This window comes from Lutra lutra, chromosome 4 (assembly GCF_902655055.1).
Source record: "Lutra lutra chromosome 4, mLutLut1.2, whole genome shotgun sequence".
NCBI lineage: Eukaryota > Metazoa > Chordata > Mammalia > Carnivora > Mustelidae > Lutra > Lutra lutra.
In genome coordinates this window covers 101,492,041-101,636,219 of record NC_062281.1, presented here as the reverse complement: position 1 = coordinate 101,636,219, position 144,179 = coordinate 101,492,041, and the positions used below count along the sequence as shown (strand labels likewise).

Below are 144,179 nucleotides of genomic sequence, written 5' to 3'. Positions count from 1 at the left end.
GTAAATGATTTTGGACAAGAGTTTGAAGACCATTCAATGAGGAAAGGACAGTCTTTTCAATAAAAAGTGTTGGGAAAACTGGATATTCACACATAAAGTTACACTTACCTTGTACTATATACAAAAATTGACTCAAAATGGATCTAAGATCTAAACATAAAGGCTAAAACTAGAAAACTCTTAGAAGAAAACACAAGGGGGAAGCTTCATAACATTGGATGTGGCAGTGATTTCTTGGGTATGACATCAAAAGCACAAGCAACAAAAGAAAAAATAGGTAACTTGGACTTTATCAAAATTTAAAACTTTAAAAAACAATTTAAAACTTTTGTGCATCAAAGGACACTATTTTTTTTTAAAGATTTTATTTATTTATCTGACAGAGAGAGTGAGAGAGCACTAGCAGGGGGGACAATGGGGAGAGAGAGGGAGAAGCAGACTCCCCACCTGAGCAGGGAGTCAGATGCGGCGCTTGATCCCAGGACCCTGGGATCATGACCTGAGCTGAAGGCAGACGCTTAACCAACCGAGCCACCCAGGTGCCCCATCAAAGGACGCTATTAACAGAGTAAAAAGGCAAGCACGGAACTGGAGAAAATAATTGTGAATCATATATCTGATAAGAGGTTAATAAATTATAGATAAAGAGATAGATAGATAGATACATACATACATACATACATACATATACATAGTATACATAATCTCCTAATTCCCAACAATGGAAAAACAACCAATTTAAAAAATGGGCAAACTGAGCTGAATGGTCATTTCTCCAAAGAAGATATACAAATGGCCATTAAGCCCATAAAAAGATGCTCAATATCACTACTCCGTAGGGAATTGCAAATCAAAACCACAATGAAGTACCAGTTTGCATCCATTAGGATGGTATTCCTGAAACAAACAGATGAATGAACGAGGGTTGTGAGGATGTGGAGAAGTGAGAAATCCCACGGGGCGGGGGGGGGGGGGGGGGGGGGGGCGGAATACGGAGAATAGTATGGCAGTTCCTCAGCAAATTAAAGATAGAATTACTGTATGATCCAAATATGCCACTTTTGGGTATACTGAAAAGAACTGAAAGCAGAAACTCAGAGCTATTTGTGCAGTCATGTTCATGGCAGCATTACCCACAACAGCCAGAAGATGGAAACAATGCAGATGTTCATTGACAGAAAAATGGAGAAGCAAAATGTGGTGTAGGCATACAACAGAATGTTACTCAGCCTTTAAAAATGTCATTTATTTATTTATTTATTTATTTATTTATTTATTGATTTATTTATTTATATTAGAGAGAGAGCCAGCCAGCGGGAGGTGGGGTGGGGCAGAAGGGGAGGGGCAGAGAGAAAGAATCTCAGGCAGACTCCCAGTTGAGCAGGGAGCTGGGTGGTGTGGGGGTGGGAGTGGGAGCTCTGTCTTAGGACCCTGAGATCATGGCCTTCACTAACTGAGCCACCCAGGCGCCCCCAGAATATTATTCAGCTTTTATTATTATAATTTTTTAGGATTTCATTTATTTGACAGAAAGAGACACAGCAAGAGGGAAAACCAGCAGGGGGAGTGGGAGAGGGAGGAGCAGGCTTCCCACCCAGCAAGTGAGCCTGCTGCAGGCTCGGGGCTGGATCCCAGGACTCTGGGATCATGACCCGAACTGAAGGCAGACGATTAACGACCGAGCCACCCAGGCACCCCATTATTCAGCTTTTAAAAGCTTTTAAAAGCAGCTTTTAAAAGACGGAAATTCTGACAAAGACTATGTTATGCCCCAATAATGGGTCCGTGATTAAAGGAGCGAGACTGATACAAAGCGAAGGCCAAGCATCAAGAATCTAACCGAACGTTCGGGGCCGCACCTCTTACAAGAGAGGGAGACCCTTCTCTGTTTCACAGTCTAGCTTTTAAGGGCAAAGGCCATGCGGTCGGGCCTGGCCACGCACAGGTGGCCAATGAGATTGTAACACACAGGAAACTCCACAGTGATGCTAGGTGACCAATTGAGTTACAATTTACCCTAGTAGACCAGCCTATTACACTTTGATTGGGATTGGCGCCCAAAGGGTGGGGCCCATACTCCTCGGTAACCAGGGAGACAGTATGCATCCCCCCACTGATCGGATGTCTCCACCTGGCCTGACCCACCTTTGTATATGTGCTGCCGAAGCGAGCACGCCTGACCCACCTTTGTATCTGGGCTTTGTTACCTGAAGCTGGTTTCCGGGACTTGTCTCCAAGTAAATCCCCTGGGGGAAGGGGAGCAGGGACAGTTTCTAAATAGGTCCTTACACACTACACCAAGGATAAGCTCTGAGGATATTATGCTGGGTGAAGTAAGGCAGTCACAAAAACAAAACAAAACAGCAAAAACAAACAAACAAAAAAACCCCACAAATACTGCGTGATTCCACTTCTATGAAGTACGTAGAGTAGTCAATAATCAAATTCATAGACAGAAAGTAGAATGATGTTTGCCAAGAGCTGGGGAGTCTCTAATGGGTACAGAGTTTCAGCATGGGAAGATGAAAACAATTCTGGGGTTGGATGGTGGGAACAGTTTCACAACAATGTAAGTATACTTCATGCTCCTGAATGACTGTACACTGGAAAATGGTTAAAATAACAAGTTTTATGTTATTTAAATGTTATCACCCTCCCCCCAATAACATCACCTGAGAACACAGAAAAGCAAGAAAGTTACTCGTAGCTATGCACAAGATCCCCCTATTCCTACCAAGTAGAATACTCTGGTGTAGTAAATGGGAGAATAGAGGATGTAATTCAATTTGTGCTTGAGACAGGATAGAAAGAAGGATGAATTTCACCAGGACAAAATTAAAGGCAGGGAGATAGCAAAAAGCCGAAAGATGAGGAAAGCCTGGATTAGGGAAGTGCTAGGTCACTGCCGAAGAAGAACACACACATTAGAAATATATTTAGGACCTAAAATGAGCCATTTTTGGTGAGTGACTAATGGTGAGGATGGAAGAAATGAACCCAGGTACCCGGCTTTAGAAGTGTAGGGAAGAGAGTGTCATTACTTGAGACTAGATACATTAGAGATACACAGAAAGACAGAAAATATAAATTGGAAATTTTAAGTAATTTAATCAAAATGTGGAATAATCCGATTAAAAAGTTGGGAATACTTGGGAATGTGATTGTGGTGGTTTGCAATTTGTTAATTTGGTTAACATGACTGTTTCTCAGAACTCTCTGTATGTTTCTGGTTGGAAAGCAGAAGGGAAGCTGCTGCCATGTTTTCACACGTGTAAGGTTGGTGCAGAAGCAGGAGGCATGGATGGAACTCATGCTCATTGTCAATTATCTACTGGATCATCTCCTTGGCGTGGGGCCACAGCCAGTCCTGCAGCTGCTCTACCTCCTCCTGGATCTTCTTCACCTTCTCCAACTCCTGGGATAGGTCAGTATCTAGCTCCATAGCAAAGTAGGCCAGCCCCTCCTGCAGAGGCTGGAGGTGATGAGAAACTGACACAGGTTCTAGTCCATCTTCATGGGCCTCCAGCTCAAGGCCCTGGCTTCCAGCCCATTACTGTTCTTCCTCCCCCACTTTACCTCCTCCTTCTCTTCCTAATTCCCTGCCTTGCAAATTTCATGCTCTGCACTGGGCACAGAGAACACGACCTCACAGAGACCATGTAAACACACCTCACTATGGTATGAGGTCAAATCTTGAGTGGTTTTGTTCTCTGATTGAACTCTGATGGAGAATTTAGTGCTGGACACGGTTTCAGGGTCTGAGGCCTGAAGGATGAGTTCTCTGAATAGGTTCTGGGTTATCTGGAATGCGTTCTCCGATTTTATTAGATTTAAAGATACTACTAATGGTCCCTGTTCCAGTGGTAAAGAGGACACTAGAGTTCTATGTGGCAAAAGCAGTTACACAGATTGTCAGACCTTGTCACCTTTAATCAAATGCCTATAGAATAGGGGTTGGCAAACCTTTTCTGAAAAGAAAGAGACAGTAAATATAATAGGCTTTGTGAGCCACAGCCCTCAACTTTGTGGTTGTAGCTCAAAAGCAGCCATTAGACAGTAAGAATATGAATGGGCGTGACTGTGTTCTGATCAAACTATTTACAAAGACAGAGCACAAGCCAGGTTTGGTCTGGGAGGTTTAGTTTGCCAACTTCTGCCATAAAAGGTAAAGCTTGGGTGAACAAGAGTCTGCTGCCGTAGGATATTTTAGTGACAATATGAGCTATAATAGGATTGATTGGTTGCTTCTAAGTGTGCTGAAGAACTTAGAGAAGGAAATGATGAGCTCAGAGCTTTCCATTCTTATTCTTAGCTCAAGGTCCATATAGGGGATCTGAAATTGTCTATGAGCACCCTAACAGAATCCTGACTGGTACAGTGAGGAGATAACTGAAATCGGATAAGTTGCAGGCAAACTGAAAAAGGAGTGATAAATTTGTAGGCGAGGCAATCTGAGATGTGCCACATTTGAGGTGCCTACGGGATCTCCAAGTAGAGATGTTTAGCAGGCATCCACACATACATGATGGCCATAACCTCATAAATAAATGAAATAACCAGGAGGGGGAAATCAAGAGAAAAGCAATGAGCTAAGGCAGAACTCTGAGGGACTCAACCTCCAGGGGATGGGCAGGGGAAGAGGGACCCATAAAAAAGAGTCTTAAAATCTAAGACCCCTAGAGGAAAAGAGCCTCACAGAAGCCACGCACGGAAATGGAGAGTCTCAAGGAGCTGTGAGGGAGGGCAATAAAACTGGGTCTGGTTGAGGCTGAAAAATTCAGTGAGTCAAGATTGAAAGAGACAGGAAAATGGCTACTGCCTTCAAAAGAAACAACTGTAGAGGAGAAGCAAGATGTGAATTTTAACGTAAGAGGTTTATGTTCCTGCCAGTGTTCCCTTCTTCACATAGCAGTTGAACATGGGGATGATACGCAGAGGCCAGATAAAGGAGAAGTGGTTGCGTGGCTCCCTTCCACGTGGGCAGAAGGACTGCGTGAATGGGAGGCGGGAGCAGGAGGAAGTTGCCTGGCGGTTTCTATTCATTTAATGAAATAGCAGGCTCCGTTGAAGAGAGGAAGTGGAGGGCTGTGTAGAGAGTTTGAAGAGAGAAGTGAAGTTTTGGAATAGTCACCTAAGGGTGGGGAAATCTGATTTACAGCACTGCAGACATCATACCACACAGCCATGTGGATGCCCTTGATCTGTGATACAGGCAGTGAAGGGAGAATTTCTCTTACTCACAGACTTACAATACCAGACGTGTTTGTCCTCAACAAGACCAGTTCTTAGACTTGATATTTATAATGTATATTTCTTTTGGTAACCATAGAAGATAAAAGAAAAACCAAAAATTTTTCTGGTTTTTAGCAGCTCTGAGAGCATCCTTGTAAATTCCTAATTCTCTAGGGAAATTCTCTAACCACTCATAAAGATGAGCTAACCAGACATGATTCCCACAATATCTTACCAAAATATTACTTGCAGATTTTTGTTTATTTCACCATGAAACTTCTTGGGATTTGTTCTTGGAGAGAAGTGCAACCAGCCTTCTGAAATGACAGGTGAGTAACTGTGTAGCTGTTTATTTCTATCCCTTCACAAACTCAGTTTTCTCCTGATAAAAGAAAACATAAAACCAGGATTTGGAATGCAATGGAAAACTGAAATCAAAAATCTATTGGTAGGTTCCCCCAAGACGTTATAATATCTAGAAAGTTTCTAAAGAAATTTTGCTAACCATACCTACAGCAGAAGTATAAGTTCTTTGGTAACCCAACTGTTAAATGTAGTTTTAGTGGGTATTTTTTATGATGAACAAGAAAGAAAGAGAGAGAGAGAGGAGAAAAGGAAAGAAAGAAAAAGAGAGGAAGAAAGGAATTAAAGTTCTATGTGAACTTAGGTGTAATACATTATTTGGGGAAGGGGGAGGAGCTGAGGGAGAGGGAGAGAGAGAGAATCTTAAGCAGGCTCCATGTTCAGCATGGAGCCTGACTTGGGGCCCCTCACCAACACTTGTTACTTTGTGTCATTTTCCTGGGTTTTGGCTTTCTTTTGGGTGCTAGCTGTACTAGTGGGTTTGAAGTGAAATGATGCCATCTTAACAGTAATCTATCCCTAAGTATTTCATTCTTTCTGATGGTATTGTAAATGGAGTTTTTTTAAAATTTCAGTTTGGGATTGCTCATTGCTAGTGTACTGAAATACAACTGATTTATCTTGATCCTGTATCTTTCAACTTTGCTGAACAGTTCTACATGTGTGTCTGTGTGTATCCCATCTGTAACATGGAGTTATAAAAGTACCTATTGTTATGAAGATTAAATGTGTTAACACTTGTCAAGTGGTAAGTGCTGGGCCTGGAACATAACAAACGCTAAAAAATTATTAGACACTAAATATTTACCAGACAGTAAATATTTATTAAAGGCCTGTTACACACTTATCTGTAGGACTTGTGCAGTGAACAAGTCTGACCACAGGTGTCTTAGTCAATGTGGCTGCTTTAACAAATTACCACAGACTAAGTGGCTAAAATAATAAACATTTATCTCTCACAGTTCTGGAGGCTGGGAAGCCCAAGGTCAAGGTGCCAGCAGATACAATGTCTGTTGAGAGCTATCTTCTTGCTTTGTACTTAGCCTCCTTCTGTATCCTCACATGGCAGAGAGATCATCATCTTCTTGAAAGTTCATGAATTCCATTCAGGAGGGCTCTACCTTCACAACGTAATTACCTCCCCAAAGCTCTACCTCCAAATACCAACCCACCGGGGATGAGAGCTTCAACAGATGATTTTGGGGAAGGGGGCACCATCATTCAGCTAATAGCAACAGGTAAGATCTCTGATCTTGTAGAACTTACATGAACTATACCAAACACCTCATACTTGGATTGCTATTTTTCAGATTACTTCTGCTGGGAAACAATTTTTCCCAGGTTTCTCATGTTGCTTCCCCTCTTCCAAGCAGAGGCACAGATGGCTCTATTTTCAGACTGTCTCCCTCTAGAGCAGAGAACAGGTTTGTGTACTGTCTAGTTTAATAAAGAGAATATCTCCTTCCAGGCAAAAGTCAGGCAGAGGCTCTTGTAGACTACTACAGAAGATTTGAGTTTCTTAGGCTTGGGGTTCCTTGGCTGTGATAGCATGCCATGGAGAATAGAGCATTCACTCTGCATCACCTCCGTGGGACCCTAGGAGCAAGGAGAATGGATGTGAAACTGAAACTCGTGCTGCCTTTTGTGCCACAAATAATAAAGTCCTTTGTCTCTGACTCCAGAGTCTTGTATCTTCTGCCAGCATCCTCGCAAAGGGCTAACTTTGTTGATTGCAGGTAGGGTAAAATGTCAGATCCTTCAGATTCTTCCTGGAACCTAATTTCTACTTAGATATCTAAATTTCTTTATCTGGCTTTTAGCCTCCTCCATACCTCCCCAACTGAATTGTCCATCTCTTCCTGAGGAAGACCTTCTTCATGGGCCAGGATTTTTAAAACATACAGTATCATGCTATTTCTACTTCTGACATCGGGTTCCTATCTCCCCCACTTTGGAATTCCTCCCTCATTCCCTTTTCTCGTACTTAGTTCGAATCCATTTCTCAAGACCTGTTTAAAGTCCCACACTGGCAGAAAAAGTCCCCATTGATCACTGTTTCTGTGAACATCTATAGTAGTTAAGAACGTGCACACATAACATAGAATTTGAGTACATGTTATTGTCTAATATTGTTTTTTAGGGGTTCCATATGGGTATGCATTGCCTCTTCATTCTCATTGTAAGCAGGAAGCTGGGGACAAGGCAGAAACTGAATGTGATTGGTTAAAGGGGGTAAGTGCATGTGCACTGAAGCCAGAGATCCCAGATCTAAATGCCTACTACTTAATGGCTTTGTGACCTTGGGAATATTATTTAACTTTTTTATGCCTCCATTTCTTCACTTTTAAAGTGGGAATAATGATTGAGGCACTTGGGTGGCTCAGTTGTTGGGCGTCCACTCTTGATTTTAGCTCAGGTCCTAGTCTCAGAGTCGTGGGATTGAGACCCGCATCCGGCTCCAAGTTGGGTGTAGAGCCTGTTCGAGATTCTCTCTCTCCCTTTTCCTCTGCCCCTCCTTCCAGACACTCTCTCTCAGAAAAAGGGGGGGGGGGTAATGATCATGATAATACCTATCTTACAGACTCATTGTAAGAATTAACATAATACGCATAAAACATAAATCAAAGATCAAGTTACAAACATCACAGAGTTTAGCACTGCGGAGACTCAGGGTAGTGTATAATGTTACAGAGGATTTCTTACCTGAGAAACCGTTCTGCTATAAACCACCAGGTAAAATTTAAAAAGCGTTCTGTTTCACAAGAAAGTGAAGAAGATATTCAGGGGTCAAAGATGAAACCACAGCACAAACTCAAAAAGCAGGGTGAATGTTAAAGTGAGGGGCTATTCTAGAGGGTCTGCTGATACAGGGTAAACTACAGCATTTGTTTTAGTGGCCACTTGGAGGCAGCACAATAAGTCTGGAGTCCAAGTGAGTTCAAGAGTAAGATTTGAGACCCAAACATTTCTCCAGGATTGCAAAGGATTACGCATTCAGTGAATAGTTAAAAAATGACACCCACATACCTCCCAAAAGAATATAGTAAGAAATAGTAATATCCGTTGAGGTATTTGGTACAGGATCCAAAATCTCCTTTGTGAATTTTTAACCACATGTGAGACCCCAGATAAGTTTGGGGCCTGAATTCAGATTTCCTCCATGTTCCAAAAACAAACAAACCAGTCAAATATTTACTCCAAGTGGTCCAAGATTGGTAGTACCCAAGCATCTGGCAAAGAAACCACAAATTCTCTCCACTCAGTCCTCTAAGAACTCCCACAAAGTTCCAAAGAATGTTAGCTCACAATCAAAAATCACAAAATACATGAGGACACAAAATTCCCTGAAAGACACAGAAACAACATGTAGGGGGAAAATTACCTTCAAAGACTTTAAGTATAGGTAGCAATAGTTACAGAATACTAAATACGTTTATATAGTATGTTTATAATTAGGAGAATTAACTAGAAGTATAAGAATAAGAGACTAAAAATGGTCAGACATATGTAGAAAAGAACTAAATAGACCTTCCAAAAATGAAACAAATGTAATAATTGAATTTAAAACTCAGCAGACAGATTAAATAATAGACTGACCCAGAAGAAGAATTTTTAAATTAAAAAACAAAGCTGAAGAAAGTATACAGAATTAATATCACAAAGATAAAGAGAAAGAAAGATTAAGAAACATGAAGGACAGGGCGCGTCTGGTTGGCTCAGTCGTTGAGCGTCTGCGTTCGGCTCGAGTCATGATCCCAGGGTCCTGGGATCAAGCCCCGTATCAGGCCTCCTGCTCCATGGGAAGCCTGCTTCTCCCTCTCCCTCTCCCCCTGCTTGTGTTCCCTCTCTTGCTGTGTCTCTGTCAAATAAATAAATAAATAAAATCTTTAAAAAAAAAAAAAAAAAGAAAGAAACATGAAGGACAAAACAAACCAAAAACCCCATAAAGACCAAAGTAACAAAGCTAAATCTGTGTCTATTCAGCTTTCCAAGAGAGAGACTAGAAAAAAAGGAGAAGAGGTAATATTTCATGAAATAATGATCTTTTCAACAAATGGTGTTGGATTGCAGAAAAGTGAAGTTGGACTCTTACCTTATTCCGTATACAAAAATTAACTCCGAGTGGATCAAAACTCTAAATGGAAGAGCTAAAAGTATAAAACTCTTATAAGAAAACACGGGGGGGGAATCTTCATGCCATTGGATTAGGGAGTGATATCTTGGATATGACACCAAAAACAGGCAACAAATGAAAAAAAAAATCAGTTGGACTATATAAAAAACTTTAAACTTTCCTGAATCAAAAGATACCATCAACAGAGTAAAAAGGCAACCCATGGAATCGGTTATCCCATTCCTAATCCTATATCTATATCCTATATCTAATAAGGAATTAATATCTAGAATAGATAAGGAAGTCCTACAACTCAGTAACAAAAAAACAACCTGCTATTAAAAAATGGACAAAGAACTTGAATAGACATTTCTCTAAGGATATACAAGTGGCCAATAAGCATATGAAAAGATGGTTGATATCATTAATCATTTGGAAAAGGCAAACCCAAACTATAATGAGATACCACATCATACCCATTAGGAAGGCTATTATCAAAAAAGAAAACCAAACCAACCTATCACAAGTGTTGATGAGGATGTGGAAAAATTGGATTCTTTGTTCATTGCTGGTATGAATGTAATATGGTGCCGCCACTATGGAAAATAGTCCAGTGGTGCCTCAAAAAATCAAAAACAGGGGAGCCTGAGTGGCTTAGTCAATTAAGCACCTGCCTTCAGCTCAGGTCATGATCCCATGGTCCTGGGATGGAGCCCCACATGGGGCTCTCTGCTCAGCTTCCCCCTCTCCCTCTGTCCTTCTCTTCTTCTCTCTCAAATAAATAAATAAAAATCTTTTTAAAAAATCAAAAACAGAATTATATGATCCAGCAATTCCATTTCTGGGTCTATAGCCAAAAGAATTGAAAGCAGGGACTCAAATAGATGTTTGTACACTCGTGTTCATAGAGGAATTATTCACAATAGCCCAAAGACAGGAATACAATCCAAGTACCCATCAATGGATAGATAGATAAACAAAACGTGGTATGTACAGACAATGGAATATTGTATTACTCAGCTTTACAAGTGAGGGAAATTTTGACACCTGCTACAATATGAAGGAATCTTGAGGATATTATGCTAAGTGAAATAAAGCAGTCCTGAAAGGACAAATACTGTATGATTCCACTTTTATGAGGGACCTAGCATAGTCTCATTTGAAGGGACAGAAAATAGTATTGTGATTGTCAGGGTCTTGGGAGGAGGAAGAGTTAGGGTTTATTGAGTACAGAATTTTAGAAAATAAAAAATGTTCTGGACCTGGATGGTGGTTATGGTCATACAATGATGGGAATACACTAAGTGCTGCTGAATTATACACTTAAAAATGGTTAAAACGGTAAATTTTGTTAGGTATATTTTACCACAATTTTTTTAAACTTGAAAAAATGATAAGGGGAGATCATTTTCTAGAACTGATAAAGACACAAATGTTCAACTTAGGTGATCACAATGAATCCCTTGTAAAAGAAATACAGATCTAGACACATTGAGGTAAAACCGCGGGTGAACAGAGAGAAAATGGTAAAACTAGTCAAAGCAAAAAGGTATCAGCTACAGAGGAAGGATATTTACACTGACGACCGATTTCTCAATACCAAGATGAAAGGCAAAATAGAGAAGTGTAATGTCTTCCAAAGACTGAGAGGAAAACTAATTCTGCCTGACAATGTATGCCTTATTTTAAAAGTCTTACAAAGATAGGAAAAATATTCCCCATGTCACTCTGAACTAAAAATAACACATTCAGCATTTCAGTATAGGTGATTATGTGTCTGACTCCCGCACCAGAATATAAGGTCAAGAAGTATGTCTCAGGCTCCTGGGCTGCTCAGTTGGTTAAGTATCTGACTCTTCATTTTGGTTCAGGTCATGAGCTCAGGGTCATCAGACTGAGTCAGGTCAATCTCTGTGCTCAGCAAAGAGTCAGCTGAAGATTCTCCCCATCTCCCTCTGCACCTCTCTATCCCATCCCCCACACTTGTACACACTCTTTCTCTCTCTCTCAAAAAAGAAACTGTGTCTCATCTTTGATTTGTACAATATAGCAAAGAATTCGGTAGTTTAAGACCTGTTGCTTGTGTGCATAAATAAAGCAAATAACAAATAAATAAAATGCTAATCATTTTTGGTGATGTATAATAAGACATCTATCTTCATGTCCATTAAATTTTTTGAACAAAATCAAGGCACATAGTGTGAAAATGGGGCAGAGGCTTTGAAATTGGGAAATAGCCTCAAAACTATGCTGCCTCAGGGCACCTCGGTGGCTTAGCCAGTTAAATGGCTGGCTTAGGTCACCTGGTTTTGGCTCAGATCATGACCTTAAGGTCCGGTGAGCCCCACGACAGGCTCCACGTTAACCGGGAGTCTGCTTCAGGATTTGCTCTCTCCCTCTGCCCCTCCCTCTAAGTGTGCTCTATTTGTCTCGCAAGTAAATAAATCTTAAAAATATATTAAAAATAAAACTAAAAAAACTATGCTGCCTCACGTTCATGTCCCACAACCATCCCACCAACCAAACCTGTCAGGACTAATATCACCAATCCCCCCGTCCTCTACCCAAACCCACTGCCATATTTCAAGTGAAATTTATCACTTATCAACCCAAGAAAATAAATTGCCTTTATATTACCATGTAAGTTTCTGCCTGGGTCAGGAAACCATACCCTTTCGGTTCCTATTGATAAGCTGGGAATTTACAGCCAAAAATGGCCTTGAGTTACTAATTGCTTCCTTTGCTTTACTTCCTGTTCTCAATCAAGCATTTTGGCAAAATCCATTCCAATACCTAGTGTTGTGCTAGCAGCTATGTTTCAGAAGGTACCATTGATTGGGCTCTTACCATGTACTAGGTACTGGTTAGGAACTTCAGATGCATTATCTCTTAATTCTCACTACACTTTACAAATGACATCACAATGTCAATATCGGAGATGAGAAGATTAAAGACATTAAATCTCTCTTTTTTTTAAATATTTTATTTATTTATTTTGACACAGAGAGAGAGAGAGATCACAAGTAGGCAGAGCAGCAGGCAGAGAGAGAGGGGGAAGCAGGCTCCCTGCGGAGCAGAGAGCCCGATGCGGGGCTCGATCCCAGGACCCTGAGACCATGACCTGAGCTGAAGGCAGTGGCTTAATCCACTGAGCCACCCAGACGCCCCAAAGACATTAAATCTCTTAAAGGGATTGCATAATCTACCCAAAGCCGTACACTGCAAGGAAGTATCAAAGCCAAGATTTAAACCCAGGACTGAAAGACTCCGAAGTCTGTGCTCTGAACAAAAAGCAGCTTACAGTGTATCTGGGGAGCTAAGAAATTCACACATGAAATCATTGGAAAACAGTATTTGTTGAAAGGCCAAATACAGCTCCTTAAGTCACAGATTAGATCAGATTTATTTTTCTGGACCCTGAGGGACAGTCAAGAGGAAAGTTCTATAACAAAATAAAAGTTTACAAGACCCCTGAGTTGTACACAATCAGTAAACGCAATAATTGGCTGTGGAGGGTGGGCAGACGAAAGAACCCAGGGGAAAGTGCCCATGGTGCTAATCACTCGCATCTTTCAGAGATGTAACAGCTTACAGAGCACTTCTGCAGATCTTCACAACAACCCTGGGAGATACAAATTACCTCCATTCCACAAACGAGGACAAAGCACCGAGTGAATGGCCTGTCCCACATCACCGTGTCATGTTCCAGAGTGGTCCGTATACAGACCGAGACCTAGATCTTTGCCTCCAGCCCTTTAGCTTTCTGCTCGCTGTCACTCAGGACAGGGAAGCCCAACATCCAGTCTGACTGCTTTTCCCAGAAGCTTCCCTACCTGACGTTTTTCTATTCTGTGCATCCTGCTAGATCTCTTCCATCAGTCCAACTGGTGTCTCCTTTACCAACTGCCATGGAAGCTTCCAACAACCACATTCCAACCATCCAACCCCTCTGCTTTTGGAGGATCAGGCGTCCCTTGGTCCTGGGTTCAGAGAATCAGACATCCTCATGAAGCCTCAACTGCCTGAAACGGATAATTATCCTTTTCATCCTACTGCAACTTTTACACCATAAACCAAGGAAAAGCTGGTTGTTGGGTAACTTTCCAACGACGTTTTGAAACTTGAAGTGGGAGAACTATTGAAATTTCGGAAACTCTGCTTCTGAGTGCCTGGTTATCTTTTCTCCTCACCTGAGTTCCCCTGTGATGGACAGTCTAACCTTTCTGCGATCCGCAAGTATTTACTGAACTCCTATGGGGTGCCAGGGACTGTTCTAGGTTCTGGAAATACATCACCAGACAACACAGGAAAGGGCATCCTCTCGTGAAACCTGCACTCTAGTCAACAGCATGCCAGGTGGTGAAGGGCAGTGTCATGAGAAACGAAGTTCAGGGGTTAGGAAATGACTGGCAGAATGGGGTCTATTTCTGAAAGCGTGGCCGGAAAAAGCAGCTTCGATGAGGTGCTTGAATGCTCTGAGGTAGCAAGTGGAGTTCATTGGCTCTGCAGGGCAAAGGCCATCCGGGCTCGGGGAACATAGCGCTGAGGGTCTGAGGTTAGCACATCTGCAGGACCTCCCTTAACGGCCAAGAGCCGGGTGGCTGCAGCCGAGTGATCAAGCAGAGGGGAGGTGGGAGGCGAGGCCCAAGAGTAGGTCAGGGACCAGATTCTGCAGTGCCCTGAAGGCCCAGAGAAGATTGTGGCTATTGAGGCGTCCAGTCTCGTTCAAACAAACACCCTGAGCAGCTGTTGGAGCCCAGGACTGCTGGTGCCGAAAAGACAAAGATGAATAAGACAAAGTCCCCACTATCAAGAGGCATAGACTCTAAAGGAAAACAGAGACAAGCAAGCAGGCAACTCTATCACTGTGCAATAGGGACTATGATGGGGTTAAGCCCAAAATCCTGTAGCAACATGGTGGGGGGCGCCCAGTGCAAGCCGGGGATGCCAGGGAAACTGACGTCTGCATTGTAATTAACATGCTGGCCACTTGCCACATGAGACTACGAAGCACTTCAAGCGTGACCAGTGTGACTGAAGAAATGGACTTCTAACTTGACTAAATTTTCATTAATTTAAATGTAAAAACTGAAGCAGTGTGAAACATTGTCCCATTAAACAAAACTATTGTGTTGGCGGGACCACATTCCATCCTTGGATTTACATCACCAACGCTATTACGGGCTGGAGTGTTCGCCTACTTTCCACTTTAAAAAAAAAATGTGGCTTCTCGAAAATTTACAATGCAGTAAACATGTGGCTCCTGCAGTGTTTGTATTGGAGAGCATGAATCTAAACTGAAAGTGGGAGAGATGAGTCAGGGCAAAGCAGAAACAGAAGCCTCCAGGCAGAGGGCCCACGTGTGCCAAAGCCAGATGGTAGCGAGAGCTTGGTACCTTCGAGGAATTACGAGTAACTCATTGTGGTGGGCCCTGAGGTGCCAGCGAAGAGCTGGGGAGATGGGAAGGGAAGGTGAGCAGCAGCCACCTAAGCCCTGAGGGCTTGGGACAGCGTAACACAGAATCTGAGCTTCACGCTGAGGGTCGCAGGTAGCTACTGAGGGCTTTGGGCACGGAAGCTCCACGACCAGCTTGGAACTGTGGAAAAGGTCACTCCAGCTATTGTGTGAAGGCTGAATTGAAGGGGACAGGAATGGAATGTGGAAGAGCAGTTAGTGCCAGTCGCATAATCAGGCAGGAGACCGAGACAGGGACAGTGGAGGCAGAGAGAGAAGTGGGCTCATGTGGGACACTACTGAGAAGTCAGGTTGGCTCGACTCTCCATCGAGCAAGCATGAGGAGCAGAGGATTACTGCCCTCAAGGCTGAGCATCCAGGCAAATGACTGAACCCCTCAAGGAACGCCAGGTTTGAGGGCTGAACCTTCTGGCTGTGCTTCCCGTCTCAGCCACGGTGATGAGTAATAGTTGGTGGGAAGAAAACTCTTCTGGAGTCACACTCAGGGCATCTGACTTAGCCCTTAATGAATATGATTTTTGGAAGTTGGTGTATTCTGTGCTTCCAGGCACACAGCTCAAGCATTTTCATTTCCTTTGATCAAAAGATGGCTGAGTGACAAGATTATAGCTCTCAAAAATAGTCTTGGAAAGAGACCCGTATTGTGAGGTGCATCCCTCCCTTCCGGTGGCCAACAGGGAAGGGAAAAAATATTAAATATAGCAGAGAGCCACACCTCACCTTAGCAACACACCCAGGTTTTGTGGAGCCTAAAATTTATATAGAATTTTTTGAGGGTTGGGATCTCTTTAAAGAAAAGAATACTAAATCAAGACTTTGGAACTGCCAGGTAGGTCCTCCTGCAAATGAAGGGCCCTGATGCTTAAGCTTCATTAGCTCCATGGTATACTGGCTTCAGTATCAACAGCTTTCGGACGCCGTTTTGTTTACCCGTCAGAGGCTTATCAAATATCTAACGTGTTACTGGCATTGAGCGGGGCACTGGGGATATAAACGGAATGAACACAGGCTCTGCCCTCAAGAAATCCATCCTTTTTGTGGGAGAGGGTGTTAAAAAAGTCAACGTAGCCGTGCATCAGGAATGCAGGGATATAAAGTCTATCCATCGGGTATCGTGGGTACAGAGGAAAGAGGCCCCTGACTCACCTGAGGGAAGGGTGGTCTGGGTGTCTTCCTGGGGGATGTGGGTAATCATTTGTGTCCGGTGAAGCTGCAAAATTTGCCAACCCAAAGTAGAAGGTTCTCGAATGGCAAACTCAGTTCTCACTAAAAGACTCATCACTACCAAGATGAATGGTTTACTAAGAACTTGAGATCCTCCCCCCAAGATAAAATGACAGCCCTGTTATGAGCTGAACTGAGTCCTCCCTAACCCTCAATTGTGACTGCATTTGGAGATAGGCTGTTTAAGGAGGTAATTAAGGTTTCATGAGGTCAAAAGCATGGGGCTTTGATCCGATAGGACTGATTTCTTATAAGGAAGAGACACTATCAGAAGGAAAAAAGGAAAATAAATTGTTTAAAAAAGAAAAATAACAGCAAAAACCCCAAAAATTTTAAAAAAGATTAAAATTAATTAATTAAAAAATTTGATAAAGAGATACTGGGCCCATCTCTCCCCTCCCCCCGCCCCACCAACCTCCTTGCTTCTTTCTTTCTCTTCTTCTCTGGCACACCAGGAAGAGAGGCCTCACCAGAAACTGAATTGTGCTGTATCTTGTTCTTGGACATGTGACCTCCATAACTGGGAGAAGGTTTAAGAAGGTTAAGAAGGTCTAAGTTGCCCAGGCTGTGGTACTTTGTCATGGCAGCCTGAGCAGACAAGACAGACCTCTAGAGCCACGTGGTCAGTTTCCCATTATGCCAGGTCCCCGGACAAGAAAGTCAGGAGCTGCTGGGCTTTCACGTCTCTCTCCACATTCCCAGGGGAAATGCAAGAACTCTGACTGGGGTCCCCTTGCCTCACTGGGTTCTACTCCTTCTTCCTGACACCTTGGCCTCTCTAGGGTTTTAGGATCATCCCCCAAGGGTCATGCTCATAGCTAGCAAATGATTCTCTGCTCATGGATTAAAGGAGGTAGCCTCATAGTGCCTAATGATATTTAGCAATAGGCCAGGTTGGCCACTGTCTAAGGTCCAGGACCTCAGGCAAATCAAGTCCTGACTCTCAGCTGTGAAATGAGGAGTGGGCTAAGTCATCCCTAAGCTCCCAGATTTTAAGCTGTATTTTTCCAGGGTTCACTTTCAAGGGACTCTAAGGCCTGAAATGTCTCCAGGTCCCACAGAAAGGAATCATTCTCTAAGATGGGGAGGTACTTTTGGCTAAGAGACGGTATTCAAATCAGCCTTGGATTCACAGGTGACTGTACTACCACCGCGAAAGTCTCAGAGTCCCCTGCTTTGTGTCACTTTTGGAGCCACAAATGTGTTTTGGGAGTTGGGAATTCAGAGGTCTCTCTGGAAGGTTCTGATTAACAAGAAATATCAGAGGATTTTTCAGAGTTAGAGAAGGAGCCTCTGTGATGTTCCTTCCACTTGGAAAAAATATAAAAACCAAGCATAAAATGTCAGGGAGGAAACTGCTGAGTGCTGTGTCCTGAGCATGTGATAACGGGGAAGCTTCTTAATTTCCCAGAGGACATGCAAAAGTTCGCCAACCTAACCTTCATTTTGGCATGGAGACTCAAATGCTCTACGAGCAACGATGGCTAGACCCCTGACTCTCGCATTGTTGCTGTGTTGTGGCTGGTCAGTGTGGCTGGCTCTTGGGAGGCAGGCTGCAAAACCACGGGCCCTGTGGAGGGAGGAACCATCCCCTGCCCCATGCTCTTCTCTTCTAGACCTATAGTCACGCACCCTAGAATGTACATGAATTAAGCCCAGTGAAGTTGAAAGGGACTCCAAGGTCAAATGAAGACCCGGGAGTTATAGCAGTTCACTCACTGGGTACTTATCAAAATGGCTTTGAATTGTGCATTTTTTCATGTGCATTTGAACCCCCAACTGATTGTAAACTTGAACGACCACGTATTACTTCTGTGTGTCCTTTGTGCTTAGTATGTTCATTGCTCAGTAATGTTTCCTGACACCAACCAAGTATGTGGGAGTTTCCCCATAATGCTCCACTTCTTCAGCACCACCCAACTGGGTGTCCAACAATTCAGTTCTGACTTTCACTCCTGGAGTTAGCATCAGACCCCCTGGGTAACGGGTACAGCTGCTTCCACTTCAGAGTCCAGCTGAAAAATAGTGTGCTCAGGTATCCACACTTACGCTTAGTGAGCTATAAGTTCAGGTTCCCACACCACCACCATGCCCCTGCCCAGTTCCATAATCGGCTAGGACAACTCATAGAATTCAGGAAAGCACTCTGCTTAGATTTTTCAGTTTATTACAAAGGATGTAACTCAGGAACAGCCAAATGGAAGAGACACATGAGGCAAGGTATGAGGAGGTTGGGAGGAGGGGGACTTCCTGTGCTCTCTGGGCACACCACCCTCCCAACACATCTGCTTGTTCACCAACCTGGAAGACCCTGGGTCACCGTCTCCAGCCCTCTCCTCTCTCCAGTGGTCAGGAAGTAGGGCTGAAATTCCTGGGGTATTCCTGGGGACCAACCTTCATCATAAAGCTACCTAGAGGTCCCACCCCATGTAGACTCGTTAACGAAAACACAGGTAAGGTCCAAAGGGGCTCTTTAGGAAGACATTCCTATCCCTTAGGAAATTCCAAAGGTTTTAAGAATCTGAGACAAAGTTTAATATATTTTTTTATTATACCACAATTGCACACAGTAGGATCTTAGTTAAACCCATATCAATTAATGCCTTGACTAACATGGAACGCAAGAAGCATAATAAGGCACTAAACATGGCCAAGGGATCCCCTTTCCCTGAAGTCAGAAAAATAATAGGAGAACCTTGTTTTTGTGACCCTTGTTTTTTCCGCCTCTACCAGTTCCATTTATAACCCTGAATTTGGTGAGAGAATAGATAAAATAATATTCATTTTGGCGATTTTTGTTATGGTGGCTATTTGGGAGTTTCTATAATGTAACTAATTGTGAGGGTCCCTAAACTAGTCTTTACTTCCTGAACCCTTCGATGGAGCATGGAGCGCAAACAGAATAACAAAAAGCAATGGCTGGAGCACAGTGCGCTCAGCACCCCTGCAGCAGAGCACAGTATCCTCAGCACCTCTGCTGCGGAGTGGCTTACCACTGCCATATTGCAGGAGCTCACCTGAAGCTGCATCTAAGGGAGCCGCCAAGAGACCGTGAGCCAGAGATGCTCCAGTACCAGCGAAGGAGCAGAGCAGGTCAGCAGGGCTGTGCTGAGACAATCAATTATGCCATAGGATTTGGCTGCCTTTCAGAAGCTCCTGTCCCCACATTCTAAGGTCTCTAGCATTTAGACAGGGCAGCATTCCCTGTTCTCCCCCAAGAAGACCGACTCAAGAGAGGGTGTCCTGGGCACCCACAGCTCCCCACTGTTCGATTTTCACACATGCTGTTAACTGAAATGGAGAGTTTATCCAAGGAGTGGGTGGCAGGGTTTTTGGAACTTGGGAATTCCTAAGTCCTGAGCTGAGGAATCTCAAGAAATTATTTTGTTAATTCACAGAGCTCCTGCTTACATCAAGAATAGCCATGCTGAGATGTATCCTCTGGGTCAATTCCCATCAGAGGATCCAGTGGGTGGCCCCAGATTATTTCTACTTCAGCTACTAGGGAGCCACCCCGGGTGAAGCTGAAGCTTCATTGGCCCACCAGTCCTTCTCCATCTGGAAAGTGGGTTCCATCATGTGATGTCTCCTCCTTCCTCATCCTCTGTCCCAGCAGGGCACTAGTTGGGGAAGAGTAGGGTGACCAAAGATGGTGGTTTCTCTGAGACAGAAGAGGTTCCCTGGGGGGACACAGGACCCTCAGTGCTGAAACCAGGGAAGTTCCAGTCCTGGGCAAACCAAGATGAGTTGGTCACGGTAGGAAATGGCCAGGACTGATCTGAAATAATTATAGTCCCAGACAGGTGGTGATGAGGCTAGATTCAGGGCCCAGTTTTGTTTGGAAGGTTGCTGTATTATTCACCTGAATTTGGTGATAAATAATGGTGCGAAGTTACACAAAAATGGAGCTCTACAGCAGTAGAAGGGGGAAGCCCATAGACTCTAGAATAGAAGATAAGCCACAAAAACGTAAAGTTTATGAGACCAAAACCCATGATTTCTGTATCCCTATCACATATTAGCCTGCACAGCACATAGTAGATATCTAGTAAATATTTGAGAACAAACAAGTAAACAAACTCATGAGTAAACAAACAATTTCCCTTCTGGCTCTGTCATTACTAACTGTATGACATCAATCAGTTAATGAACTGTTTAAGCCTCTGTTTCCTCATCTGTAAAATGGGGATGATAATAATTATCTGCTTTACAGTCATTATGATCTGAACTGTGTCTTGCCAAAACTTATACAAGGTCCTAACCCCTAGTACCTCAGTCTATAACCGTATTTGGAAATAAGGACTTTAAAGAGGTAATTAAGTTAAAATGAAGGCATCAGGGAGGCCTGGGTGGCCCAGTCGGTGATGCCTCTGCCTTCGGCTCAGGTCATGATCTCAGGGTCCTGGGATCGAGCCCCACATCAGGCTCCTGCTTCTCTCCCTTTGCCTGGTGCTCCCCCTTCTTGCACTCTGTCTCTCTTACAAATAAATAAGTAAATAAAATCTTAAAAACAAAACAAAACAAAAACTGGAGCCATCAGGGTAGGCTGTAATCTGATCTGAATTCTAAGAAGAGGAAATCCCAACAGAGAGAGAGAGATAGGACACGGGCCTACACAGAGGAAAGACCACATGAAGACACAATGAGAAGTCCCTACAAGCCAAGGAGAGAGGTCTCAGAAGAAACCAAACCTGCTGACACTTGATCTTGGACTTCTAGCCTCCAGAATTGTGAGAAAATAAACTTCTATTTTACCAGCCACCCAGTCTGTGGGACTCCGTTATGGCAAACTGATCAAATTAATATAATCATAGTTAAACAAAATAACACATGTACATCACCTCGTACGTGAATGCTCAGTAAATATTTCTCATTTTTGTTACTGTTTGCTACTAATAAAAATACTGGTCAGGGCTCTGGAAAAGTATATAAAGAGTGCAAAAATGTACAAAAAGGATAAGTAGAGTTATTGTCCATGCAGGGCGATCTTGGGGGAACAGAGAAAATGGACCCCTTGGAGGGGGACAGAGAAAATGCACCCTAGAGTGTACGGACGGACCACCGTGCTGGGATCACAGGAGGGTCTGTGTCTGTAAATAACACGGTAGACCAGAGTTTTCTCAAAACTTAAGGCACACGTGAATCACCTGAGGATCTTGTCAAAATGCAGACTCCGATGGATGTGAGGGAGACTCACAAGTGGACACGTCTAACAAGCTCCAAGCTGATCTCGTGCTCCTGCTCAGAGAACCCCACTGAGCAACAGTGAAGAAATACACTGCTTGGTCCCAAGGGGAGGTATACACTATTTGGAAGCACAAGACACAAACAGTGGCTAGAAAACCCTTGCTCAACGGAGTCCTGTATCTGTATCTGATGCTGAGAGATCGCAGTATCATTTAAGGAGATGTCTAATTCAGAGCCATAGGGGTAAGGTGCTCAAGCAAGTGATGTTATTTGGAGAATTCCCGGAGGAAGACAAGAAGGCCCATGATTCAGCAAGGGAGATGAAAGCGTTCTCTGTAGGAAAACCTCTCCGGGCTAAAGCAACCTTTACTAGTCCAAGGGAGGTCCTCTTCAGGTCTTTATTTCCCCATCCAAGTAAGGACAGAAGTGTCATTTTGCTGCCCCTTTGAAGGGGTGAGGAGAGGAAGGTGTGGGTGTGTTTATGGCACTGTTTGCTACCAACCAGCTAATGTTTGGTTTCCTTATCTTTGGTGAGTATAATGGATGCTGGTGCCAGCTTGGAGGCCACCTGATCTCAATCAGACACTAAAGTTATTCACAAAGCGACCAGGAGGTAGACCTCCCTGGGGACCAGCAACCAGAGCTCTGGAAAGAGGACGCGTGGAGGAGGAAGAGCGGACTTGACCTTGGGTGGCGAGGTCACCTGGGACGAACATCTCAGTTAGACAGGCGCTCATCAGGACATGCCGTGCCCACGGTGCCCCCAGCACCCTCTTCCCAGTACCTACCACACCTAGGGCGGATTCTCCTCGTCCCTGGAGACCCACGGGTTTCCCTGGGGGCGGGCAGATGTGGAGCCAGCAACTCAGGGAAGCTTGGGCTTTTGGTGCTTCTCTAGAGTTGGCTGCACGAAGGTGAGTGGAGGAGTAGCAGAAATGTCAACCCCTGAAAATCTGGAGTGACCAGGCACTGGCAAGGCATGCTTCTGCAGGAATCCAGGTTTCCTGCAAGGTAAGCGGTCAAGATGGCCCCGATGGTAATTTCTCCTGGCAGAGTTCTTTGAGGACTTCATTCAAACACAGGATCCAATGTGTCACCATATTCAGACCAGGAGTTCGGATTTTGGAAGCTTACTAGCTGCTTGGTCAGGTGACTTCACCTCATTTAAGCCTCAGTTTCTCATATTTACAAAATAATGGTACATATTTCCAAGGAAATCGTGCATTAAATGAGAGAGAAAGCATATGCGGTGTTTAGCTGTTGTTATAATCTCTTCTTTCCTGACCTCACTTGATAACGTTCGTTTCCATGATACAGTTGTGAGCCCCAAGTGTCCCTCCCTCTTCTCACCCTAACTAAGGTTTCCTGCAGGCTTCTCAGATAATATTGAAATGAGCGTCTCCTCCCTGCCAAATAAAAGACCCAGCACTTGCCCTTAAGGAATACACAGTCCCTTTAAGGGGGACAGATGAATCAACAAAGAGGTATAATCCAATATTGTTTATTAGGTGCCCTAACAAACATCCAAATGGGCCAAGAGTGACAAAGCGGAGGGTGTTTACTTGTAGTCTGGAGGAGCTAAGGAGGAGTTCGGGAGCTTCTTCGGTTGATGAGCACAAAATTTGGGGAGAGTGCTGCCTAGCCATCTCTCCCAATGGGCTGCTAATAATCCAGTAATCTAGACTCCTGGCTCTGTCCTTTACCAGGACCCCACCAGCTCCCAAAGTCTTGGCCGTGCCTGAGGCTGGGTTCCAGTGGCAGCCACGCCCAGACCAACTGATCTGGGCCAATTTAATAATGTCTGTTCACTCCAGAAACCACCACAACTATCTCTGTGGATCCATTGCACTTTTTGTCATCAACCTGCACTGAAATCAAACTGGTTCTGCCACTTGGGGACAAGCCTGCGCACCAGTATTTATGTAGCCCAATGGACTGGAGGCTCTGAAGGCCAGTCCTCTCTTAAACAGTGATAACAGAAGGTATTGGAGGGTCCCACCGGCAGTGTCAGAACTCCCAGAGAGGTTGATGGAGTGGAACTCAGCAAGCGTTCGTTTGAACTACTATCACAGGCCAGAAGGCAGAGAGCCACCTTAAAAATTAAAAATGAGAAACAATCCCATTTAGCAGGCAAAATGATTCCAGTGCCCAGATAAAATAAAGTGGAGAAGGGCACATACTTTAAAAAAAAAAAACAAAGTTTCAGAGTGGATGTGTTTGAACCGCACTTTAAGAAGCAAGAATTGTCCAGGTGTCCCAGAGTGTGTGTCTGACCGTGGACTTGAACATGGACACAGGATGGGAAGGAAGGGGATCAGGGCATAAGTCAGTCACCCAGCAGAGGGGGAATCCTATGCAGAGACAAGCAACAGCCAAGCTGAGGTTTGGAGGGGCCTGCGTGTGTCGTGTTGGGCGAGGTGGTAGAGGGTGAGATAAGGTGCCATTGCTAGATCAAGGCCAAATCACAGAGACCCCTGTAAGCCATGCTGAGAGGTTTAGACCTGACCATGGGGCAACGAACAGCCATAGAGAAGAGTGGTATGACCAGGTTTGCCCGTAAGAATGTTTTAGCAAGGGGCACCTGGGTGGCTCAGTGGGTTAAGCCTCTGCCTTTGGCTCGGGTCATGATCTCAGGGTCCTGGGATCGAGCCCCATGTCGGGCTTTCTGCTTGGCGGGGAGCCTGCTTCCTCCTTTCTCTCTCTCTGCCTGTCTCTCTGCCTACTTGTGATCTCTCTCTGTCAAATAAATAAAATCTTTAAAAAAAAAAAAAAAGAATGTTTTAGCAAGACTTTTCTCCTGAGCTGCAAAAATAATTTCAACGGGAAAAAAAATGAGAGAACACAAGAGAAAAATCACTTATAATCTCACCATGCCAACCCAACTCTTGATGTTGAGGAGTGTGTCTTCTAGAAGAAAATATCAGGGAAAGGAAACTAAGAGGTACTGAGTACCTATGCTCTACCGAGGTTATGTCATTTAATGTAATACTAAGAGTGGTTAGTATTGTTAATTGGGCAACAAATTATGTTAATTGGGCAACAGCCAGAAGGTTCTGGACAGGGCCTTGGCGGGAGAGGAACTGACTCGGCCTTGCATGACGAGGTCGTCTAAGAGGAACATCTTCACAACAGGGCCCAGTATCTGCCTCACCAGGGCCTAAGGCGCCCACTGGGCTCCACTGAGTGGATGAGATGGGGCACGGGAAGATGGGAAGAGAAACAACTCTGGGACGAGGAGATAAAGATACTAAGTTCCCATAAAGAGATCTGTATGAGACACATAAGTGGGTATAAAGGTTTGGGACTCAGGAGAGTGAGCTGGCCTGAAACTAAACGTTTCAGAGTCGATGTTTATCCTAAAATGAAAGACTTTTTTTTTTCTTTAAGACTTCATTTATTTATTTGCAAGAGAGAGAGAGAGAGCACACGCAGGGAGGAGCAGCAGGCAGAGGGAGAGGGAGAAGAAGACTCCCCACTGAGCAGGAAAGCCAATTCGGGGCTTGATCCCAGGACCCTGGGATCATAACCTGAGTCGAAGGCAGAGGCTTAACCCACTGAGCCACCCAGGTGCCCTTAAAATGAAAGCCTTGAGAGAGAAGAGAGAAGACCAAGATCAGAGCCTGGGGGAATGACAGACCTTAAGAGGCAGAGCAAGGGACACTACACTAGAGTTTGTGACAGAGAGTCAGAAAAGAATCAGGAAAGAAAGACATGCTGGAATATATCGAGTGTCAGATGTCACAGAAGCCAAGGCAAGATGAGAGCGGTGGAAAGAGAACACGGGTTAAGCCTTCTCTCAGAAGGAGCATGGCCAGAGCAGTTCCTGAAGTGAGGTGAGGGGAACTTGGCTGCAGCAGGTGGAATGGATACAAAGGGACAATGAACACAGACTCTGCTTTTGGAGAGTTTCACCATGAAGGGAAAGGGTTTGGGGCTTGATTCATTTGTTTTGAGAAACTGGAGAAAATACATTTTTATGAGATAAATGTGCCAGGAGAGGCTGAACACAGAGCCAAGAGAGGGGGAATCACCAAGAAAGCAAAGTTCTAGAGTTGTTCTTCCCAACCAAGGGCAGTCAGTGTCTGGAGACATTTTGGGTCATCACATCCGGGTTGTGGGAGTTGTTAGGGGCCTGTGGAGACGATCAGGGACAACGATACTGCTCAACATTCCATAATGCACAGGGACACCCCCCTTGCCATAACAAAGAATGATGTGGCCCAATGTCGACAGTGTCAAAGAAACCCTATTCTAAAAGAAGAAAAAACATATCAAGAACACAAGTGAGGGGCACCTGGGTGCTCAGTCGGTTAGATGTCTGCACTTGGCTCAGGTCATGATCTCAGAGTTCTGGGATTGAGCCCCTTGTCGGGCTCCCTGCTCAGCGGGGAACCTGCTTCTCCCTCTGCCTACCACTCACCATGCTTATGCTCTCTCTGGCTCACTCGCTCTCTCACTCTCTCAAATAAACAAATAAAACCTTAAAAAAAAAAAAACAACCCACAAGTGAGAGGATTAGCTGCCATCTGATACCATTAAATAAATATTTGTTGAATAAGTAAATGAATTAAAATTCCATCTGGAAACCTTATAATTTAAGCATGTCACGAAGAATTTGAATACTAGGTAGAAACTACAGACTGAGAGATAAAACACAAACATACTCTTAGGTTTTGAGTAAAATGATGCTGCCTGGAGAATTAAGGAATGAGTGGAAAATGGGCATGGCAGAAGGAAATTGATATTTATTGAGTGTCTACTGTATGCCAAGCACCGTCTATAGTTGTGTGAATTCACTATAATCCAATGAGCAAGGTATTATTAGCTCTATTAACCACAGAGGAAACAGACTCACAAAGGTCAAGCCAATTTGTCCAAGGTCACCCATCTAGTGAAAACAATGGTACTAAGATTTAAACCCAGATTCATCTTACTCTGAAGTCCAAGTTCTTTCCACTATGCTATGCTGTCTATATGGTATGACCAAATACAGTGATGTCTCAGCCTTGAAAGATGAGCAAGAATTTGCCAAAGAGGATAGAGGTGAGGAATAGGGCCATTCTAGGTGTTGTAGAGCACATGTAAAGGTCACTGGTGTGAAACGGCCTAGTTGGTAAGGCTGTGTGTGAAACAAATGGGACATGGCCAGGGCAACAGGCAGAGGTGGAACCTGGCACAAGGGGTAGGTGGGTAGTGTAGCCGCCATCTGGCTAGGTCTTTTCTAGAAGTCAGCAGTCCTTAATTTTAGGCTATCCTGAAGCTAGTCAGCCAACTAGAGCCTCCTTGTCCTCTGTTTCTCATGGTTTGCCTTCTACCCAGTAATAAAATTTCCATATTCCAAGCACAGAGGTATCTAAATATTGATTTAGGGTTTTGTAAATCTTTTCCTCTTCTATGACAGCAAACACGAGCTACGTAACTTACTACTCCCTTGCCTGAGCGAGACACTCATTTTACGAGGCAAAATGAGTTATAGATGAATTTGGGAATATTTAAGCACCTGTTAAACAGCAGTGGGCACACAATTGCCCAGAACATAAAACCTAGGTTGTCGGGGAGCGGTGCTAGCTTGTTAACTGTAATGTCAGTTAAATGTCATGTTCTGCTCAGGCTTTTTAATGGTTTCTTAAAAAATAAAAATAAGAAGTACTCAGTTGTGCTTCCTAAGGCATTTCCTGTTTACAGGGTGTGTATTCTGACAGCTGTGTTAGAAAGCGTGACCTAAGGACTTTTGGATCCACTCGTCCTGTGAAGCTACAAGGTGCCAAGCGAGGGGATTACTTCCACCCAGGCCAGAGCCAAGTCTCCTGGCCCTGATCCTGGCTGTTCAGTTTCCCAACTCCTCCGTCCATATGACTACAGGAGGAAGGGTGCTTGGAGGCCTGGCGTCCACTGTGCTCCCACGGCATGGATCGTTCTGTTGGAAAGGCAGGACAGAGCGATTTTCACAAAGGATTTTGCAGAGATTCCTGTTCTTCTTGGTGACAGAGCAGAGGTAACCAGGGTCAGATCACTGCTGATTTTCTCTACTCTCCCCTCCAAACTACCCCCAGAGTATTTCCCTGTTCTGGAAAAGCGCAAAAGGGCGGACTACGTCCTAGGCTGCTGGACGTATGCCCAATTATTCTCTGGGACAAGGGGTCCACCCCTGACAGTGAAAAGAAAATGTACAGGCTTATAAAACAAACAAAAAACCTTCTTCTTAAATACACGCAAGTTAAACACAATTGATCACGTTTGGGCCACTGATTCACAAATTAACATTTCAGTATATTAAGAAATACCCAGCCAACCTGAAAGAAATGACTGTCATTTCACACAGAAAAAGACGAATGCAAAAAGATGTTCATCACATCATTATCTGCAAGAGCAAAAACCCGAAAACACACTTACTGTATAATCACGGGAGAATGGACCAAATTTTAAAAGTGTGATATATTCACAGTGGAATATTATGCAAATACGTACACTTAAGAGAGTCAGTAACAAACAGCGGCACCTGGGTGGCTCAGTCAGTTAAGCATTGGACTCTTGATCTCAGCTCAGGTCCTGATCTCAGATCGTGAGTTCAAGCCCCGCATAGGGCTCCACACTGGGCATGAAGCCTATTTAAAAAAAAAAAAAAAAAAAAAAGGAGTATCATAAGAGAATGCTTACATGATAATGCTGAACAAGCAAAGTAAACTACATGATTATATATACGACAGATACTTTAGCCGGGAAGAGCATGTACAGACAAGGGACCTGCAAGCTTGGTGCCGTCCTTTGGCTCCATTTCCATCAGTTCTTACACCTGCCCGCCAACATGCCTTGAGCAGTGCACGAGATAGACTCACAGCAGTAGGCTTCTCAGCAGTGGGCTTCTCCGCCCTGCAAAAGGAGCAAGGCTTTCTGTCATTCCCTCTAAAAAGTTGGGAATTCCTTAAAGTTGAAGGAGATATGGATGACTGTCTGGACACTGCTTCAGAGTATCAAGTCAATGCATGCCAACCTTCCAGTGTTTTAAAAAGGGACAAGAGGTGGGTGAATTTTCTGGAACTAACAGGGAAAAACTTGAAGCGACCATTAATGGATTAATCTAATCACATCTTCTGAAGCCGTAACCAGCCATCAGCTGTTTAAAGTTCATTGTTTTATTGGAAAGAAATTTGGAAAGGATTTTTATTTATTTATTTATTTGACAAGGAAAGAGGGGACAAACATAGGGAATGGCAGGCAGAGGGAGAAGCAGGCATCCTGCTGAGCAAGGAGCCTGATGCGGGGCTTGATCCCTGGACCCTGAGATCATGACCTGAGTGAAGGCAGACGCTTAACTCACTGAGCCACCCAGGCGTCCCAGACCAATTTATTTCTAAATAGGCGTTAATTGACTAGTGTGGCTAGTGACCGGAATGCCATTATATAGTAAGAGTAGAAACAGTAGCAGCTAATATAACCAAAATTAAAAAACAAAAAACAAATTTGAGTCTTATTCAGTTGAGATACTGGACCTAAGAAAATGAACTGCTGGGGCGCCTGGGTGGCTCAGTGGGTTAAAGCCTCTGCCTTCGGCTCAGGTCATGATCCCAGGGTCCTGGGATCGAGCCCCGCGTCGGGCTCTCTGCTCAGCAGGGAGCCTGCTTCCTCCTCTCTCTCTGCCTGCCTCTCTGCCTACTTGTGATCTCTGTCTGTCAAATAAATAAATAAAATCTTTAATAAAAAAAAAAAAAAGAAAGAAAATGAACTGCTCACCATAAAATCTCACCCTGAGAGTCTGCAGCTTTCCACTGCAAACTAGAAAATGAAGTATCCTTCATCTTTATGTTCACCCTCTGCTGTAGTTGGTTACTAATATTAGGAGCTGCAGACAGCAGAAAAAAAGAGATTGCTCCTATGATATCATGAGCCAGGAGGACAGGGGTAGGAAGAGCTACCCCTCTCTGCTTACCCCACCACTGTCCTCGTATTAATCCCCCCCTTCAAGTTGGGACACCTGCTTTCCTTATCGATCCCAGAGCCGGGGAAGGACTAACAGTGAAGCGATGTTGCGTCTTTGGTATTGAAAACATATCCCATCAAATAATAGATTGCTGTCCATATCATTTTTAAAACTACCTTATGTGTCTTGAAAACCACTTGAGAGAAAGAAAGAGGACCCCGAAAGTGTATGCTCTATGAAGCATTGAAACTATAAGGCCTGCAAGGTCCGTGATTAAGGAGATGAAATGGATATTGATGGTGGGCGTAAATTGAAAGCATGTTGTCAAAGATTAGTTGTTACTAAACCTGTTTAGTGTCCTTTCAATGGAGGGAAATAAGTGATCATAGGATTTTTAATGGAGGTCTGGGCCATTAAGCCATTACGTAATTTTTATCTTTTCTGGTTCCTTTTGCCAGAAGGCACAGCAATATCCTCTACAGTACATTAATTTCCTCTGCCTCCAACCTGCTGTCGGATGCAATCCTGGGCCAGCCGCTATCTCTTGGGACTCAGTTTCCTCATTTGGAAAGGAGGGACGTGGTTCTTACGGGTCTGACATCTATGTTTCTCCAAAAGAAACTATTTAAAGAGTTTTAGGACATGAATTATCATATATCATCCATTCTAAGCCACATTTAATTGCAAGACACACCATTATTTTATTTATCACTAAGAGAGGGGGAAAAAATCCCACCAACTAAATTATGACTCAATGCCTTACGCATAACACCGGGACACAGGAGTTAGTCACATCAGCCTCTCACAGTTTTAAAATGTGGGACAATTCTCCTTGCCTTCACTTGCATTGCTTGGCTTTTCTTAGGCAATTACTTTGTGTATATATCAGTAACAAAACGTAAAGCAATTTTTATTTGTCTGTGGGTCCCCTAAAACTCTTGGCTCTTGTGTTTTTGTTGTTGTTGTTCATGAGTATATATGGAACTGTGATGATTTCTCCAAAATAAGTATTTGCTTCTCTAATATCAGATTCATGCCCCACTATTTCCACGCCTTCCACAAGTACAATAACTTTTCATTTCAATGCCAAATGATAGTGTAAGTTTTGCAATTTCAACAAGAGAGCTCAACGTGTTATTATGAATGGTGTGCTTAACTCAACCGAAGTCCTGACCACATGAAGAGCTACGACGACCTTTGAGCCCGGGCAGACCACGACAACCACACCTTGACGGCAGCCTGTCTGACCTCAGCAGAAACAAGCATCCCAGCTGAGTTCAGAGACATGAAACAATTTTGGGCTGGCGTGGGGTGCGCGTTCCAGAACTGATTGATGGAGACAGGCCTCGCTCCCCTCCAGCCATGGGAATCTGGCACAGAGCTAACGTTCAGGAAGTACTTCCAGGTTGTCGAAGGACCGGAAGGAAAGGGTAGGTGAAGGCGTGAGTGAACAAAGCAACAAGCAGCTAACTGGGAAGGTGGGAAGGCCAGCTCCCTGCCTTCTGTCAGGCTTTCCTGTTGGGTGGCGACCTAACCTGTAGTCTTGGACCACTGGAGTAGGCTGGAATCCCAAGGCTCCCAGACTTCATCGAGGACTGGCATCCGGTCTGCCTTCCTTTTTCCCTTCCCCATCACCTCTTAGACCTGTACCAGTAATGCCAATATCCACGTGGAAGACTCGTGTCCCATGGTCTTATAGTCCCCTGGTTCCTCAAGGCCAGTGGCCTGGCCCTCTTCTCTGCAGCGGCCCCCACCAACCCTCTTCCCCCTTGACCTTGTAGTTCAGTCACTATAACATTCCGGCCTTGACCTTTGACAGTCCTGCCTTTTGGGTTTGGGCCCCCAGGTAGCTACAAGCCATCCCACACATTCATGTGTCCCAGGTTCAGGTGACACTCAGGCTGTGCTAACCTGTTCTTCTGCCATTCCCAGCAGCCCGTCCACCCCTCCCCTTTTCCCTCCAACCCCCAACATCTCCACTTTCAGCAAAACCGTCTTCCTTTCTACACGAGAAAAGGAAAGCCAACAGATTGGAAGGCCCTGGGCTCTCTTCCCAGCACCTAAACATGGAAACCTCTGATTCCATCTTTCCCTCTTCGCCTGTTCCACGGTGACTTTTCCTCCAGGTCAAGGCTAATCCCTCCATGTGGCCTCTGCCTCCTCCTCAGGAAACGCTTGCTCTATTAATCATCCCATCTACCTCCTTCACTCTGAGCTTCCCTCCACTTGATCTTTCCTGACAGCATGTAAATATTTTCATCTCTGCTCTCTTAAAAAACAGCCTCCTCCCCTCCATAACATGCTCTCTCCTAGCAGTAGCCCCTTCCCTCACCTCCAAAGTCAAGTTTGTAAAGTTTACCCATTCCCATTATCTCTGCCTTCAGTTCCCATTCACCTGAAGGTCTACTGCAATCTGGCAAACATCCTCAGCAGGCCAAGAAAATTGTTCTCCAAGGTCACTAGTGACTTCCACGTGGCCAGTGGGCATTTCCCTTCATCTCCAGATGGCACGAAATGCTATCGAACTTCCCTCCTTGATACGGCTTCCCTTTTTCCCACTGTGTCCTTTTGCACATCGTTCTCTGTATATTCTTTGACCAGACAGAAGAAAGCTCTGTCTTCAGCCCTTGGTTCTCCCAGTCTACATATGACCTCTCTTTGGTGGTCTTCAATCCAACATCCAGCTTCAGCTTCCACCTATGACCTCAGTCCCAAATCTGTTCCAAATCTGTTGAACTCAAACTTCTCTCTGGAGAGATGAGAATGGGGCTCCATTAAACCCATCATCTTCCCCCGCCATAAACCTGGTCCTCCTTCTGCCTCAGCGATGAGCATTGCCATCCACACAATTGTCAAGCTGGGATGTGGCTACCCCCTTGTTCTCATCCCTCTCTTGCCTGTGCCACTGATCAGTTACTTAGGCTTCTAGAGCCTTCTCCTACCTTCTCATGAATCCATTTCCACCACTTTTACTTTAGTGAGGCCTTCGTCATCCATCACCTGGATCATTAGAGTGGTCTGCTAATTTCTTCTTCTCCAATCTACCTCCCACATTACTGCCAGAATAATCCTTCTAAAATGCAATCAGATCATGTTATTTCCCTGCTTAAAATACTTTGATGGCTCCCCAGTAGCTTTCAAGATAAAATTAAAACCCCTTAAACACCTAATCCTTGGGGCACCTGGGTGGCTCAGTGGGTTAAAGCCTCTGCCTTCGGCTCAGGTCATGATCCCAGGGTCCTGGGATCGAGCCCCACATTGGGCTCTCTGCTCAGCAGGGAACCTGCTTCCTCCCCTCTCTCTCTCTGCTTGCCTCTCTGCCTACTTGGGATCTCTGTCTGTCAAATAAATAAATAAAATCTTTAAAAAAAAAAAAACCACCCAATCCTTCATAATGTGCCCCTGCCTACATGTCTGGCCCTTATTCCACTAAGCACCCCAACACTTTCCTTTTTCTAATCATACTTACCACATGCATGGGCTGTTTCATGCCCCTGGGCCCCCTCCTCGGATGCTCTCCTACTCTCTCTCAGTGGTCCAGCTGACTAACTGCTAAGTATCCTCCTCAAAATCTCTTCCTCTAGGAAGCCTTCCTTACCTCCCTGATTAGCTGTCTCTCCTCTGTTCCATGAGGACCGCCTATGCACACCTTTATCACACTGTCATCATAGCTAATGGGTTCATATGTCTGGTCCTAGAAAAGATGCTCCAAGAAAGCCAAGACCAGGTATTATTTGGCTTAAGCTGTTATAAATATTAGTAGAAGGAAATGAATGAACAAATGAGTCACTGAGCCTTCAAAAACAAGTCCAAGTGAATAAAAAGTTGTTTTATACTCAAGACGGGGGCAGAGTGTGGATAAATTAAGTAGTGACAACAGTGGAAGAAGTACGAAAAAAGCAACACATTAAATTAGAGATCTTCACACACTGAACATCTTTCTTTAAGATGTATCATTCCCAGGGTGCCTGGGTGGCTCAGTTGGTTAAGCGTCTGCCTTCGGCTTAGGTCATGATCCTGGGGGACCTGGGACCGAGGTCCGAGTCAGGCTCCCTGCTCAGTGGGGAGTCTGCTTCTCCTTCTACCCCTCCTCCTGCCCTGCTCGTTCTCTCTCTCTCAAATAAATAAATAATCTTTAAAAATAAACAAATAGATTATTCCCTTAAATATGTGTGTTAAAACAGTTGCTATTAATGTTTTAATGTTTTACTGATATTCTCATTTTTAAGTGGAAAAAAAAAAACAAAACAATTCATTAGGAGAATACCTTAACCTGATCTCCCAAGGGAATAAATCCAAGGGGGGCCTAAGTACAGAGCAGAAATCCAGGCACCACAAGACATTTCAGACATTTTGGTTTTCTTGCCCAGCACTTTAACTTGAATTTAAATATCTCCAGGATCTTCTCCCAACCTGTTTCTCACCACTCCCCTGTACTCAGCCTATTTTCCAGTCAAATTACACTTCTAAATTTCAACGCTCCACATTTTCTCGGTGCTGTATTTCCCCCACCTCGGCCTTGTTCCTTCCACCAAGAATCTCTTCACTCCATTTCCAACTACTTAAATACTAAGTGCAGCTTCTGGTGTGAGCACTTCTCTGATTCCTTTTGGAGAGATTAATGTCTTCTTTCTCAGGACTCTCATACCATTTTATACCTGCTAGCATATTGGATTTAACTTTTTAAACTTTGGTATAGCAAAAATTACATTAAGTTATCATATGTGGCTTTATGTTAAAATTGTTATTTAACATGTTTCCACTCTTCAAAGACAGTACAAATATAACTCTTTTAATGACATATTTCAAATAAATATATTTAAATACAGAGATTCATATGATGCACTGATACATGACTGTTCTAACTCATGCATGTTTACTGGCATACATTATTCCACTGTATAAACATTCCACAACCAATTCATCTGTCCTTCCGACTTGTTTCTACTTTGAAACAAGAGGCATGCTTGGCCGTGATCTCCTGGGCATACATAAAAGGGGTTTCCTACAATGCCTTCCTGTGAATCATATTCTTTGAGTGGACAGGTTTGTTTCTTTATTTGTTTTAAGATTTTATTTATTTGACTATGAGAGAGAGCAGGAGCAGGGGAAGGGCAGAGGGAGAAGCAGGCTCCCTGCTGAGCAAGGAGCCCGATGATGCTATGTGGGATGACTGAACCACTCAGGCATCCCAGAATAAAGTTACATTACATGCATCTTCAACTCCACCAGTGCTTGCTGTCAGCTTGCTGTCGCCTCTCGGAAGTTCTAGCACTGTTCTAGGCACTGGGGAGCGCACCTGAGAACAGAAGGGAGTTCTGTTCTCTCTCTTCTGTTCTCTCAGAGAGCCCTGCTCTCTGGGGCTCACGTTCTAATCAGGAGAGGGGGACACAAATGGCAAGCTGTCCCCAAATGCACTCCCACATCCTCACCAGCACTCAGATTTTTTTTTTTTCCTTAATTTTACTCATCTGATGGGTTTAAAATGACACCTGGTTGTGTTAATTTATCTCTGATTACAAAACGCTTGGCCATTTTCCCTTATGTGTACTCACCAGTTTTAATGGTTTTAATGTTTCTTTCTGTATCTGTTCAAGTCTTAAGCCCATTTTTCTCCCTGTGAGTTGTCTTCTTCTTTTCAATTTGTGATATATATCATTCATAATGCTAATTTTAGGGGCATCTATACATTGTCTATATACTGCTAGCTGCTGGCTTGACTTCTCACTTTCAGTCTTTTTGATGTAAAGAAGTTTTCATTTTAGCATAATAAAGTGTTCCAGTCTGGACCTTTATGACTTGTGCTTTTTGTATCTCTCTCTCTTTTTTAAAAGATTTTATTTATTTATTTGACAGGCAGAGATCACAAATAGGCAGAGAGGCAGGCAGAGAGAGAGAAAGGGAAGCAGGCTCGCCGCTGAGCAGAGAACCCGATGCGGGACTTGATCCCAGGACCCCAAGATCATGGCCTGAGCCAAAGGCAGAGGCTTAACCCACTGAGCCACCCAGGCGCCCTGCATTTTGTATCTTGTTTTAAAAGTCATTTCCTTTCCCAGGATCATGAATATATTCTTCCATATATTCTTCTTAAAATCTTAAAGTTTGTCTTTGATATTTAGGGATCTAATCCACCTAGAATTAATTTTTGCACATGGTATGTGCTAACTGCTTAATTTTATTTTATTTTTCTATGTGGACACTAACTTAGTCTTAGCCCCATATCTTAAGTGATATGTAACACCACCCACTTGTCATACAATAAATTTCTATACACGTTTGGCACAGTTTCTGGGCTTCTCATTATGTTTCATTGATGGCTTGCCCATCCTTTGGTCAATGACATAATATTTTTTTTCTTTTAAAACGAGACTCTATTTTTTTTTTTAAACTTTGTTAGTTAACGTATAGTGTAACATTGGTTTCTGGAGTAGAATTCAGTAATTCATCCCTACATACAACACCCAGTGCTCATCACAAGTGCCTCCTTAATACCATCCCTTGCCCACCTCCCTCCATCAACCCTTAGTTTGTTCTCTGTCGTTAAGAGTCACTTATGGTGGGGATGCCTGGGTGGCTCAGTAGGCTGTGACTTTTGACTTTGGCTCAGGTTATGATTTCATGGTCGTGGGATTGAGCCCCATGTCGATTTCTGTGCTCAACTAGGAGTCTGCTTTTCCCTCTCCCACTGCTCCTCCCTGACTCTCACTCTCTAAAATAAATAAATAAATCTTAAAGAAAAAAAGAGTCACTTATGTCTTTTTCCCTCTCTCCCTTTTTTTCCCCCCTTACCATATGTTCACCTCGTTTTCTTTCTTAAATTCCACATGTGAGTGAGATCATATGGTATTTGTCTTTCTCTGAGTTATTTCACTTAGCATAATGTACTCTAGCTCTAACCATGCCATTGCAAATGGCAAGATTGATTCTTTTTGATGGCTGAGTAATATTCCATTGTATATGTATTCCAATCTTCTTTATCCATTCTTCAGCTGATGGACATTTGGGGTCTCTCCATAGTTTGACTGTTGTTGATAATGCTGCTATAAACATTGGGGACATATAACCCCTTCAAATCTGTATTTTTGTATCCTTTGGGTAAATACATGGTAGTGCAATTGCTCAATCATATAGGGTAGTTCTAGTTTTAACTTTTTGAGGAACCTCCAAACTGTTCTCCAGAGTAGCTGTACCAGCTTCCCACCAACAGTGTAAGAGGGTTCCCCTTTCTCTTCATTCTTGCCAATACCTGTTGTCTCCTGTGTTGTTAATTTTAGCCATTCTGATAGGTGTGAGGTGATATTTCATTGTGGTTTTGATTTGTATTTCCCTGATGATGAGTGATGTTGAGCATCTTTTCATGTCTCTGTTGGCCATCTGGATGTCTTCTATGGAAAAGAGTCTATTCGAGTCTTCTGTCCATTTCTTAACTGGCTTATTTGCCTGTTGGGTGTTGAGTTTGGTGAGTTCTTTATAGATTTTGAATACTAACCCTTTATCAAATATGTCACTTGCAAATATCTTCTCCCATTCCATAGGCTGCCTTTTAGTTTTATTGATTGTTTCCTTTGCTGTGCAGAAGATTTTTGTCTTGATAAAGTCCCAATACTCCATTTTTTTGCTTTCCCCCCTTTCCTCAGTGACAAACGGCACAGCATCTTGTATTGATTTACACTAACTTGATATGTAGTAAGGCAAATGCTCCAAAACTTGTTTTTCTTCAAAATTGTGTTGCCTATTTATGACCTTCTGAATACACTATCTTCTGAATTTAGATTGAGCTTATCAAGTGCCATTCAAAAAATAAAATAAAACAACAACAACAACAAAATAAATAAATAAAATAAAATAAAACAAACCAAAACAACACTTGGGGATTTTGATTGGAATTGCACCGAATGTATAAATAGCCTTGGGAAGAAGTGACATCTTTACTGTGTCTTCTTTTGACAAAATACAGTACCTCTCAGTAACTATTGAGGTATTCTTTTATGTAAAAAACACTATTATTTTATATCTGCTTCCACGATTGTTTTATATATCCTTTGATTAGAGTCAATCTTTTTTTTTTTTTTTGCTGCTAGGAAATGTCATTTTAAAATTACAGTTTCTAATGATTTATTTCTCCTACATAAGAATGCAGTTGATTTTTGCATTTTGACTTTGTTTCTATGGATTTTGCTGGATTCTCTTATTTTAATAGTTTGTAGATTATCTCACATTTCCTGTATAATACATATATTGGGAGTAACAATGGTTTGTTTTTCTTTTCATATCCTTACACATTTAATTTCTTTTTATTTTAAGGTTGCTTGATAGGCTCTCCAGTACTCAATTTTTTTCCCCAGTACTCAATTTAATAGAAGTAGTGATGGTTGACATGCTTGTTTTATTTCTGACTTTAAAGGGAATGCTTCTAACAAACATTATTGTTTGCAATAAATTTTGGGTGGACACCTTTTATCAAGTTAAAGAAGTTCCTTCCATAATGAATTGGTTAAGAATTTCTACCATGAATTAAATGTTATCAAATGTTTTCCCTGCCTCCATTACAATGATGATTTGGTTGTTTTCTCCTTTAATATATAAATGTAGCTAAATGCAGTAAGAACTTTTTTAAAGATACTATTTATTTATTTGACACAGAGAGCGATTTTACCTTCTTCCAATGCCTTTAGAGCAATTTATTTATATTTAAGGATTTTTATGTATTTATTTGACAGAGAGAGAGCACAGGCATGGGGAGCAGCAGGCAGAAGGAGAGGGAGAAGAATGCTCTCTGGGAAGAGGGGCTTAATCCCAGGACTCTGGGATCATAACCTGAGCTGAAGGCAGAAGCTTAAACTGAGCCACCCAGGCTCCCCTATTAATACTTTTCTAATGTTCTAGTATTGTATTCTGTAATATACCCAAACAGATCATAAATATTAATTCCAGTGTTTTGCGGGATTTAATTTTCTACTAGATAATTAGGATTTTTACATCTGTATTTATGAGAGATGGGTCGATTATTTTCCTTTTCTATCTATCCTTGTCTGGTTTTGATATCAAAATTCTGTCAGCATTATATAATGAGTTGTAGTCATCTTTTCTTTTTCTGTTCTCTGAGACAGATTGCCTGGGATTATGTTTCTCTTTTTCTTAAGTGACAAATATCTGTCAGATTTGCTTATAAACTGCTCTAGCCTTTTTGTATTTTGTTTCACTTTTGTAGGTAAATTTTAAACCACCAATTCAACTTTTAAAAAATAGCTATAGCTCTCTAATTAGATTTTCTATTTCCTCTTGAGTCAGTTCTGGTCAGTTTCATTTTTGTAGAGAACTGGACATTTCATCTAACTGTTCAAATTTAGTTGAAGTTTTAACATTCTCTTTTTAAAAAAAAAAATTCTACTACATATGTAGTGATTTTCCCCCTTTTATCTGTCAATTTTATTAGTCTTTCAAAGCACTAGCTTTCCTTTTTTAAGATTTATTTATTTAAGAGAGGGACAGAGAGCACAAGCATTTGCGGAGGGGCAGAGGGAGAGGGAGAGAATCTTTTTTTTTTTAAGAATTTATTTATTTGACAGAGAGTGAGAGAAGGAGAGAGAGCACAAGCAGGGGGAGCAGCAGAGGGAGAGGGGGAAGCAGGCTCACTGCTGAGCAGGGAGCCCAATGCAGGACTCAATCCCAGGACCCTGAGATCATGACCTGAGCCAAAGGCAGAGGCTTAACCCACTGAACCACCCAGGTGCCCCAGAAGGAGAGAATCTTAAGCAGACTCTGCACTGCCAAAACCAAAAGTCAGAAGCTTAACTGACTGTACCACCCCGGTGTCCCTCAAAGCAATAGCTTTCTGTTTTCTTGATCATTTCCATTTTAACTTAGTTTTCTATTTAATTTTTTTGAAAGATTTTATTTATTTATTTGAGAGAGGGAGAGAGAGAGAACACAAGAAGGGGGAGGGTCAGAGGGAGAAGTAGACTCCCCACTGAGCAGAGAACCTGACTCAGGACCCTATCCCAGGACTCTGGGATCATGACCTGATCAAAGGCAGACATTCAACTGCCTGAGCCACCCAGGTGTCCCTGTTTCCTATTTAATAAATTTCTCCTCCATATTATTTCTTTTCTTCTACTTCCTTTGTGTGTATGCTATTGTTCCTTTTACCAATGTCCTGAGTTGGACCCATGGCTCATTAATTCTAGACTTTTTCTTTTCTAGGTAAGCATTTTAAGGCTTTTGTAGTTTCTCTCTGTAATTTCTCTGTAGCTTTTCCTGCATCAAACAAGTCTTGAAATAAATTTTATTTTGCTTCTATATTACTGAATCCTAGTTATATATAAGATGATATAAATATGTATTTCTTCAAACCATTAGTTATGATTTATTCCTAATGTTCTTTAAAAGTATGGTAAAATTTCCCAATTTATGAAAATGAAAGTAAGGGTTTTTAAGGAGTAACTTTTAAAGTAAGTTTTCTTGTAGTTCAGAGGATGTGATCTGGATGTGATTCAGAGGATATGATACTGATTTGCTGTCGTCTGGGCTGAGACAGATGGCTTCACGATGCCATCAGAGACCAGCATCCTTTGGTCTTTCTCTGTTGTCGTCCTGATACAGCACTTCGATCACATAGCTTCTTTGTACTTCTCACTGTTTCCAGGAAGATGGTTTGCATGTAGCATGTGGTACAACGTGTACCATTGCAACCTATCGTGCTGCATAAGAAAGACTGGACAGCCCAGACTGAACAATCATGAGATTTGTCATGAAATCCATGAAGCTGTCCTCTCCCTCTGCTCATCAGCTTCTTCCTCCCAGCTGGAGTTTGGAAGCTTGGGCTCTATCTCATGCCCCAGCTCTGGACCTCAAGGCCTGCCTCCAACATTAAGCATTTAGGCAATATTTGTCCAAGTCAAGAATGAATAATTAAAAAGGAATGAGAACACTCAGCATGCTCCTCTTGCAAGCCCCAAACCAGAAACGGATGGCAAATGTTGCAAACAGCAATTCAATAGTCTTACTGACGCTGCGGGGACTAGAACACGAGTGACTTACAGTCCAGGCAGAAGCGTTGTGTACTGCATGGGCTGGGGCCAGGGAGACAATTTCTAAACAACGACTTTCTGGAAGTCTCTCAAACATATACATTCATGGATCTTCCGGCCGACCTGTCCCACGTGATTTTTCCATTGTTCACAACATCAGCCTCACCTACTCAGGACACCAGCAACTCCCCACGGCTATTGTCCACAAAGCAAATCTAGATGATTGAGCCAAAGGCACATGGGTATTGGGGAGGGGGAGACTGAGGCTTGGGGCAAATGATTCGATTGTATTTTGCAGGTGGTGTTTGGCTGTCCCCCAGCTGCCCCCTTCCACCTTGCACTGGCCAAGAGGACACAGTTTGGGTGTGGTTGTTCATAGATATTCCCAAAGAGCAATGACGATTCTTTTGGATTCCTGACCACACCAGCTCTGTTGTGGGAGAACTACGTGGTGTGTGTTCAGGCCTCTCAATGAAGTTCTAATCAAAGCACTGTTTCCTTCCCGTTGTTGCTTTTGGAATGGCCTCGTTCTCTGAGTCCAAGCTTTGACCACAGCACCTCAGCTGAATTTTTCCATAGCAGCTTTGGGTTTCTGCCTCACCCCCTCCCCCCATCTGCACGCCCCCATTTCCTCCCTTCTCTGTTTTGGCTCTGTGTGGTTCTTGGTAAAGTGGCTGAGAAGTAACAAACCCAAAATACCTTAAGTAACAAATGAGTCACCACACTTGAACCCACAGAGCTCTGAAGATCGGCTGGGTATGTTAGGAGATAAATAGCAGAGGGGGTGGCTGCCCAGAGAAAGAGAGGGAGAAAAATAGAAACTAAAGGAACAAGTTGGCAGAGGTGGCTGACAGCCGCTGAGTGGGTGGAGGGGGCGGGGAACTTGATTGGCTTGCAAAGGTGAGATCAGCCCTGTGGCTTGTCACACCCTGGCTGACTCAGGCTAAGAGCAGGGCCCTCAGGAACTGCTAATACTGGGCTGTCTGGTGTAACTCAGCTGGGTAAGTCACCTGACTGCTCTCCTCTTCTGTTTACAAGTTCTGGGTCCTGGGGCTTGGAATTCTTTGTTCAGGTTGCTGCAAGGCTGCTAATCAGGGACACAATGATGTTGCTCCAGGGACATTCCCTTTCTGGTCATGTGGTATCTGGGTGACAAGAGTCAGGGTGTAACCCAAATGACTTCTTGGTACTTTTTGGTCGGTCGGGATTTTTTAGAATGCTTTATTTTCTTAAGCCCTGATCTTGAAGCATAAGAGTGGAGCTGGATGCCGGCCCAAGTCTAAGGCAGCGGGCAGGATGGGGATGACCATGATGGCCGATGGCCGACCCTGGCGGACGCTGCTCCACCAGGATGGGCTTCGCTGAGAAGCCACAGGGGCATGTGTCCTGGTTAGGACATGACTCCTACTTTTTGACACTTGTCTAAGTGAAAAAAGAGGAGAGGAGGCTGAGCCCTCGGAACATGTCTAATGGTCTGATTTCACAGCGATCTGGGTGGCCAGCCCACAATCCTTCTCGAAGACTCTCAAACTGTCTCGAGAAGCCAGAAAGAAAAACCACGTGCGCAAGGAACAAGGACCAAGAGGCACACAGTACCGCTAATGTAAGATTCCAGAAGAATCTTTTGGAAAAAGAAAAAAAAATGTATAAAATGTCCCCTGAGATAGGCTGTCTCAGATTAGGGGGAATGACAGGATTTGCTCACAAGTTATCTGGTTCTCGTTTTAGGACAAAACCAGGAAGTTTGGAGCCTAGCTGAAGAACAGAGGAAAACAAATTAAGTTGATTTGGGTTTTTTAATGCCTGCAGCCAAGTTCCGCTTCAGTTGACCCTGCAGGGCGGCCTGCCTTTGCCTTGGGTTTCATCTCCCGCAGCCCTCCTGCCCCTATCCCGCATAAGTGCACAACCAGATACCAGGACTTGGAAAGAGCAAAGCCTGATCTCAGAGGACATAGGGAGACTTAAAGCTAGGGAGGCTTGGCAGCAAGAGAAAACAAACGCAGTCCCTGTAAAGAAAGACCAGAACTCAAGACTCGATCAGGGCAAACTTTCTGATTCCCTTTAAGTTCCTAAAAAGTGCGATCTCTGCTCACTTTGACCTTCACCCAGGTGAGGCAAGGGGTGAATCACTGAATATCCTTCTTGGAAATGATGCGGGCAGATCGCCTCCGGGAAGTCCGTATTCTTGGCCTCAGAAGTCTTCATTTCAAAATGCTTTTTTAAGATGCTATAAACAATATATGCTCATTATAAAAATAAACATAGACCCAAAAAATTAGCCACAGTTCCAACACTCAAATGCTAAAGTGCTTCCTTCCAGCTTTTTTACAGGCACAGATTTATTCTTTTAACACAGTCACTCTCATTCCGTATATAGAATTTTGTACACCGCTGTTTGCTAAATATATCTTACTGGTTTTTTTCCTGCTTTCATATGGAAAATTATGTTATTATTAATTACTATTATATATATATATGTAACTGTTATATACATATGTAACTCTGTTATATATGTAATATACATAACTCTGTTATTATTAAAATTATTAATCATGGTTACATAACTTTCCTTGTATATATAAAATTAACTTAACCCATAGAGTTAACTTAATCACCCGCTCTGTTTAGGACATTCTATTTGTTTCCTGTTTTTAAGACTCTGAGTGTTTATTTAATTAATGTACATAATTTAGAGATTTCCCCATCAGCCCATCACTTAGCCATGCAGTAAATTCTTCCAGTACTGGATCTGTCACCTGAGAGCTTGAGGAGGTCCCTGAAGGATAAGACAAACTGTAGGAGCTGCCCGTCAGACCCTATCGGGGATCTCCCCTGTCTTGAGCTGTAGGGCTCATGGATTTCTGGTACAGGGTTCTTGAAGGATGTAGAAATTGCTTCAGGCAATGTCACTAGCATCGAGCTGTGTATTTCCCTGCCTGATGTGGCCACGGTTCCATCCCCAGTTCCGTATTTTTCTGGCATCTTGGCAATAACAAAAAATACTTCCAGTGAATGGAAAGAAGAGTAAAATGGAGGATGGGGGCTACACTTGGTGTGACAAAGCTGAGGATCTTGTTTTAAAAAACACAAAGTGTCTGTCTCTTATTCTAACTTCTTACTGGAGCATTCTGATTTCTTTGGGGCTTTCCTGGTGGGGCCACTTCCTGGAGAGGTACGGTTTGAGCACCAGAGTTGGGGCGACAGAAGCAGAAAGAGTTGGCAGCATTCAGGATGGACAGAGTCAGCTATGGGTCTAATTTGCCATTTACCAAATAGCTCACGCTTGTGTATGGTTGTCATTAAATATTTCATGCAAATGCTGTATTCTTTCAAAGGCAAGACCTGTGTCATATAGAATATAGTTCCCAAGCATCATGGAGGAGAACATGCTACACAGCAAGCACTTCTTAGTGATTATTTCACTTAGGAATGTGAGCAATCCCCAGCTAAGTGCTATTTTCCCCATTTTGCATGAGGCAAATAAACCGCAGAAAAGTGAAATAATCGTCCCAAGGGGAAATGGCTAATAAATGTTTGAGCCAAGATTAGAACCCAGGGCTAACTTCAAAGTCTGTGGCCTTTGCATTATATCATGCCACCTCCCTTGTTAAACCTAATAGATAAACATGAAAGATGAGTTCATACTCATTGATTAAAGATGGGGCTTTCCCTGAGTTCCGGAAGTCATCATTATGGACAGGTAGGATCCTTCTTAGCATTTTCTTGAGGCCCCAAGGACAACCCATGAAGACCAGAGGTCAACCAAATCAACCGTGGATTAGGAGCTCATCCATCAGGGGATTTTTTTTTTTTTTAAGATTTTATGTATTTATTTGAGAGAGAGAGTGCGAGCACAACTGCTGTTTTACACCCATTATTTCATTTAACTCCGACAGCTTTATGATATGATCATGGTTGTTTTTCAGAACCAGTATCATAGTGGCCAAATAATTTGCTTGACATCATATAACTTAGTCTATTTTGAAAATCTATGCTCTTTCTCCTATATCATACATAAGAAGCTTCTAAGGCTTAAAATCTCCCACTGAGTAGGGAAGCTGATGTGGGGCTCAGTCCCGAGATCGTGACCTGAGATCATGACCTGAGCAGAAGGCCGACACTTAATGGACTGAGCCATCCAGGTGCCCCCATAAGGTGGTTTTAATGACCCTTGGGGCCTCTGACAACAGGAGCCCACAGGGAGCTTCTTCCTCCCATATTTTTTCCAAGGCCAGTCCTTGAGACTTATTATGGTTGACAGAAATGGAAACAATTGATTTACTGTGCTTTTTAATACCTTTATAACAGAATGATTAGATCATAACATGTTTTCCCACTAGACTTGAGTTTTGTAAAGTCAAGGACCATACCTGTCATCTTCACTGCTATAGTCTCACTCCGAATACAGTGCTTCAACCACAGTAGATGCTCAATAAAATTTATTAAATGGATGAATGAATATAATATATTACCAAGTCTGCGTCAAAGGTGTTGACCGGAGTTCAGGATGTTTCATGATCAACACTCCAGGTATAGATGTGTTTCTTAGTATGTATCATCTGAATTGAGGTGGCCCAAAGCAGGATTGATCAGGGAGTGTGTGCAATCAGCTTCTATTTTTAAAATATTCGTAATAAAGTCTTGGCTGGGAAGCATATAGTTATCTGACTTGGGAAGTGAGGAGTTTCCTTGCGCCCCTGCTCTTGCAGCATGGAGTGAAGGTAAGCATTCTCTTTTTCTCTTGTCCTTGATTCCTCAATCAAACTGGATTTATGCTAGGCTTAGGGAGAGAATCCCTCAAGCAGAGAGTGCTTACAGCATCCTGCTTACTCCCCAGAGGGGAAATTTGGGCTGAAAGTATACATTAAGTGTCTTCATTAAGCAATTAATATTGTGCCCAGGAAACAAAAAGTAAGAACATTACGAGTGGATTTTGTCATAATCCTGCATCTCCCAAATGTGTAAACTCCAGGAAAGTCCAGATCTCCAGCAGGAATCCATCTGTTGTATTTCTGGTGTGATACTCTTCTGTTTATATTTGCTCATTTCTCTCACAGAGTGCCAGGAAAGAAAAAGTGATATTTAAAAAATTCATCTGCTAGTATTTATGCAAACACATTTCTCTCCAAGTGTGGGTTGAGCAATGTGAGTGGAGCAGACGTAAATGCCTCCAAGGGACCATAGTGTCACTTTAATAAAGAGAAGAGAAAAATATGTATGCCTGTAAGAGTTAAAGATCAGAAGACAGCCACTGTCCTCTGAGCGGCCACACTCGATGCGGAGAAGGCTTGGGTCTTCAGCCCTAGATCTGAAGGCTCATTTGAATCTGTCAGTGAATCCACGGAGCTTCTCTGTGCTGGAAGTTAGGAGATTATAAAAGCTTAAAATTCTTGATTGAGGATGTAACAGTAAACAATTATAAGAGAACATGTCACTGACATGAGGAGAAAGGGGAAGAAACTTCGGTTGAGCCTCAAATGTGTGCCAAACTTTTTTTTTTAAAGATTTTATTTATTTATTTGACAGACAGAGATCACAAGTAGGCAGAGAGGCAGGCAGAGAGAGAAGGGGAAGCAGGCTCCCTGCTGAGCAGAGAACCCAATGCAGGGCTCGATCCCAGGACCCTGAGATCATGACCTGAGCCAAAGGCAGAGGCTTAACCCACTGAGCCACCCAGGCACCCTTCCGACAGCTTTCTTATGATACGATCATCCTCGTTTTTCAGAACCAGTTATCACAGTGGCCAAATAATTAGCTTGATATCATATAATTCAGGTTATTTTGAAAATCCAACCTCTTTCCCCTATATCATACATAAGAAGCTCCTATGGCTTAAAATCTGTTAGAGGTGTTTGTCATCTAAATACTTAGCATTTCGGTGGGGGCTCGGTGGCTCAGTCAGTTGAGGGTCTACATTCAGCAACGACCATGATCCCAGGGTCCTGGGATCGAGCCTTGTGTTGGGCTCCCTAACCCTCTGCCGTCCGGCCTACAGCTCCCCCACCTCTGCTTGTGCACACACTCTCTCAAATAAATAAAATCTTTAAAAAAATAAATAGCTAGCATTATGAGACAGGCAAAAGTCAGAGTTCTTCATAAGTGGTAACTTTGTAACCATCCTATGAGGTAGATATTGCTATTATCTAATCCTCCATTTTAAGGATGGGGAAACTGAGTTTCCAAACAAACTTGTCCAAATTAGAAGGAAATAGCAGAACCTAGTCTGGACCCCAAGTCTATGCATTTATAAACACTGGACTACACTGCCTCCTTTGAGGAGACCTTCTAAGCACATTCTAGAATCCCACTCTCCCCTTCACCACCCCAAGCTTACATTGATATATTACAGATAATATCCAGCAAACATAGCATTTCAATCCCTCTTAATCCCTCTTACAGCTCACATCCCAGAGGCCTGCCTGGAGGCGTCATGCCTCAGGCTGGTCAGGACTGTTACTACAAACTTGAAAAACAACCTCCGTCTTCTACACTCTTGAGTAGTTTAAGAACCAAGCACTCTGACTTCAGAGTTTCCTCCTTACTACAAAGACAGATTCCTCTGCTTGTGATAGAAGCTGGCAGGCCTCCTCTTCCAGCCACCAAATGCCAGGAGGAGTGGCTGGCCACATGCCAGGCGTGGAGTCCCCTTACCCTTTCCTGACCTCTCCCGTCCAGATCTCTGCCTGAAGGAGAATGAAATAAATTAGGAGAATCAAAGCAAGACAGCTCTTTCCCATTCCCTGTGAAATCCCTTGTTAAGGCACCATGTTTAAAATAGTGTAGCATGGGACACCTGGGTGGCTCAGTGGGTTAAGCTGCTGCCTTCGGCTCAGGTCATGATCTCAGGGTCCAAGGATCGAGTCCCGCATCGGGCACTCTGCTCAGCAGGGAGCCTGCTTCCCTCTTTCTCTCTCTCTCTCTACCTGCCTCTCTGCCTACTTGTGATCTCTCTCTGTCAAATAAATAAATAAAATCTTTAAAAAAATAAAATAAAATAGCGTAGCAGCCACGAGAGTGAGCCTGGGGTCTGAACTCCCAACCACAAACCCCACTTAGAGAGAAGCAAGCACAAGATGGGAAGAAACTGAAAGACTGCACCTTAACCCAAAGACACAGAGTTAGGCCTAAAGAAACTGTTTAAATCACTGAATGACTACATTTTAAACCTATTGAACTAAAATTAGTTTTTTCCCTCTTGCTACCCAGCAGGTGCAGGCTCGTAAGAGATATCAGAGTGATTCAAAGAGAAAAGAAACTATATGTTCTTTACACATCTGAGTGGAGTGAGTAATTGCGAATCCTGGTTTACACATGAAAGGGTAAGCAGATGTGAGTTTCAGCAGTCAAAATCAAAAGCAGAGAGGCTCCTATGGCTTCATTCCCTCCCTCCTCCATGGCAGAGGGGGGTGGGATCCCCGAGACCTTTCTTTGAAGGTCTGGTCTCTCCCCAGTGAGGTCCATGTACTTATATTTAGGCAATAAAAGAACACGTTCAATGGGGTGCCTGGCTGTCTCAGTTGGTAGAGCATTCTACTCTTGACCACAGGGTCATGGGTTTGAGCCCACGTTGAGTGCAGAGATTACTGGGGACGGAAAAAAAAAAGAGCACATTCACTAACCTCAACCACCATGTTCAGTGTGGGTAAACTGCCTATCTGTTTCTGGTGAGGTCAGCGATGATGGTGGCATCCTCTGGGTCCAAAAGGAATAGAATGGCAGCCACTTTGTGACCACCACAGGGGGTAACCTCCAGCTGAGAATAAAGACCCGAGGTTTGAAGTGCCCCTCATTCCCGTCACAAGAGGAAGGTGCTGAAGACCCCCCTGAGGAGGAGGAAAGAGAGGAGCAAAGCTGTCATGAGAGGCTGAGGAGTTAGTCTCAGTAGGCCTCTCGAGGGTTAACACGTCTAGGGGGTAAAGGGACCTAGTGCTCTTTGTGCAAGAAGTTTGCCATTACTCTATACATGGAAAATGTGAAAAAAAGTCTCTTCTTCTCCAGGTATCAGAATGAGCCTTCCTATCTCTGTCCATCTTCCCTGATGATAGGCAGCAGAAAGTGTAGTTGATAGACCTCCAGGTTGGGAAGTTCAAATCCCAGTTTTGTCACTTCCTTCCTGTATAACCTTGGGCCAGTTACTTAACTTCTCTGAACACCTTGCATGTGTACTTTCATCTGTAGAATGGAGAAACTAATAGTACCTTCCTCATAGGATTGTTAGAGAAATAAACAACACATATAAAGCCTAAAGAACAGTTCTTGGCACAGAGTAGGCCCTCATTCAATTTGGCGATGATTACTTTTTTGGCAAGGATAAAACTAGTATGATTTTGAAGGTTATTTTAGTTTAGGGTATCCCTCTCTTTATTGACAAGTGATGTGGGTAAACTCTAAGAGGATTTTTCAACAAACAAGTCGTAGACTATCTCCCTCCATAGGCCAATGACCTTTGCAGGGACCTGCAGCCCACACCCTGGAAAAAAAGGTGTTCATTGAGACCCTTCAGTGAAAGAGGGTTTCAAAATGAGTTTGACATCCTGACCATTCATGTCATTGGACATTCTGATAACCCTATTGTGTCAGAAGAGGGTATAGGATGACTGTCCTTTTCCTGCTGAAGGCTGAGTTCAGGACCAGGACCATCATTCAAAATGGGTGCATCAGCAAGACAACAAATCTCACAGAAGGAATGTGGAGTCAGTTTTAAATGCTGGGTTTTAAATGTTGGTCTCTTGGCTTCCTAACAAGAGCGGAAGAGGGTTGTCTTTAAAAATAGGGGGGTAGGGTTGGGGGATGGGGTAGCTAGGTGATAGGCATTAAGGAGGGCACTTGAGGGGCACCTGGGTGGCTCAGTCCTTTAAGCATCTACCTTCAGCTCAGGTCATGATCCCAGGCCATGGGATAGAGCCCTGTGTCAGAATCCCTGCTCAGTGGGGAGCCTGCTTTTCTCTCTTCCTCTGCCTGCCACTCTGCCTACTTGTTCTCTCTATCTCTCTATCAAATAAAGAAATAAAACCTTTTTTTAAAAAAGCAAAAAGGAGGGCACTTGATGGAATGAGCACTGGGTGTTTTATGCAATTGATGAATCACTAAATTCTACTTCCAAAACTAATAATATACTATATGTTAATTAATTGAATTTAAATTAAACAAATTTTTAACAATATGGGGCTGATAATAGCTACATAGTAGGCTACGGTGAGGGAGAATGAAATGATTTCTATAAAGTGACCAGCATAGAGCTGGCATTCAATGTCAGTTCCTACTTCCTCTTCTTCCACTTCCTGCTGAGATACGGAGTCAGCCTACTGCGTGGGGAGGGGGCAGTCATCAAATAATGCATCAGTTTATTTTCCTCCCACTTTTCTGTGGCAAGAGATCATGAAGATGGGAGGAAACAAGCACCCATGCTTCTACCTGGTGAAAATTGCCCATCTTTCTCTTCCAGTACTTAAAAAATCCAAGTCCATCTGATACTGAATTTATCTAGCTACTCTAAGATCATCCTGATTAACCTCAGCAAAAGTGTCCTGTGGCTCTCCATTACAAATAAGGCCTCAAGAAAATCTACCCCAGTATGGCTCCTCCCAAATTCTGCAGGATATGCACAAACCCAATAGGCCTGGACAGGTGAGGCCAGGGGTCAGTCTCGGCCTCAGCATCATGATGCCTCCTTATCAAAGGAGTAGGTCATACATGGCCTGCTAGCTTCTTCCAAGAGTTTAAGGACAAAGCTGAGTGGGTCACTAGTCCCCTCCAGCTTCATTAATTCACAATCATAGAGCCCTTTGTCCCTGCTCGGATCCATTCAAGCACCCAACCACCAAACTCACCAGCGTTCCACCCTATTTTCCCACCTGCTCCATTTTCTTCAACCACCGGAGAATTTTTCTGAGGTAGAGCAGAGGCCAAAAACCCGGGACACCTGGGACAAGAGTCATCTTAGCTGCCACCTGACATGGAAAAGTAACAGCTGCTGAGTGCAGAAGCCACTTCCCAGAGAGGACAGAGGTACCCAGTGCTGGGTTCCTGGACTACCACTGATCTGGCCCAGAACCTGGAAGCCTTCCATGCCTGTTTCCCAGCATGCGGGAGGGTAATGATAGCAAAGGAAAATTGCTACCTACTACCTCACCTGTCATCACTCTTAAGTGTGACTGACTTGACCAACTTCAGAATGCTGTGGAGATTAAAGAGTATTTACCGTGTGTATTCTGAGATAAAAGGTGACGAAATTACATCGTAGGGCTGAGGCAAGCCATAGGATGTTAGCTGGAGAGCCGTGAAGATTTGACAGACTGTTCCTTTATCTGGTAGATTGAACTTAAAATTTTTGTCTAGGTAGAACATTTTAGATAACAATTATTTTATTTTTTCCTGTGTGAAATACCTCCACCTCACTCCTTCCAAGTTGGGGGCGTGAACAGCTGTGTTGGAATACAAAGCCCGCTCCTCCCAGTTGAACTGTTGAGGACTGCGATTTAAAAACACAGTGAACATCTTCTCGGTTCGTCTTCATCCCATGCCTACCGACGAAGGGGAGAGTATCTAGCTTCTTTCTTTTCTGGCCTTCTCTTTTTAACGAAACAAGTAAAATTTGCGGGGTTGAGACTCTCCTCAGCTTTTGGCCTGAAAGTTGCCTTTGCTTTTCTCAGCTGGGCTCTTTCACGCTCATTTCGGAAATGTGGCTGTTTATTTGCTAAAGGGGCCCCTTGACTGCCTCTCCGCTCAAACTTCAAGAGCACAACGGAAAAGAAGGCAACGATCATTTGCAATCGGCCATCCCAAAGCTCGGGTGTGGGTCAGAGAGGGGGAAGCAGGCGAGAGGAGGCCTTGGGTGCTGTGCTCGCAAGAGCAGCGCTAAGAGGAGGAAGTGGGAAGAGGCCCGGTGGCTGCGGTGGAGACTATCAGCCAAGTCAGCACCTACAGATGGGTGAGGACAGCCAAGAAGCGTGTGCCTGGTGCCCCACAGGGAAACTGCCACAGAAGTCAGTATCAGGGGCCAACGAGCCGAATTTCTGCATGCCGTCTGCATTCCTGGACACTGTCAGAACGTCCCCAGACATTTGGGGTCAGAAGTCGGTTCTCTTGGGTCTGAAATCTCTGTCTTGTTCTCTATTCCAAATCCCCCCTCAATGCAGCGCTTGGATCCGTAGTCTTCTTCGGGTCCCTGGTACATGCTGGTTCCCCTCAAAATCAGTTCCCCAGGGGCCAGGATGTCCACCGTTTAGCCTCTACCCTTAAGTCATTTTGATTTTTTGACTTGTTTATAGCATCACTGTTCCTACCTACTTCCCATCTTGCATTGTTGCTTGCTGTCTTTGATATCCTTTTCCTTCTTCCTCCTTTTGGGCCAACCCATGGATGACCATGCCACAAATGGTTGAGCAGTGAGTTCCTGGTCTGATGAACTTAGCCTTAAAACAAGTTTAGTTGCAACAATCTTGGGCCCTATGTCAAAAGTGAGGAGCAGTGTGCTTTGAATCATCCAGACCTGTCACCTCTCTGAACAGACCTCGGGCCATCTTTATCTCGTTCTGTGACTCATCATCCTCTCTGACTCTGGCTTCCATGCTGTGAGGTTTGCCGTGGGGTTAGTTGTGAGAGGAAGACCTACTGACAGAGGTTCAAGTTAGCAGTGATAATACTCCATTAAACCTCAGACAGAAGGCTGACATGGTTTCTTACCTGCCAGTAATCAGGAACCACAGGACAGAAGTGATTTCCAAGATTTGGGATTTGCTGGGTGGTTGTCATAGCTAGCAACTAGAGCATAGGAAAGGAGACACCCAAAATGAGGCTATTCTATAATGTGTTGGGCACGGTTGGTCTGCTAAGCATGGTGGCTTGCACATTTTTGTGGTTTTGCCATCGTTTTGGCAGGATAAAAATCTCCAAGGGCCAATTTACCCAACCGGCCACCCACCTACCCACGCAAAAACAAACAAGTCTGTTTACTGAGAAGAAAACCAAAGCTTTGGCAGAGGACAGGGACAATGTCTTCGGATCACCAGGACCTCATGGTCTCAAAATATATTTATTGAGGTCGTTTGATTATTCTGAGGGTTAATCATATGTGATTTTCCAATCCTTTCAGTTTCAGCACGGTCCTTGGAGGGTAAATCTCTGTCCTAGAGTACAGCCAGGTAATAGAACGTGGGCAGACTAAATTCTCAATTTTTAGAAAACGTGGAAGGAGAGGAAGAAGAGCAGTAGGAGCCTGAGCCTCTCCAATGCTTAGAATTAATTAACTGATTAGTCCACTGATGATTTTTAAAGATATTTCCCTCTAAAAATTGGCGGGGAGATACAGGTGGATCCAAAGTAGTCGCCAAGATGGCCAGAAACCCAAATACTGTTACGGGCAAAAGTCTTGGCCTAAGAGCAAAGAAAACTGGGCCATAGCATTGGACTGTGTGTTTCTGAGGTCATGTCAGCAGTCTCCTGGGCCTCGGCTTTTGCCTGCTCAAAATGCAATTTGTTCAGGCAGTACAGCTGGGGGCAGCAGGGCTTCGGGGACAAAAGCCTCGGCTGGTGAGAGAAAATCAAAATAATCCCCATTAAGTTCCCATTATCTTAAAAATTAGAAACCCTAATGAGAGGCTTCCAGAGCGAGTGGAGCAGCAGGAGGGCACCTCTGATGAATGCTGTCTTCTGTGACGATGTCACTGGCGCTGTGGGCAGGCTGAGGGCTGGAGCTCCTCAGAGCAGTTTCCCAGGAAGCAGCCAAGATGGATTGGGCCCTTCCCCACCCCAACTCAGAAGCCATGAACAGAGAGAGAAGCACCCAGAAGCGAGGCCAACACCTGGAAGGAGACCCCTGGGCCTGAGGGGTGATTGTCTTTAACCCCGCATATCTTTAACTCTTCCTCAGACACTGAACAAATTTAACTTGGAAGGTCTCAGTGTGGTGCCAACTGAAGGCAGGTAAAATGCCCACAAAGGTTTTCAGCCTTGTTCCCCTCAGATTTCAGGTAGGGGAGCCTCTGACATATGAGAAGGTAGCTGGGGACACTTCCTCTGCTGGCAGTGAGCTACTGTGGAAACACCACTCATAGACCTGGCAAATGGCCTCCAGGGTATTCTGTCCAAACACTACATCTCCTTCCCAGCTCTGCATCCTAGCTCTGAAACTCATCTAGATGTGCCTCCTCATCTGGTGGCATGGGGCCAGGAGCATGCCCGGAGGGCCTAGCACCATACAGGGGTTCCTCGGGGCCTGCTAGCTCCCCCACCCCCGTACCCCTAATGGAGCATCAGAGATTATCAGGGGGCAAGTCATGGTGTTGTTATTATTACCCTGATGTGTAATAATAAATCTACATGGTGCCATAAATTAAGGCAAGGCTCTGTTCTCACTTTACACACTGCCAATAGTTTTATTGTAACAGCTCGAAGATGTGAGTTTTCCTTTTTAGGCAGAGCAGAGGAAGCTGTGAAATGTGAAGAGAGAACAAAAGGAGATGAATGTAGTTCTCAAGACAGCTTTTGGCCACCTGACGGCTCCTCAGGACATCCAACACCAAACATGTTTGCGCTGAATGGTATCATGGAACTGGAAGGCCTTACAATGCCCACGAGAATTCATTTGAATTTATACTTTCCTGTCACTGTATCTGCATTCTGCGGAGCTGGCTTCCCTAACGAGACTCACAGCCCTTTCTCGCAGGGGTGAACCTAAGCCGATTATAAGATCACAGATTGGTTTGGGAACTCATTAAAGTCAGCAAATGAGCATTAGGGAGAGTTTGTGTAGGCTGAGATTGTGATAATCTGTTCATTTTGGCAGTTACAGTTTGGGGGATGAAGAGGGGGCGGCAGGACCCTATAACACCCCCCCCTCCAGCAAGATTATGATTCGTTTCAGACGACTGTCCAGAGATGCACATGCTCTAGCTTTTCCTTCCTTGCAACCATTCACTTCAGTTCTACAAGAGGCAAGGGAAGGCCTTGAGATAGGGAAAAGCCATCGAAGGAGTGCAAAGTTCAGGCAAGGCCTCCAATCATGCCTCCTCCACCCCCCACCCCCTGACACTTAAGGAATTTTGTCAGGCATCCTGTTCCTTGGTAGCAAATTGTTAGTAAAATATTTCTTTTTTTTTAAGATTTTATTTATTTATTGGACAGAGAGAGAGAGAGAGAGCACACACAGGGAAGGGGGAGAGGGAGAAGCAGGTTTCCCACTGAGCAAGGAGCCCGATGTGGGGCTTGATCCCAGAACCCCAGGATCGGGACCTGAGCTGAAGGCAGATGCTTAATGACTGAGCCACCCAGACATCCTTCATTCAAGATTTTTTAACCTGCTGGTTCTAGAACCTTCTTTTTATTTTCTTCCTCTTTAGGTCTCACCTGTCTGTGCTTTACATGTCACTGTACCCCTGAAAGCTTATTAAGCTGTTGAACACATAGTTGATACTTAACATATAAATGTTGATTAGTTGACTTTCAAAATAGTCATCGAGCTCATTCTACAACTACCAGCTCTGTCCCCCTGGTTTACCATCATCCTGGTATTATCCTTAATGACCTTCTAGTCCAGAACAACTGACTCCCTTGGTACTCCCTTTGGCAAAACCCTAATGCTCACCCCTTTACTCCTTCTTAGAAAATTCTATACTCCTTCACTGTAGTCTAACCAACAGGAAATTTTATTCTCTGAGCTTGGATGGTCTCATGAATTTTATTTTTTTCTCCTAGGTTTTTCCCCTAATACTTTCTACCTCTGGTTAATCTGTAACAACCCTAATCAGTACAAACTCTGGAAAAGCTGAGGTCATAACTTCTGAATCTGGTTTGAATTTGGGATTTGCTCCTGCAACTCAAAATTAATATTATAAATTTACTGGAAGCATGTTTCCTACTTTCTGGCCTCAAACTAGTATTTTTTACACACAAAGATTGGTATCTGGTTCAACTTATTTTTTTTTAAGATTTTATTTATTTATTTGACAGAGAGAGAGAGAGATAGCAAGAGAAGGAATACAAGCAGGGGGATTGGGGGAAGGAGAAGCAGGCTTCCCTCTGAGCAGGGAGCTGGATGTGGGGCTTGATTCCAGGATCCTGGGATCATGACCTGAGCCAATGGCAGATGCTTAACTACTGAGCCACCCAGACACTCCTCAACTTATTTATTAAATGAAAAAGAAATTTCCAACTCCTTCCCTGGCCTTTCCCTATCTCACCATTGCCCACTTCCTACACCCCCCACTCCCCCACCCTCTCCCATGCGGAGTTACTGGCGATGGGAAAGATGCAGTCCTTGCTTGAATTCCCCTTAGGTTGTATCATTGTTTGGAAGTTATTGGTTCTCATCCAGAAGCAGATAGGAACAAAGCAAGGAGTTACTGTTTTAGCTCAGCCATATAAGGTAGCAAGGGCCACCTGGGTGGCACAGTCAGTTAAGCATCTGACTCTTGATCTCAGCTCAGGTCTTAATCTCAGGGTCCAGAGTTCAAGCCCATGCCCAGCGAGTGTTAACAAATATTTATCAGGCACTTCTGTTGTTCCCAGTACTGTATTGCCCCATTATATTATCTCATTTAACTTAATTCTTGCCCTTTCAGGTAATAATTGATGTTTTCATTTTATAAATGAGGAAGCAAATGTTTCAAAGTGCTACCAAGGTGACTTGTGTTGAGTGGTAGAACCAGATTTTTGGATACAAGGTCTACTGTTCTTTGCATTTCATCATGTTTCCTTTTGTCTGCTTCTTAACTATATGCTAATAGAATCCTATATGCAGGGGCACCTGTGTGGCTCAGTGGGTTAAAGCCTCTGCCTTTGGCTCAGGTCATGATCCTGGCATCCGGGGATTGAGCCCCGCATCGGGCTCTCTGCTCAGTGGGGAACCTGCTTCCCCCTCTCTCTCCGCCTGCCTCTCTGCCTACTTGTGATCTTAGGCTGTCAAATAAATAAAATCTTAAAAAAAAAAAAAAAAGAATCCCATATGCAAGAACTGGAATGTGTACAAGATGGCAGCTCTTAAAGAACCTACAGAATTCCAAAATCCCATTACGGCAAATACCATTCTGACACAACCCCATTCTAGAGCTGGCACTGGCTCCTGGCTTTCATCTAATAAATATTCAAGTGATACTTCATGAAAAGTTAATACAAAGTTCTTAGTGGAAATTTGGCATTTAGGACATCTTTAAGATTGGGTCCAAGTGTCAGGCAAAGAAACAGGAAGCCTGATAGTAAGATGCTGGTTGCATGCTCCTTTATGCTATAGATTCTAAAAGTTATCCTCACTTAATTGGTTGTAAACAAAATTGAAAGTACCATGAAAGTACTATGAAAATAGTACCTTTAAAAAGGTACCTGGAATCATAATGTCAACTCAAGAAAAACTGGGGGGTAGTAAATAACCATTTATGTGTCCTACAAAAGTAGCAAATGAATATGTTTCTTAGCATTGACTATGTGTAATTACCATTATGAATTTTTACGTATTATTTCATCTTCACAACAACTCAATGAGGTAAATGCTATTTTCATTTTATAGTCAGAGAAACGGGCTCAGAGAGGTTAAGTAACATGACCAAGGTCACAGAGCTGAAAGAGTGGCAGGACTAGAATTTGAACTCACTCACACAGGACTATTCCAGAGCCTACATGTTTAATCACACTTAGAGTTGCCAGATAAAATACAGAATGTCCTGAATTTCAGATAAACAAACTCCAAATATTTCATGGAGCATATTTATACTAAAAGCATATCTGTTGTTTATCTGAAATTCAAATTTAGCTGGACATCTTGTCTTTTTGCTCAGTAAATCTAGTGAACGTAAGCACACTCTTCTGCCTTCTATAAATTTCTATCTATATCCAGGTTGCTTAATTCAGAGTTTTACATAAGCTTGAATTTTATTACAGAATAAATAACATTAACTCATATCCACAAAGCTGTGGCAAGACCTCTTTGGATTCCTTTTCCCTCCATTTACTGACGGCTGGGGACAGCCTTCTCCTTGATAGGGCAGTTCAGCGCAAGCTTTCCTCTTCTGATAAGAAAAAACTTTGCTTACTGCTGGCGCATTCTGGCCTCCTGCCTACATTGGGCTTTCCTCCAGTGGCCAGCAGTGTCCTCTCTGGACTCATCCTTATCCAACTTCCAGGCGGCAGAAATCCTTGATTCTTTCTAGGAGTTACAGTGCCGCGTGGCTGTGTAGCTGCTCCCTTCCAGATGACAGGGTTCCCAGAAGGTAATGGAAAAGAAGGACCTGGCTACAGTTTAGCAGAAAGGGGCCCTGCATATAAAGTCTGTTGTATAATACATGCAAATAGGTAATGCACACATCCCCAAATAAACAACTCTTGCTTATCTGTGTGTTCACTCTCCTCTCCAGAGTAGTTTCCTGCAATGCACGACATGCACCTGACTGACTCCTGTTACCACCCAAATGACCTGAGCTGCAGAAATAGAAATTGCTTTAATGGCCGCTTAGGAGACACAGGGATTGTTCTACAGATCAAAAATGCATTAAAAAACAAATATAAAGGGGGGCACCTGGGTGGCTCAGGGTTAAAGCCTCTGCCTTTGGCTCAGGTCATGGTCCCAGGGTCCTGGGATTGAGCCCCACATCGGGCTCTCTGCTCAGCAGGGAGCCTGCTTCCTCCTCTCTCTCTCTGCCTGCCTCTCTGCCTACCTGTGATCTCTATCTGTCAAATAAATAAATAGATAAAATCTTTAAAAAAATATATAAAGGGCTTTGGAATTAGCTCATTTTTTAATCTTTTAATAATGTGAATAATTGAAAAGTGACCCACGTATTTACAAGCTTGGATAGTTACAGAAATCACTCTGATCGTCCAGGTTTTTTAAATCTTTCAAATGGTGTGAATTTTTATGAGCCCAGGATGAAAAACTGATAGATAATATTTATTATAACATCTTGTTATTATGTCGACAGGCTCCGTGACAGCACTGTACATGCCCAATCAGATAATTTTTACCAAAACCCTGTGAAATTCTGTACTTTTATTATATTACTGATAAGAACACAGAGGCTGCAAGAGGTTAAGCAATTTGCCCAAGTTTGCACAGTTGGTCAATGACAGAACCTGAATTTAAACCCATGAAGTCTCACTCCAGAGACCATATGCTTAATTACTGAGCAATAATGCCTCCATGACATAAGATCAGTAACTATAGCTTCAGTGGTAGGAAAGCAGTTTTGGTTTTGTTTTTAATTTCAAATCTGTGGTTAACTCTTTCATTCCAGAGGTTCTCTTTTGAAAAAGTAAAGGATATCCAGGAGGAGAAGAAGGTGGGGGGCAAGTAGCCCAAGCTGGTTAGGATTAAATTAGATGACTACATCCAAAGAAACATACAACCTACTAAGACTGAATCATGAAGAAATAGCAAGTCTGAACAGACCAATTACTAGTAAGGAGACTGCATCAGTAATCAAAAACCTCCCAATGAACAAAAGTCCAAGACCAGAGGGCTACCCTGGTGAACTCTACCAAACATTCAAAGAATTTATACCAATCCTTCTCAAACTCTTCCAAAAAAAATAGAAGAGGGAGGAACACTTCCAGACTCATTTTACCAGGATGGCATTACCCTGATACCGAGATCAGACAAGGAAGCTACAGGAAAAGAAAACGACAGGCCAATATTCCCGATGAATATAGATGTAAAAATTCTCAACAAAACATCAGCAAACTGAATTCAACAACACATTAAAAGGATCACACGCCATGATCAAGTAGGATTTGTTCTAGGGACGCAAGGCTGGTTCAACATCTGCAAATCCGTCAGCATAATACACCACATTGACAATATCAATAGATGCAGGAAACGTCCTTGACAGTATTCAACACCCATTTATGATAAAAACAAAGAGGATAGAGAGGGAAAGGACCTTAACATAAAGGCTACATAGGACAATTCCACAGCTAGTATCATACCCAGTGGTGAAAATCTGAAAGCTCTTCCTCTAAAATCAGTAAGAAAACAAGGATGCCCACTTTCATCAGTTTTATTTAATACAGTTTGGAAGTCCTAAGTAGAGCAATTAGGCAAGAAATGGAAAAAAGGTATCCAAGTTGCAAAGGAAGAAGTAAAATTATCAGTATTTGCAGATGACATGATATTATGTATAGAAAACCCTAAAGAGTCCAATCGAAAAATTATTAGGATAAATGAATCCAGTAATGTTGCAGGATACAAAATCAATGCACACCCACAAAAATCTCTATACTAATAATAAACTATAAGAAAGAGAAATTAAGAAAAAAGTCCCATTTACAATTTCACCCCTCCTCCAAATAGGAGAAAACATAGAAGGTGAGCTCCTTCACAGAGGTCTGGTGATGATTTTTCTAAATCTGACACCAAAGATAAAAGCAATAAAAGCAAAAATAAACAAGTCGGATTACATTGAACTAAAATATTTCTGCACAGAAAGGGAAACCATCAACAAAATAAGAAGGCAGACTACTTACTCAGAGAAAAGATTTGCAAATCCTACATCTGAAAGGGGTTATTATCCAGACTATATAAAGAACTCAAGCAACTCAATAGCAAAACAACAACAACAACAAACCAAACAATCTGATTCAAAAATGGACAGAAGATCTAAATAGACATTGTTCCAAAGAACAATGACAAGACAGACAGATGGCCAACAGGTACATGAAAGATGTTCAACATCACTCATCATCAGGAAAATACATGCTAGAACCACAATGAGATATCATCTCACACCTGTCAGAATGGCTATCAGAACAAAAACAATAAGAAACAACAAGTGTTGATGAGGATGTGGAGAAAAGGGAACCCTGTGCCCTGTTGGTGGGAATGTCTACTGGTGCAGCCACTATGGGAAACAGTATGGAGATTCCTCAAAAATGAAAAACAGATATGACCCAGTAATTCCAGGACTGGGTATTAATCCAAAGTCAATGGACACCTGCCTTAGAAGGATACCTGCAACCCCACGGTCACTACAGCATTATTCACAATAACCAAGATATGGAAGCAACTTAAATGTCCCTGGATGGATTAATGGATAAAGAAATTTACACACACACACACACACACACACACTCATGAAATAAGTCAGAGAAATACAAATACTATAAAATCTCTCATATTTGGAGTCTAAAAAAACAAAACAAAACCCAAGCTCATAGATACAGAGAACAAATTGGTGACTGCCAGAGGTGGGGGTAGGAGAGTAGAAGCATGTGAAGAGGGTCAGAAGGTTAAAAAGCAAACTGGATGCTGTATGACTAGTACCCAACTCACAGCACACGTGACTCACCACACAAGTCAGTCAGGCAACACCTGTACTGGTTTCTGCCCGGCGCAACTGGACAAGTCTACTGATAGATCGCTCGCTCGGTTGTATGTCACAGCAATCTCAAGTTGCCACAAAGGATTCTAAATGCTTACTCTTGTTTTTTTCTGTACTTAATGTCAACTGCTGCTATGATCTGAATATTTGTATCCCCCTACAATTCATATGTTGAAATCCTCGGCCCCAAAGATGATGGTATTAGGAGGTGGGGACTTGGGAGGGGCTTAGGTCAAAAGGATAGAGTTCTCATGAATGGGACTGGTGCCCGTATAAAAAAGGTTCCAGAGAGATCTTTAGCCCCTTCCACCAGGTGAGGACACAGCAAGAAGGCACCACTGTAAACCAGAAAGCAGGCCCTAACCAGAATATGACCTTGCTGACACTTTGATCTCAAGCCTTTCAGCCTCTGGAACTTGAGAAATAAATTTCTGTTGTGGACAAGCTACCCAGTCTGTAGTATCTTGTGACAACAGCCCTAATGAACTAAGACAATTGGTAATAAAAAAAATAAAAAATCTTGTGGACCAGTTTGTGAACCATACTTAAATAACACTAATAAAGAAAAGATCAGCTTAGCATATAATTAATTAAAATATACAAATATGCTAACGAATTGGATGGTTGGCTTATATTCTCTTCCTAACCCTCCCACTACAACACACACACACACACACACACACACACACGCACGCACGCACAAACACACACATATTCCTGAAATATTTATTGAAAACTTACAATATGTCTTGTATATTTCAGGTTCTGAGAATATAGTAATGGACAAAACAGATCAAGTCTGTGCCCTCAAGGAACTTATATTCTAATCCAATCAATGTTTTGTTTTGTTTTTTCCCAATCAATGTTTGACACACAAAGGTCTGGGTTCCACTTTGAGATCTTGCCAATTAATAGCTCTGTGCTTCTGTGCAACTCATTTAATTCCTTTGAGCAAGTTTTCCCCTCTGCAAAATGAGACTTACAGCTACTTTAATGATACTGTTGGTAGGATTAAATTAGGTCCTGTGGAGTCATTCTGGAAACTGTAAAATGGTAAACCAATGCCAGGTCCTTTGTATTTTTTCAACAGCATAAAGAAGCAAGCACTCAGTTAAGATTTGTGACTAAATGTGTGTAAGGGCCTCTATGTGTGAGGTATATTTTTTGTGTAAAATATGCCAGCTCTTCAAATCCTTAAAACCACTGCACCAACAGGAAAAGTGTATTAGGTATTATGGGGCATAGATACATAAACCTACTCTTCAGTTACACGTTTCCAGGAATCCTGGTCTAAAAACACATTTTCCAAACACTGATTGGATGGAAGCTTCTTTTTATGGATTTGTATCACAACCTGAAGGCTTCCAAAGGCCCTATTCATAAATTGACTGTCGGAGTAGTGAGCTATGTTAGTCCTGCTAGTTTCTAAGCATGCCTGAGCTCTCTAGGATTATGAGATAGAACCGGTTGGAAAAGTGCTCTAAGTCTGGGAAGCCTTTGGAAGAACTTCTCAGCAAACCTAGCATGAAAAGAAGCATAGCTCGTCAGTTTCTTCAAAAGTTTGAATTTCATGGTAGGAAATGTCATGGATATATTGTTGTTTGAATTTTAAAGTAAATTCATTAAGCCCAATGATGAAAGCTACCAAAAGAATATGCTCCTAGGGTGCCTGGGTGGCTAAGCCGTTAAGGGTCTGCCTTTGGCTCAGGTCATGATCTCAGGGTCCTGGGATCAAGCCCCACAGCCGGCTCCCTGCTCTGTGGGAAACCTGCTTCTCCCTCTCCCTCTGCTGCTCCTGCTTGAGTTCCCTCTCTCGCGATATCTCTCTGTGCCAAATAAATAAAATAAAATCTTAAAAAAAAATGCTCCTGAAAATGATTTTTTCTTAGAAAAAAAAGAAAGGCAAATCAGCACCCTCTCAGCACAGCAGAGCCACAGACACTGCGGCAGTCCAACTCTGTAGACAGGAAGATCCATTCACCAGTCCAGTCACTTTCAGGGTCAGCGGGATCCTAGGTGAGATCGTTGTCACGAGCAGCTGCAGGGACATCCATCTCCCGGAGCAAAGACTCCTCTACCTCCATGCTGTTTCTAGCATCCTCCAGTAACTGCCTATCAGTTGTGTCATGATTATGATCTGTTTCAAAAGCTGTTCCCCACTTCACTTTTTCCCCTGTTGATTCTTCTTCTTTCATTCATTGCTTCTAAATTTCTAAGAGCGCTGCCCCAAAGCTGGCGTTCCGACTTAAGAAATTCTCAATTGTAACAGGAGTGCCATGAAATAATTACTTTTCGGCTTCTTCTGCTTCTTGCCCTTCTTTGTTTCTCCCAGGATATAAGGACGTTCTCTTTGAGAGTTGGTGATGGTACTCAGAGATAGAGGCATAAATGCTCTTCAGATTCCATGAAAGTGTACAACTCAATCCATTGGCTGGTTGAGGAGTATCTTATAGGTATGAGCGGCAAGGCTGACCGGAGCACTAATGTAATTAACATACAGTAATCTACAAGAAGGGATATTTAGTAACGGGTATAAAATGGCTGCACGAGGGACACCTGGGTGGTTCAGTTGGTTAAGCAACTGCCTTCGGCTCAGGTCATGATCCCAGCGTCCTGGGATCGAGTCCCACATCGGGCTCCTTGCTCATCAGGGAGCCTGCTTCTCCCTCTGCCTCTGCCTGCCATTCTGTCTGCCTGTGCTTGCTCTCTCTCCCTCTCTCTCTGACAAATAAATAAAAAATCTTAAAAAAAAAACCAAAATGGCTGCACGAAACATATGGCAAGACAGCGTGTCAGTGACACAGGTGAGGTGAAAAAAGAAACTGTGGGATTTCAGAGGAGAAGGAAAATCAGAAAAGGTTCCAGGATTTCAACAGAGGTGGGGTCTGCAACAGGGGATGTGGGGAAGGCATTGCTCCAGGTAGAGACGATATAGGCCAAGGCGTTGGCTCCTTTGTGAGAAGTCTGTAGGAACTACAGCCAGTAGTTCAAGTTTGCTTGAGAACCAGCTCTTTCTAAGTAAGGGTGTCCAGCAAGGTGAGGCCAGAAAAGTGGGATGGAGCCACATTCCTGGGCAAACGCCAGTTTGAAATTGATGGAGAAATGAGGATAATTTTTAAAATAGGGTGGAGTCCTGATTTGGCCACTGCTTTAGAGAGGTGGTTCTGGCAAGAACAAAGGATGGATGGAGGGGAAAGGAACTAAGCAGGAAGCCAAAGAGGAGACTACAGGAAAGTCTGGACTGGGGGTAATCAGTCATGGCAGCAGAGGGAGAGAGGAGCGGGAGGTGGAAGAGACGTTGTATAGGAAGGACCTTTACCCGTCTGTCTGATACAGGAGCCCCCAGCCATATGTGCTATTTCAGTCTAATTTAAATTCGTTCAAGTTAAATAAGATTGAAGATCCAGGGGTACCTGGGTGGCTCAGTGGGTTAAAGCCTCTGCCTTCAGCTCAGGCCATGATCCCAGGGTCCTGGGATTAAGCCCTGTATCGGGCTCTCTGCTCAGTGGAGAGTCTGCCTCCCCCTCTCTCTCTGCCTGCCTTTCTGCCTACTTGTGATCTCCATCAAATAAATAAATAAAATCTTGAAAAAAAAAAAAAAAAGATTGAAGATTCAGTTCCTCAGTTGTGTTAGCCCCATTTCAAGGGCTCCGTAGCCATGGGGCTAGTGCACCAGACTACGTAAAGAATGTGGCAGAATGTTCCATAGGATGGTGCAGACTGTTACACTTTGGGGACTGACGGGGCACAGGGATGGGGAAGATTGCAGGCAGCTGAGGCTTGGTAGCTGAGTTACTGAGAAAGGTAGTGTCATGATGAGAAAAGGGGAAATCAGGAGAAGGATTTAGGAGCAAAGATGTCATTTAGTTTCTGTCAAACACCAGGTAGAATAAAGTGTGGACACAAATGCATGGGTGTTCTCAGTGGGAGGAAAAAAAGAAAGGTAAAGTAAAGGCCTCAGTGGGCTCCCCTAAGGCTTGTAGAGAGGCCCTGGCAGGGTCCAGTTGGCTTATCCCCTGCTGTGTTTAGTTTCTCTCCAGCTCGTGCAGCTCCCTCAACCTCCCCCAGACCAACAGCTCAAGAATGCTGTGACAAGGGCAAGAGCCCGAAGGCCCCGCTGGTTCCTCAGTTCCATGGCTCCTCCCTGAACCCATTTTTCTCATAGATGCCTTGGCTTCCTCTTTCCCAACCACCTCACTCACCCTTCCCCATGCTTGATCCTTGGAAAGTCCCCTTTCCCCACTTATTTGACTTCTTCCTCCTGAACTATTCTTTCTCACAGGCAACACCAAACCATTGACCCCACCGTTTTTTACTTGCCTCTCTCCCCTCCCAGTTGAGATTCCAAGGTCTGCCACTATAACCACTCCCTGGTGTAGACTCCCTTATCCCCTCATTGACTTTCATCAGCAAACCCAGCCCTGGTCAAGTCCAACCCTTCTACAGTCCTCCAAGAAAGAGCATGTGGCTGGAGAATAGCACACAACCTTGCTGAATGGTCTCACTTTTAACATAGGACCACCAGCTCAAGAAGGCCCTCAGTGCTGTCCATACTATACTTCTCTAGTAACTCTTCCACTTTTCAGGGGAATTCTTGCTCAACTGCTTCTAGCTCCTTAAATAGCCAACAGCCCCTCCCCATTCACAGTTCTTCATGCATAGAGTACAGGAAAGCACGCAGCCCAGCTCTGTCTCCTCAGACCCAGTGAGGTAGTCAGCACATACAGTACTCTGTACACCTGGGAAAATGTGCACAGTGTGTGTATGTGTAGGAGGGTGGGGAGGATGGCTAAAAGGCACCACTCCTCCAGGTGGAGTAATTACAAAAGGTGCCCCCCCTTCCTCCAGGTGGATGTAGCTCACAGCTGGGTGGGGAGAACAGGGGATGGATTTTCGCTCCCACCTGTCTGTCCCCTTCTGCTCCACAGTGGCCTGAGCATGCCATCACCAAATGCACCACCTGACCTACCAGCTTTTGCACTCTCAGACTTTGCCTTCTGCCCCCAAATAGTGTGTGAACATACTGTCCTTGGCTCCTATCCAAGGCCACCCCCTTCACTTATACGCTAGGTCTCACTGCTTCTCATCTTCTTTTTTTTTTTTTATTTTTTTATTTTTTATTATTTTTTTTTTTTTAAAGATTTTATTTATTTATTTGACAGAGAGATCACAAGTAGACGGAGAGGCAGGCAGAGAGAGAGAGAGAGAGAGAGAGGGAAGCAGGCTCCCTGCTGAGCAGAGAGCCCGATGCGGGACTCGATCCCAGGACCCTGAGATCATGACCTGAGCCGAAGGCAGCGGCTTAACCCACTGAGCCACCCAGGCGCCCCTGCTTCTCATCTTCTTGAGGACAATCTTTCTCCACTCGTCTCCTCTTGCCTTCTGTTCCAACACATTTACCACTCTAAATTGGTCCAACATACCAACAAAGGAACATCTCCCATTTTAAAATACTCCCCCTTGGGGTGCCTGGGTGGTTCAGTTGGTTAAGCCTCTGCCTTAGGCTCAGGTCATGATCCTGGGGTCCCGGGATGGAGTCCCGCATCGGGCTCCATGGTTGGCAGGGAATCTGCTTCTCCCTCTGACCTCTTCCCTCTCATGCTCTCTTTCTCATTGTCTCTCTCTCTTTCTCAAATAGATAAATAAAGTCTTCAAAAAATAAAAAAAATAAAATACTCTCCCTCAATCCCAAATACTCCTGGGGCTACTACCCTTTTCTCAGTTGCTCTTTACAGCAAATCTCAAGAGATGTTTAGACTTGCTATAAACACTCTCTCTTCCTCACTTCCCATGCTCTTGTTAACACACCCTAATCAGACTTTCTCCCCTACGACACCATTGAAACTGCTTTCATCAAGGACATCGGTCACCTTCATTTGGCCAAATCCAGTGTTCAAACTCTGTCCTCAGCTTAGTTGTTTCAGCCATATTTGATAAGAGTGATGACTCCCACCACCCAGAAGCAATTCTCTTATCTTCAGTCACTCACCCTTTCCTAGTAGTCCTTTGATCTGACTGGTAGCTCCTCCTCCTTTTCTACTTAATCTCCAAGTGTTGGATTCCTCTTAGTCCTCTACTCCAGCTACTCTCCCTCCTTAAGAGCTTTTATGTAGACTTCAGGCTTAAAAAGCATCTGTGGGCTGATGAATCCCAAATTTATATCCAACTGTTGTTGGATATAAAACGTTGTACTCAACATTCCATGTAGATGTATAACAAGGAAGTATAACATGTACAAAACAGAACTCCTGATTTCCCCCATCCCCAAATTTCTGTTTGAGTCTTCCCCATCTTTTGTAACAGCACCACCATTAACCCATCCTTCAGGACCTGAATCTAAGAATCATCCATGATGTTTGTTCCTTCCCACGCTTTCGGCCAAATCCATTCCAATTCAAAATGTATCTGAATAGCCGCCTCACTCCTTTGGTGCCATCCTATTCCAAATTACCACCAACAACATCCTTTGTGGTCTTCTTGTGGACATTTGTGCTTCCCTATTGTGTATTTTACACATATTAGCAAGAGTAACTTCTAAATATGTGAATCAGATGTGGTCATTCCTGTGCTCACCCTTCCACGGCTTTCAGTGGCTCTTAGGACAGCCCACGAGGCTCCACAGGATTTAGTCCTTCCACACCTCTCAGCTTCACTACCGCTGCTCTCTGGCTAGCTGGTTCCACTCAGCCATACTGGCCTTTTGCTGTTCCTGCAATCTAGCACGTGTGTTATTCTCACCTCTCATTTATGGGTGATTATCTTTCAGCTTGGAAAGGCTGTCCCCGCCAACCACCCCCCTACTATCCGCCCTGTCACCAACACACACACCCTAGGTATTTGCTAGGCTCATTTCTTCCTATCATATGTATATGATAGGTGCTCAAAGGTCTCCTCTGCGGGGCAGTATCTGGCCAGCTATAAAGTCACGCCATTCCTGGCTTTATTTTTCTTCACACAACTTATCACTACCTGAAATTATTGTTTACTTGTTTGTTCTCTGTCTCTTCTCTCCCACCCCACCAGAATTCAAGCGTCACGAGGACCTCTGCTTGCCTATGGGGTTATCCCCTGAACCCAGAACAGCGTCTGGCTCTTACTAGGTGCTCAATTAGCACTTGTTGAATGATTTCATTCCCTCCAAAATTTTATTCCTCCTGAATTTTCGGAACCTTCCTCATTTCGTTTCTCGCCTTAGGCAGCCTCCCACCCAGCCCTCCGCAAGGCCCCCAAACCCCGCTCCTCCCACAAGGTTCTCAGCTCTCACCACCTTCTTCAGCGCGGCTCCTTTAAGCGGACTCCGGAAAGCCGCGGGGAAGGCGGGGCCGAAGGCTCTCCAGCTCGGACTCGGAGGGGCGGAGCGGAACTGGAGGCGGGGCCTGCGTGCTGCGTGCGTGCGCGTTCTGGAGGCGCCGCCGCCGCCGCCGCCGCCGCTCTCGAGGCCGCCGCCGCCGCCGCCGCTGCCGCCGCCGTCGCCGCGCAGAGCCGGAGCAGGAGCCACGGCCGAGAGGAGGGAGGAGGTGGAGGAGGAGGTGGAGGAGGCGCCGGACCGGGGGGGTGAGTGAGGGGCGGGGAGCCCGAGTCGGCCCCAGAGGGAGCTGGGGGCGCGGGTCGGCCGAGCCAGGGCTGAGGCAGCTCATGTCGCCGGTCAGTCCCCTGGCTCCCCCTTCCTCCTCCGCGTTCCCTCGGTGTCCGGGGCGGCGGCCCGGGGGCCTGGCCGGCGGGAGGGGCCGGGGCTCCGGGAGGCCCTGTCGCCGCTGCCAGGGCCAGAGCCAACCACGCCCGCGGACCGAGCCGGTCGACTGTGGCTGGGCCTGCGGGAGACGGACGGGAGGGGCCCGGGCCGAGTGTGGGAGAGAAAGAGGACATTGTGTCCCCCCACCCTCCCAACTCCCCGAGGTGTCATGGCACAAGCCCGTTTCCCTCGCCGTCTCCTCGGACACAGTGCCCTCGTCACTCACTGTCCGAGAGATGCTGAGGACTGGACATCGCTGCCTTTTCCCCCTTCTTGCATGTCCCCAGACTAGGGTCAGACCTTCCCGCAAACCCAGCTCTCCCATTGAGGGTCACGCGAAGAGGGGGCTGGAGGGTTGGGAGAATTTTCTGCTCTCCTGTGCTAGAGAAGGTGCGGGTAGACGGGAGGGTTGCTCTCTCTGCGTTCACTTCTGTCAGGGTCAGGGTCTCCCTCTCCTTCCTTTATTCCCCCAGTGCAGAGGGCTGACATCTCTACATACCACTCCACCTCCCAGCCCCTTTCCCGCCCTCTTTCCCTCGCGTCTTCCGTAGCTTGCCATGTGTTCGCCTTTTCAGCGTTGCTCTTCTTGGGTCTCTGCTGCTTCCCTGAATTTTGTTAGGGAAGGGGTCACCGTGTGATTCTTGGCTTCCTTCAGACCGGGGCTGGTAGGAATGTCGCTTGTCCCCGTCAGGAAGTTAAGGACCGTGTCTTCAGCGGAATTGTGTAATCTACTGCTACGGGGAGAAGGTGAGGGAAGACACTTGTGCCGGAAAAATGGGATCTTCTCACAGGGCTAAGTGCCAGGAGTTTGGACGACCTTTTAACCTCTTGGAAAAAAGAACTAACATTGAGTTTATGTATTCCTTTTTTGGGAGGGAAGATGGTTTTGTCACTGCTTTGAAGGGAGGAGAAAAAAAAGGAATATCAGGGCAGGAGGTTAATGGGCCACAGCCTTACAGGTGGCCACAGTTTTCTGCTTCCTGGGTGTGGGATGATGATTCTTTCTGTTTTTATCACAGTAAGAGTAAAGTAGCAGCTCATAGTTTTATCGTGGGGCGCCTACCTTCAAAAGCATTCTGCAGGCCCAGTATCAGAAGGGATGCTGCTGGAAACAGGATTTGGAAACTTTCTTCTGGTTTCCTGTCAGTGTGTGGAGGCGGGCATGCGTGTGTGTAGTTTTTCTTTCCTTTTGATGTAATTGATATCTGCAGTATTTTGACATAATAAACACTAAATGAGGCCTGGAGCCCCTTTCTGTCTTTACTGTGATTTCTTGTAACACTTTCTGTTTCGAAATTATATTTGCATTGGTTGAAATTACTTTTTAGTCTGGTGTTTCACTGAACCTTGTTTCCTTGGTATTTTCAATTATGTACTGCAAAATATGATTAGATGTAAGGTATTGAGGATCACACCTGCCTGGCACAAGGTAGGCAGTTGATATTTTGTGGATGAATTGAGTGATTATGAAGATGTGGCTAGATACTATGTATCTTCTGTCCTTTTGAGAGGTGGCTTATATTAGAATATTCTACTTCCAATATAAAATAGTAATTCTTAACCTTTTCTAGGCCACTGACACCTTTGAGATTATGATGAAATATGTAGTCTCTCTCCTCAGGAAAAAAAAAGTAATAGACTTTTATGCACAAAATTTTGCATTCAGTTTCAGGATCGCTCTGAAGCCAAGCATAGATACCTGTTTCAAAAGCAAACTGGAATCCCTGAGTATTATTCAGTTCCATATTAAAACTGTTTAAAAGCCTTTGTTCACTTTCTGTGTGGCCTCAAGAATAACAGTGTCGATACTTACCAGACTAAACTTTGGGTCTTTAGGAACAAGATTTAAGAGTAATTGTTACTACAATTTTATGAGGAAAACTTGTCACTAATAACTAATACCAGCCAGTTTTAAGCTAATATACTAATGGCTTCCAAGGAAATAAGATTGTTGTAGTTACTTTTGGCAGACTAAAATCATAATCACAACAGACTTAGAATTTTTATTGTACAAACTCCTTAGTAATATGATCAGCTTGAAAACGTTCACAAATCAAACTATTCATTTTTCCTGTTCTCTTCTGAGCTTGTTTATATGCATGATTTTTCATGTAGTTAATAATTATTGTATCAACATTTAATACTAATTCAACAAATGCTTTTTGAATGCCTATTGTGTGAATAAAATCAAGTTCTTGTTGTCAGAGAGCTTATATTCTCATCAGGAGAGGTGAGCCATAACCAAGTAAATGCAGAATATGTTAGATGATAAAGTAGGGTGAGGGGAAAGAGAGAAGCAGTGGCTGGGAAGACATGTGACTGGAGCAGGGACCTGAAGGAAATGAGTTAGGTGTATATCTCTGCAGAAGGTGAGTTAGGTGTGCTCTCTTGGGAAAGATTATAGGCAGAGAGGACTGCAAGTGCAAAGATCCTCTCCGAGTACTTGGCCTTTTGAGAAGACAGTAAGCAAGAGGGAGTGAGAGAGCTTTAGGTTAGAGAAGTAACTGAGCCTTGTAGGTCATGGTAAGAACTTTGAATTTTACTTCAAATGAAATTACCAATCGACTATTGGAAGATTTTAATTAGAAGAGTTTGTGAGAATCCTTCTGGCTGCTGTGTGGAAATCAGCTTGGTGGGGAGTTGGGGTGGGCAAGAGTGTAAGCAGGAAGACCAATTAGGAGGCTAATCTTTATGTTAAGCCTTTTTCGGATGTTGCAAAATAGTCCATCTACCTGTTGCTGGACTTTTAGGTAGTTTCTGCTTCCCCTACTAAAATTACAATGAAGTGAATACTTTTGTGTATGCAACATATTCTTTTGGCATATTTTCTTGGGATTGATTTCCAGAGGAAGAACTGCTGAATCAAAGTGTATGAATTTACTTGTCTTCTTGATGTATCTGTGAATTCCTTCAATGAGGTATGTTGTACTAGTTAAAGTGATAGCCACAGTTTTTGATCTAGTTTAAGGCAATGTGACTTGAGTTGAGTATTATTTAATACTTGAAGAAATCATTGGAGTTATAAAAGAAAAACCTTCTAGATTGTTAGGTTGAATTTTCCAATTGCTTGAATTTAGAGTTCATATGTTAGTTCACCTCTCCAACATTTAAAAATAGAGTGCTAATTGTTGGGGATACAGAGATGAATTAGACAGGGTCTTTGTCCTCAGGAACTTTTACATTCTGTCCTAATTCAGAATCTAATAGTCAAATAACTTTACAGCCGTGCCCAAGTTTACTACCGTCCATGAACTTTGTTATTATATGACTGATGATCTTTTATATAAAATAGACATTCCAATCAAGCATCTAATTTTTCATATTGATAATTTCTTTTTTTTTTTTTACGAAGGAATTTTTAAATCATATCTGTAATTTATTTAATTTCTGTTTTGTATGTCTTTAGAATCTTATAACTGACAGCCCCATGTTTTGTTCTTTGGAATAAATTATGCAACTAAGTACTTAGTTGAATTTTGTTGTAATTCTTTATAATTATTCAAAACACGGGGACTCTTATTAAATAAGGTTAGCATTGCATCTTTGACATTTTATTTAGTTTATAAGGGAGAATGATACATGTCTGTTTTGATAGAAATTTCACTACTGTGAGGGCATTGCTCAGCATTTCTGGTTCTGAAATTTAGATGGCTTGATTTGGCAGGAGCAGGGAACTCCACCATCTCTAAAGTGAGTGAGTTGAATAATTGAATTACCTGCAAGCACCTAGCACTGTGTCTGACACATGCTAGGGATCCATCAGATGTTCACTGAACCTCAAATAACCTTTAAGTTCCCAGTTGTAAAATTCTCTTATTTTAGAAATTCAGTTTAAAAATTTGTATAAAGCGTTTATATATTAATGTTGTGGTGAGTTTAAATTTGTGAACATCATCTTACTTCCTCCTGATGTTCCTTTTCAGATTAAACTCATTAATTTTAAAAAGAGTTATGGCATATTTTCAAGTATTTTCTGTCCGTTCTGATGTCATATATTGCTGTATGACTTAATGCCAAATTCACATCCTATGGAAGTGATTAGTGTTAAACATAAATATATTTAAGCTTTCTTATGTTGCTGAGATGAAGCATCCACTACCCCCCACCCCCTTTTTCTGTGCGTGAAATTTGGGGATTACAAGTGGTAGTTTTCATGTGCCTTTCAGTCTTTCATGTACAAAGATAATATTGCCCCATTCAGGTTATGAACTTTTTTAATAGTGGTTAAGGACACTGAATGATTCATATACTCTTTACAGTCCCCCTCTGACAGTTTTGAGATGAGTGGTTAAGAGGCCAGTTTGTTTCAAAGTTAAATGATCCAGAAGCGTATTGGACCTATAAGCTTAGCTTATGATGTACTGATCAACAAAGCAGTTCAGCAGAGAACTGTGCCGTGCTCTCATTTACACTTGAAAATAGGCCTTTTAGACGTAGAAGGTACTTGCATGCACCAATAAGAAAAGGAAAATTGTGTGTGATGATTAAGGTGGAGTTGAAACAAAAGATAATGTACTTTTGTAAATAGTCTAAAAATAATGGTTTTTATATATATATATATATTTTTAAAGATTTTATTTATTTATTTGACAGACAGAGATCACAAGTAGGCAGAGAGGCAGGCAGAGAGAGAGAGGAAGGGAAGCAGGCTCCCTGCTGAGCAGAGAGCCCGATGCGGGGCTCGATCCCAGGACCCTGGGATCATGACCTGAGCTGAAGGCAGCGGCTTTAACCCACTGAGCCACCCAGGCGCCCCTAAAAATAATGGTTTTAATATGGTTTTCAGAAATACATGATATGCGCAGAGAGGATTAGGTGTGTTTTGTGAAATAAACTTCAGTTCGTAGACAAGTTAATTTTTTTTTTAATAAAGGTACAGATGACTTATTTATTTAGGCTAATTCCAGATAAATCTGGAAAAAAATTTTTTGCATACCCAGTTTTCTGTCTCTAGCCTATTATGTAGTCTCCATTGCTAGAGATTGGTTCAAAGTATAGAATGATAAAGTCAACCAAATTTGGAATTAAATATGTAACCCTGTGTTTGGTTTTAGGATATATTTAAGTTAGTCCATATTTTATAAGAATAGGAATATGCTAAACTATGCACTGTAATTGGTAAAAGATACTGTTGGATTAAGTAAAGCATGAAGTAAGTTACTTTGAATTCACAAGTATATATACCTATAACATTCATGGTTGTTTGCAGTGCTGTGCTATACACATTTATTCTGGTTGTGAGAAATAGCTTTGCTCAGGATAGAACTGTGGTTTAGTTATCAACCACAGAAGTGTAAAAGTAAGAGAGGCACAAAGAACTGGGTGCAGTTGTTTCTTTGGCCAAATCCCAAATGTGGCTTGTAAGATTCTAAGGAGTAGGAAATTATCTCCTATTGCAGACTGAACATTTCAGATTATACATCTGACTGATCTGAAGAGTAAATGCATACACTGTATTTTCAATGATATTTAAAAATTCATTTATAAACGGGATCATTCTGTTCTAGACAAATTGGCTGTATTATAAAACATTAAGCAAGCAACCATAACTTTATTGTTTTAGCAGTTGAAAATTAACACTAATCTTTGGATTTTATGTAGTTTTCAGTATCTATCCCAAATCTTTGATGTCTTTTGATCTACCTTTTCCATTCCATTGAATGCATGTAAAAACGTTGCATGATTTTATTAATAGATTTCAGATTCAGTCATTGAACAGATGTTCACATGACCCAATATTAGGTTCTTTGATGGAAACTGAGATGTGAGACTGCAGCTTCTATTATAAGGAATTTATAGTCTAGTAATTTATTTTGTTTGCCAGAACCTGACATATGTTTTATAAATAAATGTTGTATTTTCATGGTAGAATGGAAATAGAATGATACTCATTTTCTAAGTAACATCAATGTAATACTTTAAATTTTCTCTTAGTTACTCAATGACTATTTCTGTGATACTGTTTTCTCCCCCCCCACCCCCCACGGCTTTATTTTCTAACAGCATTTTAGTATTAACAAGCAAACAAGTTTCCCGGTTTAAAATACAGTAAAATAAGAATTTTTTGCTTAATGACTGTTTTACTTCAATTCGAGACTTGTTTTTGCTTTTGTTTTTGTTTTGGCAAATTGCTGTTCTGCATATATGCCAAAGGTAGGGACTCCCCCCCCACCTGGTTCAGCTGGCAATTTTAATTCTGTGTTTAATATAAGAAGGTTTCTTTGTTGTTGTGCTTTTGTTTTTTTGTAGAACAGCTTAATCTTTTTTTCTACGCTGATAAAAATCATCTTTTGCCACTAAAGTTAACTCTGCCCTAGAACAGAAATGTGCATGTAGAAAAAAATGCATCTATGTGCATTTTTAGTGAATATTGGTAGCTTGCCAGCTTTATTTTCAAGTTCCTCCCCACTCCAGACCTAACTATGCTGGGCTTATAAGGCAACAACAGTATACATAGTTAATTTGCAGAACAAAAATAGTTTTTCTGGTTTTTTCCTTTTGCATGTTTTGAGTTAGGATTAATTGGATATTTATTATTCTCAATAGACATACAGTAAAACAATTCATTTAACTGTGGTGCTTTCTGTTGAAGCATTGGCTGACTTTTAGATAGTGAGCATTGTGCAATTTCATGAATACCACTGAATTTTGGGTGACATTCTTTACACAGTCTAAAAGTAAGTGTGAGCTAACAGGTTGTGGAAACGAAACAGGTTTGACATTTTCTTGCACTGGGAAATGTTTATTTTCCAAGTAACATGCCTTTATAGGTTCAGGATCATTTTCAGTGACTATAGCTGCTTACATTTTTTTTTTTTCTTGTTTAAAGTAATTCATGTTCCATTGTGGCAAATTTTGAAAAGAACATACATGTAAAGAAGAAATTGAAAATCATCTATAAACCTATCACCCAGAAATAATTACTACTGACATTTTAAAGTACATTTTTCTAGTTGTTTCCTTGCATGTACAAAATTTTTTTTAATGGAATTGTACTTTTATATATACTGTTTTCTGCCTGCGTTTTTCTCTAAACAGGATATTGGTCTCCTAATTTGGGACTTTTAGGTTGATTCTTTATAATATTACTATTTTAAATAACACTGGGGCAAACATTTTTGTACATTTATCTTTGATTGCATCTCTGTTTTTTTTTCTTCCTTTAGGATAGATTCCCAGAAGTGGGATAACTGGATCAGAGGGTGGTTACCCTGTGTATAAGAGTGTGTGTCTCACTGCACCTTCAATGGCATTGAGTAGGTCAGTTTTTACAATCTTTGCCACTTTGATAGATATCTGTTACAATACATGGGTGGTAATCGCAAAATCCTCTTATTATTAATAATCTGTAAAACCATCATAGTGTATGATTGGTAATTTTCAGTCATCTTTGAAAAAGTTGGTTGGAATGAATTTCTTTGAAAATATTTTAGGTGAAAATAATCTTTGTGACAAAAAAAGACATTCCTTGAAGTTGCAATTTGAGCACTGTTCTTTTATTGGAAAGAAGTAGCATTTTAATGTTCTCCCTTTACTAAACTGGCAAACATGAGAAAGCTTATTGTTTAGTATGTAGTAAGTGGAGATATCATGTAAAACTAAATGATTTCAGATAGATGAAGGGGGTAGTCACATAGTTCAGAACAAAACAAAACGAAACCAACCAACATAGGGTTTAGAGCAATGTCTCTGGACTTAGGCAGCCTGGATTCAAATCCTTGCTTTGCCACTTACTAAGTCTATGATTTGAGGCAACATACTGAGTATATAATGTGAGATGACTTACTAAATATAATATTTGATGTTTCTGAACTTTGGCTTTCTCATCTTTACAAGGAGAATAATAATACCTACTTCACGATTTTGTTGAGAGGATTAGAAATAATATGTAAAACTGGCTGCTTGGCACATAGTAGGCATTTAATAAGAGCCAGTTATTGTAAATTTGGGGAGGTTGCCCTTATGGTGGGGTAGGGCAGATATCATTTGTGTGTCCTTGTTTACATGAATAAATGCAGAGATGCAAAAGGCAATGAGCAGTGGCAGCTGGAGGGGAGTGGTAGACATTCTTTATGGTAGGAATGGCATGAGCCAAGATAGAAAGTTCAGGACAAGTTGAAGGACAGGGGATTGATTTGATAGAAGCCTGAACTTGTATAATTAGAAAATATGGTGATAAGACTATAAAGATTTGTTGGGCTAGACTGTAGAAGTCATTGAATGCTAGGTTGAGAAGTATAGACTTTTATTCAAGAGCATAAGAAGTTTTGACATGAGGAAAATGACCCAGTCAGAGCATTCATCTTTTTGAAGATGAATTTGGATACAAAGTATGAGTGAATCGAGGAAGAAAGAGACTGAGGGCAAGGAGATTGGCTTAATAACAAGAGGGTAGGTTTTGGGTAGAGTTGCTGGGAGTCATTGTCAAAGTCTCTGGGTCTATAAGTGTACTCAGTTTAGAGATGAAATTCAAAAGAAATAGTCTGAGCCTAAGGGATAGGCCACATGGAGTTAGGAACCACTGAGGAACTAGGACTAGCTGTCCTTTGGTTGTTGCTACTTTTTTTTTTTTAATTGAAGGGTAAAAGATTCCTATTATTTGATCTGTGAAAAATATGTGCTTATGCTCTTCGACAAATGCATAGTCTGCAGAAATGTTATTTATTTAGCATTTTGAGTTGTTAGTTAACAAAGACTCCTTAGTTTTAGACATTCTATTTCTGGAGGTATTATCTTAAAATACTTCACTGTAAGGTTAAATTCTGCATGTGTTTTTGAGCATTTGTCCATGCACTGGACTTCGGAAGCATCAGTTATGTGAGCAGAATGATGAAAAGTGAAATATAGGCTTCTTGTTAAGCAGCTTAGAATATTGCCAGTGAAATATGGAGCAATGAAAAATAGAAAATTGAGTATGTGATCTTTAGAGGAAATCCTACGTTTAATACTTCTCTCCTCTTTAGTTTCTTAATTAAAAAAAAAAAAGTTTACATGTGCCATTCTTAGTCATTTTGGTACCTGGCTCTAGCTCCATGCTAAATTGTACTTTCCACTTGGCTGAATAATAAGCAAGCAGGTTAGCCTACAGACTGATATTAATGTTTCTTTGTGCCTGGTAAGTAAACTCACATGGGCTGTGAATTTTCTGGTTGCTGTCTTCCTTTAATACTACCAGTTGAGAAAAGAAGCAACACCCGATTTTTAAAAAGTATACATGGGTTTGTGATACTTTCAAGGTGTTTGCATTTTTTAAACTAGTGAGTTGTTTTATCTTTCTTTAATGTTTCTTTTAGTTTTCAAATATTTTCCAAACTCAGAAATAAAGTCTTTATTATTAGTTATTTTCATTTAAATCTCTCGCTTTTAAAAGTATTCTTAGAAATATTTTTAAGTTAGTAAGCAAATGTAGCACATAGTATTGGGGTTGTGTGTGTTACTTACTACAAATACTGTGCTTTTCTTATGTGAAACTGCAAAAGCCCATATCTTGTCAACTGAATGATATTTCATTTGCTAAAGAGACCTCAGGTATTCAAAACAGATATTTAATGTCTTGAACTATAAGATTCTAGTTGAATCTCTTTTGATTTGGTTTGAAGATATTTCTGTTTGTTAACAGGAATCAGAGCTACAATTATTCCCCTAGGTCTGATCACTCTGTTGTTCCCTTGTTCCCCTCATAGCTGAGAGCAAGAACTTCCCTGGTTTGGGCCATTCTGGCACTGTCACTGTTACTGCAACTCTGGCCTTCCCAGTCAGTATGTTTTACATTCTTAGAAGCTGTCCTGCTTGCATCTTGGCAGGAAAAATAAGGTATTAGATTGAGTGGCTGTTAGTCCATGGCATTCAATTATAAGAAAATTCACAATTTTATACATTACATACCTCATTAAAACTGAAATAAAAAAATTCATTTTCTTTTTATATGAGGTGACATATGAAGTGTGTGAAACATTAATAGATTTTCATAGTCTATCCAAAAGGATAGAAATAAAAGAAAATGAAGCTCACTTGTTGAATAGAATGTTGTATACATTTTTCTTATTCTTTTAGTCAAAAACATTTTTTCTTACTTCCTTTGGGTTAGCAATTTTGAATGCTAAATATACGTTGTTGACTAAGAAATCGGTTTTTCCCCAAAACATTCTTAAACATTTTGGTTAGTGATCCAACAAATAGTTATTGCTTGATTATTGGGTGCCTCGTACCGTTCTAGGAACTAGAGATAGAGCAATGAATAAGACTTGCTGTCATGGAACTCTTTATACAAGTAGGGTTTGGTGGTGGTGGAGAGATGGTAAATAAGTGAACAAGATAATTTCAGAGGTCACAAATGCCATGAAGAAGCTTTAGATTGAGTGTTGAGGGAAGACTCAGCTGTTAATACTTGTTTTGAGACCTGAATGACAAAAAGCTAGATGTATGATCTGCAGGAAGAGTGAACCAGGCAGCGGGCCCAGTTAGTACAAAAGCCCTTAAGTGAGAAGCCCCACGTTATAGTTGAGAAAGTCATCCTGATAAGCTGAGAAGAGACTGACTGGTAAATGGGGTTGCCCGGAGACAAATCAACATAGGTCTTTGGTGAAGCACTTGGATTTTGTTCTTATAAATACAAAAGGAAGAAACAAGATATACTTACCTTTATGGATAAATAATGTGTAACTTTTGAATTTAAAGTTGGTGTTACTGGTGATCACTGGCTTAAATCAGTAGGGTAACCAGTAGTTTCTCTAGACATAGAAAATCACTAACATGATATATGAATTATGTTTCTCTCAGTGGTCTGCAGAGAAAGGAATTAATTATTCTTAGTATTGTAAAAAGCCTAATGAAAATTATATATGTTCTCACAATAGATTTAAAGGTAAAATATTATATATCTTTGCTTTGACCAATAATTATATCAACTCAGATCTTTGTGGCTAATTATCACAAATCATTATCATATATTGTGATTTGCAAGCTGTTAATGAAATAAGACATCATGCTGGTACCTCAAGAACCTAACATTGAGTTTCATTAATATCTATGTCTTTGACAGTTTTGAGATTTCTGATTAGCTCTTCTTATCCAGTTAATTAAATGTCAGTGCAACTAATAGACAAAAGTCTATAAAGATGTTGAATCTGTGGAGAAAAGAGATTTTTCATATAAGATCAATGTCCTAATCTGTAGAGGGACCTACAGAGAGAAGGGAAGTAATATTTTTTTGAAGGTGAAGTTACTACATCTCATTTAATCTGTACAGCAAATCAGAAAAATAGATATTGTTCATTTTTTACAGATGATAAAATTCAAAGTAATTACATAATTTATAAAAATTAACAAACTCTAATGATAAAACATAATGCTGACACCAAACTTCCAGAAGGGACTACCGCATTACAAAGCACACAATAGGTGGTCAATAAATATTTGTATCTTGCTTATATCCAAACATGAATGAGTAGCTGAAATCCCTATATCCTTATAATCATTTCTTCAATGTAACACATCATTTTTCTTCTAAATGAGTCTAGAAAATTACTCAGAAATAATTGGCTTCACTTTTTTTTTTCCTGTAAAATTCACCCCCCTACCCACCCATGAGGTGTAAGTCATTTAAATCAATCACAGAGTACAAATCCTGAGGGAAATAAAAGACCACAAACTTGGAAAGTGTAATTTTCAGTTAGATTTTTAATTGACAGTTTGTAATGTTTTTAGATTTTTAGACAGTCGAGATACCATCTCTTGTATTCACATTCAAGATACCATCTTTTGGTTCTGTGTCTCTTAATTTTTTTTAACTTAAAAATTTACAATGGTTTTCTGAACTGAGGTGGTGGAAAAACAGTAGTGAAAATGTTTATGTAGCCAACATAAGTTGTCCACCTAATCTCAGACTGTTTTCAGTGGTGTGGGAGGGCATACTTAGGCAGTATGAGATCTCTGAATTACTTATTTATAAAGCTTCTTCTAATCCTTCAAATGAATTAATATTCTAATAAATTTAAGTTTAGAGTTCTTTCAAATACATACCTAATAGGAATGGATGCCTGAGGGTTGAAAGCCAATGCAGGTAATCTAAAGAGTAAAAGAAGCTATTTTAGTGGAAGGTCTCAAAAGGGAAAGGATTATGATACAGGATTAACTGTAGGAGAATGGGTAATACATGGAAGTTGCTATAATAGACTGGAAAAGAAACTTATTTTCACAAAAACAAATGAAATTGATGAAGTGTGGGCTATGAGATAAATTAATGTTGAACAAGTAAAAAGAACACTTAGGTCAGATATGGTGGCCTACAGGACCTTCAGAGAGGATATGATGAATCTTATCCTGTGTGGCAGTATCATTATTTCATGGAATATGGGATCTGTGTCTTGTTGGTTTGAGTTGGGAGTACAGTACAGTAGATCTAAATAGAATGAACAGGGTTGTTTTTGTGAAGAAGGAACATATTTTAAAATATGTTTCCAGTTGTCTGAGACTAAGGTTATGAAAGGTGTATAAAAGGTAAGTTTGTATGATATTTTGGTTCTTGGTATCCTTGAAATGCTTTTTGTTATTTTGGATTTTTTTTGCTAGATTCCTATATGACAACTTTTAGACTGCTTTACTGTACATTCTACTGCTCTTTAATCATATAGTCGGTTTAGTAAGGGCATACATGACTCCTTGATTGACATTTTCATGCTTTAGGAAATTGTTTTGCGTAGAAAGTCAAGTAATAGATCTATAGATGTGTATATCTGAAAATTATAGGTGAAACATTTATTAATTTAATTACTTGAGAATATCAGATCAAGAAAAACGATGGGCAAATGAGTTTAGAAGGTGAATCTTATGTCTCAGACCCACCTTTGTTTAGAATTTCAGATGGTAGGTTATTTTGATGGTGTTTCTTTTACATTCAAATGGTAAGGTTGAAATTTGAGTAAGTCAAAATTGGTCAAATAGTATTCTCTTTTAGAAAACATTTTGTGTCTTTTGAGTAGAGTTTCACACTTAGGACAAATTCCATTGTAAAACATCCCTTTGAATTTTAAATATTCATTTACTTCTTATAGTACTCTAGTGTCATAATTTTCACACTGGACTATGACAGCATTATAATTCTAAGAACCAACCAAATCTGCAAGTGAAACCATGAGTAGAGGGGTTTTAGATGATGTATTCATTCTGCTATTCCCGTTATGCTTTAGACTTGGACTACTGTCGTCAGTAGAACAAGCTTGAGATTGTGTCACTACTCAGTACCATCTGCTTGCATGGGTATGTAAGCAATAGGCCTTCAACACTGAATATAAAGAATCATCGCTTAATGGTTGTGGTGTTCTTAGCTGGCTCTGCTTAGGTTCCATGTACTGGGTTTTGATCTTTTGTAGCCATAACACTTCCATAACCATGTTTTTGATGTTTTGATGTGCTGAAGATGGATGTGTGAAGTTTTTCAGTAATGAAAAGAAAATGCTTATTTAATCAGTGAAATTTAAAAATGATTTTTAAAAAATAATCAAATACTTGGAAGAGAGAGAGCTCTTTCTGTCAAGGACCAGCCATTTCCTCTCCACCACGGTTAATTTTCTCAGTATAACAAACTACTTTTTAAGTCCAGTAAGCCCAGATGTTTTGTAGAAAATCAATCGTAAGTGTATTTGTCTGTACTATTTTTAAAAAGTGCTGTATTATTAAGAGAGAAATAAACATTACTAATGTTTATATAATATCACTTCTTAGTTTTACAGAATGCCTATTCATGTATAGGCTAAAAGGAAATACCAAGACTAAAGTTGTTATCTTGAATTTGGGGTTAAAGGTGGTCTTTATTTTTTTTCTTTAAACCTTTATTTTCTGAATTTTTATACATCATTCCTATATTTTATAATTTAAATGAGTTCATTATAAATGTGAAATGAAATTTAATGAAATTTTTATTTTTTATTTTATTTTTTATTTTTTATTTTTTTAAGATTTTATTTATTTACTTGACAGAGATAGTTAGCACAAGCAGGGGGAGCCGCAGAGGGAGAGGGAGAAGCCTCCATGTCAGGGAGCCCAATGTGGGGCTCGATCCCAGGACCCTGGGATTGTGACCTGAGCCAAAGGGAGACGCTCAACCATCTGGGCCACCCAGGCGCCCCGAAATTTAATGAAATTTTTAAAGATGAAGAGTCTTAAGGGATAAAATTAGTTTAAAGGCTTTATAAATGAATTAATAAACAGGATGCATTCTGAGATGGAATTGTATATAATGATAAAATCTGTACTTTAAAACAAAACAAGCAAAATTAAGTTGTCATTTTTTGGGTGTAAGGAGTGAGAAAAAAACTGGAAAAGCATTGTACTACTTGATGTGAGGACTTGGAAAATTTTTGTTCCATTCTTCTAACTCAGGTTTGCCTCAGTTACATTCATTTTTATGCTCTTTTATGGATAGTTATTTAATTATAAGATTTTAATTTATTCATACAGATGATGTGCCAGATCTCACAATATTTGAATATTTGGCAAAACACTCAGTGAAAGATTGCCCATAGTACCTACCAGCTCTTCTTATTTCTCAGTCTTTTCATCTGTAAAATGGAAAAAGAACAGTACCTATTTCTTAGACGTATTTGAGGACTAAATAAGTGTATGTGGCATATAAAAAGTGCTTAAATATTATTGCTGCCACTATAAGGATTATTACCACCACCAAAAGGTGGCATTGATGTCTGGAAGAATTTGAAGATTGCTATGGCCTGGAGCAGTATCTGACACTTTGTATCTACTACTTTGACTATTCTCTGTGTATTCTCCTTTCCTTAAATAGAACTATTAGCTATGCACTTAGGTAGTTTCATTATTTATGTACGCAATAAATCTTGGTATTGGTGGCTTAATGTTTTAAGCCATAGTATTTAATACGGGAGATGTTTAATTTGGTCCAGGCAAAATTTTGAATTCTGGGTATTTTAAGGCTGATGTGCCAACAAAGTATAGTAACTAGAGAATTTAGTGTAGCTGACTGCATCCTAGTTATTATTATCCAACAGTGACTTTTGTTCCTTATTGGTTTAATTTGCATCATAAGATTAGAAACTGTTTCTTTGTGACTGATGGTGCCTTGAGAAAGCCAGTGGTTAATGCTGGTTTTTGCAGATTTAACTAAAGTGAGTTTATTTTAGTGGCAAAATTTACAAATATTACTTTTTTCTTTTATATTCTTCACAGTGCTTTGTGCCCAGTAGAGACAGTGAGTAATAGGGTGTTTGATAGTTTGTGAAGAAATGTGAATCTTCAAGTTCCATAAAGGAAAAGAGTTTAGTAGGGATTCCTAGATTTCCAGGCTCTTAGTTTATTTTAATTTTATCACTTCAGTACATAATTTTAAAAATCCCTTAGACCAAATTAAAACATATCGGTATTACATATTTCCATGGGAGCAGTATGATGATACGAGCATGCCTCATTGAATAAAAGCCACTAGCCCCATTCATAGAAATTTTGATTTTATTAGGTCTGTAGTAATGTAGATTACTCTTTAGTAAAGGTAGTTTACTTTTCAGTTGATTTAGTTTACTGCAGAATCTGTAGTTTACTTCTCCAAGTGATCCCAGATGATTCTGATGCAGTACGTTCTCATTTTCTTTATATTTTCATTTTAGTATTATATTTAACAAATAGTCTATATTGTATTTTTAAAGACTTAAAAGACTATACAATAAATTTGATATTTAAAAATGAAAATTAGGGAGGGTATGTGCTATGGTGAGTGCTGTGAAGTGTGTAAACCTGGCGATTCACAGACCTGTACCCCTGGGGATAAAAATATATGTTTATAAAAAATAAAATTTAAAAAAAAATAAATTGAAGGTCTGATCACTCTGTTGTTCCCTTGTTCCCCTCATAGCTGAGAGCAAGAAACAGGATATACTTACCTTTATGGATAAATAATGTGTAACTTTTGAATTTAAAGTTGAGTCTTCCCTCAACACTCAATCTAAAGCTTCTTCATGGCATTTGTGACCTCTGAAATTATCTTGTTCACTTATTTACCATCTCTCCACCACCACCAAACCCTACTTGTATAAAGAGTTCCATGACAGCAAGTCTTATTCATTGCTCTATCTCTAGTTCCTAGAACGGTACGAGGCACCCAATAATCAAGCAATAACTATTTGTTGTTTCTTCCTTTTGTATTTAGAAGAACAAAATCCAAGTGCTTCACCAAAGACCTATGTTGATTTGTCTCCGGGCAACCCCATTTACCAGTCAGTCTCTTCTCAGCTTATCAGGATGACTTTCTCAACTATAACGTGGGGCCTTCTCACTTAAGGGCTTTTGTACTAACTGGGCCCGCTGCCTGGTTCACTCTTCCTGCAGATCATACATCTAGCTTTTTGTCATTCAGGTCTCAAAACAAGTATTAACAGCTGACTCAGAAAGTAAACTGCTTTTCAGGAAAGCATTAAGTAATTTTTACTAGTTTTTTATATAATTATTTTTCTATTCAAAATATAATTAAAGTAATCCTTGAATATCTTTCTAGTCATGCTGTTTTTAAAAAACTCATTGTTTTGGGGTGCCTGGGTGGCTCGGTGGGTTGAGGCCTCTGCCTTCAGCTTGGGTCATGATCCCAGCATACTGGAATCAAGCCCCACGTCAGGCTCTCTGCTCAGGAGGGAACCTGCTTTCTCCTCCCTCCCTCTCTCTCTCTCTCTGCCTACTTGTGATCTCTGTCAAATAAATAAAATCTTTTTTTTTTTTTAAGATTTTATTTATTTGTCAGAGAGAGAGGAGAGCGAGCGAGCACAGGCAGACAGAATGGCAGGCAGAGGCAGAGGGAGAAGCAGGCTCCCCGCCAAGCAAGGAGCCCGATGTGGGACTCGATCCCAGGACGCTGGGATCATGACCTGAGCCGAAGGCAGCCGCTTAACCAACTGTGCCACCCAGGCGTCCCATAAATAAAATCTTTAAAAAAAAAAAAAAAAAAAAAAGAACTCATTGTTCTTAACTAAACAAGTAATACATTATAAAAAGAAATAACAGGTCACATAAAAAAATACAGCTCAAGTAAAAACTATAAAAGCAAAAATAATACTTATCAGTTCGCTAAAATTCCTGTGTAAACATGTTCACATACGAATATTGTTTTGTTTTCCTATCTGCTTTTTTTTTTTTTTTAAATTTTCAGATATAGAGGTGAAACATGAAGACTAGAAATGTTCTTTACCATGATGCTGTGACACTAAATAAAAATTCAATTCTTCGGAGACAGGTTTTGTCAAGTTCCCCATCTCTGCCCTTGCTCTTCCCCTCACCTGGATTCTTTTTTCATCATCACTCTTCTTGAAAGGAGAGTAGTATACTGATGTGGTGTGTCTCCATTCTGGCTGGGCTGTGCATTAAAATTAAAAGAGGAGCTTTGAGAAATAACCACATCCTGACTCCACTATGCAGAGATTCTTATTTAATTGGTCATGATGAGGCAAGACGTGTGGGAGGAGAATGTGCTTTATCTTAGCCTGCATATGGAAGCTTGCTGGAGTTTCTGAGTTCCAGTTTGGGAGCGGGGAAAGCAATGATTGAGTCCAAGGAGCGTCCTCCTCAGTTTCCTGTCTTTAAGAAGGGTGATAGGCATTGACCTTTATAATCCCTCAAGTTCAGGAATACACTGCCCCAAACTTCTTCACTTATTCCAGTACTGGTTCATCTGCAATTTGTAATACTTGAATTCTAAGGAAAATTAACTCATTAATGTAGCGAAGATTAGGTAGACAAGGTCAGTGGTGAAGCAGTGTAGTGTTGTGGGTAAGTGCACAGATGATAGAGTTTTAATCCTGGTTCTGTAATTTGTATCTGCTGAGCTTAGGCGAGTTTGTTTTAGCCTCTCTGACTCATTGATAAAATGGGGATAATAGTTTCTACCTCAATAGGGATATTGTGAAGATTAGAAATATTAAAATATAAAGTACTTAAAACAGTATTTTATATGGTAACTACTCAATAAATAGTACAATTAATGTATTCCTTTTCTTGTGTCTTCTTTTCTAACAACGTTACCCTTTTCTTGCCCACTCCTCCTGGAGATAAATTAATGCTTTCTTTGGTAAACTAGAGCAGGGGTCAGCAAATTTTTTTCTGTATAGGGCCAGATAAGAAATGTTTTTGGTTTGTAGGGCCATATGGTCTCTGTTGCAGTACTGCGGGGCAAAAGCAGTCCATAGACCATGTGTAAACAAACGAGCATGGCTGTGTCTACTTTATTTAGGGACACTTAAGTTTGCATTTCATATAATTTTCACATGTCATGAAGTACTGATTTTCTTTTGATTTAAAGAAAAGACATTTAAGGTCGTAAAAACAGTTTTTAGTATACAGGTCACATAGAAATAGGCAGTGGGCCCTTTTTGGCCTATAGGTCATAGTTTGCTGATTCCTGAACTAGAGTAAAGGAACCCACACATTCTGACTATTTTAGACACCCTTTCTTTCTTAAGCATGCCTTCATTCTTTAATTTCCCTGTACTTTGGAGGAGTCTAGAAAATACTTTTATTGCCATCAGGTTTAGAATTGAAAAATTCTATTTTGAGCTCTGATCTTAAACGATAAGTACATGTGTGAAGCGGGGACCTCTTTGTGAGCTTTCCTCTCCTCAGTGACATATATAATAGTACTTAGGGTTCTTGGGTTGCAAGCAACAGAAACAGATTTTTTATTGTTCTCGGTACCAGTACGTAGTAGGTGTTTGTATTAGGGGTCTCCAAAGAAACAGATCAGTAGGATACGTACACACACAACTATCTACATACACATTTTGTATGTATGTGTGTATAGTGAGAGATTTATTTCAAGAAATTGGCTTACATTGTTTTGGGGCCTACCAAGTCCAAAATTGGTAGGGCAGGGCTGCTGGAAACTCTCTGGCAGCCTTGCGTAGAATTTCTTCTCATGAAACCTCAGTTTTGCCCTTAAGGGCCTTCAGCTGATTGGATGGAGCCTCCCCCCACATTACTGATAACCTCCTTCACTTAAACTGGACTGATGGTAGGTGTTAACCACATTTACATAATACCACCACAGCAACACCTAGATTTTTGTGTTTGAGTAACTGGGTACTACTGTGTCCTAGCCAAGTGACATACCACTAACCATCACATCGTTCAATAAATATTTTTCCATTGAAAGGATGAACAAATGGCTAAGATGGTTAATTGAAGCAGAAGAAGACATGTATTTGAAGGATGTTGAATAACAGAATTTAAGAAGTAAGCATTCAGGGGTGCCTGGGTGGCTCAGTGGGTTAAAGCCTCTGCCTTCCGTGCAGGTCATGATCCCAGGGTCCTGGGATCAAGCCCTGCATCTGTCTCTCTGCTCAGCAGGGAGGCTGCTTCCCCTTCTCTCTGTGCCTTCCTCTCTGCCTACTTGTGATCTCTGTCAAATAAATAAACAAAATCTTAAAAAAAAAAAAAAAAAAAAGGAAATAAGCATGCAGGCCGAAGGAAGCCCCAAGAAGCACTGGGAGAGTTTGCAGGGGTTGAGACCTAGGTAGCAGGAATAGATAGTGTCTTTAGTTTAGCACAGTCAGAATGAATCTGCACTAACCATTTCCCATCCTCATATCATTCTGCTCAAGATTCAGCTTCTTAAGAGATGCTGCCTGATTGGCCTATCTTGAGTTTGGGTAAGAGATCTCCTTTGCCCAGTAGAGGGTGGGACACCTTGATTGACATTTCCACCAAAACTACAGTGAGGGGATGAAGTTATTTCCCAACACAGAGTCAGGATGCTGTTAACAAAAGGAGGAGGAAGGGATACTAGACTAATGCAAAATTACCAGATGTCTACTTCACCAATTCTTGATATCTGCCCACATAGAAGGATAGATGGTAAGGCTAGCATGGACTGGGGCCAGATCACGGAAAACTTTATAGGCCCTAGGAATCCACTTCGGCCTTAATCCTGTAAAAGAAGGAACTTTTATGGAGTCATAGACTCCAGAGAGAATTTGAAATTTTGGGGCCAAATTTTGGACCATCTTTCTTTCTTCAGAAAATTATACTTAGGCCCTAAAAAAGGTTTGTTTTTGGGGCACCTGGGTGGCTCAGTTGGTTAAGTGTCTGACTCTTGATTTCAGCTCCGATGATGAACTCAGGGTTGTGAGATGGAGCCCGACATTGGGCTATGTGCTTGGTGTGGAACCTGCTCAAGATTTTCTCTCTCCCTCTGTCCCCCCACCCCCCGCACTTGTTCTCTCTCTCTAAGAAAAGGTGGGGGGGTTGTTTTTGTTTTTTGTTTTGCATAGCATTTCAAAAGATTCTCCTACCTTTTGAAGTACATCTATGGTTGGTGGGAAGAAGGGCCAGTCTCTTAACCTGAATGGTTAAGAACTTATAGGGAGAGGGTGGTATATACTACATAAGAATTTTAGGCATGGGAACCACAGTAGAGTTGCATTTTAAATAAACCATACAGGCTTGAATTGGAGGGTGGATTCGAGGGGTATAAGGCTGGGTGGAGGCTAAAAAACAATCACAAAATTACCTTTCTTCCCTCAGCTACCAGTAGTTGCAATTTTTTTATTCTCCTTAATCTCTGATTGCTCGTGGAAAGATTTGGTTAAGGGATGTTGAGGGTTTCAATTAATAAAGACGTAATGGGGATGAAAGGGAAACAATTTTAAGAAATATTTAGGAGATAAAGTTTGTAGGACTTAGCTATTGATCATATTTGGGGAACAGATTATCTGTGGCCATGTATGTTTCTAGCTTGCATGACAGAAAATTGCTGAGGGAATTAGTAGAAAGCAGGTAGAGGGATTGACCTTAAATGTGAGGGGGGCTTTATCCCCTGAATGGGACTTGAGGAAAAAAGATGTAGTGACTGGACTTGATAAGTTTACCATTGAGGGGGAGGGAATGAGGGAGGAAGTAAAGCAATGATTGGTAAAAACATGATGCGCAGTACCAGAGGTCCAAGTGAGATTTCAGACCAGGAATTTGTAGTAGTGACTTGAGTTACATAGTGGTCTTTTCTCCAGCAATAGAGAGAGACTTTTAAGATCCATTCGTGGTTGGGGCACATGGGTGGCTCAGTCGATTAAGCATCTGACTCTTGATTTCATCTCAGGTCATGATCTTAGGGTCTGAGATTGATCCCTGCGTCAGGCTCCATGCTTAGTGGGAGAGATCAAACTGAAACACAAAGAGGTTAAGACATTGCCTGGGATTACAGAGCAAGTTAGTAACGGAGCTGGACTTCAGACCCAAAATTTAGTTTCCAAAGTCTATGCTTAGCTAGTAAGGTACACTGATGATCACTCTTGGAATCCAGGTTTGGGAGAGGAGAGATGATAGGCGGGAAGATGGTAAAGGGATCAGTGTCTGAGATTTTAGTGCAGCGGAAAACTTGTACTTAGGGTTTTCCTCAGATTACAGATACACACAAACACACACCATTTATACCAGGCCAGGTATTGCAAAAAAGGAAATTAATTTAGACATTTGCTAGTAATTCTTAATGATCAGGAGCCTTTTCATTAATTATATTTGGACCGCACAGTTCTTTGCTTCGTTTTTACATGCTGATAGTAAGATATTCTTGTAAACGTAAACCTCTGTGTTGCCTTTTATATGCTTCATCACTGCACTTTTGACAGAACCTTAGTAAAAGACTAGATTTTTTTCAACTCTTTCTCTTTGCTCTCATAACATTAATTTGACAGGCTTTTTCAGTTTAGTGTATTTATGTCCACTGTACTGCTGCTTAGTAGGGGAGCCCTGCCAGTTAAAGCTAGAGATGTTTTGTTCTAATTTGGAGAGATAACATGTGTCTCTCTATCTTTAAGTTCTCCATCAGATTTCCTTTTTTTTCCCCTTTTTTTCCCCTCTTTTAACTTGGTACCCAGTTTGTAAATACAGTTCTGCAAATGCAGACTAAAGGAATATAAAATGAATGCATCCCTCAGAGGGGAGTTCATTTTCAACATAGAACTAGTTTCCTTTTTCAAAAAATGTTTGGCTTTTTCCAATGGTGTTGTTACCTAAAAGCGATATAATTGATAAATCAATCAAATTAACACTTTGAGAAAAGACATTATAATATTTTTATCTTATGAAATATGAGCAACTGGTTTTATTTTCCTTTATCTCTCACTGCCTTATATTCTTAGTAGATCAACATAATGGGTATTTGTGGCATTAGGGACCACTGTAATGCTGTTGTTTTTTTTCCCCTGTGTTAATCTAGATACCGAGTTAAATTTGATGTTTGGTGCTTGGTAGGCTTTACAGATTGATTTGGGTTAATAATTTCAATTATTTGCTTCTAGCCAGTGAAAGTCATTGTTAGAAACAGGACTAGATCTAGATGTTGAGATTTTAGCCTCTAGAAAATTTAATCATATATGTTTAATTGTAGTATTGGCCTTTGAACCCTGACCCTCAAGGCTTTAGTAATAAAGTTTTTCCTGTAGTCAGGTGGCTTTCAATTTGACTATAAATACTTTTTCCCAGTTAACAAGCTTAGTTCAAATCTAGGCCTCAAAGTAAACTCTTTATACTTACAGAGAATTGGGGGGAATTTGGGGTGCCTGGGTGGCTCAGTTGGTTAAGTGTCTGCCTTCAGCTCAGGTCATGAACCTAGGGTTCTAGGATCCAGCCCCACATCCAATTCCCTGCTCATTGGAGAGCCTGCTTCTCCCTTTCTCTCTGCCCACCACTCTGCCTACTTGTGCTCTCTCTGTCAAGTAAAAAAAAAAATAAATAAAAAATAAATAAATGTTTATACTTACAGAGAATTTTAATAGTTATTATTGATTGGTATCTTTTAACTTAATGTGAAGTTATTTAAATTGGTAGATTGTGATCAACAAAATATTGTAGTAATTCATTTTTGTAGAATTTTGAGGATTATGTGAGTCCAAAAGTATTAGACTGAAGGCACAGTGTTGAGTAGGTTAGTTCATGATTAATTTGTATGTAGCATTGTTCAGATTTCACAGTTTATATATGCTGTTGTTTTGATACTTTAATACATACCAAAGGATTGAGATATGTCTAAAAACTGAAAAATTTCTAATCAATGTGAATGTGTATGAATGTAGATAACCTGTCAATCTTTTAGTTTGTACTATATTGAGAATTTATTCTTCAGTGAAAATAGGTGGTATACTGGTTGTCAAGAATTCTACATAGAAATTCCTCTATAATCATATTTTCAGGTGTTTTATAACAAAGTTACCACTCACCTGTGCTGTGTAATTTATTTGTGGTATTTTGTATATGTGGTTACTTGGAAATTTTATCATCTATCATGGGAATATTTCTTTTATGACAATATAAAGATTGTTCTCATACCCCTACATTTTATTTTTGTATTTTTAATTATTTTATTAAATGTTGGGGGGAGTTTGGCAGTTCTTCTAATCTCCTTAAATGTTTCCAGGTTTGTGACCCTTGATCACTGTCTTTTAACATTCTGATTTCAAATACAAGATTTGGGGATTATTTACCCCTTATACAACGTTTTTTAGATAAAAGAAAGATACAATTCATTCAGACAGGGACGCCTGGGTGGCTCAGTGGGTTGAGTCTCTACCTTCGGCTGGGATCGTGATCTCAGGGTCCTGGGATCGAGCCCTGCATCGGGCCCTCTGCTCAGCAGGGAGCCTGCTTCCCCCCTCCCTCTCTGCCTGCCTCTCTGCCTACTTGTGAGCTCTGTCAAATAAATAAATAAAATATTAAAAAAAAAAAACAATAATTCATTCAGACATAACTTTAAAAAATAGAATTAGATACTGTTATTGAGCAGGTATTTTGCAGGATTAATATTCTTTCTAGTTAGAATTTTCTTGGCAAAAATGTTATAATTTTCAGAGTGGAAAGTATTTTAAAGCATTGGTCAGAATTGCATGTTCAGTTGTAAATAGTGGTTTCTTAAAACATGCAGACTCATTAGGTACCAGACCTTACATTGATGTATACGTACGTTAAAATGGGAGTAGGGAAAGTGGAGTTGGGATTTGTTGGTTATGCTGATGGAATGTGGGTGGACCTGGATGATGACAAGTATTTCCTGGTGATCCTTTCGGTCGACAAATAATATTTGAAATACTGTTCTCTGAGGCAGGTAGTCTAGCACATTTCAGCCACAGTAACTTAGACTTACAGTCATTGGAATGGGTTTTCTTAAAAGAATGTAGCCACTGTGAGCAATGTAATCTATTGAAACAAGGGTTAATTTTGAATTTAAAAAAAACTAAATAGAAGCCAATATTAAAATAAGTATATATAGAATTGTTATCTCAGCCCTTCATTCATCACCCTATTTTGTCTTAAGAGGCTTCTGGTCGTTAACTGCTTTTAATCAGTTTTGTAGTAGTTGGACGAGGAAAGAAAATGGGATGAAACACATAGCTGGAAATTTTCTTTCTTTTTTATGTTTTGATTTTACTGTAGAAAATAAAATCTGATAAACAATTTAGGAAGAGAGCATAGAGTTTTGGTTAAGAATGTGGGCACTGGCGTCATGTTACCTGAATTCTGATTCCAGCAGTGCAAATTACTGTGCGCAGTCTTCGGTTAAGATACTTTTCTTAGCCTCACCTTCTTTAGCTGTAATGGGACAATTATAACAATAACCCTGCTTTATGGTCATGAAACTCAAATGGTATGGTCCATATGAAGCACTTAGCAATGAATATTAGGTATTATCATTGTTTTATTATGCCTTTTCTGTTGATCAAAACTTTACTATGGACTCTGACTTGATTTTTAAGGTTACTCTTTGATTCCCATTGAATTTTTACCAGGCAGTTTAGGCTTTAAAGGACTGTTTAGTACATTTCTCTTTTTAAATGGAATAAGCTAAAGATGCAAAAGATTGAATGTTGTCTTAGATTCCTAAGACTTGGAGAACCGGTCTGAATACTTTTATGCACTTGGTTAACCTTTATGCCATTCAGAATGTGAGACCAGTTTGTGCCAATTTCCATTCCTCTGTTAGTCTTAAAACACGAATCACCAAAATGTTCAATGATGTCATTAGGACCATTAGGAAAAATACCTGTTATGACTATGAAGATCCAGAGAACTCTTATTCATACTTACCTTAATAATGAAAGCTTGGTTTTGGTTATTTCTTCTAACAATATATTAATAATGTTATTAGTAGAGTGATTTTTATAGACTTTCATAAACTTTGTCTCGTTTGATCCTCACAATTTTGTGGAAAAGGTAGGACAAATGGAATCACTCCTACTTTTAAAGATGAGAAATCTGGACTTCAGAGAAGTTCAGTGACTTGCCCAGAGGTAGTGATGTCTACTGTCTCTCACATTAGTTTTCATTCTACCATATCAAAGAGTTTCTATGCAGAACCAATTCCTTCTATATGATCAACCTGTAATTTACAGAATGTAAAACTCCCAAGTGTTGAAATTACTGGATTTTCATATTTGCCAGAAGTATGTACCTTTTGTTTTGTTTTGTTGGTTATATATCAAGTTAGAATAATAAATATCAAGTTCTGCCATAGTAAATTACTAAAATTTTAATCTTATTTAAGCTGTAGGATTTAGAGATACTTGATGTGGAAGTATATCCTTAAACTGCATTTGGTGCTGTAAAGTTATTTTAATAAGTTAATTAACTCTCAATATAATTTTGATTCTGAGGGGATTGTGAAAGATTTTTTTTCTCAGATTCTTAACAATATTCTTAGTCAAGTTGCCCAGTTTCAAAAGAAAAATGACTTTTTACTTTCAGCGATCATTTTAAAAGCTAGTAGTACACTTTATATTGTGTAAATACCAATGGGGAGATGCATATTTCTTTTGACTGGGGACATTCTTTGAGAAGTTCAGCTAAAGTATTTTTAGATCCTCTGCTCTTGTATTCATGGACTCTGTGCACATCACTATGAAGGAGTGTGAAATAGTCCTTACCTTGCTTTAACAAAGTTGAAGCATTGATAGAGAAGGTAAAGCTAATTATGACACGAAGTAGAGGCCGCCAAACTATAATCTAAGGCCTGATTTTATATGGCAATTAAGCTAAGATGGTATTTGCTTTTGTTGTTTAAAAAAAAACAAACAGGAGAAATGTAACATAGACCATATATGGTCTGCAAAGCAAAAATATATTAACTGTCTGGCTCTTTACAGAAAAGGTTTGTTGACTGAATTAGAGGCATATGTATCACATAAGATAAAGTATAGTTAGAAACATTAAGGAATGCAAGCCAAAAACACAATGAGATATCATTTCACACCCATTGGGATAGCTGTAATTAAAAAATGGACAGTAACAAGTGTTGACAAGGATGTGGAGAGATTGGAATTCTCATGCACTGCTGGTGGAATGTAAAATGATAAAGCCACTGTAGAAAATAGTCTGGCAGTTCCTCAAAAAAGTTAAACATGATTACCATATGACCCAGCAATTCCATTGTAGGTATAAACCCAAGAGAATTAGATAGAAACATATGTGTTCCATTAAAAACTTGTTCATAATATTATTAGTCACAATAGTCAATGAATCCATCAGCTGATAAATGAATAACCAGTATGTGGTACAGCCATGCAATGGAATATTACTCATCCATAAAAAGAAATGAAGCACTAATACGTGTTACAACATAGGTGGGCCTTGCATTATGTGTGAAAGAAGCCAGACACAAAGGACCACAAATTCTGTTATTCCATTTATAAAAATGTCTAGAATAGACAAGTCTATAGAGACAGAAAGTAGATTAGTGGTTGCCAGAGGCTGGGGAGGGGAAATTGGGAGTGACTAGTATTGGATGTAGGGTTTCTTTTTAGGGCAATGAAAATATTCTGGAATTAGTGGTGGTGATTGTACACCTTTGTGAGTATAATATAAACCACTGGATTATACACTTTAAAATGGTGAACTTTATGGAATGTGGATTATATCTCAACAAAAGAAAATGTAACCAGAGACTAAGTAGTTTTATAAAAGAAGTAATGAGAGGTCAGGTAAAGAAGGCATGCATTGACTGATACAGACTTTGAAGTTGGGGCTTGAAATGCACCTCAGAGGGCATGGAGAATTTGGATAGAAAAAGAGGAAGTAGGTAGGTATAGCATTACAGATCTTAGGAGTGGGTATAAACTAAAATTTTGGTGCTTGACAGTAGAGGAAGAAGTGGCAAGACTAAGGAAGAAAGACAAGCTGAATTTATTTCCATGAGATATCTAAACTGGCATATTTAACTGATTTGTCCTGCTAGGGAATCATGCTTTGCACTGCCATTTTTATGGAATAAATTGTGTATTCTAGGCCAAAGCAGGAATTTTTTATTCCAGCCAGAAAGCAAGAGCCATGTACTTTTAACAGGTTATTGTAAGGATTTTAGTTCTCAGTATATGCTTTGAGGAATTTGCTGCCATCTTTTTTCTTCTTTTTCAAGTTTTTACTTGAATTCCAATTAGCTAACGTACAATGTAATATTAGTTTCAGATGTAGAAATCAGTGGTTCATCACTTAAATATAACACCCAATGCTCATCACAAGTGCCCTCCTTAATACCCATTACCCGTTTAGCCTACCTGCCTTTAACCTCCCTTCCAGCAACATTCAGTTTGTTCTCTCTTGTTAAGACTCCGTTTTCTGATTTGCCCTCTTTTTTTCTTTTTTCCTTTATGTTCATCCTTTTTGTTTCTTAAATTCCACATAGGAGTGAAATCATATGGTATTTATTTTTCTCTGTTTCCCTGTACATAATACTCTAGCTCTATCCACATCATTGCAAATGACAAGATTTCATTCTTTTTGATGGTTGAATAATATTCCTGTGTGTGTTTATACACACCACATCTTTACCCATCCTTCAGTGGATGAACATTTGGGCTCTTCATACGTTTGGCTATTGTTGATAATGCTGCTATAAATATAAACATCAAGTGAATGTATCTCTTTGAATTAGTATTATTTGTATCCTTGGGGTGAATGCCTAGTCATGCAGTTGCTGGGTTGCAGGGTAGTTCTATTTTTAACTTTTTAAGGAAACACCATACTGTTTTCCAGAGTGGCCACACCAGTTTGCGTTCCCAACAACAGTGTAAAGAGGCTTCTCCTTTTTTGCTTTGTTTTGTATTTAACCAGTTTTAAGTCATACAAGTATCTTTCTGATTTTTTTGTTGTTATTCAGAACAAAAATCCTTAATAATATGGTTCATTATACTTGCCACTTTACACTTTGTAAAGTTTTCTTGTATATTGCCTCATTTAATCCTCTCACCACACCTGTGAGATAGATGGTATTGTTCCCATTTTAAAGATGAAAGAGGCCATATGATAAAGTGATTTGGAGGTAGGATGGGGCCACTGGAGTCAAAATGCCTAGGTGGGAATACTGGTTTTGCCATTTACTAATTGTGTATGAGTTTTGAGTTACTCTAACCTCTGTAGGTTATGTGTTTTATGCAAAATGGTGATTATAATATCGTAAGTTGTATTTAAATAATTTATAGAAGTAAAATTCTTAGAATCATGCTTGATGTGTAGAGTAAGCCCTCAGTGTTCTGCTGTTATTTATAGATCATAAGAATTGAGTGAGACTAAGAAGTCCAAAGTCTTCCAGCTAATAAGCGGTACAGCCAGCACTTAATTACAGGTATTCTTAATCCAAGTTTGGTTTTTTTTAGTTGCTTTTAACCAGATTTTTTATATACTTATTTATTGGCCATACATTTATAAACTTTCTAAACTTTTCATTTACATGGAAACCAGACAATAAACGGAATATTAATAACACAGGAGATTTTCTATCCTCTTTACAATAGAACTTTCATTCCTAAACCCAGTTTTTTGCTTTAATCCACTGATATCCAGTCCATAGTTCAAATTATGAACTATGGAGGGAAATTGACAAAGCAAAATAATAGATTTGATCACAGTTAACAAAAATTAACTTGAATATGATAAAATGTACAATTAAAAACAAATAATACCAAGGGAAGATACCTGGGATAATCAAAAGGGTGGCTGTCCTTAATAAATAAGCAGAAAAGACGGATTGATAGGATAAACAACTTTTTTCAAAGACGAATGAGAAAAGAGTAGGCAGTTTGCAAAAGAGAAAAGACATGACTGATAAATATCTGAAAAACGTTTAACTTCACAGGTTAGTCAGAGAAATTTAAGTTTAGGATAATACAGTTTTGATGATACAATTAAACCAAGGGTATTTAAGTTACAATTTAAAAAATTTAAGTTGAAACTCTGTGCTGTTAGGGATATAGCGAAACAGGACCATATATTCCTGATAAGAATATAAATTGATAAACCTAGTAGTCTCCATGAAAAACCTTAAGAATGTTCCTACTCTTAGACCTAGTAATGATCCATCTGAGAATGTAACCCAGAAAAAAATGATAACTTTGGATAATAATTTATATACAAAGATTCATTGCAGCATTATCTATAATAGAGAACATCTGGACATATCTGGCCAAAAGAATAGTTAAATTATTGTACATTTATTGTAGTATTATTTGTTGAACAGTTTTCATTAAAAATTTTAATGCCCTTGAGAAAAGATGAGATAATGTTTGGGGGGGTGGAAGCAAGATTCAAAATTACAGCACTAACATCTGTGTCAAGTGGTATACTGAAGTCTTAAGAAGAAGTAGTTCATTCTGGACAGACATTTTTTTTTTAAGATTTTATTTATTTATTTGACAGATCACAGGTAGGCAGAGAGGCAGGCAGAGAGAGAGGGGGAAGCAGGCTCCCCGCTGAGCAGAGACCCCGATGCGGGGCTCAATTCCAGGACCCTGAGATCATGACCTGCACTGAAGGCAGAGGTTTTAACCCACTGAGCCACCCAGGCGCCCCTGGACAAACATTTATTGAGTAGCTCTTAAATGTTTAATGTACTGAATGTCTACCCATTATAAAAATAGAGTAAATAGCACAAAATACCTCTTGAACCCCAAACCTTTTTCCCTTGTAGTAGTAAACACTCTTTCCTCTCTTCTTTAAGCAATCTCCTCAAAAAATTTTCTACCATTCTGTTTCCACTTTCTCACTCTTTCCTGAATTCAGTCAGGCTTTTGTCTCTAGGTTAGTCCACTGAAATGAGCTCCTCAAGTCTCCAGTGACCCCCAGTGGTCAGTTTCCAGTCCTCCTGTTATTGGTCATCCGGAGCATTTAGCAGTTGATCACTTATTTCAGATGTTTTCTTCTCTGTCTTCCAAGAAGCCACACACGTGGTTTTCTCCCTTCCTCACCTGCTTCTTATCCTCCTTTGCTGACTGCTCTACCTATGATTTTTTTTTTAAGTTAATATGATGAAATATATATTTTTAAAAATTGTGGTAAAATACACATAAATTTACCATTGTAACCATTTTTAAATATGTAATTCAGTGGAATTAAGTACTTCTACATTTTTGTGAAACTCTTTCCACCGTACATGTCTAGAATTTGTTTCATCTTCCCTAACTGCAACTCCCTACACATTAAACATTTAACTTCCCATTCCCCCTCTCTTCCCAACAACCCTAACAACCACCATTCTATTTCCTGTCTATGAATTTGACTATTGACTATTCTAGGTATTTCATGTACCTTGGAGTCATACAGTATTTGCCTTTTTATGACTGGCTTATTTCAGTTAATATAGTATTTTCAGGACTCATCTATGTTGTGGCCTATGTAAGAATTTCCTGCCTTTTAAGGCTGAATATTCCATTTATGTATATACCACATTTTGTTTGTTCATCTATTGATGGACAATTGAATTGCTTCCACTTTTGACTACAGTGAATAATGCTGCTATAAACACAGATATACTACAAATACCTGTTTGGGTCTTGCTTTCAGTTCTCTTGGGTATATACCCAGAAGTAGAACTGCTGGATCATATGGTAATTCTGTAAGTAATCTTTTGAGGAACTGCCATACTGTTTTCCACATTCTCATTAGCCGTGCACAAGCGTTCTAATTCCTCCACATTCTTACCAATACTTGTTATTTGCTGGTTTCCTCATTTGTTTGTTTCGTTTGTTTTGTTTTAGCAGTGATGTGAAGTGGTATCTAATTAGGGCTTTGATTTGCATTTCACTGATGATTAATGATGTTGAGCATCTTTTCCATGTGGTAAAATACACATAAATTTACCATTGTAACCATTATTGGCCATTTGTGATTTTCATATCTTTGAAAAAATGTCTATTCAAGTCCTTTGCCCATTCTTTAATTGTGTTGTTCGTTTTTTTTGTTGTTAAGTTGTAGGAGTTCTTTATATATTCTGGATATTAACCCCTTGTCAGATGTATGACTTGTAAATATTTTCTCCGATTCCATCAGTTGCCATTTTACATTATTGGTTGTGTCCTTTGATTCACAGAAGTTTTCAGTTTTGATGTAGTCTAATTTATCTATTTTTTTCTTTTGGAGCTTGTGCTTTTAATGTCATATCCAGGAGATCATTGCCAAGTCTAATGTCATGAAGCTTTCCCTTATGTTTTCTTTTAAGAGTTTTATACTTTTGTTCTTACATTTAGGTCTTTGACTCATTTTGAATTAATTTTGTATAAACTGTAAGGTAAGGATCCACCTTAATTCTTTTGCATGTGAATACCCAGTTCCCCAGCACCGTTTGTTGAAAAGACTGTCCTTTCCTCATTGAATGGTACTAGCTAGCACCCTTCTTATGTCATTTGACCATTTATTTAAGGGTGTATTTCTGGGCTCTTTATCCTACGAATTTTGTTACATTGTATTTTCATTTTCGTTCTATTCAATATACTAATTTCCATTTTTGTTTCTTTGAATCATGGATTATTTAGAGACATGTTATTTTATTTCCAAATATTTGGGGATTTTCTTGACGTCCTTTTCTGATTTCTAGGTTAATTCCATTGTGGTCAGAAAACATACCGTATATGGCTTAAATTCCTTTAGATTTATTGAGACATGTAGTCTGGATTATAGATTATAGTCAATTTTGGTAAATGTTCCATATGCCCTTGAAAATAATGTGTATTTTGTTGGTGAAGTATTTTATAAGTACCAGTTTGATCCAATTTATTGACTGTATTGTTCAGCTCAGATATGTCAGATCTGTCAATGACTGGATCTGTCAGTTACTGATAGGGGTGTTGAAGTCTCCAGCTATAATAGCAGATTAATCTATTTCTCCTTGCTGTTCTATTTTTTGTCTCGTGTATTTTGATGGTCTGTTGTCAAGCACATACACATTAAGGATTGTTAGGTCTTCTTGGAGAATCGACTCCTTTATCGTTATATAATGTCACTCTTTACTAACCCTGATAATTTTCCTTGCTCTGAAATCTGCTTTATCTGAAATTATAGAGCTACTTCAACTTTTTTTTTTTTTTAAGCGTTAGCATGGTATATTTTGCTCCATTACTTGCTCCTTTACTTTTAATCTATCTGTTTTTATATTCAAAATGGGTATCGTATAGACAACATATCGTATAGAAAACATATAGATTTTGGGTCTTGGTCCACTTGGCAGTCTTTCTTTTAATTGGTGTACTTAGACCATTGATATTTAAAGTGATTTTTCGGGGCGCCTGGGTGGCTCAGTGGGTTAAAGCCTCTGCCTTCGGCTCGGCTCGGGTCATGATCCCAGGATCCTGGGATCGAGCCCCGCAACGGGCTCTCTGCTCGGCAGGGAGCCTGCTTCCTCCTCTCTCTCTGCCTGCCTCTCTGCCTACTTGTGATCTCTCTCTCTCTCTCTCTCTCTGTCAAATAAATAAATAAATAAAATCTTTAAAAAAATGATATTTAAAGTGATTTTTGATATGTTGAATTAATAGTTACCATAGTTGTTACTGTTTTCTATTCATTGCCCTTATTATTTCTTTTTTGTCATCTGCTCTTTTTCTGCTGCCTTCTGGTTTTAACTGAACTTTTATATACTTTCATTTTTCTCCTCTCTTACCACATTAATTATATTTTTTTTAGTAGTTGCCTTTGAATTTAAAATATACCTTTACAGCTAACCCAAGTCCACTTCCGTACAACACCATACCACCTTACAAGGTTGTACATGTACATCATAACAGTATTCCCAGTTCCTCCCACCAGTCTCTTACAACATTGCTGTCATTCATTTCACTTATCCATAAGCTATAGTCACCTAATACATTGTTAATATTATTCCAGATGAGATCAAGCACATTCAGGGTGAAATGGCCATAGACTGTTATTATTATTATTCCAAACAAACTACTATCTGTTAGATCTATTAATGAAAAGAAAAATAAAAGTTTTTATTTTACCTTCTATACATTCATATTTAAGTCCAAGTACCAGCCCTAAATAATTTTCCTTCTTTCTAAAGAACTTCTAACATTTCTTGCAGGGCAGGTCTACTGGCAACAAATTCTCTGAATTTTCATGTGAGAAAGTCTGTACTTATCTTTCTTCTGAAGGATAATTTTGCTGAATACAGAACTGTATCTTAGTGGGCTTTTTCTTTCAACACCTTAAATATTTCACTTCCCTCTCGTTATGCTTGTGTAACTTCTGAAGAGAAATTGGATGTAATTCTCCTCCTTACTCCTCTGTAAGTAGGGTGTTGTTTCCCTCTGGCTTCTTTCAACATTTTCTTTTTGTTTTTGATTTTCTGCAGCTTGAATATATGCCTAGGTATAGATTTTTTGGTATTATTCTGCTTGATGTTCTCTGAACATCATGGTTCTGTGATTTGGTACCTTCTGTTTATTATTATTTTCTTTTGATTATTATTTATTAATTACCAATTATTTTTTTCCTCCCAACTCCTCATTCCTTTTGGCCCTGAATTCAAAGTATATCTGGAAGATAACTAATTCTTACCACTCCATCACTACTACTTTGGTCCATGTTACCATCTTTTGAGTTGTTTCATTTGCTTTCACATAGTTCTCCTTACCTCTGCCCTTCACTTCTTCCTTCCTTTGACCACAGAAGAGCAGGATATCTGTTTAAAATTTCAGTGGGAACCTGTCATCCTTTGCTTACAATAGTCCAGTCACTTACCATCTCAGACCAAGTAAAAGCCAAAACTTACCATGGCTTGAAAGCCTGTATTTAGCTGTCTCTTACCTTATCTTCGACTATCACACCGTACTCCAGTTAAGGTGCCCTTTGGACGTAAACATACATCTCAGAGGTATGCATAACTCTTGTCTAACTTCCCATTGCTGTTAGGTGCTCATTCAAATACCAGTTTTTCAACTTATAAATCTCCATGCCCCATGAACTCCCTGTCTTCCTTTCCTGCCTAATTTTTTTCCAGAACACATTTACCAGCTGACTTGTGTGTTTGACAAAAGAGAACATGGCACATTAGAGAAAATTAAAGAAAACCAGTTGGCTATAGCACTGAGAATGAGAGAGACAGATTGTGAGGTGAAGCTGGGGTAGGAGTTAGGGAACAAATTGTGCAGACCCTTGTAGGCCATCTTAACATTGTTGATCTTAATTTAAAAATAGTGGGGAAAGCACTGAAATATCTTTTTTTTTTTTTAAAAGATTTATTTATTTATTTATTTGACAGAGAGAGAGAGAGAGAGAGAGATCACAAGTAGGCAGAGAGGCAGGCAGAGAAAGAGGAGGAAGCAGGCTCCCTGCTGAACAGAGAGCCCGATGCAGGGCTCTATCCCAGGACTCTGGGACCACGACCTGAGCCGAAGGCAGAGGCTTTAATCCACTGAGCCACCCAGGCGCCCCAGCACTGAAATATCTTAACTGGAGGGATTTTGGAGGACGGTCAATAACATGATTAAATTTGTCTTTTTATAATGATCATTCCAGCTTCATTGTGGAGAAAAGATTGGAGGGAGAAAATTGGATGTGGGGAAACCAGATGAGAGGCTGTCACAGTAATCCAGGTATAAGCTGATGGTGGCTCATCTGACCGGGGTTGGTGGCCATATGGAAAAGAATGTTTGGAATTGTTTGATTCTTATGAAAGAATCCACTTACAAACATATGTGGTCAGCAGTTTATAACTCCTGATTGGCAGATTAACAGCTCCCGTTTACATGAGCTCCATTGGATTCCATTATGAGAAAATAAAATTGTTCACCCAATGTAACTCTTTAAAATAGATCCTAGAAAATCAATAGTTTTATATCTTTTTATATATTTCTTTGTGGTAGGCACAAAACCAAAGATCCCTAATTAAGTTATTTATTCCTATTTTAATGGCCAATTTCTAGACCTAATCAAATTGATTTCTCTGTCATGAAAACAAGGCTTTAAGTAATTTTATTATATTTTTTCTGACCACCTCTCATCTCAAATATCAAGAAGCTGATTAGGACTAAGATTGTTCTCAACGGGATTTTTAAGAGACGAAGATGATATTCTGTGGTGTTTCTTGTCATGAATCCAGGCACCTCTGGCAACAGGAACCTGAGTAGAACTTCAGAGTTTATGAAAATCAGAAACTCAGGACAACTCTAGCCGTGCTAAGATAGATTTAAAGATCTTTAAGCAAGCAAACTAGCAAACTGGGATCCTAACAATAGTTTTCTAATGTGGCAGTATTTTCATCAAACCAAAATGTTGGTCCTATATTTGTTTCACTTTTAAGAGGGAAAAAGTATTTAACTTCTCCCATGCAAGGCATTTTATTTTATATGTGCCTGAAATCTGTTGTATTGTTTAATTAGCAGAAACAAGTCATCTGAATCCAGCTTTGTTTTGTTAATAAGAAAATTGTATATTAATGAGGGCAGTTAATTTGTCCATGCTCACACAATTTATAGAGTGTGGTTTTGGATCCAGATATGCCAGCAGAAAGATCTTTCATTTCAATCAGGTGTGTTAATTTGGGTTCCTTCGGCTCTACTTCCCTTATGTGTTTATGGTTTTGAAAGAGCCGTGGGCCCCTGAATTCAAAGGTTCAGAATCAATAAATTTTATTAATCTGTCTCCTGATTTGGGATTGCTAATCTGACAGTGCTATCCACTCTTGGCCTCTATTACCTTTCCACAATTCTTGTCAAAATACTGGTACCACTCTAGTTACAGTAATAAAGCAGTGGTGGTAGTTATTTTTTAGTGGATAATATTTGCCAGGCATTATACTAAGGGCTGTATATGCATTATCTTATTTGGTGTCCACAGCAACATTGCTGAGCTATGTCCTTTACTTTAAGATTAACCAACCCTCTTTCTGTCTCAAATCCCAACCCCATTCCCTGCTTTCCTAACTGATCTCTCTGTTCCAGTTTCTCATTCCTTTGTTCCAACCTACACAGTTCTCATAGAGCTTTTTGTTTTTTCTTTTCTCAAATTCTGTGCTCAAAAGCCTTAGGTGGCTTTCCCCCACTGTTAGGAAAGGTTCAAGTTCTTAGAATATGAAACAGGGCCTTCGGTAGCTTGCTAGCTTACTGTTTAATGTCTGTACTCATTCCTTTCCCATTGCCTTTCACTGAAAATATTCAAGCCACCCAGCCTTTTTTCTAAATCGTTTTTCTATTAGGCTCTTCATTTTACTGAGTCTGCCTTTTTATATGGTATTCCATGTCTACAATACTGCTTATGTCTCTACCTTCTTCCTCTGCCTCACCTTCAAGAAATAACATGCAAGGCATGCAGTGAAAAATCTCCCTTCTTTCCATGTCCCCTCATTCCTCAGTTTCCTTCCAAAGGTAGTCTGTGCATTTACAAGTTTCCATGTACATACATGAGTTAGAAGGAAGTTTGCAATTTGATTAGAGAATGTGAACTCTGGAACCAGGCTGCCTAAGGTTGAATCATGGCAGCTCTTCCTAGATTTATGGTTTGGGCAAAGTACTACCTCATAAGCTCTTTGTGAGGATTTCTTACAACAGTGCATGGCATGTGCTAAGCTGTCAGTAAATGTATGCTATTATATTATTGTTCTGTTGTTGTTTTATAACAGAGCACAATACATTGAAAGAGAATGGCATTTAAAATCAGGAGACATCAGTTTGAATATAACCTCTTAGTTATTTTGTGCCTGAGTCATTTAACCGAAGTTAAAACATGCATGATTTCCTCATCTTCAAATTAGGATAATGATACACATTGATTTTGGTGAACTCAACAATAAAAAGAAAGAGCTTTGTAAATAATAAAATGGTGTATAAAGTTTAGTTGCTATTGGTCACATCATCTTGTTTTCTAGGAAAGGTAACAACATTTCAGCTGATGATAAGAAGTGAAATAATCTTTAAAGGATAGAGATATCAGAAATTTAGTGATAGTTATGCTGTTTTGCTTTATAAATTATTCTAAATTCATACTTTTTTTTATTAGGTGTGGCTTGTTTTCATATTAGTCTTATATCTTAAAATTATGATTATATAATCTATATGTCAGTGCCATTAAGGGAAAAATGTTAGAGTAAATATGTCTATTTGTGCAAATGTATCAATATTTCAGAGTTGGTATAATTAGCTATGCTTAGCATAAATTAGTAAACCTAATTTGGTAAACCTTATCTTTTTTTTTTTTAATTTATTTATTTGATAGAGATAGATCACAGGTGGGCAGAGAGGCAGGCAGAGAGAGAGGGGAAGCAGGCCCCCTGCTTAGCAGAGAGCCCCATGTGGGACTCGATCCCAGGACCCCGGGATCATGACCTGAGCCGAAGGCAGAGGCTTTAACCCACTGAGCCACCCAGGCGCCCCGGTAAACCTTATCTTTAAGGAAAAAATTTTTTGTCAACCTAGAAAATATTAGTCACTGCCTATAACATTTTTTTTTCATGGTTTGCAATTGTATTATTTGCCTGTGGTGATAACAGTTGCTGAAGAATATTCATTTGACTTAGTAGATGGTCATACCTGTAAAAAGAGTTTCCCTTTGATGCATTTTTTAGATGATTTATGCTATTGTTAAAACAAAGGGCATTCGCCTTTTTTTTTTTTTTTTTGATAACTCCTGGATTCCACAGCATATATCAGCACCCAAAGACACAGAGAATGGCATATTTTTGAGTACTGTGATATTCTCCCTTCCTTTCTTAATGAGAGGCATTTCCAGTATCCAGTGTTTAGGAGAAAAAAAATGTAGTCAGGTCAGTAGTAGGTAGAGCAGAATTCTAGCCAGGCAATATGGAACCTGAGTTCAGGCTTTAAACATTTCCCTGTATTGCTTATGAGAATGAGATTGCAAAAAATTACTAGTAGATAAAGGGAGGGGGAGATTTCTAGAAATAATATACATTTTAAAAAATGGTAGGCTTAATGGATAGCTTTAACAACAGATAAGCTTAGAGAATTAGTGAAGTTGGAGACAATCTGAAAAGTAAATTAACCATAATAAAGAGACGGGAGGGAGGTAGGTAAGAGAAGAAAAGAGAAATAGAAATTTCTAGTTTTCTTTAATTACTATCTCTAAGTAATGATGGATTGGTTGGATGCTTTGCTGTGCCACTACAGCTTCTCCTTCACTGCCTTTCTGATAGTGAAGTTTGACTACATGACAGGGTTTGGGCAGTTTTAGATGGAAATGGAAGGTGTGCATGCCTAGGTTTTATAACCTTATAGGTTATGCCTATAAAAGGAAAGAGATATACCTTTTCCTTCCTGTGGACTGGAATGTGTACATGGTAGTGAACTATTTTTAGCTTGTGGAAGAGGGCAGTATTCCAAGGACAACAGAGCAATGAGATGTAAGAACTTAGCTCTCTGACTGCTAAGCTGCCCTCTGGACTATATCCCTTATGACTGTCATACGAGAGAGGGAAGAAACTTGAATTTTGTTTAAGCCCTCTTATTACAGTAGGGTCTCTTATTACAGTAGCCTAGTCTGTGTCCTAACTAATATAAGAGGAGCATGAGAAAATCTAACAAATCTAAGCAGAATCTAGATATGAAGAAAAATGAAATAGAAAGAATGTTTGAGGAGATTATGATTGAGAATTTCTAAAACTGCAAAAAGACACAAATTCAAGAAGTCAAATAAAGGATAAATAAAAATATAATTTGCACACAATGAGTGATCTTAAAAATAGCCAGAGAGAGAAAACAGATTGTTTTTAAAAGATCTGTAGTTAATATCTTTAAGAGTATAGGTAGTATAAAGTCTTCAGTTAATAATAACTGAGAGACTTTACTACCAATAGAACATCTAAGACAACTTCAAAAAGGCATACTTTAGGTAGAAGGAAAATGATCCCTGATGGAGGGTTTGAGATATTAATTAGAAAAGAAGAAAGGCTAAAAATTAAAGAGCCAAGCATCCAAGCTAAATTGGAAAAAGAACAGAATGAAGAAGTAGACATAAAAGCCGATATTAAAGAAATAAAAAAACACGCTTATAGTAAAGGATCAACAAAGCCAAAGTTGATTCCCGGGAAAAGACAAACCTGGTAAGATCAATCAAAAAACAAAATAAAACAAAACCCAAAAAACAAACATAAACAATAAGAATGAAAAAGGAGCCACAACCACAGATGCTATAGGATTATTATAAAAAAGTATACCTAAGTAACTTTTTGTTTAAGGAATAATTTCAAATGATAGATTATTGCATGCATTGTCATAAGAGTATATTAAGCTTTTTAAGACCACTTGTCAAATTTGCTTTCCTGAATAAGAGGTTTGGATTAAATATTTTAATCCTTCACTTGAATTTTTGGAAAATTTCAAGGGTGCAGTGAATGGGATGATTGCTTCAGTCAAACTTAACTCGTACAGTATTAAGATTTTGGTAAAGATTTGCTTGGGGATAATTGACAGATGAACTTCTTTTAAAACAGTAGAATTTGTCTCCCTTTCTAATATATGAAAAAATGGGGAAGTGTCACTCAGTAAGGAAATGCAAGAACGTAAGAAACTGTAGAAGCCTTGTGTTCTTAAAATCGTTTGTTTGTTTTTTTTTTTAAAGTGTTACTGGGGCGTCTGGGTGGCTCAGTTGGTTATGCCTCCAACTTGTGATTTTGGCTTAGGTCATGATCTCATGGGTCCTGAGGTTGAGCCCCATGGTGGCCTCCTCACTCAGTGGGGAGTCTGCTTAAGATTTTCTCCCTCTGCTGCACAGCACCACCACCACCACCTCCCAACTCAATCATGCGCTTTTTCTCTCTCAAATAAATCATTTTAAAAAAAGAAAAATATGGAAGAGAACACTAAAGCTAGAAGTTTGAAATAGCTGTTGTAAGTTAAAGAGGATACAGTGACTGCTTTTTTTTTTAATTTTAAGCTCTTTAGTAATGCCTGCTAATAGTACTAATTAGCACATACTACTTTTAAGAAAGAGTAAGAATTAAAGCTTTTGCAGAAGAGACCAAAATGATTATAGAATTTGGAACTTTACCATTTGAAAAAGGAAGTAGGACTGCTTATTGAAAAAGAGGATATGGGGGGTGGAATAACTGTCTTCAAATATTTGAGGGATATAGACTTACAAAGAGGAATTCTTTTTATTCTGTTTAGCATCAGAGGACAGACCCAGTAAGTGTCCACTACAAAGAAATAGAGCGGTGTAAAGAACATTGTAACGATTAGGTTACCCGGAAATGGAATGGACTATTTTGTGAAGGTGAAGTTCAAAGGGCTTAGATGACCATATCTAGAGATATTTTTACACTGAATTTCCAGAAAAGAAACACCTACTATATTTCCGGTATCTGTTGTTGAATACTGACTTCACTATTTAAAACAAGAAAAGACAAAACCAGCTATTTGTACATGTCATAAGATTTGCTACATGGCAGTTAAGTGTATGGTTTAGCAAGTCTTTTATATTTGTCATCCTAGACTTCATAAAATAAGCTTTTATCATTTGTGGTTTGCAGACTTAGGATTTAGGACTTATTTTTATTGTATCAGGACTACGAATCTGTTTTGTCTTATTCCTGTTATCCTTTGTTTACCTTTCCTGTTGTTTATTTTTCATTTTCTAACTCTTGGTTGAATTGGTCAAGTTTTTTTTGCCTGTTTTTCCTCTAGTGATTTTTAAATTATATGTAATCTCATTGTTTACATTGCATTTTTCACCTGTCTAGATTTACATTTTTTCGATGTATAAAGAGATTTGGTATCTTTTATTTTTTCCCCTTAAGTAAGGGAAAAACTTCAACATGCCTTTACTTTCCTTCCTAACTCCTCTCAAACCAATGTGGAGATAATCATAGAGTTTTATTTCCAAGTTTTTGTACTTGTTTTACAGAAATAATTAGATTTCTAGCCACAATTTTTACTGATTTATCTGTTTGGCATGATTTCTTATTCTTATACCTTTTCTTGAATCATTTTCCCTTTTTTTGTTGGCATACCTAAGTAAGTTTTGATATGTTATTTCTTGTCATTTAGTTCTAATTGCTTACTTTCCATTTTGATTTCTTCTTTGACCAGTGTATTATTTAGAATTGTATTTAACTTACAAATATTCTGTGTTTGTGTAGTTATATTTTTGTATTGATTTATAGTTTGTTTGCATTATGGTTAGAATACTCTGTGTGATTTCAGGTCTTTGAAATTAGTTGAGCCCAGCATGGCCTTACTAGTAAATGGTCCAGGGACACCTGGCTGGCTCAGATGGTAGAGTGTGTGATTCTTGATCTTGGGGTTATAAGTTGGAGCCCCACATTGGGTGTGGAGACTACTTAAAAATAAAATCTTAGGAAAATTAAAAATAAAAAATATGGGGTGCCTGGGTGGTTCAGTTGGTTAAGCATTTCACTCTTGGTTTCGGCTCAGGTCATGATCTCAGGGTCCTGGATTGAGCCCTGCTTCTGGACTCAGCAGGGAGGCTGCTTGAGGATTCTCTCCCTTTCCTTCTGCCCCTCCTGCTGCTCACGGATGCATGCACTCTCTATCTGTCTCTAAAATAAATAAGCCTTTTTGAAAAATTAAAAAATAAAAATAAATGATCCACGTACACTTGAAAACATGTGTCGGGGCACCTGGGTGGCTCAGTGGATTAAGCCTCTGCCTTCGGCTCAGGTTGTGGTCTCAGGGTCCTGGGATTGAGCCCCATATGGGGCTCTCTGCTTAGCAGGAGCCTGCTTCTGCCTCTCTGCCTGCATCACTGCCTGCTTGTGATCTCTCTGTCAAATAAATAAACAAAATCTTTAAAGAAAAAAAAAGAAAGAAAAAATGTGTCATTTGCAGTTGTTAGGTATAGTGTTCTATATATATATGACTCGGGTTAAGTTGATTCATTATTTGGTCAAATCTTATATGTATTATTACTGATTTTATCTTCCTTTTCTGTCAGTTGCTGAAAGGTGTGTTAAAATCTAATCATGGCTGTGCATTTCTCTAGTTTTACCTTTAGTTGTGTCACTTTTACATTATCTATTTTGCCTTATGTTTTAATTTTCTTCCCTATTGAATATTTATTAATGTAATTACTGATACATTTGCATCGTCTGACATCTTTCCATTTATTTTCACTTTTTCCATCTGTTCTTTGTTCCTTTATATTTTATTTTCTTCCTGCTATATTTAGTTATTAAACCATTCCAAACTATAGTGGCTTAAAGCAGTAACCATGTATTATCACCCATAAATTTTCTAGAGTGTGGAAGTAAGGAGTGGCTCAGCTGGGTGGATCTGGCCCAAGGTTTCTCAAGGTGTTGCAGTCAGATGGTGGCTGTCTGTGATCTTAAAATCTTCTTTATTCACAGATCTGTGGGTACTGAAACTGTGAGGGCTTCTCACATAATTCTCTCTCTCCCATTGGTCTCTCCAAAGTGGTGGCTTCAGGGCATTCTGACAGCTCTGGGCCCCATGGTATGGCTCCCAAAAGAGAGACCCAGGAGGAGGTTCTGGCCACCCTTTCTAGCATCAGAAGTCAGACAACATCACTTCTGCTATATTATGTTTAATAAATCTCCCCCTGATGTCATGAACACTGGGTGTTAATACGCAACCAATGAATCACTGAACTCTGCATCTGAAACTAATAATACACTATGTTAATTAATTGAATTTAAAATTTAAAAAAAAATCTTACCCATATTCAAAGGGAGGGGAATGTATTTTTCTCTCTAGAAGCTTTTTAGGATTTTTGTCTTTACTTTCAGTGGTTTGAAATTTCAGCTCCTATATGTCCAGTCGTGAATATCTTTTGTTGTTGTTATTATGTGTGGCATTCATTGAGCACTTTAAATCTGAAGGTTACTAATTTTCTTAGTTTACCTTGGGAAATGTCTTTCTGTTATTTGTTTATTTTTCTATTATTTTTACTTTTTCTATTATTTCTATTCTATTATTTCTTCAATTTTTCGGTTTCTAGATGTCCTGTCAGATAGCTGAGATTTATCCTTCTTTCATACCTTTCCATCTCTCTGTTCTTTTGTTCTGCACTCTTCAGGTAGATTCAGTATATTGCTTCACTGACTTGCTTTTCAGCTATATCCATTTTTCACTTCACCCCATACACTGATTTCTTTTCTGGTGATCATATATTTTATTTTCTAAATTTCTAGTGTATCTTTTGCATAGACTTGATAACTTCATACATTTCTTTAGGGATATTAATTTATTTTACAGTGCTTTATAGTATGTCCTCTTAACTGTTTTCTTTGGGTTTTGTTCTTCTGTTTGTTGAGTTCATTGCTTCTGTCAAATTGTTTTCCTCAAATCTGTTATTGTTCTTCTTGAGAATCCCTGTTGACCTGTATAAGAACTTATCTCCTTTCATTATGGGAAGGGGTAGGAATGCTGTTGGGCAGAATGTGCCTTGTTTTAGACTGTGAAGACTAATTTGTAAACTTCATTTGCAAGGATGTGATGTCTGATCACTTTATATACATCCTACCCCCAAAGTGCTAATCTTGAGAAGAACAAGAGAAGAAAGTGTCAAGGAAGAGATTCTTGCAATGAGATAATAATATGATTTCATGTGACAAAAAAAGTTGAATCAGGGTCCTGGGATCTAGCCCCATATCTGGCTCTCTGCTCAGCAGGGAGCCTGCCTCCCCCACACTTTTCTGCCTGGCTCTCTGCCTACTTGTGATCGATCTCTCTCTCTCTCTCTCTCTCTGTCAAATAAACTTTAAAAAGTTGAATTTTTATTATGATATATTATGAAGAACATTGTTCTTTATTTTATTTTATTTTTAAAGATTTTATTTACTTATTGGACAGACAGAGATCACAAGTAGGCAGAGAGGCAGGCAGAGAGGAGGAAGCAGGCTCCCTGCTGAGCAGAGAGCCCGATGTGGGGCTTGATCCCAGGACCCCGGGATCATGACCTGAGCCAAAGGCAAAGACTTTAACCCACTGAGCCACCCAGGCGCCCCTTTTGTTCTTTATTTTAAAAGATTAAATCTTACCATTATTTCTGTATTTACTGAACCACCACCTCAGCATGTGTAGTCAGTTATCAGTTTTAAAATATTCATGGCTTCTGGGGTGCTGAGTGGCTTAGTTGTTTGAGTTTCTGACTTTTGATTTCAGCTTAGGTCCTGATCTTGGGGTCATGAAATAGTGCTCTGTTGGGCTTCAAGTTCAGAGGGGAGTCTGCCTCCCCTCTCCCTCTGTCTCTCCTCCTTCTCTAAAATGTGTAAATAACTCTTTAAGACAAAATAAGATATTCATGGCTTCTGTAAGTATAATCAACAGTATAACTGCTTGTTAAGAAACTACCTTCAGTGTTCCTTAATGTAAAAACTTTTTTCTCCAAAATTTCTCATCACAACCAAATTTCCTTAAATGAATTTTGTTTTGTAGGTTCACTTGTGTAGGAGAAACTAATTCATCTTGTAATTAATTAATTTACATATTTAAAAACTGAAACAACAAAATTGGGATTGATTTGTGTCATAAAGACAATTGTGTTATTTTGTGAAATTTAGAAGTAGTTTTGCTTGAAGGAAGAATGAAAAAATTATATTATAGCTTGGACTATAATGTTAGGAACTGAAGATTGACTTAAAATTTAAACATAGTATAATGTTTATTCTTGTCCTCCTTATTTGTCAGGGAATCTTAACCAGAGTGAGGAATTTTCTGGTGCTGTGTTGGGAGTGCAGGACATAAGAGATTTCCATAAAAAGGCATGGGATTTGCTTGGAAGAACATAGTGGTTTTCTAACTTGGCAGTAATGAGTTAGAACTAACTCCTTTCAAAAGAAAATATTAATCCACATTATACCTTATTGGGTATTTGTATGTGTGTTTGTTTTCTTATCTGAGCTGTATTATTTTTATATTTGCATGTATCTGTATACATTCATGACCCAATGGTATTTGTCAGTTATGAAGAAAATAATTTTCTGTACATATAGTATATATGAAAAATAGCTTTGAGATTTGAATATCTTACTACTTGAGTTGAGGAACAGGGGCCAAATATTTTGTTGTTGCAGAATACCCAAAATAATTTGGCATATCTGAGTGCTTTTCCCAAATTCTATTGCCCGAAGAGGCAATTTGGGGAATATAAATGAGCCTTGCTATATTAGGATTCCCTCATGAAAGATACACATTTTTGGATTAGATGTATATTTACATCTTGTTAAAATGACAGTGGTCCCCAGCTGAGAATCACCAGGGACCTGAGAACGGGGTTACAGACGACAGATCTCTGTGTGTGTGTGTGTGTGTGTGTGTGTGTGTGTGTGTGTATGCTCGTGTTTAATAATCAAGGTGTGTGTGTGTTTTTGTTTTGTTTCCGTGGAAATAAGAGAACCACCTGATACAGATAGAGGTATAGTGTCCAGCACAAATCTCTCCCAAGTCACATTTTCCTCTGGTTTCCTGTCCATCTACATTGCAAAATGTGGTCTTTTCTCAGGGCTCAATTCTTAGCTTTCTTCTGTTTTCACTGAATAAATTCTCCTTGGTTGATCTCATCTGCTGTGATTTCAACTCCTAACACTTCTTACAACAACTCCTAAGTCTGTACCCTCTAGCCCTTTGGTTTCTGCTGAGCTTCCAGACTTAAAGAGTTTTAAATACCACATACTACCTACTTTTCCCATAGGAATTTCAAACTTAATTTTGGGCAAGAAAATTAACTTTCTTTTTTTTTTTTTAATTTTTTTATTAACATATAATGTATTATTAGCCCCATGGGTCAAGGTCTGTGAATCACAAGGTTTACACACTTCACAGCTCTCACTATAGCACATAACTTCCCCAGTGTCCATAACCCCACCACCCTCTCCCTACCCCCCTCCCCCCGGCAACCCTCAGTTTGTTTTGTGAGATTAAGAGTCTCTTACGGTTTGTCTCCCTCCCGATCCCATCTTGTTTCACTTACTCTTTTCCTACCCCCAAACCCCCACGTTGCATCTCCACTTCCTCATATCAGGGAGATCATATGATAGTTGTCTTTCTCTGATTGACTTATTTCGCTAAGCATAATTCCCTCTAGTTCCATCCACATCATCGCAAATGGCAAGATTTCTTTTGATGGCTGCATAGTATTCCATTGTATATATATACCACCTCTTCTTTATCCATTCATCTGTTGATGGACATCTAGGTTCTTTCCATAGTTTGGCTATTGTGGACATTGCTGCTATAAACATTCAGGTGCACGTGCCCCTTCGGATCACTACATTTGTATCTTTAGAGTAAATACCCAGTAGTGCAATTGCTGGGTCATAGGGTAGCTCTATTTTTAACTTTTTGAGGAACCTCCATGCTGTTTTCCAGAGTGGTTGCACCAGCTTGCATTCCCACCAACAGTGTAAGAGAGTTCCCCTTTCTCTGTATCCTCGCCAGCATCTGTCATTTCCTGACTTGTTAATTTTAGCCATTCTGACTGGTGTGAGGTGGTATCTCATTGTGGTTTATTTGTATTTCCCTGATTAACTTTCTTCTTAAGCCTCCTTTTAGCCACCTAATTTGCCCAGAGTAGATACTTAGGAGTTACCTTTATTCCTCTTCATCCCCCTAAATAATAATCTGTAACTAGCTACAGAGGCCTGCCAGTTTTACCTTCAGAAAACCACTGTCCCCTAATCAGCCCTAGTGCTGCTGCATAGGCCTGTGTCATTTTCCACCTGAGCTATTTCAGTAGCTTCTTGACTATTCTCCCTGCCTCTGGTCTCTCCTCCAGTCCATTTTATATACTGTGAACAGTTGTCTTTCCAGAATATATACCTGACTGTAGTACTTAAAAAACAAAAAACAAAAAGAACACTGTTTTCAGAGCTCCTGGGTGGTTAGTTGATTAAGTGTCTGCCTTCGGCTCAGGTCACCATCCCAGGAGACACCTGCATCGGGCTCTCTGCTCGGTGGGGAACCTGCTTCTCTCTCTCCCTTGCCTGCTACTCTCCCTGCTTGTGCTATCTCTCTCTGTCAAATAAATACATAAAATCTTTTTAAAAAGTCACTGTTTTCTCCCGCATTGCTTACTAGATAAATTGTAGACTCTTTTACATGGTAAGTGCCTTTGCAAGCATAACCCAGTCTCTGAACCCTACTCCATTTTTCCATACCTTGCTTTTTAAACCATGTGTTCTGGCCACACCCAGCTTTGTGGTATTCCCTCTGTCTTGTGAATTTAATGATATAGAGTATTTCTTCAAGCTGTTTCCTCTGCTTCATGCCCTTTCCTCCTTACCTGGAACATTCCTGTTCGGTTTTTCATTTAGTTCTTAAGTAACCTCCATTGAAAAACTAAATCTGCTCTCTCCTCTGTTTCTGCTTCCTTCCCCAACCCTTTAATCTCTGCTCCGTAAAAACTTTGTTCACATAATGTTGTAATTCTTAGTTTTTCCTCCAACTTGAGCTCCTGGAGGATGGGAAACATACTTTCCATTTTTGTGTCCCTTGCACCTAATACAGAGCTGGTACCTGGGAGATACTTTGTAATTGTTTTTTTTTTTTTTTTTTTTTTGTAATTGTTTTTTGATTCAGAACACCGATCATACCTGTGGCCATGTCTGTTGGATAATCTGCTATAATTCATTCTTACTATGTTTCTTAGTCAATAAACGCTGCTGGAACAAATTACCATAGACTGGGTGGCTTAAACAACAGACTTATTTCTCATAGTTCTGGAGGCTGGCAAGTCCAGGATCAAGCACTGGAAAATCAGGGGTCAGAGGAGGACCTGCTTTCTGACTTATAAGTAGCTGTCTGTATCTTTACTTGGTGGAGAGTGAGAGAAGCAAGCTCTTGAACTCTTACAAGGGCACTAATCCAGTCATCTAATCTTCAACTAATCCTAATTATCTCCCAAAGGCCCCACCTCTTAATATCATCACACTGAGGGGACACACTCAGTTTATAAAACTATATATATAACTGGTATTCTAAGAAATTTCCCTTTTTTCCCCATTGGATTTTCTTAAATTAATTCTATTGAACTACAATTTACATGTAATAAAATGTCCCTTTTTTCCTTCTTAAACTTTAAAATTTTATTTATTTTTAAATTTTAATTCCAGTATAACATACAGTGCTGTATTAGTTTCCAGGTGTATAATGTAATGATTCAACAATTCTGTACATTCTGTGCTTATTTTGATAAGTGTACTCTTAATCTCCTTTCCCTATTTCCCCCATCCTCCCACCCACCTCCCCTTGGAAACATCAGTTATCTATATTTAAGAGTCTGGTTTGTTTGTCTTTTTTCCTTTGTTCATTTATTTTGTTTTCTTAAATTCCACGTATGAGTGAAATCACATGGTATTTCTCTTTCTCTGACTGACTTATTTCACTTAGCATTATACTTTCTAGATCCATTCATGTTGTTGGAAATGGCAAGATTTCATTCTTTTTTATGACTAATATTACATTCTCTACATATACCACATCTTCTGTATCCATTCATCTATTGATGGACACTTCGATTGCTTCCATAATTTGGTTGTTGTAAATAATGCTGCACTAAACATAAGGGTGCACGTATCTTTTTGAGTTAGTGTTTTCATATTCTTTGGGTAAATACCCAGTAATGAAATTATGGTAATTCTGTTTTTAATTTTTTTTGAAGAACCTCCATACTGTTTTCCAGAGTGACTGCACCAGTTTTCATTCCCACTGACAGTGCATGAGGATTCCTAAAATGTGCTTATTTTAAATGTGCAATTCATAAAGGGGGCTCCTGGGAGGGAGACTTGGTCAGTTAAGCATCTGCCTTCAGCTCAAGTCATGTTCTCAGGGTCCTGTGATGGAGTACCGCGTCTGGCTCCTTGATCAGTGGGGAGTCTGCTTCTCCCTCTGTCTGTCCCCTGCCCACCCCCTGCTTGTGTGCTCTCTCTCTCAAGTAAATAAATGAAAAATCTTCCAAAAAATATACAATTCAATAAAATTTAATAAATGGAAATACCCCTGTAACCACCTCTATAGTCATTATCCCTGCCCCACCACTGGCCCCAAGTAACTTTCTGGCCCTGTAACTTAGTTTTGTCTTTTCTAGAGTTACATTATATGAGTGGAATCATATAGTGCTCGCTCTTTTGTGTATTTTGCTGAGTGGTTTTTGGGGATTCATTATCTTGTTGAATATGTCAGTAGTTTATTCTTTTTTTTTTTATTAATGAGTAGTAGTCCCTTGATTGGGTATACCACAATTTATCCATTCATTTCTTGGTGGATACTTGGGCTGTTTCTAGATTTTGGCTATTATGAACAAAAATAAGAGTTGAAATTCATTTTTCTTCTAGCTTGAGTTGTTAAAAAAAAAACCTGTCTTTTACATACTGAATTACTTTTGCCCTATCTTTTTTTTTTTTAAGATTTTTTATTTATTTATTTGACAGAGAGAGATCACAAGTAGACGGAGAGGCAGGCAGAGAGAGAGAGAGAGGGAAGCAGGCTTCCTGCTGAGCAGAGAGCCCGATGCGGGACTCGATCCCAGGACCCTGAGATCATGACCTGAGCCGAAGGCAGCGGCTTAACCCACTGAGCCACCCAGGCGCCCACTTTTGCCCTATCTTAAACAGTCTTTTCCTATGTAACAGATTAACACAACTCTTTCTGGGCTTAAAGCAACATTCATCATTTATTGCCAATTTCTGTGGACCAGCCTTTTGGGAGTGGCTTGACCGGAAGGTTCTGGCTCATGGTCTCAGGAGACTGTAGTCGTCTGAATTAAAAGCTTGACTAATGGGTGCCTGGGTGGCCTCAGTTGGTTAAGCAACTGCTTTCAGCTCAGATGATGATCCTGGAGTCCCAGGATCGGGTCCCACATTGGGCTCCCAGCTCCATGGGGAGTGCGCTTCTCCCTCTGACCTTCTCCCCTCTCATGCTCTCTCTCACTCTCTCTCTCTCAAATAAGTAAATGAAATCTTTAAAAAAAAAAAAAAAAAGCTTAACTAATATACTTCTGAAGGGCTCTTATTCACGTTTGGTAAGTGTGCTGTTGGTAAGAGTCCTCAGTTCCTCCCCAATTGGGCCTCTCTGAAGGGCTGCTGGTTAGATGTTCTCATGACATGGGGAGTGGCTTCTCTTAGAGTGATACCAGAAACCATAGTACAAGCTGCAGTGCCTTTTAAAGGAGGTCACATATGGTCACTTCTGCTATATTCTATTGACATATATGGTCACACACCCAATCTTAGGAAGAAACTACACAAGATATATGAAAACTGAGAGTGAACAGTATAAGTTATGAATACCAGGTGACCATGATCTTTGGGGGGTTATCTTGAAGGATGGTTATGACAGTTCCTTTATCAAAATTGAACTGAAGATATATATGTGGTTTTATTTCTGGACTTAATTTGGTGTCACTGATCTGTTTGCCTTTTTGACAGTATAACAATATCTTTATTACTATAGTTTTATGTCTTAAAATCAGGTAGTGTAACACTTTTTCAGAACTCTATACTAAGTTATTTGCATTTTCAAAAAAATGTTAGTCATCTTGTCAATTTTTACAAAAAAGAAACCTTCTGATTAGGATTGCATTGAATCCGTAGACCTAGCTTGGAGAGAATTGACATCTTAACAATATTATGGACATATCTTAAGATAATATGGCATGTCTCTCTAATTACTATGTCCTTAATTTCTCTAAGCCATGTTTTGTAGTTTCAGTATATAAGCCTTGTACATATTCTATTAAATTCATCTTTTAAGTATTTTATTTTTTATTGGATACTATTGTAAATTGTATTTTTTGTATTAAATGGTATTTTTTTAAATTACACTTTTCAGTTCTTTGCCAGCATATACAAATAAAATAGTTATTATTTTTTTGTAGTAACCTTTTATCCTGAAATATTCACCTGTTAGTCTGGTAGCTTTTTGGTATATTGTACATATGGGATCATGTTATCTGTGAATAAAGACAATTTTACTTCTTCCTTTTACATAGGATAGACTCTACTATAACTAGCTTAGAACAATGTTGAATAGAAGTGGAAAGAGCAGACATATTGGTGGGGGAAAAAGAGAAACAGTGTAATACTAATAGATGCAGAAAAAGTATTTGGAAAAATTCCAATATCCATTCCTGAGAATCTATGTAAATGTGAACTCTAAAGAATGTAAAAGGTTATAAAGAAGATGTGAAACCGAAATGTTTGCGTTTGATTAGAGTAACCAAAATGCTAACTGATTGGAGTAGGTAGGGATTCATAATCTGGGGTCCCCAACACTTCTATAGAAAAAAAAATATTTTTCCTTAACCTCTAGTATTTGTTTCTATTTTGAATGCAGGCAACAAATCACAGTAGTGATATTAGCAGCAACTGTGACTTTGTCAGCAACAAATATTACTTTTAACTTTCCTTGTATCTTTATTTAAAGATTGTTTCTGGGGCGCCTGGATGGCTCAGTGGGTTAAAGCCTCTGCCTTCAGCTCAGGTCATGATCCCAGGGTCCTGGGATCGAGCCCTGCATCCGGCTGTCTGCTCAGCGGGGAGCCTGCTTCCCCATCTCTCTCTGCCTTCTTCTCTGCCTACTTGTGATCTCTGTCTGTCAAATAAATAAATAAATAAAATCTTAAAAAAAAAAAAAAAGATTGTTTCTTGGTGAAGACAACATGGTTCGGTCTTGCTTTCTTATCTTGACTTTGAATTGAAATGTTGGAATATTGAAATAGATGATTTACATTTAATATGATGGTGTGGTTGCCTTTTAATTCTGCTCCCCTGCTCTTTTCTTCTTTTTTGCTTTTTTCCTATTTTTTCTGCTGGTTTGTTTTTGTTTTTTTGGGGTGTTTTTGCTTGTTTGTTTTGTTTTTGCTTTTTTGATGAATCAGTCTTTTTTCACTGGCTGCTCTGGGTTTTATACCATGCATCTTCAGCATATGACAGTTTATCTCCAAATAATATTATACTACTCCAAATACACTGTAAGAACCTTGAGCAACAGGCTTCCAGTCCCCTTCCTTTTCTGTGCTATTATTGTACTGTTACTTCTGTTTGTGGTGTAAAACCTTGTAGAACATTATTATTAGTTTTGCTTTAAGTAGTCAAAAAGATCTTGAAGATTTACTCTCATTTACCATTTCTGGTACTTTTTATTCCTTTTGTAATCGTCATTCCTTTATGTAGATCCAAGTTTCCATCTGTTATCATTTTCTTCCACCTGAAGAACTTCCTTTGCTTTTTTTAAATGGTACTGATGAAATTTTTTTCTAGCTTTTCCATCTTCTTCCCTTCTTTCCTTCTTTTGTTTCATTTCCTTTTCCTCCCTCCCTCCCTTTCTTTTCTATCTGAAAAAAAGCTTTATTTCACTTTCATTTTGGAAGGATAGATTCATTGTATTTAGCATTCTAGATTGACCATTTTTTTCTTTAAGCATTTTTTTTTTTAAAGATTTTATTTATGAGAGAGAGCACGCACGAGCATGCATGAGAGGTGGTGGGGGGGGTGGAGCAGAGGGAGAGGGAGAAGCAGACTCCACACTGAGCACAGAGCCCGACACAGGGCTCAATCTTAAGACCCTGAGATCACGACCTTAACACAAATCAGGAGTCTGATGCTTAGCCAACTGAGCCACCCAGGCACCCCTTCTTTAAGCATTAAAGATACTCCATTTTCTTCTTTCTTGCATAGCTTCTCAAGAAGTCTGAATCTTCTGGGATTTCAAGAGAATTGCCTGTTTTTCAACAAGGGGAACTTTCCTGACCAAAATTTCCAATATTTCTCAGCACCCTAGAATTGTTCAGCTTATAGTTCCCTACTTATTCTTTGCCTTTATGTCATGGAGTCTCATCCTGCATGTTCTGCTTAATGTTTGGCCAGAGACTCAAGTGAACTTTGCAGATTTCTGGAATTTTCTGTGCTTAACTGCCTCTTCTCTGATGCACATTTTGGTCTCTGCTTGAGTTCTTCTTCCCTGTACCACAGTCTGAAAAGTTCCTCCAGACATAAAGCCACGGCAGGTGTAGGCCTCACTTCATCTTGTCGCAACACTCCAAGATCATAGTCCTCCTATACTGCTTATTGTCGGATGTCTGAAAACAGTTGTTTCACGTATTTTTTCCGGTGTTTTAGGTGTTTACTGTGGAATAGAAAGTCCATTCTTACTTATTCCATCATGGCCTTTGGAAATTCTTACCTGCCGTATTAGCTTTTAAGATAACTATGGAGATAAAAAATAAAGTTTATATATATATACATATATATATATATATAATTTTTTTTTTTTTTGCCTTTCTAGCAATTTGGGCCTTATGGAGCATATTGCTAATCCCTAGTTATAGAGTTTTAGCAGTTTCATTAATATCCCTTTCATATCCTAATAGTTTTCAAGTAACATTTTACATGGTTCAGCTATAATAGTATAATGAACAAAATAGTATATAATTACAATATGTTATTTTAAGTAAATAAAATAGCATATACATTAATGCTAATGAGTGAACTTTTCAAAAAAGTGTGTTAAGTCATTTAAACAACAGCTTTGTAAAGAATTAGGTTCGTGATTGTAGTTATAAGACAACTACTAGGGGCGCCTGGGTGGCTCAGTGGGTTAAGCCGCTGCCTTCGGCTCGGGTCATGATCTCGGGGTCCTGGGATCGAGCCCCGCATCGGGCTCTCTGCTCAGCAGGGAGCCTGCTTCCTCCTCTCTCTCTACCTGCCTCTCTGCCTGCTTGTGATCTCTGTCAAATAAATAAATAAAATCTTTAAAAAAAAAAAAAAAGACAACTACTAGTTTTAACCTACTGAGCCACCCAGGGACCCCAAGACAACTACTAGTTTTATCACCTTATTTTCTGGTCAAACACTCTGACAAGTAACATGAACAGACCCTAAGGATGACTGATGCCTAGTCAAAGGTGATCTTTAATGAATTAAAATGCCTGGCAGTGGTTCTATAAACTTAGCTTAGAATCTGCATTAAGGTTTTACTGTGTTCCTCTGTTCCCCTTAATAGCCTTAAGGGAAAAAGCAAACAAAAACCAAAATACATCATATATTTCATGTAACAGTTGCACATTCTTAGGCTATTCTTGGCAAGTTTATTAATCTTTAGACTTTTGTTTTTTTTTTCCCCAGATTGTCAGTATTTAAACAGACCACATCATGCGTGAGTACAAGCTAGTGGTCCTTGGTTCAGGAGGCGTGGGGAAGTCTGCTCTGGTAAGTTAGCCACCTAACCCTAACTTAATTAGTATAATACAAGAAGAACATTGATATTTGCTTGTCTTAGACTTTTAGTCATTAGTGAGAAAAGGTGGCAGTATTTTTTATATGCCTAGTATTTGGCCCACAGGGGACAAAGATTCATTCAGTTACCACAGATGTGTAGCTTACAATGGTGCCTCATTGAGTCTTTCACTTAAGCAAATATTTACTGACTGCCTACCATGTGCTTAGCACTCTATGATTGTAATTCAAAGAAGAATAAGATTGTTCTCATTTTTTAAGGAACTTACATTCCAGTGGGGGAATACTGATTATTTCAGATACTAGTGGAATAAGTCCTACCCTACTTCCACCCTAGACTTAAGTGAAATGAAGTTATTTTTTGTAGACATGCTGTATTTATTTAGCAGATACTCATTGAGCTTCTATACTGTCAGACTTTAGGGTGACAATAGTGAACAAAAACAGTCACTGTCCCTCAGAGCTTACCATGTAGTGGAAGAGATATAATAATTACAAAGTTAAATGAAGAACTACCTCATTATAATTGTGAAAGAGATACTTTGAAAGAAAAGTACCAGACTGTTAAGAGAGGCTGCTAGGACAAATGAACGTCAGTTAGCATTTGAACAACTAAGAATGGGTCCCAGGTGCTGTAGCATGAGTGAACTGGAAGGCAAGTAGAGGGAAATGAAGTGAGAAGCAGGGACCACATCATGACTTGAAGGCCATATGAGAACTTGACACTTATTCCTAATGTTGTGAGAACCCATTGAAAGTGTTTTTGTTTTTGGGTTTTTTCAGGGGCTGGGAGGTGGGAGGGGTGTTGACAGGATTAGATACATGTTTTAAAGAGAATACTTTGTTCAGTGTGGAGTGATTTAGAAGAGAAGCTGAGTGGACACGGGAGACCAGTTGGGAGTTAATGCTGAACCCCAGATTATTGTGTGGAACCTTATATTGGGGCTGTGGCAATGAAGGAGAGAAGAGTAGATGTTTTGAGAATTAAATAACTTGGTGCTGGATTGGTTTGAGGACTAGGAGAGAAGGAGTTGTTGAGGATGATTCCCAAAGTTCTAGTTGTTGAACTACTAATTTTATGGATGGATCATTTAAGTAAAAGTGAATTACTGGAGAATGAGCAGATCTGAAAATAAAAATTAAAAGTCATGTCAAATTTGGTTATGTGAGATGTTAAAGTAAATATATCAAATAAGTACTTAGTTCCTCAAGATAATAACCTTAAAAGAGACTTACATGATTTGGGGCACCATGTATATATCAGCAGTATTTAATTTCATGAGAATTATGTTACTTTTAAATTAGTTCCTGTAAATTAGTACCTCTGTGGTGAATGAGAATATCTGTCATTTTAGATGCGTATATTCAGGGCGCCTGGCTGGCTCAGTTGGAAGAGCATGTGACTCTTGATCGTGGGGTTGTGAGTTTGAGCCCCACACTGGATGTATAGATTACTTAAATTTAAAAAAAAAAAAAAAACTTAAAAATTAAATGTATATAACTTTAATTCAGCAAGTCTCTTGAAATTTCACATAAAAGTTCATATATACAGAATAACATGGTCAAGGTTATTGTTTGCAACATTCCTTACAGTGGCAAGAGTTTGGAAACAACCTAAATGTCTACCAGTAAGGGTTGGTTAAAAGTAAGTTTTTAATACACATTTTGAGTAGAATAATATATAACTATTAAAAAGAATGCAGCAGCTCTGTATATACTGATATATAGTGATATCTCAGATGTATTATTTAGGGGGCAAGAAGGTACCACACGGTGTAGATGATCGTTTGATAACAAAGAAAAAGGGAGGGTGAGAAGTAAGATAGTATAAAATGTAGATACCATCTCTGCAAGGTTAAATAAACTATACTGGTTACTTGGGGGTAGAATTGGATAATTGGGAACAAACGTGATAGGTAGGGTTGGTTACTACTGCATACTCTTTTGTGTCTTTTGTATTTTATCCTATGCCCATGGTATTAACTTTTCAAAAAAAAAAAATCCATAGGAATAAGTGAAGTTGTCTAGGGAGAGATTAGAGAAAGAACAACTCAGGACTGAGCTCTGAATACCGCTCAACCTTTAAAGAGTAGATAGGATTGAAGGATCCAGCATAGAAGAGTACATCTTATACTTGAATGTAAGGAAAGCATCTTTACCTGACTGCCCAGAAGTCAGGTTTAAAGGAGAGAGGAAAGAGATGATACAGAAAACACGGAGGTAGCTGGACTTGTTAAAAGCAAGCTTCAGCAAGGCGATAGTGCCATAACTGTGCTGGGGTAGGTTGTGTAGTAAGTGAGTGCTGAAGAAACAGAACCACGATTGTAGACAGGTGAAGAAGTCTGATTATCAGAGGGAGCAGGGGGGGGGGGGTGAAGCTGGAGGAGTAGTTGAGTTAAGGGAAATTTTTATTTCTGGGTGGGAGATGGTAGAGCAAATGGTTTGTGTGCTGGAGGCAGTAATCCCGTGGAAAGGACAGTGGTGATATCGGAGAGGAAGGGAGTAATTGTTACAGGTGTCAAAAGTTCAAGAAATAACAGAACTAAAATTAATGAATCATTGAAGTAACAATTAGTAAGTTCATTGTGCACACACCAAAAAGACAGTTTGCAAACCGGGAACCTTCAAACCAGAACATGGAATGAGTCTCAGGGGTATATTGTTCTAATAAAGCAGCTGATAGAGTGAGAAAGCAGTGACTCTTCAGTGACTGGTTATTGTGTTAGAATTTTCTTTAAATGATAGAGAATTGGTTAATGGTTACCTCATATCACCCTTGGGAAACTGTATGTTTTGCTTTTGATTTCCAGAGGCATAAGCAAGAAATGACCTCTAGGTCAATTTAGCTTTGCTAAATAAGCTAAATTAAGCTTTGTTTATATGACTAAACTGGTTTTATCTGCTCAGGGAATTTTCAGGCTTGTCTCTGTTTTTGATTTTAACACAGAAAGGACAGTAGGTAAAGAAGGTAGAGGAGGACTTTTATAAAATAAAAGTCGGTATCATTGAATGAGATGTCCCTGAGAACTGAGATGAGATTCAGAGAAATAATGAAAGCTTGCTTTATGAAGAAGGAAGTGAAAGGTGGGAGATTGTTTTTTATTTGTGCTAGTCTCTAACAATGGGCTTATAGAAAGCACTTAGATTCTCATACCAGCTTCTGCATCTAGTGTCTAGCTATAGCATATGTTATATACCCTTTGGAAAAACACTGTAAATTTATGAGAAAAGCAACTGTGTCATGGTATAATGAGGACAGTAGGTTTTTTCCTAAACATCTGCTCTGGACCACATTTTGAGAACCTCTGTTCTAGTATAAGCATATTAGGAAGTTTTCCATGATCGAATTCTACGTAGTACTAAGATGATGAGGTGATTGAATCCTTGATAAAAATAATGATTAAAGTTTTTGGTATAATTATATCCTGAGTCCCCTTTGAAGAACAGGAGCTTAGTAAGAGGAAGAAGTTTGAAGTTTACTATATTCCAGTTAATGTATTTAGCTCAAGCTAAAACAGTGCATAATTTAAGTGTAGGTGACCTCAGGCCACATTCTTACCTTTCCTTACTTTTATGTGGCAATGCACCAGACCCTATTTTAAAGCTGTCCAGGCAGTATTTCACAACCATCTTCAGTACTTCTTTTTATTTACCAAATGATAAGATACCTAGTGTGAAGTCTGTGTTTTTAGAAATCTTAGAGGGAGAAGTAGGTAATCTGGAAAAGATGAGTAAGCAGTATTTCCAATGAAAAAAGTAAGGCTTCGGAAGCAAAAAGGTTGTATATTTGGAATCTCAGCTGGCAGATGGGAAAAATAACTACTTCTAGAGAGAACATAGAACTTGGATATGACTATAAATTTAGTAAATTCGGTACTTTTTAATTTCCTTTTCTCTTTTCCCCCACAATGAGACTGTTTTAAGATTCTGGAAGATTTAGAACCTTTTGTCTCATTCCTTTAAAAGCATGAAATAAAAGTTACTATAGATACATAAAGAGGTATTAGGAGTTTAAATACTAGTAAATTTTCTTTTTTTTCATTAATTAGGATCTGTGTCCTTATTTGTATCTTTGTTGTGTTTTGAAACAATATAGTAATTATTTCACAGTGGGAGTTGGCTGCAGCATTGCTGACAGCCTTTAACATGACCATCTCCTTTCTCAATGTGCCCTCTTAGGTATGGGTGTATCCTTGTATTGAAAAATAATGAGACCGTACATCTGCATATTTACCCAGAATTTTCACGTAATTTCATTTAGTCTTTATCATTTTATAATGGTATAAGTAGCATTATGGAAGAGTTGATTTTTCTTTTAAGTACTTAACTTTTCTCTGCTTTTTTTTTTTCTAGACAGTTCAGTTTGTTCAGGGAATTTTTGTTGAAAAATATGACCCAACGATAGAAGATTCTTACAGAAAGGTAAAATGTGAAACTTGTGTACGCATGCTTACAAATAGTTTCTTAGGACTTTAAAACTTGATCCACAGAATTGCTTTTTAAAAATCTTTTTTGCAAAGTGATATAAATCTTCTGTAACTGTTTTTAAAAGTTTTACCAGGACAGAGTATTTCTCATAAAATACTACTTAGCTACAGAGAGCTCTATGTTCTGTTACTGATTAGTAATCTGTTCTTTAGTGTACACATTCCCCTGGTAGAGGGTATTTTTAATGTAGAGGAGGTATATTTTTGACGACTCTTTTTGTGAAAATTAAGATCATTTTTATGCTCGAAGTTAACCAGTGACCAAAAGTTTTTATTTTGGTTTAGTTTTATAATAACTTTAAGAGATTTTAGACTATATATCTTAAGACTATAAGAAATTTGATATTGGGTTCTGTATGATACTATAATGGTAGATACATGTCATTACACATTTTCCCATCCCATAGAATATATTACACCAAGAGTAAACCCATAAAGTAGACTATGGGCTTTGCATAATAATGATGTTTCTACTTAGGTTCACTAAGTGTAATACACGTACCAGTCTGGTGTGGGAGGCTGATGGTAGGAGAGGCTAGTGGGGAGTCGGAGAAGGGTATATGGAAACACTGTATTTTCTGCTCAGTTTTATTGTGACTCTAATGCCAAAGTTCTAAAACATGAAGATTATTCAAAAGAAAAAAATTAGTCTTGACTAAAAAATACTATTTTATTTCATTTTAGTCTAGCATTATGGGGAATTTTCATGATTTTATTTCCCAAGTATGTTAAGGAGGGAGGCAGAGAATTAAACCTTTTAACAAATAGGAAAGGATTACTTTGTTAGATGTTGTAGAATTTACCTTTAGTGGTGTCATAAGTTTTGTTAAATTATATAAGCTCATCCAGCCATACTGGCAGAGCAGTTTTGTTATCTGCAAATTGGAAATAAAATTGTGTTCTAGGTACATGGAGAAACTATAGACCTAACTCATTATTCATTTGAGCATGCGCACTTACTGATTGCGCAGGTCCCGGCAGGAGTCCTGTAAGTGGTGCCACAGTGGGTTTGTAGCACTGCCCATGGTGCTTCTCAGTGATCTCTGAGCTGACACAGAAGCATTGAAAATAGGCCTTATGTCAATATGTTTATTTTTAGAAGGCAGTGTTGCAGTACTAAAATTGCCCCCCAAGACACTGATGCCTAAGCTGTAACTACAAACAGATCTGTACCTAGAATGTTGAAGATTGGACACTTTTCTTGGTTACTTCTTTATTAAAAATGTTCAACAAGGTTCATAGTTGATACTTTCTTTAGGCCAACCTTCTCTTATTTTATAAAACACTGGGGAGATACAATTTCAGTATATAATATAAATTTAGAATATAAAATTTCACCTAATGCACATAGCTCTTCCAAAGACGTACCTTTTTCTTAAAGTCTTGAGGACTGTGTGAATTCAGTGTTACTCATTTTAGTACCTCTGCATTCCCCTTATCTCTTAAAATTTTTCTGTGTATTTAATTTGGTGCATATTTTGGTAAAACTTTAGTAGTTGGAACGTGGTAAGTTGGCAGAATTTTCTTTAAAATCTTGTCTGTATTTTGAGCTATTTAATACATTTGTGCTTTGTTTTCTTTGAAGATAATATATACATAATTTTCTACATTTTTTATTTCTGTTAGAACTATACCTGTTTGTTGCAGTTTTTCTTAAATGAGAGGATATGACCATTGCCTTATAATAGCAAAAATCATTACTCAGTTTATAGTGGTCAGAAAATATCTAAACTCAGCATTAACAATCCTGGCTTCTGTAGTATTAATAGAACATGCTTGAGACCTCCTGTTCTTTATTATAGTACCCAGTTAAATCTCCGCCAGTATAGCAAACTCCTAGAGAAAAGGCTTTGTAGTTGTTAATAGGTACTTGGAGTGAAGTGGTGGCAGGAAATTAGACTGACGTTTTGATTTTGATATTACTCTTTATTTTTCCTTCCTTCCCCAACAGCAAGTTGAAGTAGATTGCCAACAGTGTATGCTCGAAATCCTGGACACAGCAGGAACAGTAAGGATGTTTTCTCTTTTTCTGATAGATTTTAGTTGGTGAGCAGGTTTTATCATCTGAATAATCCCTCTGAGTAAAAGTAATTGTTCTGATTAAGAACTAATTATCTAAAAGTAGGGTTTCTTAAATTTTCTTATGTGCTTCCAACCATCTGTGCTGTACTTCATACCCACATACTACTCTTAACATTGTGTCGATTTCGCCTACAGAATGTGTACATTGCTTATCTTCTCTCTATATTGAGGTAAAGGATTACCCTATCACTGCTTTAAAAAAAAGGGGGGGTATTTTAAATCCAGAATTTTAGTTAAAATAGGTATTTCTCTGAGTTTCTATAAGACTGTGTCTCTTGGCACCATAGTCATTAATTTTTATCAAAATTGGTTTTGCCTTTTATTAGTATTTTAACATCTCAAGGGGCTGTTGACAGGTACATGTTTTCTGACAAAAATCTTTAGGATTATTTTGAGCCTCATTTTTCTCAACTTTAAATGACTGCTGTATGATCACATTAGTATGTCATAGGGTGCTTCTGATGATCAAATGAGATAGTGATTATAAATCCCTTGGCACAAGTGATATATAGTTATATATATGAGCTCCAGGCGTTTTCATTGCCTTCATTTGTCATCTCCTTGATAATTTTGTTATTAATTACTGATGATTTCCTGTTATACTGCCATAAATGCACAAATTAAGTGATTTTTCTTTTTTTTTTCCATATATGTAGACTTCACCTGTTGGGCAATTCTCAGCTTTAGAATAGATGGTATTCTTTAATGTTGTAAGTTGTTTAAAATTTAGCACAAATTTTCCACATAATTTTATAAAAATGATGAGAAAGCTTCATGTCTTTAAGAAAAGCATTTAAGTAGACTGGAGCAGTTGTAGTGCTAATGATACTGTATTTTTCCATTCTTTTGTGGGAAAATAGATCTTGATTCCAGTAGGAAGCTTGGGGTCATTAGAACTACATCTTTCTTACATCTGTTGACTCAAAATATCTCCCCCTTTTGCCATTCCCCCCCAATTTCCTTAGCTTCTGAATCAGCAGTCATTCCCCTCCGTTCCCAGATATGCCAAGAGTTAAAGAGCACTTTTCTCCTTTTGCCATTCATCACCTCCACAAGTGTGAAGGAGGTCTTTGTTCTTCTTGTCCAAATTAAGGAATTTCTTCCCTACCATAGAGATCTTTCCTTTGGGCCTTTAAATATCTTGTCATTCTCCCATCCTCTAGTGCTCAATGTACTGGGTCATAATTGCCTCTTCAGTTGTCTGTGTCCCCAGGGCCTTCCATAAAGCTTGGAAAGTAGTTGATCCTTGTTAATTGTGTCCCAGATCACTCCTTATTCCTTGAAGATTTTTACTCATCCTCTTCATCACTGCTTCAGTCAGAATTCTTGGTGATTTTAGTATTCAAATAAAATCTGTATGGATATTATAGATGATCCATTTCCTCAGCCTACCAGTTTATTGACCTCCATACTGCTTCAGCCATTCCTGCCAATGGTCTTATGTAGACTATATGATTACCAATAACAGACTATATGAATACTACCTTCATCTCACTTTTAGGCATGCTATTCTCCACCTCTTGTTGTTTTATCTCACTTCCTTTTATACTTTAAGCTTCGCTGGAACCTTCAGTCCATTTATCCCACCATCTTTGATTGTCCTCATATCCTAACCCCCTCTTCACATAGCTTCAAATCCATGGCCTGATCATTATGATCAGTCCTCCGAATGTATCCTCAACTTCCTTGGACTTTTCAGCAACCTCCAACTCAGTTGATCACTATGCTCTGTAAAAATTTTATTCCTTTGGCTTCCAGGAACCAGCATTTGCTTGGTTTTCTCCTTCTATCATTGGTTATTCCTAAATCTCCTTTCCTGATTTGTCTTCATCTCTCCAACCCCTTAATGTTGGAGGGCCTCAGGATTCAGTACTTGGACTTCTCTTTTCTAACAGCACTTTCTTGGAGGTCATCTTTAGTTGCGTCAGAATAATTTAATTAGGATCTTTATGTAAAAAGGAATTACATACAGTTTTCTAAACCACACAGAAACCATGGTATAACATGATAAGGTGGTTAAGATCTCCCTTCTAATTCCTTAGTTTATTGTCATTGCTTCTAGTTGTGTAAGTGGGGAACAAGAACATCTACCTCAAAGTTTCTAAAAACTGTGTAATAGGTCTTATATTCTTGTCATGAGAGCATGTAAGAAAAAATTCAGTAGCTTATATATGATTAATCAGATTTAAATTGTTCCAGTGTACATTCAAGAAATCATACTTATAATTGTACATTTTTTATTATAGGAACAATTTACAGCAATGAGGGATTTGTATATGAAGAATGGCCAAGGGTTTGCACTAGTATATTCTATTACAGCTCAGTCCACGTTTAATGACTTACAGGACCTGAGGGAACAGATTTTACGGGTTAAGGACACAGAAGATGTAAGTATTTTTCTATTTGTTTTAAAGATTGTATTAATTTACTTGAGAGAGAAAGAAAGAGACAGGGCACGAGCAGAGGGGGAAAGGGAAAAGCAGATTCCCTGCTGAGCAGGGAGCCCATGGAGTTCAATCCCAGGACCCCAGGATTATAACTTGAGCCAAAGGCAGATGCTCAACCGACTAAGCCACCCAAGTGCCCCTGTTCTTCTCACTGTAAGACATACTGCTATCTCTCTGTGTCCAGATGAAAAGTGTCTCGTTTTCTATTAAGAGGATTTGGAGGGTAGCTACCACATATCTAAAGTCGTGATCAAAAAAATTTTACAACTTTCTAAATTTACCTACAAATTATATGCTAAGATAGAGGGCATGTATGATAAAGTATTCATTGTGCTGTGTGTTAATAAGTGCATAGGGAAGGAAGAGGAGTCAGAGTACTTGGTAGAAGTGGGACTTGAGTTGAGCTTTGAAAGGTGGTAGTTATGTTTCAGAAACAGTGTTCAAAGAACATTAGTAAGAGCCATAATGGTATTTTCCACTTCAATAATTCTCTTGGTATAGTTTGTACTTACAGTTTTTTTCCTTTGAATTATTTTAAAGATTTTAATTCACTGGGTTTTCGTATTTTTTAATTTTATTTTTGTTGCAGAATTCTTGTCTTATTTGATGAATAACGTCATTGTTGTGCCTTTTTGTAAAGATGAAATGTATATTTTACATGTTTACCTCACTTTTGAACTACAGAGAGTTCCTTTTCAGTTGTTTAAGTTGGGATATAAAATTTCATTTGTACCTTTCTTTCTGTTTTTGCATGTTCTTTCTCATTATTAATGGGAACATATGTACCTGCTCAGGACCTTAACTTTGGGTAATACTGTAGGCGGAAGGGATTTCTATCAAATGACTCAAGATCATCCATAACCTAGTGAATACTTCTTTTCCTTCCCATGAGTAATTTATCAAAGAGACTTCTGCTTTCATAGGCAATTACATGCAAATCACTGAACTCTGGTAATGTTAATCTCTTCATCTCGTGTCATAGTTAAAAAAGATGGACTTGTTGATGTCTAGTATGTCATCTAACATGTGATAATTGCCTGATTTAGGTGCAAGATCCACCATGTCCCTTAAATCCTTTCTTGTGTATAGTGCCCATCACCTCACAAATGACTGTTCTGTGGACACCTTTTATCTAAGGATGTTATACAGTTTGTTAGCAACTTGTTTTATTGCAAGTAGGGGCCGCATTTCTGATATGGGGGAAAAGGGAAGGCATAGCTGCTTTGTGGCTCTATTTTAATTGTTATTGCTTCTTAATATCTCACCTAAACTGGTCTTCAGATCTAATGTCAAATATAGAAGTAGAGCTTGTTACCTTGTTGGTCTTGCCAACTACTTTTGGAACCTGTTGGACCTGGGAGATGAAGCACTTAGGCCCAATGAATACATTCTTCTCTGCATTGCAGGAGGTTCCTTTTCCCTCAGATTTTTGTACTTGGAATTCAGCTATATTATTAGTAGTCCACATGAGAATTATACCATTATATCCTTAAAATAATTTAGCTAATGAACATAGTAGCATCTCTTCCATATTTTTTCTGTCTCTTCCTGTTCTATCTACCTTATTTCTCCCAGTATGCATACATAGAATTTTTTAAGCACTTGGTGAAGCTTATTGTCCTAACTAATAGATTTCAATTGGTGACAGGTAGTTACTTACTTAAAAGAGGCTAAGGAACAAGTATGCTAGTGCTCATATTGTGTTTTTTCCTTCCCATAGGTTCCAATGATTTTGGTTGGCAATAAATGTGACCTGGAAGATGAACGAGTAGTTGGCAAAGAACAGGGTCAGAACTTAGCAAGACAGTGGTGTAACTGTGCCTTTTTAGAATCTTCTGCAAAGTCAAAGATCAACGTTAACGAGGTAACCTACAGCTGCTAGACAGCACAAATAAGTGCCTTTTTAGTTATCTTTCTTTTAAGGTAATAGCCAAAACCAAATTTTTTGAAGAAAAAAAATTGTTCTTCTAATTGGTCTTGAATCTATCAGTGTACAGAGAACACTAAGTAATTCCTAGAAACCATATTTCCTCACTTACATAAAATCACTTTGATGGTTGTGATGAAGACACTTATATTTACCTTACTGGCAAAGAGAAAGTTTAAGTTAAACAATGTGTTTGAAGTCCTGCTAAGCTTCTGAATGATATGCCGGAAGGTAGTGTGTGCAGATTGTCCTATCACCCTTGCACAGTTATCTATGCCCATGTGTGTAAATAGGTTGTAAAGTCAAGTAGGAAAATACAAAAATCAAAGTAGTTATTGAGCTTATGAACTTAGGTTATCCAGAAAGATATATGAGGTAATACCTCATGGGTATCCCAGAATTTGGTGTTTTGAGTCAGGCCTTCCTTTGGTTTCTAACTCGTGGGAGAAATCTGAGCATAGACGTGGAACTAGAATTCACCTACTCTTTGAGGCCTGATGAGGCAGGTGCCCAAGGCTTTTTTCGTCTCTGACTTAAGCCTTCCAACCATCTTGAGAATGAAGCTGTGACAGGACATGCTTACTCAGCATGCCCACTGACTGGGTGTCAGTCCAGTACCCTCCTGGATCCCTGAAAATCTGTGCAGTTCCAACTAGCACCACCAACCGACCAAAACCTCAAGAGGTTCTCTTTGCTTTTGTTAATTTTAACATATTTAACATAAGCTTTTTAAAACAACGAACCAACCAATCAGAGGAGGCTTCTTTCCTTTCCCTGTAATGCATAAGTCTTCACTGGCCTGTTTGCTTGTCATTTGTGGCATCACAGGTAATCTGTCAGCTCAGTTCACTCATAACATATGTGAGAGTTACGAGGGCCTTAGGTTATCAGCATCCTGTGTTTTTGTTTGCTGTTCCTCTCTGGCCTTTGGGTCTGTAGGTCACTTTTCCTTGACTTAATATTATGCTTGTAGGCTGTTGTTTGATTAAAATGATTACGTTACTTTAAACATCTGACAGGCAAAAAAATTGAGCTTGTTGCACATCCTCTCTTTTTAAATAACCAAGAATGTTAAAGCTTGCCTTGTTAGGTAAAACCAATTTTTGTTAGTACATAAAACATTCATTAATTTCATTATTCAGCAGATACTGATTGTGTGCCTGTGTGTCTGGCAGTGTGTTGGGCACTGGGATAACAGTGATCCAGACAGACACTGTTTCTGCCCTAGAGAAGTTTACATCCTAGTGGGGAACAAGTCCTACTGAGATCTTCAGCAGTCATTTCTTTTTCATTGCCAAGTAAATGAAAGGAAGTATGATACGCTTTTAGCTTTAGCTTTCTCTGTTGTGGAATTAGAGTTTTATAGATGTTATTTTGAAAAATGTAACTAATGATAAAATTTTAAGTGTTTTTTGTTTTTTGTTTTTTGTTTTTTATTTGAGAGAGCGCTCATACAAGGTGGGGGGACAGCGGGAGAGGGAGAAGCAGACTCCCTTCTGAGCAGGGAGCCTGATATAGGGCTCCATCCCAGGACCAGGATCATGACCTGAGCTGAAGGCAGATGCTCAACCAACTGAGCCCCTAAAATTTTAAGTTTTCATACAGTCTTTTCTCAAAAAAGAAAGGAAGGAAGGAAGAAAAAGAAAAGAAAGAAAAGGAAAACGGAGATAAAAAGCATTGGGAGGGGGCTTATGCATCCTTGCATGCTCTCTGTCTCACAAATAAATAAATCTTGGGGGGAAAAAGCATTAGGATGATGCGTGAGGTTGGCTAGGGAAACAGTAGTGCAGGGTCACCACTGTAGGATGATTGACCTTAGGGATCTGGTTCCTTGCTATCCCTGTTCTCACCCTCACTGGTACCTGCCCACCAGGTTCACAGGACATGGCTCTCTGGGGCTGAGTGGGGTCAGTATCCACTGAGCACCATGGGCTGGTGGTGTTCCTTACTTTTAAAGCATTAAATGTTTGTGGGAACTCCTCTGCTACTTGTTAAGCCTCCTGGATTATAGTTTCCAGTGCCCCAGAGCTCTGTTTTCACAGCAGTGTTGTTAAACCTTGATGTGAAGGTTTATTAAATGTGGAGAACAGTAAAACAATATGGAATATGTTAGCTGTTTAAGGCTCTTTACTCTTGTGAGGGACATACAAACTTTAAACTAGCGTATAATATTTGAGTTTCTTTTAATGTTTCTCTGTAGCCTGATAATCCAGCTACAGAGTTCCTTTGATAGTTAATAGTTCCTCAGACAGCTAATGCTTTGTGAATATACATGGGATTTCTGTTGGATTCAAATTTCAGTTCACACAGGGACATACTGCTTGGCTAAATAACCCTCTAGTTCCTGCCACCTGTAGCAGAGTATACATGTTCAACTCTTATCCACGCCAGTTTTGCTATGTTCTGAAAGTGGAATCACAGTTCTTTGCTGAGGCTGGAATCATAATTGGAATCAAGACATCCCAGTTGAGTAATGGCAGAAGGATTGGAAAAGTATTCTTTGTTCCCTTTAGATTTTCTTGTGGATCAGAGAGATGAGGAAGGACCTAGGTGGAGGCCTCTGAGTGTGTCTAACCAAATACTTACTAGAGCTTGAACTTGCCTTCATCACTGAACCAGCTGTTGGAGTGAGGTGGGCCTCATTTGCCAAAGAAGTCATTAAGGATATCACTGCGAAATCAGTCCGTGTAGTACAGAAACCCCAAACTGGCTGGCATGAAGAAACATGTGGCTTTGATTCTTTAACTATTTTAGTTTATCCGTTTAGTTTTTTATCTTATAGTTTATGCATTAAGGCTGGGGAACAAATGGGAACTTGTTCGTGGCTATGCATATTAAGTTCTTAGAGGGTTTCAGAATTGTGAAACAAACTGCTGTTTTGTTCGCAAATCCAGTGTTTTCAGCTTTCTTAGAAATAACATAATAGAGAACTTAAATGGTTTGAAGAAGATGGCAGTGGGGAGAATAGAGCAGAAAGAAAGGAATATAAATGAATCACTTAAAGCTTTGAGACAAATCACTCAATAGTGGCTTTTTTTTCCCTTTTTAATAATTAGCCTTTTAATCTTAGGACCATTTTTTAAAATACATGAAATTGTTTTATCTGAGGACCATCTTAAAAAATGATTTTAAAAATTATTTTACTTTTAAAATTTACTGAAAGTGGGGCGCCTGGGTGGCTCAGTGGGTTAAGCCGCTGCCTTCGGCTCAGGTCATGATCTCGGAGTCCTGGGATCGAGCCCCGCATCGGGCTCTCTGCTCTCTCGGGGAGCCTGCTTCCTCCTCTCTCTCTGCCTGCCTCTCTGCCTGCTTGTGATCTCTCTGTCAAATTAAAAAAAAAAAAAAAATTTACTGAAAGTATTTAAGAACAATAAGAATTTGTTTACTCTTCATCCAAATTCACCAGTTAACATTCTCTCAGTGTTTACATATCACACTCCTTTACTCCCAAATACGTTAGTGTATGTACCATTATATCAAAGACATTTTCTTACGCAACCACAATGCAGTTATTAAAATCAAGAAAATTGTTATTTGCACAGTCCCTGTTCAGTGCATATTCAGATTTTGTTGTTTGTCCCTGTAACTTTTGATATACTTTTTTTTTTTTTAAAGATTTTATTTATTTATTTATTTGACAGAGAGAGAGAGAGAGAGAGAGACAGAGATCACAAGCAGGCAGAGAGGCAGGCAGAGGCAGAGAGAGGAGCAGACTCCCCACTGAGCAAGGAGCCGGATGCGGGGCTTGATCCCAGGACCCTGAGATCATGACCTGAGCTGAAGGCAGCGGCTTAACCCACTGAGCCACCCAGGCGCCCCACTTTTGAAATACTTTTATAAAGCGCTATTTATTACAGACGAGTCATAGTAAAGAGTTTCTGTGATTTTTGCTTCTCAGGTCATTAGTAAGTAAGTATTTGCATTTCAGCAAAGAACCAAATTCATCTGATCTGTTGTTTAATTGTTCCAATATTTGGGCATACTTAGCACTATGAAACATATAAACACGTCAGAATTAAAATAATCTGCTTCTGTGAAATAAATACTATTGTATTTATGTCTTTGATGCCTTGCATTTTTCATCCAAAATGAATCAAAAAGATGTATTAATAGAGATTGTCACTTCATTTGGGGGTCACACACTTTTTCTCTTTTTCACTTTAGCCAAAATTAATAGCACCAAAACCAGCAAACAGAAATCATATGCTTTTACATGTGGTATCTTGAGAGGAGCATGGTATCTCTTCTGTCCTATTCTAGCCAAAAATATACATAAATCTTAGCATGAGGAAAGATCAGACAAACCCAAACTGAGGGAAATTATATAAAGTTACTAACCATCTCTTTTCAGAAATGACAATGTCATGAAAGACAAAGACTGAAGAACTATTCCAGATTTTAAGAGATTAAAGAGACAGAAAATTAAATGCAGTATGTGATCCTAGATGAATCCTTTGAGGGTGGGGAGCAGGAATTCTATATAGGACATCATTGGGGTAACTGATAAAATTGGGATCTGCACTGTAGATGATACAAAGTAACATATCAGTGCTTAAATGTATTCGATGTATAACTGTAACATGGTTATGGAAGAATATCCTTGCTCTTAGAAGATATACACTCAACCACTAAGGGCCCTGTTGTATGCAGACTACTCTCCGATGATTTAGAAAATAAGAATGTATTTAGAGAGAAATGATAAAGTACACATGGCTAAATGTTACTAATTGGTGAATTTGGGTAAAGAATGTACACCAGTCCTTAGTATTCTTGCAACTTCTCTGTAAGTTTGAATTTTTAAATTTTCATTTAAAGATTTATTTAAGAGAGAGAAAGCAAGCACACATGAGAGCGAGGGGAGGAGCAGAGGGAGAGGGAGACAAGCAGACTCTGTGCTGAGCGGGAAGCCAGTCATGGGGCTTGATCCCAGGACATTGAGATCCTGTCCTGAGCTGAAATCAAGAGTCAGACACTTAACCAGCTGAGCCACCGAGGCACCCCAAGTTTGAAGTTTTTAAAAAATAAAATAAATGTGTTCATATTCAAGTTGACCATCATCTATTCCCTTAATCATTATGTTTTGAAGCATATAAGATTCCATGAGGAATAAAACGTCACTACCTTGTTTTTCACTACTAATTTTTTTCTTGTTAATATTGAATATTTAAGAGCAAGTTTTTAACCTTGTTTTTCACTACCTTGTTTTTCACTACTATTTTTTTTTCTTAAGTCGATATTGAATATCTAAGAGCAAGTTTTTTCCCTCATGGTAAGTTGATAAGTCTTGCTTTACCCTGACCGAGAGCCACGTTTTAAGAAACCTGCTGTTAAAGCAGCAAAATACAGATCCAAGAGCAGAATAACATTTAACAGAACCAAGGTGGTTTTGTAGAGCAGGAGCTCAAGTGTTTGTTGAATAAGACTTTTTTTTCTTGTGTTTTTTTTTTTGTTTGTTTTGTTTTGTTTTTAGATATTTTATGACCTGGTCAGACAGATAAATAGAAAAACACCAGTGGAAAAGAAGAAGCCTAAAAAGAAATCATGTCTGCTGCTTTAGACCCACAGTAAGCAGCAGCTCTGAGCCAGGTAAGATACTGAAAACAGAACAAATGCCTTGCTCATGCTCTTACTTTGGACTTTCCCCAACCCTAACCACTTCCCATTTCACTTGTTAGGGTATTTCCAGGTTTCTGCATCTTGTAAATGTGATATATAGCTTGTAGATGTGTTCATCTATTGCTAATTTGTCTCTCTGTATGAGATTGTAAGCTGACTGAGGGCGAGGACCACAGATGTTTTGTTCACTGCTGTGTCCCTAGTGCCGACTACAGAACGAGTATTCCAAAAATAGAATTCCTTCCAGGGTCCCTCCTGCGTTCCTGGCAAATTAAAGTAGAATGTGGTTCATCTGAAACAAAATGCTTAAGTGCACATTTGATGTGTTATTTCGAAGTGAACACACCTTTGTGTATCAGTAATAGTCATTCCTCCCCCAGTGTAACCCCTGCCCTGATCCCCAACACCATCATTGGTTTTGCCTCTCTTTGAACTTAACATTAACAAAAACAGGTATTATGTCTGGCTGCTTTTACTCAAAAATATGTTTTCGAGAATTATCTTAATAAAGATGTAACTGCAGTACCATATGGCAGTAGTTCATTTTTATTGTGTGACTGTACTAGCAGTCTGTTTATGTATTTTGCTATTGATGGACATTTATATTTTTGAGAACTTTATGGATAATTCTGTGGAGTCTTGCATGAGTCTTTTTTTTTTTTTCTTGCATGAGTCTTTATGCACACGTGCATCATTTCTATTTGGTGTGTACCTAGGAACAAAATGGCCAGACTATACACTTATATATAGGACCAGCTTTAGTAGATACTGCTGAAAGGGTTTTCAAGGCAATTGGACCAATTTATACACTTGCTAGCAGCTGAGGAGTTCCACGTCCTCCCCAGAGTTGGTGTTGTCAGTCTTTTTAACTCAAGCCATTCTGCTGGCTGTCTGATGCTATATGTTTTGGTAGTCATTTCCTCTCGGGTCTAGTTTGACTTCTTTGAAATGTTTTGTCTGTAGACTTCTAAGTATAGTTGACTTTAGTACCATTTAAGTTTTCATTAAAGTGACCCCACTGGAGAGAAATTAGTGGCAGCATTGAAGCTGCCTGTCAAGTGAAAAAGCACACCCTGCGGGAACCATGTGTTTTTCTCTAATTATGTATATGAAATCCCCTGAACAGTGTCTACTTATCTTCACGAACTCTACAAACTCCACCATAATGGGATATTTTCATGAAGTGATTTTATGAGGTCATTTGATGCTGGTTATGTGCATATTACTAATCTAGGTCCAGTTAGAGGAACGTCTACTGTTCCCACTTGAGAGTTGGTTACACTTAGTCTTGTTAGTCTCTTGGGTCCATCAAGCAGATTACCTGTTCCAGAGCACCAAATTAATGAATATGTGCTTCCTTAGAGACCTAGATGAATCTCTCTCTTCAGGGAAACAACTGTGTAATTGTACCCCCCTTTAATTTAGTTTAATTTTCTTGGTACCCTTCCCTCCTAAATGAAGGTCAAGGAAAATGGGGAGAAAGGAGGGAACAGCATGGGATTGCTTCTGATTGGATTTAAGAAAGACAGATTCTGGTCAGATGTTTGCTTTACACTTTTAGTGAAATCTTGACTCAATAACTATAAATCATTAGCTCCCTGAAGGTGATTATTTTAAAATTTGCTGGTGTTTGTTTAGGTAAGGGTGCAAAGGTAAGGAAAATAGGACTCCAGTTCCTATTCTGAGCTATATCACCTAACTCTCTTACTTAAGTCAACTATAGTTGATTGACTTGCTGATGCCATTACCTTAGCTTATCCTAGTTTAATTTCCAGTTCTCTAGAAAATGTTCTAGCTTATGTTTAAAGGAAGAGGTGCCATCTCCTGGCCTGTTACGAAAATTCATTCATATACACCCTGCAGTGTATTGTGTATTACCTGAGAGAAGAGAAATCTTGGCCTTCATCTAGAAATGAGATTTTCATCCTGGTTGTATAAATTCTTAGGCTCTGATATGTAACTCGGCCTAACAATATATTTAATAAGTCACCTGAGATCTCTGTGAGTGTTTGAAAATACCAAATGATGGGTCAGTTAGCAGTCAGAATACTTGGCATAGCAAAGAAATCACAGAGTGATTATAGACTGGAAGTGCCATGTTGATTCCATTTGAAAAGTACCAAGATAAGGGGTAAATTTAAGTAGCTATGTATGTTTTTAGTAAGAGTACATGAACCATAAGGGCAGTGTATCTGACTTCAAGATTGTATTGAAACATGTTAATCTCTTTTTAGTATGTCCCACTTCTAAAGACTCGAAGAGGAAATTATTCCTTTAACCTAGTTCTTTTCTGCTGAGCAGTACAACTAATGTGGAGCCTTCTGCCCTTGCATATGGGGGTCAGCTCTTTCTGTGTCATCTCTTCTGGTCCTAACCTGTATTAGAGGTGGTAATCCTAGGGACACCTGCATGGCTCAGTCGGTTAAGCGTCTGACTCTTGGTTTCAGCTCAGGTCATGATCTCAGGGTCATGAAATTGAGCCCCTCCGACGAGCCCTAGCATCGGGCACCATGCTCAGCATGGAGTGTGCTTAAGGGATTCGCTCTCTCTCTCCCCACCCCTCCTCCCATTTGTGTGCACACTCGCTCACTCGCTCTCTAAAATAAATAAAATCTTAAAAAAAAAAGTGGTAATCCTAATACTCAATAGTCCTGAAATGATTGGATAAAGAAATTTTATACACAGGTGTCATTTCCTTTTTGGGGAAAAAAAAAAGATGATAATGGGATAGAAATAAAATAATGACTGTTTTCCTTTTTACACACAGGACTGTCAGATGGTGAAATTAATAAAACTAAAATGGCCCTGTTACTGTAGCGGTTTAGTATAATTTAGTTGTCTAGTAACAATCAGCCCATATCTGTTTCTTTCTATATGATTATCTGCTTGTTCACTACCATCTTCTGACATCAAGAGGTTAGCCATATCTATGTATATATATAAATATATATCTGTTCAATGTTCTAGATTACAGGAATGAAGAACTGTTGCCTAATTGGGAAGTGCCAGCATTCCAGACTTCAAAAAATTAAATCTGAAGAGGCTTCTCCTGTTTTATATATTATGTGAAGAATTTAAATCTTATATTGGTTTGCACAAATTCCCTGGAGAAAAAAAAAATTGCTCTGTGTATATCTCTTGGAAAATAAGACAATAGTATTTCTCCTTTGCAATAGCAGTTATAACAGATGTGAAAATAAATATACTTGACTCTAATATGATTATACAAAAGAGCATGGATGCATTTCAAATGTTAGATATTGCTACTATAATCAGATGATTTCATATTGACCTTTTTATCATGATTCTTCCCTGTCAAGCACTAAAAGTTGAACCATTATACTTTATATCTGTAATGATATAGATTATGAAATTTCCCCTCAAACTCATAGCAGCAGATAACTTTTTGAGTCATTGACTTCATTTTATATTTAAAAATTATGAAATATCATTCTGTCATTATATTCTAATTAAAATTGTTTGTGCATAATGCTTTGGAAAAATGGGTCTTTTATAGGAAAAAAACTGGGATAACTGATTTCTATGGCTTTCAAAGCTAAAATATATAATATACTAAACCAACTCTAATATTGCTTCTTGTGTTTTACTGTCAGATTAAATTACAGCTTTTATGGATGATTAAATTTTAGTACATTTTCATTTGGTTTGTGTGTTTTTGTTATTGTTTATAGATTTAAGGCTTTTATTTTATAATGGCCACATTGTTTTAAATGCAGTAGTTCCTTTCTGCCTGTACCTACAGAACACTTGGCTTTAAACCCCTAAGTCATTAGTAATTTCTCTAAGAACAGACCTCACACTTTCTGTTCTAGATGTATTTATTCCTCCTATACAGCAGACTACATCAGACTACATAGAATAGTTTTGTATATTCTCTCTTGATCTTAAAGATTGTATCTTATTGAATAAGATATCCCACTGTGTATTATTTTTATATGTAAAAATAAGTTTAATACTGTATCAGGGGTTAACTTTACTATTTAAAATCTTCCACAGCTTGTAATTTCATCAAGGGAATCCTTTTGTCATTGTTAATTTGTTGGGCATAAGCCCACCAATGAAATGTTATGTAAAAATATTCAGATTTGCTTTATAATAGATTGAAGAATTTGAGAAAAGTGGGAAAAAGTGAAAAAGCATACAAAGAATGTGTCAGTTGCTTTTGCTTCGACTATATATGAGGTAGTATAGTAGTCGTAGTATGGAAAAAATCGCTAAGTTAAAATTTTAGCTGGCTATATAGTGGTGCTTTTCTTTTCCTTCCCAGTTGTTTCTGTTTTTACAAAGATGGCGCTCGATGAGGACATGGATCTAGGGTATCAGTATGATTTACGTGTTCTCCATAGAGGTAGAGCAGAACAGCTTGTCAGCCAGTTAAGTGCTGGCGAAGGAAAGAAACAAGCTGAGAAAACCCTGTGCCTTGTCCCTGAATACTGAGGAGAAGACTAGTCTTAGAAAGACTACATCACTGCTCAGGGATCTAGATACTGTCTCGCTGCAACCAGGTGTGAAGTAGTGTTCAGACCTTGCTGAGACTTTCCAGGAATGTGGTCAGGCCATCGGTTACTAAATTCAGATTTAGGAATAAGATTTCAAATGTAAACTCTG

The 144,179-nt window shown here is 39.8% G+C and overlaps 1 protein-coding gene across 3 annotated transcripts; it reads left to right on the top strand.

The window, feature by feature from the left end:
- Positions 1–68,281: 68,281 nt before the first annotated feature.
- RAP1A (RAP1A, member of RAS oncogene family) lies at positions 68,282–143,210 on the top strand. Of its 3 annotated transcripts, none has more exons than XM_047723603.1 (9): positions 68,282–68,401; positions 75,746–75,839; positions 122,881–122,911; positions 127,345–127,413; positions 129,430–129,486; positions 131,807–131,947; positions 133,728–133,871; positions 139,405–139,520; positions 142,518–143,210. In XM_047723603.1, exons 2-8 carry the CDS (start codon positions 75,826–75,828, stop codon positions 139,489–139,491), a joined length of 543 nt encoding a protein of 180 aa, XP_047579559.1. In that variant the 5' UTR covers positions 68,282–68,401; positions 75,746–75,825; the 3' UTR covers positions 139,492–139,520; positions 142,518–143,210. The 3 variants fall into 3 exon arrangements, with proteins under 3 accessions (XP_047579559.1, XP_047579558.1, XP_047579560.1); XM_047723602.1 differs by having other exon boundaries at positions 68,284–68,401; positions 122,881–122,964; XM_047723604.1 differs by lacking the exons at positions 68,282–68,401; positions 75,746–75,839; positions 127,345–127,413; ... (3 more) ...; positions 139,405–139,520; positions 142,518–143,210 and adding exons at positions 68,408–68,872; positions 69,235–69,326 and having other exon boundaries at positions 122,881–122,910.
- Positions 143,211–144,179: the final 969 nt, after the last annotated feature.

Excerpts from the sequence above, each read along its gene's own strand:
- RAP1A (XM_047723602.1), top strand. The coding sequence starts at position 122,908 with ATGCGTGAGTACAAGCTAGTGGTCCTTGGTTCAGGAGGCGTGGGGAAG. Across the intron at positions 127,414-129,429 it reads TAGAAGATTCTTACAGAAAG|CAAGTTGAAGTAGATTGCCA; the intron begins GTAAAATGTGAA and ends CTTCCCCAACAG. Across the intron at positions 133,872-139,404 it reads CAAAGATCAACGTTAACGAG|ATATTTTATGACCTGGTCAG; the intron begins GTAACCTACAGC and ends TTTTGTTTTTAG.